The 144,179-nt window shown below is 41.4% G+C and overlaps 2 protein-coding genes, 1 long non-coding RNA gene, 3 other non-coding genes and 1 pseudogene across 11 annotated transcripts; 4 read left to right on the top strand and 3 right to left on the bottom strand.

Moving 5' to 3' along the window:
• Nucleotides 1–9,584: 9,584 nt before the first annotated feature.
• LOC136454761 (uncharacterized) lies at nucleotides 9,585–14,142 on the bottom strand (annotated as a pseudogene).
• Nucleotides 14,143–43,675: 29,533 nt separating this feature from the next.
• On the top strand, nucleotides 43,676–61,350 carry LOC136450065 (chromatin modification-related protein EAF1 B-like). 4 transcript variants are annotated; one of them, XM_066450328.1, is made up of 23 exons: nucleotides 43,676–44,060; nucleotides 44,683–44,912; nucleotides 44,983–45,037; nucleotides 45,119–45,216; nucleotides 45,293–46,739; nucleotides 46,819–46,938; nucleotides 47,041–47,295; nucleotides 47,479–47,655; nucleotides 47,958–48,041; nucleotides 48,737–48,797; nucleotides 48,908–49,485; nucleotides 49,565–49,615; nucleotides 49,903–49,960; nucleotides 50,096–50,280; nucleotides 53,162–53,215; nucleotides 53,289–53,369; nucleotides 53,678–53,815; nucleotides 54,061–54,177; nucleotides 55,701–55,801; nucleotides 55,924–56,130; nucleotides 56,211–56,580; nucleotides 59,274–60,728; nucleotides 61,026–61,350. In XM_066450328.1, the coding sequence occupies exons 2-22, from the start codon at nucleotides 44,776–44,778 to the stop codon at nucleotides 60,660–60,662; spliced, it is 5,763 nt and encodes a 1,920-aa protein (XP_066306425.1). In that variant the 5' UTR covers nucleotides 43,676–44,060; nucleotides 44,683–44,775; the 3' UTR covers nucleotides 60,663–60,728; nucleotides 61,026–61,350. The 4 variants fall into 4 exon arrangements, with proteins under 4 accessions (XP_066306425.1, XP_066306428.1, XP_066306426.1 ...); XM_066450331.1 differs by having other exon boundaries at nucleotides 49,906–49,960; XM_066450329.1 differs by having other exon boundaries at nucleotides 44,690–44,912.
• Nucleotides 61,351–62,364: 1,014 nt separating this feature from the next.
• On the top strand, nucleotides 62,365–66,743 carry LOC136452330 (uncharacterized). The gene is made up of 4 exons (XR_010758804.1): nucleotides 62,365–62,718; nucleotides 63,162–63,535; nucleotides 65,327–65,678; nucleotides 65,757–66,743. It is a non-coding gene; the product is annotated as an uncharacterized lncRNA (long non-coding RNA).
• Nucleotides 66,744–67,325: 582 nt separating this feature from the next.
• LOC136450066 (calcineurin B-like protein 9) lies at nucleotides 67,326–76,838 on the top strand. 3 transcript variants are annotated; one of them, XM_066450333.1, is made up of 9 exons: nucleotides 67,328–67,685; nucleotides 67,817–68,108; nucleotides 68,230–68,312; nucleotides 75,431–75,490; nucleotides 75,657–75,753; nucleotides 75,865–75,917; nucleotides 76,015–76,095; nucleotides 76,195–76,307; nucleotides 76,486–76,838. In XM_066450333.1, exons 1-9 carry the CDS (start codon nucleotides 67,644–67,646, stop codon nucleotides 76,538–76,540), a joined length of 876 nt encoding a protein of 291 aa, XP_066306430.1. In that variant the 5' UTR covers nucleotides 67,328–67,643; the 3' UTR covers nucleotides 76,541–76,838. The 3 variants fall into 3 exon arrangements, with proteins under 3 accessions (XP_066306431.1, XP_066306432.1, XP_066306430.1); XM_066450334.1 differs by lacking the exon at nucleotides 76,015–76,095 and having other exon boundaries at nucleotides 67,326–67,685; nucleotides 75,657–75,765; XM_066450335.1 differs by lacking the exon at nucleotides 76,015–76,095 and having other exon boundaries at nucleotides 67,326–67,685.
• Nucleotides 76,839–102,057: 25,219 nt separating this feature from the next.
• On the bottom strand, nucleotides 102,058–102,165 carry LOC136455784 (small nucleolar RNA R71). The gene has a single exon (XR_010759251.1). It is a non-coding gene; the product is annotated as a small nucleolar RNA R71 (small nucleolar RNA).
• Nucleotides 102,166–113,371: 11,206 nt separating this feature from the next.
• LOC136455796 (small nucleolar RNA R71) lies at nucleotides 113,372–113,478 on the bottom strand. Its single transcript, XR_010759263.1, has one exon. It is a non-coding gene; the product is annotated as a small nucleolar RNA R71 (small nucleolar RNA).
• Nucleotides 113,479–124,104: 10,626 nt separating this feature from the next.
• On the top strand, nucleotides 124,105–124,211 carry LOC136455640 (small nucleolar RNA R71). The gene has a single exon (XR_010759124.1). It is a non-coding gene; the product is annotated as a small nucleolar RNA R71 (small nucleolar RNA).
• The last annotated feature ends 19,968 nt before the right edge of the window (nucleotides 124,212–144,179 follow it).

Consider the following 144,179-nt stretch of genomic DNA (forward strand, 5'->3'; position numbering starts at 1 on the left):
GCTTTTCCCAAAATTAGCATAAAAAGATCATCCTCATAAGAAATTTCAAAAGGTTGAATTTCTTCTTCCCTTGGAGGATTTTAGGGTATTGATGGTTCAGGATTGATAGCTAAATCTTGGGATTGGAGTGGTTGTGATTTGGCTATCAAAACTTTCTCTTCTTGTTTGAGAGATGATTCCTTCTCTTCCTCGGGGAGTTCATTATGAATGCTAGTGCATGGAGTCTTTCCACTAATTCTATCAAGCATAGATCTTGCTTCACTAATAGACAAATGAAGGTAAGCTTCTCTAGAGGCTTGATCAAGGGTTTGTGTAGAATCCTTGCTAAGACCCATATAAAAATGTTGAAGAAACATTGGGTCTGGAATAGCAAGGTCTGAGCCAGTGATGATGAGGTCATTAAAATGATCCCATGATGTGCCAAGAGATTCTTCTTGTAGTTGTCTAAAATTTAGATCCTCTTTTCAAAGGCTGACAACTTTAGAGATGGGAAAGAAATATAAACAAAATTTAGAGCATAACATTTCTCAATCTCCTTGCATACTTCCTACAGTTTGACTATACCATTATTTAGCTCTTTCCGTCAAAGAGAATGGAAACAACTTCCATCTTAAGGTTTTGTTAGACATGCTAGCAATACGCAAGCATGGACAGGTCTGTTCAAACTCTTGTAGGTGTGAGTATGGGTTTTTCATCGCCTTCTCCTGAGAAGGATTGATCTCGAATCAAATTTATAAAACACGAGCACAACTCATAGCTAGGTGCTATGATAGGCTCGTAATCAAATTTATGAAGTATAGCTGAGCATACCAGCTCATAACCAAGCACCCTTCTGGCAGGAATGGAGGGTAGAATCTGAAGGAAGAACTCCTTGGGAGGCTACCCAAGTAGTGGATTTTGAGGTGCTGAGTCAAATATGTTAGAAGCATGGGGATCAGCTTATCGGCAGTGCTGCTGGTACTTTTCCTCAGGTGGATCCATCCATAGCAGTATGGGCATAGCACAACAATAATGCGTTGATTCAAGACCGGGATGAGCAGGCAAATAGTTCTAGTCCTGCTATGAGTGCAATGTTATTAGTGATGAAGATGTTCTATACTCATTAGGACATCAGAGACTTCTAGCATGAATCCTATACCACTTGCATGGATAGGCTCATGAGAGCCGAAGCTGCATAACGTAAGCTAAAGAAGCATGTGCGCAAGCACAAAAAGGAAGCAAGTGAGGCTCGATGGGAAACTGATCAAGCTTATGGCCCCAAAGACATGGGCCACACCATCGGAGGTGGCCCAGCCCACAAGATCAAGGCATGCACGGCGCTACTCGGCGTGCACCGCAAGACATTATATAGTACCAAATAGGATACTTACCTTGTAACCCTGCTCCTCTAGACTATATAAGGAGAGGCAGGGGTCCCCTAGTGAATAGGCTACATCAAGCTACTTGGTCGTCCAGTTCAATACAATACACCAAAGACACAGGATGTAGGGTATTACGTCGATTAGATGGCCCGAACCTATCTAAATTGCTGTCTCTGCGCCTTGTGTCACCATCCAGTTACTGATTACGCGCACCCCCACCGACAAATCTACCATCATGGGATACCCCTCGGTGGACTGCCGAGCATATTCTATCGATAATTGGCGCACCAGGTAGGGGTGTGCGCTTGATCCATGGCAAGCCAGATGGACCTCAAATCAACCGTGCGTTCTCATCATCAATCTCGTGGAGATCCATGCTGGTCCACGACGACGATTCATCGCTGGCTACAGCAGCCCCCATGACAGTAGATACGATCTTGGAACCACCTCTGAGGTCGCCTTCATCAACAACTCATCGCCCGCCAAGTGCTCGCTGTCAACGCCGACCAGACAATGCCATACGCCATCGACCAGACGCTCCATCCAAAGCTAAGTCACGCTTTAATATTCTTCTAAATATTCTCTAATCTCTGTATATCGCTATAATGTTTCTCTAAACTGTTTTCTCCATGTTTGCTCTCCAAATGATTTTCTAAACCCCTGGGGGATCGATTCAACACACCACGCATCACATCTGTAGCACCCGGTTTTAAGGACAAAACCAGATACACACTATATGTGAGCCTAGGAAGTCAAATCTCACATATAGCCACAATAAGGGTAATTTCAAAAGACAATACTTATTACATAACGTATTAGTATAAAGAATATAACCTCAGAGTATAGACAGCGGAAAGTCAACTCCGATCTTCAGGCAAAGACTCCAAATCCACAGGGATGACTGACTGGTTGACCACAAGCCTAACTCCTTCAGACTGGCAATCTGGTACCCATCTAGGATTTTCATTGGATGTAAAGCAAGTGTAAGCTCACCATGCTTAGCAAGTATATCAAAGGGATCTATGAGGCTCAAAAAGGCTTGACACTGTTTGACTGTGGTTTGCAATTTTAGTTAATCAAATTTTAACATCTTGAATCACTACTTTAATGAACAGTCCCAATTCCCAAGTGATATCAAAGTATAGTCATGTTTATCTCAATTCCCAACCATCCATCATCCATAGTAACCACAAATCTCGAAGGATCCAGACCGCTCGTATCCGTGAGCATGGCTGTTATAACAGGTTAATTATTTCTGCAAAAATTGTACAACTTTACCCATCGAGCCATGATTCCCCATGCCGAGGTTCGCAAGACCCACTACACCTCTTCCCAGGAAGTGTGGCAGAGTTTCACTATGAAACCCTTAGCTAGTTGCACTAACAGATCATAGCTACAAAGGAATGGCACACGTGGGCATCGCAGCACGGTGCACACCCTAACAGAAAAAGGAAAGATACCCTCTTACCCCTTACTAGAGCTATAGACGAGCTAGTATAATCTAGTTAATAGGTTATAGTCAGAGCCATGTGACACTCGGGGTTGTACGGTCCCTCTTGGGTTGCCACTTTAGGATTAAGTCCTTATGGAGAGGCACTAGAGTACTCAACCCCGTACTCCAGCCCCCTATCTATTGCTAAAAAGCTCCATTTTATCACATTGCATATAGCCTTTAATCATATTTAATAATTATTTCATGTTAAGCACTGCAGCATCTATCCAAAATGCCTACCCAATAATCCTAGGTATCAAGGATATGTGGTACAAGTAATCATCTTGGTAAAGTCCTTAAAGGCATTTCAATTTAAACACATGCATGAATGTAAGTGGTAATAGTTCATAGGTAACAAGGGGCCTTTGGTACACTTGCCTTCCTCAAAGTCGTCCTAGGAGTACTACTGATCCTACTGGGGGTCCTTAGTCACCTCAAATGGCTCACCCTCTAATCGTGATCCAATCATCAATCAAGCATCATCCCAATCATTACATGCATACAAGATACACTTCCATTAGAACAGTATACCAAATAGTGAAAACATAAGTTGAAAAGCTTGCAAATCTATTATATGCATTGCTACAAACATGTGAGCGAAAGAATCACTCAAATCGGACTTAAAACGCGAAAGTTATGCATGAAATAAGATGTAATGGCATTTCTATAAATAAACTGAACCTATTTTTGAATTAAAACAATTAAAAATATAAATACTCACGATTATAGGACTACGGGCATTAAATCTGTAAAGTATAGGGTCTAGATTGAATAAATATAGGACTGAAAAATAATTATTTTGAATTAGAATAGACTGCGGGTTGATTCTGAGAAAACCGAAGGGCCTTTCTGAAAAAATGCACGCGCTGTCAGCGGTTTGGTCCTGGCTGTTGACTGGGCGGCCACGTGGCGATTGGGGATTGGTGCGGTGCACCACGCACGCATGAGCGTGCGCTGACGTGGTCGGGTGGACTGGGTCCATGGCTTGTTGTGGACCGGCCACTTAACAGCGAAGGGGTACGAAATCTGGATGGCACATTCAAGATCCAACGACGCTGATTACGATGGGATAGGGGATCACCGGCGATGATGGCTCCCACAGCAGCGCCATGACCGCGTGACTGGAGATCGCCGGTATGGCATTCTAGAGCACAAAATCACAAATGAAAAGCACGAGGATGATTAGGAGCTCACCATGAGTTCTATGAATGTGTTCTCGGCGTTTGGGATGGGCTCCAGAGGCTTAGTCGATGGTGGTGGAGCTCTAGAGAGAGAGCATGTGGGTGAGGCTCAATTCAAGGAATTTGTGACCAAATCGACGAGAGGGAGGTACCTACGGGCATGGGAGGTCATGGCGAAACTCCGGGTGGCGTCGGCGTTGAGCTTCAAGGCACGGGAGAGGGAGAGCTACGACGGCAGTTGTTCCTGGCTACGAGCAGAGGATGGGAGATGAGGTGGGGCTCGGCTTAGGGTTTTATAGGCTAGATGGTGGGAGAAATAAGGAAGGGAAGCGGGCGAAAGAGGTCGCTTTCCTTCTGTGGGCGACGGCGCAGTGCTTGCCATATGGGAGCGCCATTACCGGGAGCAAGGAAGGAAAGAAACAATGCGAGGAAGAAGGAAGGGCCGGCGCTGATGGGTGGGTCCCGTGGGGCAGTGAGGGAGAGAAGAAAGACAGTAGCGAGCGCAGCGTTGCGGGCCATGGTGCTAGGCTAGGCCATGCGCTGGCGTGCGTGTGCGCACGGGAGGAGGCTGGTGCGGCAGGCTAGGCTGTGTGCGGTGCCATTGCGGGCTAGTGCGGGGCAGGCTGCCGAGTGGGCTTGTGTAAATAGGCCAGGCATTGGGAAAAAGAAAAGAGGAAGGAAGGGTGCTGCTGGGCTGCCAGTGGGCCAGCGCAGGAAGGAAAGAAAAATGGGGACTGGGCTGATTCCTGGAGTTGGGCCAGAATGGAAGAAGATGAGTTTTTTTTCCAAAACCAATTTTTTTTCCAATTCCATTTCCTCTATTTTCAATTCTAAGCCAAATTCAAATGGGATTTAAATTCAACTTCAAATCATCTAACCCTACACTCATCCAAAAACCAATATGCTTCAGCATGAATGCAACAAACAAGTTTCTAAACCTTATAGTTTATTTTATTTATCCAATATTTATTATTTGGCCTAAGTTAAAAATACCTAGAAAATGTAATAAAGGTTAAGAATAAACTGCTAATTTCTAGTAGAATTTTGGGTGTTACAAACATACCCCCTTAAGATGAATCTCATCCTCGAGATTCAAATGGTTCAAAGAGATTGGGATAGTCAGTTTTCAGATCTTCCTCTCTTTCCCAAGTTGCCTCATCCACTTAGTGTCTGTTCCACTAAACCTTGCACATCCTTATTATTTTGCTCCTTGTGATTCTCTCCACTGTTTCCAAGATTCTCACTAGACATTCTTTGTATGATAGATCCCCCTAGATATCCAGTTCTTCCAAAGGTAGTTGTTCCTCAGGTACTCTCAAACATTTCTTAAGTTGCGACACATGGAAGACATCATGAACACCTAAGAGCTACTCCGGTAATTCTAGCTGGTAAGAAACTTCTCCTCTCCTATTGATGATCTTAAATGGTCCCACATACCTGGGTGACAACTTTCCCTTGGTATGAAATCTCTTAATTCCTTTCATAGGTGAAACTTTGAGATAGACAAAGTCACCGATTTCAAACACCAAATCTCTTCTCCTCGTGTCCGCATAGCTTTTCTGTCGAGACTGTGCAACTTTCAAGTTTTGCCTTATTGTTTGTACTTGTTTTTTTGCCAGTTGCAAGACATCTGGTCCAAACACTTGACTTTCCCCCATTTGATTCCAAAACAATGGGGTTCTACACTTTCTACCAAATAATGCTTCAAACGGTGCCATCTTAAGACTCTTTTGATAGCTATTATTATAGGAGAATTCGGCATAAGGTAAACTCTTATCCCAACTTATCCCATACTATAGAGCACAAGCTCTTAGCATATCCTCTAGGATCTAATTTGTTCTCTCAGTCTATCCATCTATTTGAGGATGGTAAGCTGAGCTAAAGTTCAACTTCGTATCCATGGACTCATGCAATTTCTGCCAAAAATGTGATGTGAACTGTGTACCCCTATCCAAAACAATCTTCTTTGGTACTCCATGTAAACATACAATCCTTTCCATATATAACTCTGCTAACTTTGCAGCTGAATAAGTTATCTTGACCGGAATTAAATGTGCCACTTTAGTCAAATAGTCCACAATTACCCAGATAGAGTCAAATCCTCTCTGTGTACGGGGTAATCCAACTATAAATTCCATCCCAACTTCTTTCCATTTCCACTCGGGTATCTTCATAGGCTATAGCAAACCTGCTGGCCTCTGATGTTCTGCTTTTACTCTTTGGCACGTGTCACATATGGCCACATGTTCAGCTACATCTCTCTTTAGTCCATACCACCAGTATCTCTCTTTAAGATCAAGATACATTTTAGTACTTCCTGGGTATATGGAATAGGCTGAGTCATGAGCTTCCCTCAAGATAGACTCCCTAATGGATTTTACTTCTAGCACACAAATCCTTTTGCCAAACCATACTATCCCTTGATCATCCATGTGGAATCTTGGGGCTTTACCAATCACTATACGCTCTGCAATATCCTTGATCCTCTCATCATTCAGCTGTCCCTTATGAATCTCTTGTTCCAGAGTAGGTTCTACCTCTAACTCCATGGTGTTGGCCACAATACCCAAATTCAGTATTTGAACTCCTCACACAACTCTTCAGGTAGTTGAGTTGTATAGGCCATGTTCACATAACTCCTTCTACTCAAGGCATCTGCTACAACATTAGCCTTTCCTAGGTGATAGTGTATATCCAAATCATAATCCTTGATTAACTCTAGCCATCTGCGCTACCTCAAATTCAGATCCAACTATGTGAATATGTACTTCAAACTCTTATGGTCTGTATAAATCTCACACTTATGACCAATCAAGTAATGCCTCCAAATCTTGAGAGCATGCACCACAGCTGCCAATTCTAGATCATGAGTCAGATAATTTAACTCATGTTTTCTTAGTTGTCTAGATGCATAGGCAACAACTCTGCCTTCTTGCATAAGAACACCACCTAGACCTTCCCGTGAGGCATCACAATAGATAGAGAAGCCTTTGGTGAGATCAGGTAAGATAAGCACTGGGGCAGAAGTCAATCTCTTCTTCAACTCCTCAAAATTGTCCTAACATTGCTTAGTCCATACAAATTTGGCATTCTTCTCTAACAAAGTAGTCATGGGCTTGGCTAACTTAGAGAATCCCTCAATGAATCTCCTATAATACCTAGCCATACCCAGAAAACTCCGAATCTCACTAACATCCTTAGGTGGCTTCCAACTCAACACATCTCTAACCTTCTTGGGATCTACTGCTACTCCTCCATTAGAGATTATGTGACCAAGGAAAGATACTTCTTTTAGCCAGAACTCACATTTGCTAAACTTAGCATAAAGCTGATGTTCTCTAAGCTTCTGCAACACCAACCTCAAATGTTCTCCATGTTCTTCTTCATTCTTAGAGTACACTAATATGTCATCAATGAACACGATGACAAACTTGTTAAGGTACTACATGAACACTTTGTTCATCAGATACATGAAGTAAGTAGGTGCATTTGTCAGACCAAAAGACATGACTGTGAACTCATACAGTCCATATCAGGTCACAAAAGCAGTCTTGGGGATGTCAGTACGCCTTATCCTCAACTGATGGTATCCAGATCGAAGGTCGATCTTGGAAAACACACATGCCCTTTCAACTGGTCAAATAGGTCATCAATTCTAGGCAATGGGTACTTGTTCTTAATTGTGACCTCATTAAGTGACATGTAATCTATGCACATCCTCTATGTACCATCCTTCTTCTCTATAAACAGTACTAGTTGAAAGCTCTAGTTTGGTTTTGGTGAATTGATGAAACCTTAAGTGCTAACCTAGTTTATCAAGTGATCATGAGATAGGTAGCACACTCCAAGTGATGAAGCAAATAAAGATCATAGCATGATGATGATGATACCATGATGATGATTAAGTGCTTGGACTTGGAAAGAAGAAAGAGAAAAACAAAAAGCTCAAGGCAAAGGTATAAACCATAGGAGCTATTTTGTTTTAGTGATCAAGACACTTAGAGAGTGTGATCACATTTAGGTTTGATAGCCGTACTATTAAGAGGGGTGAAACTCGTATTGGAATGCGGTTGTCAAAGTGCCACTAGATGCTCTAACTCATTGCATATGCATTTAAGATCTAGTGGAGAACTAACACCCTTGAAAATGTTTGTGAAAAGTACTGTTCTAGAATTATGACAACACAAAAACCTCAACTTACAACAGCTGTATCTCACAATTTATAATAAGTATTGAGGTGATTCTAGAGCCAAAAGAAAGATGTTGAAGTCTACTTATCTCCATAAAAATTTCATGATCATTGGGCATCTAGATTATGAGATATGAATTGATAAAGATAGACTGCTCCGAATGATACAGGATGGACAGCATGATAAAATGAAACCCAACTATTTATTCATAATATCCTTAAACCTTAACATTAACTAAATGACCGTGGACATGCCCACAAGTCATCACAATCATATCAAAGATCCAAATCAAACATTATTCATAATGATAAACATCCAACCATGCAACTAACACTTGTCCAACCATTAAAAGAAAGAAACTAAATACTCTCTCGCGTAACTACGTGTGTTTATTACATATTTTAGGAATCTTCTATGGGTATGGGTCAATGTTGGTGCTGGTGCTGGGGTCTCCAAACTCTCCTCTAGTCCTCGGCGGTGACTAAGCAGGTACTCCTGACTCTTCCACATCTGGACCTCCTAGCTGCTGCTTTAGTGTAGCGTTCTCATGGGCCAGCTGCATGTAGGCCTTTCCCATGACATCGAGCTCATCCAGGGTCTGATCCAAGTCAGTGTTGGTCTCAGCCAAACACAACAAGGTAGGCCTCATCCTCAGGTTCGCCTCTCCAAGTGGTGTAGTGATATTGCATGTAGACTAGCCGCTCCGACGGCGGGGAAGATAGCGGTCGTCCTCCCAGGCGATGTCATCAAAGTGGCGGTCGTGGTTGACCATCAACGCCTGTCGAGCTGCATCCCTGATGATGGCTGCACATGTGAGCCATGCAGTGGTGGCGTGGTGGATGTAGTGCACCCAAGTCCCCTCTCGGATGTACACTTCTGTCTCCTAGAAGCTAGTGTAGTCGGGGTGGGTCCAATGCTCTGTCCTGTACTGAACAGTGTCTCTAGGGTGGTAGCAATGCACAAGTGCGAGAAGCCTAGGGTGGTAGTAGGCATCACCCTCCAAGTCATAGTGGATCTCTGCGGTCCATCCCTGAGCCAACAGTGCATTGTGATCATCATCACTGTCATCACCCCCATTTCCACCATCTCCTCCATCATCACCACCATCTCCACTGTCTCCACCATCTCCACTGCCATCACCTCCATCAGCATCAGAATCATCAGAGTCATCTCCATCGTCGGGGTCACTAGCTCCCTCCTGGCCACCTTGTTCATGCTCCTCCACAGGATCCTCCTCAGACTCCTCTATCTCAATGGGCTCCTCGAACATGGGTCCTTCTTCTGTTTCTTCGTCCATTGGATCCTCCAGCAAGTCCTCCAGAGGTTCCCCCATGGGCATCTCCATGGGTAGTTCCTCCTCCTAGTTCCTCAGAGCTTCCACCAGATGTGTCGGGACATGCTTGCCCAAAGTGAACCTGGTCCTCCTGGTGGGCATCAGGATGGTCCTCTTGCGCAGGGTCTGCTTGGTATGGGCCATCTACAAGAATGAAAAGGTCAAGTATTAGAACAAAATAATTTTTGGCAACAGATAAAGAATAGGATATAAGAAAAAATTTTATAGCAAATTAAAGGTAGTAAAATAAAGATAATGTGATCCTAGAAACATCCATTTCTAACTAGGTTGTTCGTCCTACAGTCAGTTATAGCTCTGATACCAATTTGTCGCACCCAATTTTGCATAGCAAAACCAAGTACTCATATATGTGCGCCCAGGATGTCCAAACACACACATATATCACAAATTGCAATAGTATCAAAGTAAAGTACTTATTACATCGCATATCTCATCATAAAGTAAATACAAAGTTTGCTCAAAGGTAATATTATTATTACAATCACAGTGGAAAAACTAGCCCAACTGCCATAGGGACTCCAACTGGTGAACGTCTCCCTAGTAGTCCTGGACATCCTCCGGAAACTCTTCATATCCATTATCTGTTACCCATTCGGGATTTTCATTGGATGTAAAGCAAGTGTAAGCTCACCTTGCTTAGCAAGTATATCAAAGGGATCTATGAGGCTCAAAAAGGCTTGACACTGTTTGACTACGGTTCGCAATTTTAGTTAATCAAATTTTAACATCCTGAATCACTACTTTAATGAACAGTCCCAATTCTCAAGTGACATCAAAGTATAGTCATGTTTATCTCAATTCCCAATCATCCATCATCCATAGTAACCACTAATCTTGAAGGATCCAGACCGCTCATATCCGTGAGCACGGCTGTTATAACAGGTTCATTATTTCTGCAGAAATTGTACAACTTTACCCACTGAGCCATGATTCCCAATGCCAGGGTTCGCGAGACCCACTACACCTCTTCCTAGGAAGTGTGGCAGAGTTTCACTATGAAACCCATAGCTAGTTGCACTAATAGATCGTAGCTACAAAGGAATGGCACATGTGGGCATCACAGCACGGTGCATACCCTAACAGAAAAAGGAAAGATACCCTCTTACCCCTTACTAGAACTACAGATGAGCTAGTACAATCTAGTTAACAGTTTACAGTCAAAGCCATGTGACACTCGGGGTTGTATGGTCCCTCCTGGGTTATCGCTTCAAGATTAAGTCCTTATGGAGAGGCACTAGAGTACTCAACCCCGTACTCCAGCCCCCTATCTATTGCTAAAAAGCTCCATTTTATCACATTGCATATAGCCTTTAATCATATTTAATAATTATTTTATGTTAAGCGTTGTAGCATCTATCCAAAATGCCTACCCAATAATCCTAGGTATCAAGGATATGTGGTACAAGTAATCATCTAGGTAAAGTCCTTAAAGGCATTTCAATTTAAACACATGCATGAATGTAAGTGGTAATAGTTCATAGGTAACAAGGGGCCTTTGGTACACTTGCCTTCCTCAAAGTCATCCTAGGTGTACTGCTGATCCTACTGGGGGTCCTTAGTCACCTCAAATGGCTCACCCTCTAATCGTGATCCAATCATCAATCAAGCATCATACTAATCATTACATGCATACAAGATAGACTTTCATTAGAATAGTACACCAAACAATGAAAACATACGTTGAAAAGCTTACAAATCCATTCTACGCATTGCTACGAACACGTGAGCGAAAGAATCACTCAAATCGGACTTAAAACGTGAAAGTTATGCATGAAATAAGATGTAATGGCATTTATGTAAATAAACTGAACCTATTTTTGAATTAAAACAATTAAAAATATAAATACTCATGGTTACAAGACTACGGGCATTAAATCTATAAAGTACAAGGTCTAGATTGAATAAATACAGGACTGAAAAATAATTATTTTGAATTAGAATGGACTGCGGGTTGATTCTAAGAAAACCGAGGGGCCTTTCTGAAAAAAATGTGCGCGCTGTCAGCAGTTTGGTCCTGGCTATTGACTGGGTGGCCACATGGAAACTAGGGATTGGTGCGGTGCACCACGCACGTGTGGGCGCGCGTTGACGTGGCTGGGTGGACCGGGTCCATGGCTTGATGTGGACCGGCCACTTAACAGCGAAGGGGTACGAAATCAGGATCGCACATTCAAGATCCAATAGCGCTGATTACGATGGGACAGGGGATCATCAGCGATGACGGCTCCCACGGCGGCGCCATGACCACATGACTGGAGATCACCGGTATGGCATTCTAGAGCACAAAATCGCAAATGAAAAGCACAGGGATGGTCAGGAGCTCACCGTGAGTTCTATGAAGGTGTTCTCGGCGTTCGGGACAGGCTCCAAAGGCTTGGTCAATGGCAGTGGACCTCTGGAGAGAGAGAGAGAGAGAGCATGTGGGTGAGGCTCAATCGAGGAATTCATGACCAAATCGATGAGAGGGAGGTACCTACGAGCGTGGGAGGTCGCGGTGAAACTCCGGGTGGCGTCGGCATCGAGCTTCGAGGCGTGGGAGAGGGAGAGCTACGATGGTGGTTGTTCCTAGCTGCGAGCAAAGGATGGGAGATGAGGCGGGGCTCAGCTCAGGGTTTTATAGGCCAAATGGTGGGAGAAATAAGGAAGGGAAGCAGGCGGATTCAGGTGGAAGAGGTCGCTTTCCTTCTGTGGGCGACGCTAAAACAACGCGAGGAAGAAGGAAGGGTCGGTGCTGATGGGTGGGTCCTGCAGGGCAGTGAGGGAGAGAAGAAAGAGAGTGGCAAGTGTAGCATTGCGGGCCATGGTGCTAGGCTAGGCCATGTGCTAGCGTGCGTGTGCGCGTGGGAGGAGGCCGGTGCGACAGGCTGGGCCGCGTGCGGTGCCGTTGTGGGCTAGTGCGGGGTAGGCTACCGAGTGGGCTTGTGCAAACAGGCCAGGCGTCGGGAAAAAGAAAAGAGGAAGGAAGGGCGCTGCTGGGCTGCTAGTGGGCCAGCGCAGGAAGAAAAGAAAAATGGGGACTAGGCCGATTCCTGGAGTTGGGCCAAAATGGAAGAAGATGAGTTTTTTTCCAAAACCAAATTTTTTTCCAATTCCATTTTCTCTATTTTCAATTCTAAGCCAAATTCAAATGGGATTTGAATTCAACTTCAAATCATCTAACCCTACACTCATCCAAAAACCAATATGCTTCAGCATGAATGCAACAAACAAGTTTCTAAACCTTATAGTTTATTTTATTTATCCAATATTTATTATTTGGCCTAAGTTAAAAATACCTAGAAAATGTAATAGAGGTTAAGAATAAATTGCTAATTTGTAGTAGAATTTTGGGTGTTACACTAATCATGCATGCATCATCATTGTTAGCCAGTCCTGTGTTCCGACCGATGCGACGCTCAAACATAGTGTTACGGCAGGCTAACAATGCATGTCTTTGTCTAGATGGAACATTTTGTCTGTGTCATATGACCAGGCATCATCATTTATCTCCTCAGTAGATTATGGGAAGCAAATAGGTGTTGCACTGGATTCTAGGATAACACAGTCGCTGGGGCTTACTGTGGATCCATGAGGCCCAAATGAGTTTGCAGTGGGCCACACAATCTTTGGATTAAAGAGTGGATTCTCCATTGCGATTGACTCACTGTTTAAGGTGTGTTTCTTCACCTCCCTAGAGCGGTTTGTAGTATCTTTCATTGCCTCTTTACAAGATGGAGTTTTATTGTAAAGCCTCTATCGTCTGCGCCTTTGATCCCGTTGCTCAGGTGTCATGTTTGCATATGTCATCCTCTTCCTTGCACGATCAGCCATGACTTGCTCATTTGTTAACTGTCTCTTACGTGAAGCATCAGTGCTTTGTGGCTGTATTTCTTGATTAACTATGCTGTGAGCAGTAATTACTTCATCTTCATCACCTACATAGTTGTGTTTGAGTTAAAATAGTAGAAAGACAACTAGAACACATCAGTTATCCTTCAACGATTCTCTCGCTACATATAAAGCTATTGATAGATTCGCCAACATAAAAATATAGGCATTGATGCCATATTAACAACAATTGAATTACCTGATAACCAATTGGATATATCATCAATATTAATTGCATGGAGTGAATCATTCCTATGCAACCAATCATCTGTTTTAGTAGGATCCATATTTTCCTTGTTTGATGCATCCCGACCATCTACCAATTGTGAGACAGCACATATGAGTAACATCAATAGTAATATCTATATCATTATTCACCAACATTTCTACTATACAACCATTGGTAGTTTCGATACGTAGTTGTTGCTCCCTTTTTGTTTTATATGCTTCTCGATGTTTTTTATTTTTTCGTCCCTTTTCTCTTGAGACATTGTGTGCCATTGAGCCTTGCCTCTTTCTCTCCTGCGCTGTTCAACATCGCTTCATGTAGTGTTACATCCATATACTATTGATTATCATTTATATAATATAAACAATACATTGAATTGAATATAATAATTGCCTATTTATTTTGGTTACCTCCATTAGTAGTGTTAGTCTTGTCACCCAATGGTGCAAGAGAGGCACTATTTTCCATTGTCACTATCCACAATAGCTGAATTAGTCAATAACTGAATTAGAAAATAAAGACACGGAAGCAATAGCTAAATTAGTTTAGATGCCTGTGAGTTTGCAAACAGTAAAATGCAGTTTTGATTGGTGTTGCAAACTGCAGCTTGTTTTCGTAAAGGAGTTCATAATTTCCCATAAGGAGGAGAAATGGCCAAGAGATGGAAATGCAAATTTGTAGACATTTAGGTGGAGTCTAGCAAAACACTGATTCTATAGATTTCCTTATCAACTGAACATGAATCATATCACAGTCACATTATTTTAGAAAAATGCATGAGTCTCAGATACTAAAACCCCTAAAGCAATATGCATGCAGATATATTGTGCCTCCAACCAGATAGGTAAGAAGGAGATAGCTAAATAGTTTACAAATGCAATTGAACATACTTCTGAATACTACATACTTAAGCAGCATGACCTCTCCCTCCATAAGTAACTAATGCTGAAAATTCAGAGCTTCTGCAACTATGCAAATCAGAGAGGACCTTAATTTTGGATTGGACCAGTGTTTTACTATATGTGTTTTTGCTTAGGAATAAGAAAAAACACATATATTAAAACACTGGTCCAATCCAAAATTACAAATGCAGTCATACACTATTTTTGTGATGATGGATGGAATCAACCAATGCACAGCCGCAGTAGTAGTCGCATGATCAGAAATTTAGAATAGCATAAGTCACTTTATGTCCATACCATGGAGGAAGCTGAGTATGAGAAGGCCAGACATGACTGCTATTTATATGCTGCAAAATTTAAACTCCTCCTATGCAGTAGGAAAGTAAAGTTGACAAAACGTGTATGGATGGTTTAGCTAACCTAGGAGTGGCAACGGCGTCGATGATGGTAGATTAGGACCCCCGCCCTGCTTTTAGCGCACCTGGTCCAATGGCAGAACCTGAGTTCAGTAAGGTAGCAGCCGAAAAATCATTATCGAAATATCTGGAACCAAGTTAAAAAAAGGGCGTACCTAGTGCAGAGAACTCCCGCTCTATGCGGGGTCTGGGGAAGGGTGTTAGTGGTAAGCCTTACTCTCGCCTGTGCAATACGAGGAGACCGCGACTCGAACCTGGGACCTTCCGATCACAGGCAGTAAGACTCTACCGCTTGCACCAGGCCCGCCCTTCTATCTGGAACTAAGTTGCAGCTGTAAAAGCTAAGTGACGCTGCCACAAGTTCCTAACAACCCATAAAAAGGGCGTACCTAGAGCAGAGAGCTCCCGCTCTGTACGGGGTCTAAGGAAAGGGTGTCAGTGGCAAGCCTTACCCTCGCCTGTGCAATGCGAGGAGACCGTGACTCGAACCCGGGACCTTCCGGTCACAGGCAGTAAGACTCTACCACTGCACCAGGCCCGCCCTTCCTAACAACCCATAAGGGGTGCCAAAATCAACAAATAGTACAATGTGTTCCTGTGAATCCCTTTAAAATTAAATACGTAAGAAAGTCTACTTCTCAGTTCTATGAATCAGTTAAGGCTTGAAGTTCATATGTTCCATCATCGCATTTTCTCATGCACTTGGTGTGAAACCAAAATTTCCAAATTTTGTCAAGGCATTTTCTCATGCACTTGGTGTGAAGCCAATATTTCCAAATCCATTTGTTTCTCAAAAAGTAATTAAATTAGGGGATAAGATATATGTGATTTTGAATTTGAAACTAGAGATCACCTTTAGAGTCACAATAATGATCGGTTGATGTTGTGTACCTTAGGTGTCCGATTCGAATGAGTTGCAGCATGGTTTGATATCAGTTCTTGAGATAAAGTATACAATAGTGACAAATTGAAATATGGTTTGACTTCACACACAAACACATGCAGCCACATAGGTTACTAATAGGCTTTAGAAACATCTAGAGTAAGTCATTGGAGTGCATAGTGACATAAGTGTGTGCCTACAGAGAACATGTGCCTAGGCTTTCTTGGAAGATCAATAGAAAGCAAGGAATAAATTGGTTTTTCACCGTATATGATGGTTTGGATCACTAAAATCACGAATGCCCAGTTTTAGCTTGTGGAACCAGTTAAATTCATGTACGCTGTACTATCAAGAATTCGTGTGACATATGAACATTGTGGATGAATCAAGCAGTCACAAAACATGGCCACGAGAGGAAATCCATGACCAATTTATCATGCCATAAGACAAACATGTTTTCCTATCAGCGTGCATGATTTTTCTTTGTTCATGTCCACTTGTCTAATCCTTTCTAATGCGAAATTAAGGGGAATTTCAGCAAACACTCCCATCCAGTACTACATAAGCTTCATTCCCCTCTAAGCCATCATATGCAACATCTAGTGGTTCAAATTTGATAGGTACCTTTATTCTACTGGATTTTGGGTGATATAGCCAAGTGCCAAATCACACCAAGCATTGTATTTAAGTTTGCAATCATGTGCACACTCCAAAAATTCAAAGAGATACATATGACGTAATAAGGAGCACATCATGTAATTCATCCAAATGATAACTCACGACTCGAAACAAACAATAGTAGAGTACTGGGTGTGCCTAAATAAGAAAAGCGTAGACATGTCTTAGTGTAGATATGCACAGTACAACATTCATGAAGTTTTTTGGCTTTAGATTGTTTTTGCCACTGACAGTACAAAATGCAGAAGGAATAACCAGGATACAAAGCAAATGAAAGCAAAGTGTCTACGTCATGATTGAGTCAAATAGCATGTCCTCAAAATAAAACTCCCTAAAGTTCCTTGACTGAATGAAAACAGCAAATTCTGAATTATTCAGAAGTGTAAATATGAAGTAAACTTGTAGATAAAGAAAAGGATTATTCCTCATAGGAGGATGACTTCATATAAGAAATCGAAGAGCGAATATCTTTAGGCTGAACAATTAGCAGAAAGACAACATTGTAATGCTGATAGTAGTTCATATACTTGTCTACTTGGTGTTGGGTAGACCGTGCTTTAGTTTTTGCTTCAGATGATTAATACGCAATAAGGGTCGATAAGTGGGACGTGGTTGCCTATGGTGGATCCTACCTTCAAACAAAGCAGATTTTGTATTCATAAAACTGGTTAATTGATGTACCAGCCAATGCACAGGGTAAAGCAATTCTTGTAATGAAGACATTCAGTTAGTGATTCAATACCACATGGACATGTATACACACAGAACATACACTGAGGTTGATTCCAAATTGATAATCATGACAGTGTCATCAGATTCATACTCCAAGATTTAGCATGATCAGAATGTGTCGTTATCTATACTATACTAACACAATCTCAGACAAATGGATCTTACATGACTATGCAGCCTGAAACCTGAAAGACTCTCTGTAAAAAAAAGGTCACCTGAAAGACTCCTACCACTACCAGAATCTCCTATTTGTTGAGTGGTTGGATTCTAATATATAAGAGCTTAAGTTCAAACATCTTCCACACGGACTTTTTGTCTACAGCAACATAAAAGAGGAGAAAATAGAGGCAGAAAAAAAAACCCCAAAGAATCAAGAGTCTAGTTTCAATTGTACAGCACGACAGCGAGTAGCTAGGAAAAGTCAGGCACCTGTGAATTGGAGAAAAAAGAGCTAAAGCACGGTCATGATACGTTTGCAAATTAAATGGTACATGCAAGATTAACCTTACGGTTTTAAATAGTTGCAAAGTTTAAAATCTCCAATGATCATAATGTAGTGAGATGACCTTCTACAAATTTTGTGATCTTACTCAGTCATGCTATTGCCTTACTTACGGGTCCATAAAAGCAACTAACATGAATTAGTAGCTGATCTCGCCTGATGTTTTTGAGTAAAATTTCATCCATTGCATAATAAAAATTGGGATGAAGATATTTTTTTGACAGTCAACGGAGGGGGGGATTCCCCACCTGAATTTGTATTGCATTTGGCCCCAAAACGGCCCATGAAGAAGTGTAAATTACATGTTACAATTATCTAGATAATGGATTTAGAGAAATGATAAGATCAGAGTACATAGGAAATTTCTTTTTCTCTCTAAGCTCATGGAATTTGAGCCATTTGGGATGAAGATATTAGCATTCACACACCTTCAGATACTTCGGAGGGGTAGTTACCATGGAACTTGAAAATTGATATCTAAATAGGATGAGGATTAGTATATTCCCTATAGTGTGCAATATATTTTTTAGCATTAATATTCAACTGATAAGGACATGAGCTCCATGCATATGACCATGCTTGGAGATAGAGGACTGAGGAAATCAGCGAGGGTGTCCTAACCGAGAAGGAGGCCCGAAGCTCATCCTGTTCGAGTCACCAAGGCGGAGGCCCAAATCAAGTTTGAGCCCATCTTGGGTTCCAGGACCAGTCTGTCATAAAACTAGTCACACGGGCGCGTTCAGGATCCGTTTTCGACGATCCATATATGGATGGAAAGCTAATTAGATAAGGAAGCCGATGCAAGTGGTCTCATGTCAAAAGCCCTTTGGAATCAATGGAAATCATTAAAACAAATCAACGTCCAGAATCTGTCAGGGTGCTACGACACCGTCTTTTGATCCGTTGGGCCGTGTATCATCTTAGAGCCCATTAGGGGGTGCGTCCAGGAGGGGTGACATTCAGGGCTCTATAATTAGTAGTCGTTGCTCTCCTTAGAGTTTGGGTTCTGTTTAGTTCTTGATTTCCTCGTGAAACAGATGTCGTTTTACTGCAACTGTGCCGCCAAGGCCGCTTGCTATGAACCAAGGCCCCAGTTCTTGATCTTGTTCGCCTGTGGTGATTAGTCCTTTCAAATAAAGACTTGAACTCCTTCTCATTGTCATAAGCCTCATATTTATTTGCAATTTTAGATTGCATTCATCCCATTCTTGCTTGTGTTCTCGATTCGCTTGTAGGAAAGTCTTTTCGGTGAGGTCAATCGCATTCGCATGGTTGATAACCAACGAAGCAGTGGTGTAATGGTTGCGAGGGTCCAAATTAGTCTTGGTTCAAAGCCTATATTGTAAACGTCGAGTCTCCACCAATCGATGCTATCGTACCTATCGGAAGATCGGGTCTTGTCTACATTAAGTGGTATTAGAGACCTTGTTGTCCATTAGGTATACTTTTATTTTTCCCTTTAGATTGTTACTGTTTTTGTTTTACCTATAGTCCACAAAAAGCCAAAAAAATATACACCACCACATATTCCCTGTCCTATAGCCTCGTTGTGTCATGCAATTTCATCTCTGTTTCACGTTGTTGAGTTTGTGTCCTAAGACAAGTTCTGGTTGCTGGTTATATATCGTTTTTAGTCTAGTTTATGTCTTTTCCTTTGTTGTTCATCATAATCCATGAACACCTTCATGTCTTGCTGTGTTTCCTTTGTTTCCATCAAACCCTAGTCCACATCATCTAATTTGTTACACTTATCTTTACTATTTGCATCTATCCGTAGCCGCCCTGCATTGTTCCCGTTTTGTCCTCTAATTCGGAGTCAGTTCTCAAAACTGGTCTAGATTTTGCATACGAACTTAGATGTCGATGTTCCATATATCAAAATTGATTAGAAATTTTTTTGGATCCATTCATCCCCTGCTTTGCTGGGTTTAGAAAATTTTATTTTGGCCAAAAACTGGTCACAAGATCCTCTTTTCGTGGTCACAAGTTTTTTGTCAATTTTGAGCACGTCTTCTGAATTTTCCACAGGCCACGCCTTTCACTTGTTTAAGCTCATATTTTTTGTGGTTACTTCTTTTGTGCTCCTAAGTGAAGAAAAAATATCAAAAAAATAAAAAGAAAAAGTCAAAGAATCCCAAAAAATAACGATAGCCCAAAAATAGAGAAAAAAAGAGGGGCAAAAGTGGAATAATGTCTAGATGAGCACATAGAGAGCGCCATTTGAGCTGTGTTTGCATGTGCTGATTTTCGCCTTAGTTCCTAATCATATTCATGTTGTTCACATCACTTGATACACCAGGTACTTGAACGTGAATAGGCCAGTAACTAAGACAAATACCCGAGATACTTATTCAGCTTTGCTATTCAGTTGCGAATATTGCTATTCCTTGCTACTATATTGTCTGTCTAAGCTCCACTTTCTTCTAACCAAGTATAGGTTTGCCTTGTAACTGTTACACTCAAGCTACAATGGTGTCACAATCACCGACCAATTGCACCGCCTGTTGCTTTAGTAAGAATACTTATAAGACCGTGGTAAGACGCTTGAGAGTGTGTGACTTTACTCCTTGACCACATCCTATAGTAGCTGATAGGAAAATACATACTTGTGTGTTTTCTTGTTTGATGCTAACAATGATAGGTTACAACACGTACCGATATGAGACATCAATGATGTATGAGCCACGCACTATTGTTGCTACACCTCCTCCTGTAGGTCAATCTATTCTTTCTTCCATGCCGACTTATGATGGGATTAGTGCTGATGAGTACATTGAGTGGGAAACTAAAATAGATAATATTTTTGCATAAAGTTATATGTGCGAATGGAGGAAAATTAAAAATGTAACTGGTGTTTTGATACAATCTACATCAACTTGGTGGGAGTCTTTAAGTTTTTAGATAAACCTCAAACATGGAATGATATGAAAGATCTTATGAGAGAAAATTTTGTTAATCCATCTCTTTTAACTAATTCAAATGATGAGATGCATCAACTAGATCAATCTCTTGTTATTTCTCCTGCTATGCCTAACCTTTTGCAGGACAATGAACAAAAGAGCGAGGATGACAAGACAGAAAATGAGATGCTCACAGTCCTCATGTGAAAATTTAGAACCATCAACTATTACTCCTACTGAACATGAGAGCAAAGATAATGCCCATGATGCTAAACTCATGGAAGGTGAGAGTTCTCTTGATGTGCTAAATTTTTTCACCAATCATGCTATGATAGAGCAAATTTTAGTGGAGTCTTCGCTTGATTTACCTTTGTCACAAGATGATTTACTTGATGTTCCTTGTGATGAAGATGACTTGCATGATGATATTTATGTTATACCCATGCAATCATTGAAGAATGAACATGCTGTATGTGTGCTGAAATCGAACACTTGTGCTAAAAATAGACTTGTTATTCATAATGCTAGTGAAGTTGATGAGCTGAAATTGTTGTCTTCTTTAAATACTTTGGGTTACATTGAATTTGATGTTCCGTGTAATCTTAGTTCTTTAGAGGAGAAACTTTATGCATATGCTAATTTGCCATGGTTCTCTAGACATACATATCATATTTTTGACAAATATAACAACCAAGGACAATATTTAATACAACGAGTTTACATTTGTACAAATCCGAATTCTCCTTTTGTTGTGCAAAATAATGATCAACTAGAGGATAGTAAAATCATCACTGTTGTTATGCCATATTTCTCTAGTTTTGCTTTTCGAACACAAGTGAAATCCAAAGAAAGGGAGCATATGTTTCTTGTTAGCACTAATCTTTTGCATGATAGTATTGGTAAAGATCGTGTGTATTTCAATCGAGCAGACTATATGTCTACAGGACAAGACATGCTACAAACCTGGACATGTGGTCATATTCTTTCTCACAACATTGTCCATTCCCATTATTTTAGAAACCTCGTTTGTCCTCATGTTATGCAGGATCGACTTCAAGCAAAATCGACACCGAGGATGACTTTTCATCAAGAAAGATAGGATGATAAGGACATGAGCTCCATGCATATGACCATGCTTGGAGATAGAGGATGAGGAGATCAGCAAGGGTGTCCTAACCGAGAAGGAGGCCCGAAGCTCATCCGGTTCGAGTCACTAAGGTGGAGGCCCAAATCAAGTTTGAACCCATCTCAGGTTCCAGGACCAGTCTATCATAAAACTGGTCACACGGGTGTGTCCGGGCTCTATTTTTTATGATCCACATATGGATGGAAATCTAATTAGATAAGAAAGCCAATGCAAGTGGTCTCATGTCAAAAGCCCTTCGGAATCAATAGGAATCATCAAAACAAATCAGCGTCCAGAATCTGCCAGGGTGCTACGACACCGTCTTTTGGTCCGTTGGGCCATGTATCATCTTAGAGCCCATTAGGGGGTGTGTCCATGGGGGTGATGTTCGAGGCTCTATAATTAGTAACCATCGCTCTCCTTAGGGATTGGGTTTTGTTTAGTTCTTGATTTCCTCATGAAACAGATGTCGTTTTGCTGCAACTGTGCCGCCAAGGCCGCTTGCTGTGAACCAGGGCCCCAATTCTTGATCTTGTTCGCCTGTGGTGATTAGTCCTTTAGAATAAAGACTTGAACTCCTTCTCATTATTATAAGCCTCATATTTATTTGCAATTTCAGATTGTGTTCATCCTGTTCTTGTTTGTGTTCTTGATTCATTTGTAGAAAAGCCTTCTCGGCGAGGTCAATCGCATTCGCGTGGTTGATAACCAATAGAGCAGTGGTGTAATGGTTGCGAGGGTCTGAATCAGTCTTGGTTCGAAGCCTAGATCATGAACCTCGAGTCTCCACCAATCGACGCTATCATACCTATCGAAAGATCAGGCCTTGTCTACATCATCAACATTCGTATTATGAGATGGATCTCTTTTCAAAATTGGATACATTACAAGTATCCCCTGAAATTGTTTGGTAAAATGCAGAAAATTGCATTTTCACATAAATCATTTAGCATGTGGAGTATAATTTTGGAGGATATTTATTTCAAGGATTTGAAAGTTTCACAACACAAGAACTTGCACTCACTTCATACATTCTACTCTGTATAGCACCAGGTTTCAACAAAGACAAAGCAACAAAAACAGAGTTTGAGCCTGTCAGAGTTTAGGTTTCTGTTACAACTTTTGTTTCCTCCAATTAAGTCATTTTAGTATCCAAATCTTAAAGTTGCTTGACTAAATGAAACTAGAAAAATCTGAATGTTTTAGGAAAAGGAAACTTCTAAGGTTTCAGAAGTGTAAATATGAAGTGAACCTCTAGATAAGGACATGGGTGTGCACATGTACGCATGATAATCTTTGGAACCGAGTTACAAACTAAGACATTCAGCTATGTATAGCACATGTAATGTCAATTCACTTTGTCTTAGACCATTAGTAATGCAATCGAGTTACGAACTAAGACAATTGGGGAGGATTGATGGCTCACCGTGGGCCACGACGCAGGTAGAGGGCGCTCGATGTAGGGAGAGTAGCTACTTGGTTTCATAACGGCTTCGACGGCATGGTGATTCCTCAGTTCCTGCTCACTGACGATGTCCAGGCGGCTCAACGTCGAAGCATGATGCCGGTGCTGGCATCAGTGCTGCCCCCAACGATGATGTGTGCTAGTCCCCGCTTGTTGAGGCCAAGGAACGGAGGTGCGGTGATGTGGCGAGAACAGCGTTGGTGCGTGTAACACCTCGGGTGTTTAAATAATAAAACTTGCCATGTCATCATATGTATTGCACCTCATTTTAGTGTTAGTGAAAATTTTGATATGCATACATTAAAACAAGTTTACCTTTATGTTATATGTGTTGACTTGTATGGTTTGAATCAAGTTCAAAATCTTTGTATTGCTTTGGAATTTCCGAAAACCCTGATTTTTAGTATTTAAATTCTACCCTGAAAACCTAATTCAAAATCTAAGCACATTTTGGGGTTGAGCCTAAAATCAAAAGTGTAGAGCTTGTCAAGTTGTGCAAAGTTTGTTTTTGGAGTTTTCAAAGTTGTTATATAAATTTTGAAGTAATTTGAAACGGTGAAATGTACTTAAAGTGTCCCCTTTTGATTTTAAACTTGCATTTCAAAATGTAGACATAATTTAGGTATGGTTATTAAAGCAAAGTTGTAGAACTTTGAATTTGGAACAACTTTTATTTTTGGAGATTTTTGAGTTACTATATAAATTTGGGCGTAATTTGGGAAATTAGGCAAGTGCAATTTTGTAATTTATATAAATTTGGGAGTAATTTGGGAAATTAGGCGAGTGGCAATTTTGTAATTTCGGTGAATAGTACCTGCAGACGACACCTCACTGTCGACGACCTTCCAACGGCATCCATTCATGCCTGTGGCCATCTTCGGCATCGCGCTGGTGTGAGAAGGCTGCTGCATGGCTTCTCCTTGCTTCCTGGCCACGCTATAAAGCTCGCGACGTCGTCGTTCTTCTCTTTTCTTCTCCTCTGCTTTTCCCGTCACCACCGTGCTACTCCGGTGAGCTCGCACCATCGCCATAGCGCATACCAGCCTTGGCAAAGCCTATCTCAGCTCTGCCTATGAGTTGCGAACCTAGCCGAAACACCCTTGTAGCTTGACTTCGCCGGGAAGCGTTGCTCGTTGCTTTTCTTCCTCATGGCCATCAGCGTCACCGATGATCCCGCTTCACCATGGCCGTAGCTCTACGGTTAGCCTCTGCCCTTGCGAAGTGTTGCTCCATCTTCTCCATGTTGTCATGATGCTTTGTGCCTTGTTGCTTGACCATTTTGTCCACTGGAGCACCGTCGCCAATGTTGTTCGCACCGTCGTGATTGCTGTGACCGACGACGAGCTTCTCCATTGCTCCTCCAGTCCATTTTTCTGCTCGAGCATGTTTGGGGTGAGCTCCTGATGCTTCCTGGGCCTTTTATTTAACCGCTACTAGCCTGGTTTCATTGGTGTAGCGTAGCCGCACCGTCGTGACCACCACGGTCACCTGAATGTGAAGAAGCTTTCCAGACTTTGAAGAGATTGTTAACCACTGCACCAGTGTTAGCACAGCTAGATATCGAGAAGCCATTTGACGTTTATTGTGATGCTTTGGGTATTAGTATTGGATGTGTATTGATGTAAGAAGGCCGAGTCAATGCCTATGCTTCCAGACAACTTAAGCAACATGAAGAACATTATCCAACTCATGATCTAGAGTTAGCAACAGTTGTTCATGTTTTGAAGATTTGGCAGCATTACCAGCTTGGTAATACATGCCATATTTATACATATCACAAAAGTTTAAAGTATATCTTTACTCAATCAGAATTGAACATGCCACAAAGAAGATGGTTAGAATTGATTAAAGATTATGACTTGGAGGTGCATTACCATCCTGGTAAGGCAAATGTGGTTGCAGATGCCCTCAGTCATATGAGTCATTGCAATTGTCTGGTAGTAAAAATAATGGATCTGACTTTATGTCAAGAGATGGAGAAGTTGAATGTAGAGGTAATTCAACAAGGTAGTTTGACCAATATAACTATTGAGTCAACTATTTGAGACCAAATTATTGCCGCTCAGAAAGAAAACAAGGGTATAGCCCATATCAAAGAAAGAGTCAGGAATGGAAAAGTGGCATGCTTAGAAATAGATGATGCAGGCATGCTATGGTTCAAGAATCGCCTTGTGGTACCAAAGGTTCCTGAGTTGCGACAGTCAATTCTTGAAGAGGCACATACAACCAAGTTATCTATTCATCCAGGAAGTAATAAAATATACCATGACTTGAAATAGAGATTTTGGTGGACCAAAATGAAGATAGAGATTGCTCAATATATAGCCAAGTGTGATACTTGTCAAAGAGTAAAAGCTATACATTTGAGGTCCGCTGGAGAGCTACAGCCATTGCCTATTTCAGCTTGGAAGCGGGAGGATATTAGTATGGATTTTATAGTTGGTCTACCCAAGACATCAAAAGGTTGACTCAATATGGGTTATTATAGATCGACTAACTAAGTTAGCACATTTTCTTCCAGTCAAGAGTATATATCCTACTATCCAATATGCCAAGATGTATTTAGCACGAATCGTGAGCCTACATGGAGTACCAAAGACCATAGTGTCAGATAGGGGTACACAGTTTGTCTCCAACTTTTGGAAACAATTACATGCTTCATTGTGTACCAAACTCCTATATAGTATAGCTTATCATCCACAGACTGATGGTCAGACTGAAAGAGTAAATCAAGTACTTGAAGATATGTTAAGGTGTTGTGTCCTTAACTATTCCAATAAGTGGGATGAATGCTTGCCTTTGGCTGAGTTCTCGTACAACAATAGTTATCAAGAGAGCATTAAGATGGCTCCGTTCAAAGCACTTTATGGTCGTAGATGCAGAACATCGTTGAATTGGTATGAACCTGAGGAAAGATGGTTCTTTGGAGTTGACCTGGTGAAAGAAACAGAAGAGAAGGTTAGATAGATACAAAGTAATTTGAAGATAGCTCAGTCCCGACAAAAGAGTTATGTAGATAAACGACGTAGACCATTGGTGTTTAACAAAGAAGATTTTGTATATCTAAAGGTGTCACCAATGAAGGGAGTTAACCATTTCGGGGTTAAAGGCAAGTTGGCACCTCGTTATATTGGACCATTCCAAATATTGGAAAGGTATTGAAAGGTGGCATATCGCTTGAAGTTACCAGAACATCTCTCAGCTGTACATGATGCGCTCTATGTTTCTCAATTAAAGAAGTGTCTTCAAGTGCATGAGCAGAATGTTGAGGTTGAAGGAGTGGAACTTGAACCTGATTTGACATATTCCGAATATCCTATCCGAGTTTTGGATCAGAAAGACCGTGTCACTCGAAGGAGGACAATCAAGTTCTACAAGATACAATGGAATCAACATTCCAAAGAAGAAGCTACTTGGGAATCCAAAGATTACTTGCTAGAAAAGTTTCCAGAGTTTCTTACGTCAATATAGAATAATGTTAGTTGTGCTCTATCGTTACAAATCATGTTTTGTAAAGAGACCTTAGTTGTTTTATGGACAGGTTTTGTATGTGTTCGCTCGACACATTTCTTTTTCCATTACTTACCCTCGGACTTTAAATCTTGGGACGAGATTTCTTTTAGGGGGAAGCATTGTAACATCTCGCCGACATTGTTCGCACCGTCATGATTGCTGTGACCGACGACGAGCTTCTCTGTTTCTCCTCCAGTCCATTTTTCTGCTCGAGCGTGTTTGGGGTAAGCTCCTGATGCTTCCTGGGCCTTTTATTTAATCGCTACCGGCCTGGTTTCGCTAGCATAGCGCAACCACGCAATCGTGGGCGCCATGGCCGGTGTCAAGCTCGTACCCCGCTGTAATTAGTCTAGCTAGTATAGTCAATCGATGCGTTGTGATGTGGAGAGTGTGTTGGTACCCTTGCCATCGCCGTTGATCTCACCGGCGGCGAGAAATCACTGGTCAAAGCACCGTCATCGCTGTTGAGCGTGGGAGGTCGACGCTGACATGTGGGACCCCGTTGTCAGTGACCGTTATTTGAAAATGGATTTTTCTATTTTGCAGAATTGAATAAATAGTGCTGTGATTTGTTATTTTTGTATAGAATTAATTAGAGGTCCAAAAATTATGAATTTTTTTGTGTGACCTCTCTATGATGTATACTATTTAGCAAAATATTAAATTATGATTTTCAGTACATTTTGGATGTGATAAAAATTACTCTAATTAATTAATAAATGAGCTTCCATGATTTTTCTAGGCTTTATTATTTATCCAAAAATTATAAAAATTGTTTTACCACTTAGTTATCATGTGATAAGCCTTCATAAAAATTTTGAGATCATTTGGAGAAAGTTGATTTATTTCATATCTTTTAATTAAATAATTAATTCATAAAAGCAAATAGTAAACCTTAATGACTTAGGTTTTGTTTGAATTTTTGATTGAGTGATGACCTTGGGTCATTTGTATAGAATAATTCTTGGTATTTAAAGTAAGTGTTTGAATTTATGAAATTGTTTAATTAGTTGTTGGTTTGAACTGTACCGCGAAGGAAAGTTGTATTCAAGTTATTAATTTTTGCATCTATTGTCAAGCATCATGTTTCATATCGTGCATCATATTAAACATGGCATTGTTACTACATGTAGTGAATGAAAGCGAGAACGTGGTAGTGAATTAGGTTGAGGAGGAAGTTAATCCATCTATTGAGGTCGGGTTTAATAATTGTAGAACGTCTTCGAAACCTGACTTTTTCGACAATCAAGGCAAGCCCCAGATGCATTTAAACCTACCATATGTTTTACAAAGTTATATCGCTTTTGCTTTTATATACTGCATTAAGTGATTAGGAGTTGAGTGAAAACCTAAATGGTGCATTACCAACCTTGTTTTTCCATATCCACCTTGTTACCCATTTCAATCCGAGAATGTCTATTTATGCTTAGCCATGCTTAGAACGATAAAAATCAGGTGATTACCTATCACCTACGAGATATAAATGGATTTTTGGATACGATAGGTTAATTATGTTTTTATGAGATATAATCTTGTGGAGTAATAAATCTAGACCGGGCGGATTCGGTGTATGAGAGCCACAAGACATGGAGGTCTTGTGAGCGGGTTCTTTCTACCTGTGTCGATTAAGACACGTCCGTTGTTGAATTGCAAGAGGTGAGACTTTGTAGTACTGATCACATACTCCGGTAAGCCTTAACTTGGCTATTCTAGTATGAGAATGGCTACTCGCACACTGGGAGTGCAGAGATGGCGAGAGTAGCATGTACCCACGTGGCAATGGGCTAGATTGGTGGAGTTCTGTATTCTCGGGTGGCGCGGACCCATTCTTGTTTTAGAGGATCTGAGGACAGGTTGGTATATGGAGGTCGGGGACCTACATATGTCATGTGGTTGGGAATCCCCAGCTAAGTTATAATTGGTTTGAATCGTCGTTGCTCCTCGGTTATGCTGACTCAACTCACTGTTCATCATCGTAGTTAATAAATGAAACTTGAGGAAGTTTTGAGAAAGGGTTTGATATGAAGGTCATGATCTCAATACGGATCATGGCAGATTCATATATGATTTTGATAAGGATTAAATGTTAAAAGAAAGAATCTTTTTAAAGAGCCTTTATGCAAAAGAACCTTTTTTATTGCTAAAGCCATACCTTGAATCCCTGAGCCTGCATTCCTGAGTCTTATCAGTTTTTGTTTCGGTTAAGTCTTGTTGAGTACTTTTGTACTCAGGGTTCGTTAACCCTTGTTGTACGTGAGCCTCATGAACAGGTCTGCTTTGGACCGTGCTGCATGATTGTTGTTCCGATTGATGATGATAAGTGAATGTGTGACCCTTGGGCAGGGTACTTATATTGTGTGTTTGTAGTATGTTACTAATGCCACTCCACTACTATGGTTTGTAATATTTATCGAACTTAGTTTGTAAGGTTTGAAATAACTGGTTTGTAAACTAAGTTATTATAAGACTTCCGCTATTTTACTCTGATGTGGATATTTGAATAAATGTTGTAATACTATAATGACTCTGTAATGGGATCCTGCTCAAAAAATCGTGGATGATTCGGGGTTCCATGGGGACACCCGACAGTCTTCTTAAGTTACCGGGAACATATGCATAGTCGTTAGAGGTCATTAGACAGTGACAGGTGCATGTGGGCCCAATAATTTAGGAGGTTCTACCACAGTGCGTCACAGCGGTGGTGGCTTAGCAAGGTCATTTGATGGCTTCACATTCATGGGCACAGGGGTCGCAGATGCCTGTCGCATTCGGTAGTAGCCCGTCCGACGACCGCGGCGATGGTAGTCTGATGGCTTCGCGGTCACGAGCACATGGGTCGCAGACGCCTTGTCGTGTTCGACAGCGGCCCATCCAATGGCGGTAGTAGCTTGGCGAGGTCATCTGATCCGGCGACTTCAAGGTCTCGGGGGTGGCAGTAGCTTGGCGTGGTCATCTGATCCGGCGACTTCAAGGTCTCGGGCGTAGGGGTCGCAGGCGTCGTGTCATGTCCGACAGTGGCTTGGTGAGGTCATCCGATCTAGCGGCTTAGCGGTCATGGGCGCAGGCATCGCATCACGTCCAGCAGCGGCACGACGATGATGACGATTCCTTGGAGCGAGATGAGCTAGGAGCTAGACGTCATGCCCGCATGGTAGTTTTCTAGAGCGAGGCGAGCGGGACGAGGGTTGTGGTTCCTTCTAAGGAGATGAGCGAGGGGGGTGGGGTATTGGTATAGATGGCCAACGACCTAGCCCGGCATGGCACTAGCCCGTGCTAGGCATGGCCCGATAGGGCACGGCATGGAAGGGCCCATCAGGCCACTGGGCCATGCTGCACCAGTCCATCATGCCTGGTCGACGACCCAGTCATGGCCTGTCAGGCCAATTTCCATGCACAGGCCAGCCTGATGAGCTCGGCCTTTTTAGTAGGTTGGGCTGGCCTGAGGCCCACCAAAAGCAACAGAGAGGTGGGGGAGGCGAGGAGTGGAGGTGGCGGCGGCCGCCGACGAGCTTCCCCCTAGGTCGCTTGATGTCGGATCTAGCGAAGTAGCTGGTGGAGGAGGCGAGTCCAGTGAAGTAGCGGCTAGATCCGACGAAGTAGCAGCAGAGTTGGCAAAGTAACGGCGAAGTAGCTGGCAGAGTTGGCGCTGGGTGAGGGGTGCATATGCATAGTCGTTAGAGGTCATTGGACAGTAATAGGTGCATATGGGCCCTATAATTTAGGAGGTTCTGCCACAGAGTGGTATCAGAGCCCTCATTACAAAGGTTTTTGTAGTATTGTTTTACAAAATTTCAAAATGATTTGGGACAAATAAATTTAACATGTTAATTTGGTCCAAATTGCTTCCGACTTATATTAATTCATTCTAGCCATTCCTTATTTGATTAAAAAGGTTTTATATGGTGGAGTTGTAATCTTATTATGCCCTATATAACAAGAACTATTATTTATGTACTATAGGAGCTTGATGTTTAAGTTTCATACGGACGATTCATGCATCATAATTAATCCATTTGTTACTTACTTTCCCTCTGAGTCTAGGTTGAGTAGTGAGTCTAGGTTGAGTAGTGTAATCCATCCTTGCTGCTTTTTAGACTTTTATCAGATCATCTTACTGTTTGAAATTTTGCTTTATATAGTATGGCTCGTACCAAGATAACACCCTATAAGTCCATTGGACCCAAAGGAGTTCCTCATCACCAGCTTGCCCCTAGGAGTGATGGTGCTAGCAGTAGCAGCTTTAGGCCTGATCCCTAGGCTGAGATATAGAGGCTTTCAGCAGAATTAGCATAGGCTACTAGAGATAGAACCTTGGATGCCATCCAGGTGGGCAAGTTGAAGGATCAATTGAGGTGTCGCACCACTGCCCATAAGAACTATGAGTGTATGTTAGTTCGTATGGTGGAGGGAAGAAATGAAGCTTGGCATAGAGAAGATGTAGCTAGAGCCCAAGCTCATGAGTTAGAGTTCTATGTAGAAGACTTAGAAGAATATTATACCAATCTGCATGAAGAAGTCCATAGGCTGAATAATCTCCTGAATCCAAATCATGAGCCTCAAGCTGATGTAATGGACCCAGGTGTCATCATAGCAGATGATGATGAAGCAGAAGAAGAAGAAGATCCAGAAGAAGTAGTGATGGTCAACAAAAGTGATGAGGAAGGTGGAACTATTTCAGGAATGGATACCGATCATGAGGTTTGAGGTGATCGAGGAGAAGAGTAGAGTTGTAATATAGCAAGTTCTAGTCTAGTTGGGTAGTCTTGCTTAAATGCAGACTTGTGTATAAATAAGTGAGCCCTATGTAATGTGTTTATAGCAAGCTCTTTTAACAGTTCAATAAATGTTTGTGAGTAAAAGTTTGGTTTGTCATGAACAGATGCATCGTACTCAGGGTTCGAATATTTCTAGTTCTTCGCAAGATGAGGATGGTATTCCTGATCCCCCACCAGTTCCACCAAATTTGGCTGATGCTATCATAGCACTGGTCAATGTGACTATGGAGAATGCTCGATTGCTTCGGTAGTTAGCTCAAAGCAATCAAAATATGGTGCAAGGGAACCATGGTCGTAATCATCATAGGCAAGAAGCTACATATGTTGACTACACGGATACACGACCACCAGTATTTACCAAGGCTGATGAACCGCTTGAAGCTGATGATTGGCTTCGTACCATGGAGCAAAAGTTTGACCTTATTCCATGCACTGAGTTCTAGAAGCCTATTTTTGCTGCCCAATAGCTTAGAGGTGCAACAGGTGCTTGGTGGGCAAACCTTGTGGCTAAGCAACCAGCAGGTATTCAGTTAACTTGGGCCAAGTTCCACACTACTTTCCATATCCATTATATTCTAGAGGGAGTTATGGCCATGAAGCTTGATGAGTTTCTTGCTTTGAAGCAAGGTGATCAGACAGTCATGCAGTATGTTGGCAAGTTCAATCACCTTTCACAGTATGCATCTGAACATGTTAACATAGATGTCAAGAAGAAGAAGTGGTTCATGCAGGGTCTAAATACCAAACTTCAGACAATGATGACTACCTACACCAATGTCACCTATCATGAGGCAGTCAATATTGCTATTGCTTCGGAGGAGAAATATTGGTAGCATAAGGAAATAAAGAAGAAGAAGAGTGTGCCATCTGGATCTTTCAGTGGCAATCAAAAGAGACAGAAAATAATCTATCATCCAGTGAATCACTATCGTCCTCCGTATCATCCACCGCAGTTCCAAGCCGATCAACGACAAAATGTCAGTCATGCTACAAATAACTAGAACTCTCAGTAATCAAATGTTCCTAGTGTTCATGCTCCAACACCCCAAGGCCACCATTACCCATGTTTCAATTATGGGAAGTCCGGTCATTTCTCTAGGGAATGTCTATATCCTAAGCAGTATAATCCAAATTTTCAAAAGGCTCCTGGAAATCAACAATAGGGTCAAGTCCAGAACAAGAACAACAACCAAAATGCTCAGAAGGGCAAAGATGAAAAGAAGATAGGGCGAGTTTTCTATATTCAAGCCAGGGAGATTCCAGAAGGGGAGCCCATGATGCTGGGTATGTTTCCTATCGCCGATCATCCTGTAGTTATGCTTTTTCATTATGGTGCATCTCATACATTCATCAATAGAACCTTTGTCATAAAGCATGAAATTTCAATTGGGGCAACCAAGGAAAATTTCTTTATATAGTCGCCCGGGGGACATCTGTGTACTAAGGAAATGGTGTACCAGGTACCCATAAACCTGGGTGGGCATATTTTTCCTACTACCATGATTATTCTCAAGGATTAGGATATAGATGTGATCTTGGGAATGAATTGGATGTATCAGCATAAGGCTGCTATAGATGCCTTGAATAGGACAATAAGGTTGAGTTTGCTAGATAGTAATTCTCAGCTTCTTATCCAACTTCCAACCTTAAGAAGATCAGTGGAAAAAGTTTGTGCACCTTCTGTCAAGGAGATTAGAGATATCCCAGTAGTTCATGAATTCCCTGATGTTTTTCCTAAAGATTTACCCGGTCTACCACTGGATAGGGATGTTCAGTTTAACAAAGATCTAAAGCCTAGAATAGCTCTGATCTCTCAGAGAGCTTATAGGATGCCTCCTAAGGAATTAGCTGAATTGAAGACTCAGTTGCAAGAGTTGATTGATAAAGGGTTTATCCAACCTAGTTCATCACCTTTGGGGATGTCCTACAATTTTTGTGAAGAAGAAAGATGAGACCCTAAGATTGTGTGTTGACTATCGTCCATTGAATGAAGTAACCATTAAGAATAAGTATCTCTTACCTCAAATAGATTTACTTTTTGATCAACTAGCTGGAGCCAAAGTTTTCTCCAAGATTGATTTGAGGTCAGGTTATCATCAAATCAAAATTAAGCCTAAAGATATTCCCAAAATGGCATTTACTACCAGATATGGATTATATGAATACCTGGTAATGTCTTTTGGTTTGACGAATGCCCCAGCTCATTTCATGTATCTGATGAATTCAGTATTCATGTCTGAGCTAGACAAGTTTGTAGTGGTATTTATTGATGACATCTTAGTATATTCCAAGAACAAGAAAGAACATGCGGAACATCTCAGAATTATTCTGACCCGCCTAAGAGAACATCAGTTGTATGCCAAGTTCCGCAAGTGTGACTTTTGGCTAAAGAAAGTATAGTTCTTAGGGCATGTCTTGTCAGTTGAAGGAGTTGCAGTAGATCCAAGCAAAGTTAAGGATATACTAGATTGGAAACCACCAACCACTATTCATCAGGTTTGAAGTTTTCTGAGAATGGCGGGTTACTACCGTTGTTTCATTCTAGATTTCTCTAGAGTATCCAAGTCCATCACGGGATTGTTGAAGAACCAAGCTAAGTTTGTCTAGTCACCTGAATGTGAAGAAGCTTTCCAGACTTTGAAGAGATTGTTAACCACTACACCAGTGTTAGCACAGCTAGATATCGAGAAGCCATTTGACGTTTATTGTGATGCTTCGAGTATTGGTATTAGATATGTATTGATGCAAGAAGGCCGAGTCAATGCCTATGCTTCCAGACAACTTAAGCAACATAAAGAACATTATCCAACTCATGATCTAGAGTTAGTAACAGTTGTCCATGCTTTGAAGATTTGGCGGCATTACCTGCTTGGTAATACATGCCATATTTATACAGATTATAAAAGTTTAAAGTATATCTTTACTCAATCAGAATTGAACATGCCACAAAGAAGATGGTTAGAATTGATTAAAGATTATGACTTGGAGGTGCATTACCATCCTGGTAAGGCAAATGTGGTTGCAGATGCCCTCAGTCATAAGAGTCATTGCAATTGTCTGGCAGTAAAAATAATGGATCTGACTTTATGTCAAGAGATAGAGAAGTTGAATGTAGAGGTAATTCAACAAGGTAGTTTGACTAATATAACTATTGAGTCAACTATTCGAGACCAAATTATTGCCGCTCAGAAAGAAAACAAGGGTATAGCCCATATCAAAGAAAGAGTCAGGAATGGAAAAGTGGCATGCTTCAGAATAGATGATGCAGGCGTGCTATGGTTCAAGAATCGCCTTGTGGTACCAAAGGTTCCTGAGTTGCGATAGTCAATTCTTGAAGAGGCACATACAACCAAGTTATCTATTCATTCGGGAAGTAATAAAATGTACCATGACTTAAAATAGAGATTTTGGTGGACCAAAATGAAGATAGAGATTGCTCAATATATAGCCAAGTGTGATACTTGTCAAAGAGTAAAAGCTATACAATTGAGGTCCGCTGGAGAGCTACAGCCATTGCCTATTTCAGCTTGGAAGTGGGAGGATATTAGTATGGATTTTATAGTTGGTCTACCCAAGACATCAAAAGGTTTTGACTCAATATGGGTTATTATAGATCGACTAACTAAGTCAGCACATTTTCTTCCAGTCAAGAGTATATATCCTACTATCCAATATGCCAAGATCTATTTAGCACAAATCGTGAGCTTACGTGCAGTACCAAAGACCATAGTGTCAGATAGCGGTACACAGTTTGTCTCCAACTTTTGAAAACAATTACATGCTTCATTGTGTACCAAACTCCTATATAGTACAACTTATCATCCACAGACTGATGGTCAAACTGAAAGAGTAAATCAAGTACTTGAAGATATGTTAAGGTGTTGTGTCCTTAACTATTCCAATAAGTGGGATGAATGCTTGCCTTTGGCTGAGTTCTTGTACAACAATAGTTATCAAAAGAGCATTAAGATGGCTCCATTCGAAGCACTTTATGGTCGTAGATGCAGAACATCGCTGAATTGGTCTAAACCCAGGGAAAGATGGTTCTTTGGAGTTGACCTGGTGAAAGAAACAAAAGAGAAGGTTAGACAGATATAAAGTAATTTGAAGATAGCTCAGTCCCGACAAAAGAGTTATGCAGATAAACGACGTAGACCATTGGTGTTCAACAAAGGAGATTTTGTATATCTGAAGGTGTCACCAATGAAGGGAGTTAACCATTTCGGGGTTAAAGGCAAGTTGGCACCTCATTATATTGGACCATTTCAAATATTTGAAAGGTATGGAAAGGTGGCATATCGCTTGAAGTTACTAGAACATCTCTCAGCTGTACATGATGTGCTCCATGTTTCTCAATTAAAGAAGTGTCTTTGAGTGCCTGAGCAGAATGTTGAGGTTGGAGTGGAACTTGAACCTGATTTGACCTATTCCAAATATCCTATCCAAGTTTTGGATCAGAAAGACCGTGTCACTCGAAGGAGGACAATCAAGTTCTACAAGATACAATGGAATCAATATTTTGAAGAAGAAGCTACTTGGGAATCCGAAGATTACTTGCTAGAAAAGTTTCCAGAGTTTCTTGCGTCAATATAGAATAATATTAGTTGTGCTCTGTCATTACAAATCATGTTTTGTAAAGAGACCTTAACTGTTTTATGGATAGGTTTTGTATGTGTTCGCTCGACACATTTCCTTTTCCATTACTTACCCTCGGACTTTAAATCTCGGGATGAGATTTCTTTTAGGGGGAAGATTGTAACACCTTGGGTGTTTAAATACTAAAACCTGCCATGTCATCATATGTATTGCACCTCATTTTAGTGTTAGTGAAAATTTTGATATGCATACATTAAAACAAGTTTACCTTTATGTTATATGTGTTGACTTGTATGGTTTGAATCAAGTTCAAAATCTTTGTATTGCTTTGGAATTTCCGAAAACCCTGATTTTCAGTATATAAATTCTACCCTAAAAACCTAATTCAAAATCTAAGCACATTTTGGGGTTGAGCCTAAAAGCAAAAGTGTAGAGCTTGTCAAGTTGTGCAAAGTTTGTTTTTGGAGTTTTCAAAGTTGTTATATAAATTTTGAAGTAATTTGAAAAGGCGAAATGTACTTAAAGTGTCCCCTTTTGATTTTAAACTTGCATTTCAAAATGTAGACATAATTTGGGTATGGTTATTAAAGCAAAGTTGTAGAACTTTGAATTTGGAACAACTTTTATTTTTGGAGATTTTTGAGTTACTATATAAATTTGGGAGTAATTTGGGAAATTAGGTGAGTGGCAATTTTGTAATTTTACTGAACAGTACCCGCGGACGACACCTCACCGTCGGCGACCTTTCGACGGCTTCCAGTCGCGCCCATGGCCATCTTCGGTGTCACGTTGGCGTGAGAAGGCTGCTGTGTGGCTTCTCCTTGCTTCTTGGCCACGCTATAAAGCTCGCGACGTCGACGTTCTTCTCTTTTCTTCTCCTCTACTTTTTCCGTCGCCACCGTGCTGCTCCAGCGAGCTCGCACCATCGCCATAGCGCATACCAGCCTCGGCAAAGCCTATCTCAGCTCTGCCTGTGAGTTGCAAACCCAGCCAAACCGCCCTTGTAGCTTGACTTTGCCAAGAAGCGTCGCTCGTTGCTTTTCTTCCTCACGGCCGGCAGCGTCACCGGTGATCCCGCTTCACCATGGCCGTAGCTCTACGGTTAGCCTCTGCCCTTGCGAAGTGTTGCTCCATCTTCTCCATGTTGCCGTGATGCTTTGTGCCTTGTTGCTTGACCATTTTGTCCACCGCAACCACTAGAGCATCGTCGCCGACGTTGTTCGCACTGCCGTGATTGCTGTGACCGACGACGAGCTTCTCCGTTGCTCCTCGAGTCCATTTTTCTGCTCGAGCATGTTTGGGGTGAGCTCCTGATGCTTCATGGGCCTTTTATTTAATCGCTATCGGCCTGGTTTCGCCGGTGTAGCATAGCCACGCTGTCGTGGGCACCATGGCCGGCGTCAAGCTCGTACCCCGCTGTAATTAGTCTAGCTAGTATAGTTAGTCGATGCGTTGTGATGTGGAGAGTGTGTTGGTACCCTCACCGTCGCCGTTGATCTCACCGGCGGCGAGAAATCACTGGTCAAAGCACGGTCATCGCTATTGAGCGCGGGAGGTCGACGCTGACATGTGGGACCCCGTTGTCACTGACCGTTATTTGAAAATGGATTTTTCTATTTTACAAATTGAATGAATAGTGCTGTGATTTGTTATTTTTGTATAGAATTAATTAGAGCTCCAAAAATTATGAAATTTTTGTGTAACCTCTTTGTGATGTAAACTATTTAGTAAAAATATTAAATGATGATTTCAGTATTTTTTAAATGTGATAAAAATTGATCTAATTAATTAATAAATGAGCTTCCATGATTTTTCTAGGCTTTATTATTTATCTAAAAATTATAAAAATTGTTTTGACACTTAGTTATCATGTGATAAGCCTTCATAAAAATTTTGAGATCATTTGGAGAAAGTTGATTTATTTCATATCTTTTAATTAAATAATTAATTCATAAAAGCAAATAGTAAACCTTAATGACTTAGGTTTTGTTTGAATTTTTGATTGAGTGATGACCTTGGGTCATTAGTATAGAATAATTCTTGATATTTAAAGTAAGTGTTTGAATTTATGAAATTGTTTAATTAGTTGTTGGTTTGCAACTGTACCGCGAAGGAAAGTTGTATTCAAGTTATTAATTTTTGCATCCATTGTCAAGCATCATGTTTCATATCGCGCATCATATTAAACATGGCATTGTTACTACATGTAGTGAACAAAAGCAAGAATGTGGTAGTGAATTAGGTTGAGGAGGAAGTTAATCCGTCTGTTGAGGTCGGGTTTGATAATTGTGGAACGTCTTCGGAACCTGACTTTTCCAACAATCAAGGCAAGCCTCATATGCATTTAAACCTACCTTGTGTTTTACAAAGTTATATCGCTTTTGCTTTTATATACTACATTAAGTGATTAGGAGTTGAGTGAAAACCTAATTGGTGCATTACCAACCTTGTTTTTCCATATCAACCTTGTTACCTGTTTTAATCCGAGAATGTCTATTTATGCTTAGCCATGCTTAGAATGATAAAAGTCAGGTGATTACCTGTCACCTGTGAGATATAAATGGATTTTTGGATACGACTGGTTAATTATGTTTTTATGAGATATAATCTTGTGGAGTAATAAATCTAGACCGGGCGGATTCGGTGTATGAGAGCCACAAGACTTGGAGGTCTTATGAGCGGGTTCTTTCTGCCTGTGTCGATTAAGACACGTCCGTTGTTGAATTGCATGAGGTGAGACTTTATAGTACCGATCATATACTCTAGTAAGCCTTAACTTGGCTATTCTAGTACGAGAATGGCTACTCGCGCACTGGGAGTGCAGAGATGGCGAGAGTAGCATGTAACCACGTGGTAATGGGCTGGATTGGTGGAGTACTGTATTCTTAGGTGGCGCGGACCCATTCTTGTTTTAGAGGATCTAAGGGCAGGTTGGTATATGGAGGTCAGGGACCTACATATGTCGTGTGGTTGGGAATCCCTAGCTGGGTTATAATCGGTTTGAATCGTCGTTGCTCCTGGGTTATGGAGACTCAACTCACTGTTCATCATCGTAGTTAATAAATGAAACTTGAGGAAGTTTTGAGAAAGGGTTTGATATGAAGGTCATAATCTTAATACGGATCATGGCAGATTCATATATGATTTTGATAAGGATTAAATGTTAAAAGAAAGAATCTTTTTAAAGAGCCTTTACGCAAAAGAACCTTTTTTATTGCTAAAGCCATACCTTGAATCCCTGAGCCTGCATTCCTAAGTCTTATCAGTTTTTGTTTCAGTTAAGTCTTGTTGAGTACTTTTGTACCCTTGTTGCAGGTGAGCCTCATGAGTAGGTCTGCTTTGGACCGTGCTGCATGACTGTTGTTTCGATTGATGATGATAAGTGAATGTGTGACCCTTGAGCAGGGTACTTATATTATGTGTTTGTATTATGTTACTAATGCCACGCCACTACTATGGTTTGTAATATTTATCAAACTTAGTTTGTAAGGTTTGAAACAACTGGTTTATAAACTAAGTTATTGTAAGACTTCTGCTATTTTACTATGATGTAGATATTTGAATAAATGTTGTAATACTACAATGACTCTGTAATGGGATCCTGCTCGGGAAATCGTAGATGATTCGGGGTTCCGTGGAGACACCTGACAGTCTTCTTAAGTTACCGAGAACATATGCATAGTCGTCAGAGGTCATTGGACAGTGACAGATGCATGTGGGCCCTATAATTTAGGAGGTTCTACCACAGCGCGTCACAGCGGTGGCGGCTTGGCAAGGTCATCTGATGGCTTCACATTCGTGGGCGCAGGGGTCGTAGATGCCACGTCGCATCCGGCGGTGGCCCGTCCGACGACCGCGGCGGTGGTAGTCTGATGGCTTCGCGATCATAGGCACATGGGTCGTAGACGCCTTATCGCGTTTGACAGCGGCCCGTCCAATGGCGGTAGCGGCTTGGCGAGGTCATCCGATCCGGCGACTTCAAGGTCTTGGGCGTAGGGGTCGTAGGCGTTGCGTCGCGTCTGACAATGGCTTGGCGAGGTCGTCCGATCTAGTGGCTTGGCAGTCGTGGGCACAGGCGTCGCGTCGCGTCCAGCAGCAGCACGACGACGACGATTCCTTAGAGCGAGACGAGCTAGGAGCTGGACGTCGTGCCCGTGTGGTAGTTTTCTGGAGTGAGGCGAGCGAGACGGGGGCTGTGGTTCCTTCTAAAGAGATGAGCGAGGGGGTGGGGTATTAGTATAGATGGCCAATGGTCCAGCCCAGCACGGCACCGGCCCGTGCTAGGCATGGCCCGATAGGGCACGGTACGAAAGGGCCCATCAGGCCACCGGGCCATGCCGCACCAGTCCATCGTGCCTGGCTAACGGCCTAGTCATAGCCTGTCGGGCCAATTTCCATGCATGGGCCGCCCCGATGAGCTCGGCCTTTTTAGCAGGTTAGGCTGGCCCAAGGCCCACCAAAAGCGACAGAGAGGAGGGGGAGGCGAGGAGTGGAGGTGGCGGCGGCCGCCGACAAGCTTCCCCCAGGTCGCTTGATGCCGGATCTGGCAAAGTAGCTGGCGGAGGAGGCGAGTCCAGCGAAGTAGCGGCTAGATCCGACGAAGTAGCGGCGGAGTTGGCGAAGTAATGGTGAAGTAGCTGGCGGAGTTGGCACCGGGCATGGGGTGTGGAGGAGGCGGCTAGAGCAAGACGCGTAGGGGGTCATGGAGGTGGCGGCCGTCGCCGCACTCGATGCCGTCACTTGGTGGAGGTGGAGCTCTAGAGGCGGCGACATGGGGATGGGGGAGGCGGAGTGGAGTGGAGGTGGAGGCGGTGGCATGGCCGAGGATGGAGCATGCGGTGTCGACTGCCACGCACCCACACCTAGCCGGCGAATGAAGAGAGAGGGAGCAAGGGAGAAGAGCGATGCCGCGAGTGGGGAGCGGGGAGGGAGGGGAGCTGGGCTCGTCGGCGCGTCGCGAATTGCAGAGGTGAGAGGAGGAGTGAGCACTGTGGGTCTGCGACGTGGGGAGGCCAGGAGGGGGATGTGTGGGGTCTACGGTGTTAGGGACTTATGGTTCAGGAGGGGTGGGGGTGGCCGAGCGGGCCGGCTACGGGAGCAGGCCGGCACTAACGGCCGGGGCTCTTAGCAGGCCGGCTTGCCAGGCCGTCACCGGGCCGTGCCATGCCGGCCCACATGCCTAGGGTAAGGCCCAGGCATGGGCTGCTCCTCTGGGCCGTGCCAGCCTAGGCCTGCTAGTCGCCGGGCCAGGCCGTGCTTGGGCCGGGCCAAAAAAATGGGCCTTGGGGCGGGCCGATGGGCTCGGGCTACATGGCCAACTATGGGTATTAGTAAGAGGGAAAGGGAATTCCTTGTGATCCATTAAAAAAGATCGTAATTCTCTGAAAAAATTCAGCGGACTTCAGTGTCACTGTTTTAACTTTTTTTTACCCTTCATGCCACTGCCGTCAGATTGGGCTCTAATGGTGTCAAACTGCAGGTGTGAAAAATCAAAAATATCCTTAGGTCTAAATATGTCATTAATTTTTTTAGTATCTTAACGACTTCAAATGGAAAAACTCAAAACTAGAAAGTGGTAGATCTCGTCGAGATCTATAATTTTTATATAAAAATTATCTTCATTTAATACCGCCAAAAAGATATGATTTTTCTAAGATATATTAATCATATCAAATCATATCTTTTTTTTTAGAATTAAATAAAGATAATTTTTATATGAAAATTATAGATCTCGACGAGATCTACATCTTTCTAGTTTTGAGTTTTTTCATTTGAAGTCGTTAAGATGCTCAAAAAAATTAATGACATATTTAGGTCTAAGGGTATTTTTGACTTTTCACACCTACAGTTTGACACCGTTAGAGTCCAATCCGACGGCAGTGGCATGTAGGGTAAAAAAAATGGAGCAGTGGCGCTGAAGTCCGCTGAACTTTTTCAGTGACTCATAAGGAATTGCAATCTTTTATAATGGCTCATAAGAAATTCCCTAGTTACGGAGGTGGAGGTGATTAGGAGTGCGGAGACCATAACACGAGGATGTTTTTAGTAGTAGAGATAAGACAGAAACCATAACATGAGGATGTTTTTAGCGGTAGAGATAAGACAGAAGGGGTCTACTGTTAGTCTGTTACTATTTTCGCTCTCAGTTTTTTTGGCGATGCTTGGCGCAAGCGAACGCTATATGGTTGTGCGCTTTGCACTCTACTGCCCAAAGTTCGAACCCCCTCGGGGGCGGATTTGTTGGCCGGAGGAGGCGCAGTTTATCTACGCGTTGAAAAAAATCCCCTCGTCTGCTTCACGCCAAAGCAAAGGTCTAAGGCCAAACTAGTCTCACGGGAGCTGTGGCACGGGGCAGAGGTTTGGGGGTTTTCTCGATTTACGTGAAAAGGTCTTCTTCTTAAGTACAATGCTCAGGGGCTGTCTTACCTCCACGGGTCAAACTTTTTTTTGTTGAGATGCTTGGCTTGTTGCTTAGTCACTAGCTAAATGGAACATTACTGACTTTATTTGGTACTTTTGTGTTTTTGTGAGATCCCCACCAAGAGCTAAGGACCTTACCCAGGAGAAGGCAAGAAGTCTTGGGATAACAATTATTAGCTTGGTGTACGTGTATTACCGGAGTTTGATGTAGCTTTTGTTTCCTTATTCAGGACATTAGGGGCTGTATCACACTTTGAACTCCGACTGGGTCGATGGATGCATGAAATTGCACTTAGGCCCCGTTTAGTTGCCAAAAAATTTTGCATAGTAACTGTCACATCGAATCTTACGGTACATGCATGGAGTACTAAATGTAGACGAAAAAAAAACTAATTACACAGTTGGTCGAGAAATCGCGAGACGAAACTTTTGAACCTAATTAATCCATAATTAGACACTAATTACCAAATACAAACGAAATGCTACAATGAGCCAAAATCCAAAAATTTTTGGATCTAAACGCACCCTTAGCCAGTTACCATTATGTTTGGCATGTCAATTGGAGACTATTGTAACCGATGGTCTTTTGAATCTTTGACAAGTGATGTGTTGGATTTTAATGTTAGTGTGTACTTGCTTCACATACTATCATCGCTCTTAGGAGCAACTGTTCATGTTTCATGAAAACTCCATGTAATACCAATGGTTGACTACAAGCATAATGTTTGAATATCATACTCAAAGTATCGTTTTTTAAAGTACAATACATGTTCAAGCTCCAATTATCGTGATATTATTATTTTTTCGTTGCAACATACATGCATGATCCAGTATAGATTAAAAGATCTCTGTTTATCGGCTTTAATAAAAGTGGGTGGTCTGTTATTTTTTTTAACCCATCACGTTGGTATAACAGTCAGTTCGAGCGAAGGAAAACAAATTACAAGTACCAATATTTTGTTAAAAAAACATGTACCTAAATCCCCTGTCACGTAGACGTAGCCCACACCAGTCGTGCAACCCGAACCCCAACAAGGCCACAGCCCCACGCCCACCGGGTCAGATCGCACCACTTCACAGTTCACACGCACCCGACCGAACCAGGCCGGCCCGTCTCGCGTCCCGTGGCGTCGCGCGCACCACCTTCTCCTCCCTCCCCTTCTTCCCCAGGGAGAAGAGCCAACACCTCGCCTGCATACGGACGACGCACCACCCCCCCTGCCCCCGCAACCCCGTTCCACCGCGCCCGATCTCCGGCGTCGACACCGCCGCCTCCGGCGAGGCCCTTTCCGCGCTCTTGAGGCCTCCCCAGGTGCCTTCAGGCCTTCGCACCCCGCCTCGTGGGCTTCCCCGGGCTCCCCTGCCCCAAACCCTAACCCTAGCTCCTGTCTTGGGGCCGTTCATGTTCATCCCCTGCTCCATCGGGCGCTCCAGTCGGCTCCCTCTGGCTCCCACGGCCCCGTAGGGTCGCAATTGAGGTATGTAGAATGCCGTGCGGTGTTGTGGGTGGCAGGTCCGAGTGGTCAGTGCTGGGGGACTGCACCGGCGGCTGCTGAATTGTGCTGCATTTGGGCTTGGGCGGGCGTGGGGTGGTACATGCGCTGGTCCGCTCCACGTAGTAATCGCTGAGCCAGAGTTAACTAGTAACGTGCATGGGCTAAAAGTACGTCATGTCACTTTTCAGTTTGGGAAATGGTGTGGGCGGGCTCAAAAATGTGATTTTTTCTGTACTTGTTCTGACGGTCCTGGATTTTTCTTCTGATATGGAAACTAATGACATCGTTTAAGCAGCTTGTCAGGTTGTGTGTTTTTTTTGTTACTTGATAAGGCAAAATGCTGCTATTTCTCTGTGTGCGCCATTGTTAATTGGGCAAGGGATGTCATGTCATTTGCAGCGCTTGCTCATGTTTGTTGGTCACATGCCGTTATGTCAAAGTCTGTCATTGAATTATTGTGGTTAGACTTATTTTATATCTTTTTACATGTTTTCCTTTTGCTTGAGCCTTATATGACAGGAGTGCGTTTCTTGTTAGAAACTCTGATTGGTCCGTTGTTTCAGATAGCATTAGTTGGGTGTATGTTGACCGGCGTTTGGTGCAGGAAACAGAGTGTCTCTTTTCTTGACTTGAGAATCTGAGAGGACACTGCAGTTTAATGGCACACACTTCTGACTACATGTGCATACAATGATGCATGGGCAAAGCCTGCTTCTGTGGTCCAGTGGCTATTGAGCTGTTCTCTATGGGAGGTATTGCTGAATGTGGTGTGAGCGTTGACACTAAAGCTTCACCACGTCGTGCAGCCATAGAGAAAGCTCAAGAGGAGCTCAGGTACATAAACTAATAGACCTTGCTCTGAACTTACACTACATACCTGATGCTCAGCAATGCAAAACTCCAGGCAGGAATATGATGTCCGTGAAGAACGAAGGAGGGAGCTTGAATTTCTGGAAAAGGTTTGCATTGGCATCCTTATGGTTTGCACATTGAATTTGCGTCAGAACTTTTTTTCCTTATTTATTCACTTATTGTTGCAGGGAGGCAATCCCTTGGATTTCCAACTTGGCCATGTAGCTTCGCTTAGTGTACAGTCCACTTCTGTGACAGAACAGATAGCTGAACAGAATGTGATAAGGTGATAACTAATTACTGATCTATCATTTGATAACATTGTTTATTCATCTAAGCCTTTTGTGTCTATTGTACCGCAGTGAGACCAAAGGTAGTTTTGCATTTGCTACGTCACCTCATGGGGATTCTGTTGAAAGCAGTGGCAAGCCAGGAAATTCATTGTGCCGTGAAGGCAATACAGCCGATAATCTTATGCTTTTGGATGGAGATGCCAGCAACATAGGTGGGGAGAAAATTTCGAAACGTGGAACTAAGAGAACTAATTCAGCTCAAGCCGAGCAGTTCCTGCACCGTGATGGTCAGAACAATGCAAAAGAAGAAGATTCTGGGTTGTTCCGTCTTGGTCCAAAGAGCCAAGCGTACGCACGACGTAGGTCAAAGTCTATCAGAGAGAATGCAAATAGTGCATCTGTTAGGTATCCACCAATTCCTCCATTGAGTTCTCAGCAAAAAGATGTAACGGGGTTAATCCCAGAAACCAAGACTGAGGATAATGGTGTTTCATCCATTGGTGATTCAAAACCGACTAGTCCTAACTCTAAAAATATGCTGAAAAATGCATCAGTACTGAATGATAAGGTGGCAATGGAGACGGAAAATGTTCAAGCAATTCCGGAAGGCAACCAAACATCCAAAACTGAGTTATCAAACAGCAACAATGGCAGTCCTGCTATGGAGATTTCACCAAACAGTGTGCCTGATAATTCTCATCTTACTGTAGGTGATCAGATGGCTACTGCATTTGCTTCTGTGGAATCCCCAGATGCTATTTCAAAAGTAGCTGCTTCAAGGATAGTTTGTTCTCTCCCATCTATATCCAATGAAATATCGAAAGAAGCACAAACTCTTGAGAAGACATGTAATAGCCCATCTATGGTAAGTGTGGTTGACATTCATGCAGATGGTATGGATAACAATGGTGCAACCCCTTACTCTGCTGTCAAAAGTGCTAGTTTGAATGAAAATGAAGTCGATCCAATTCATGCATATGCTGCCAAAGCTGTTACTGAACATCCAGGTCAAAATGAGCATCTTGTACCAGTGAGTGCAGATGAAATGGCTGATGAAGGCTTGAATAAGATCCTACCTGACAACCAGGATGACAAGAAAGATGGTCAACTGGAAGTTAGTAGTCGGCCTGTCGTTTTGGATGACAGTTCTACTCCTGCACATCCTGAATTTAGCAATTCCTTCTGTGCAAAAGATGAAACAGAAGTTTGTAACAATGCAGTAGATTCAAAAAATAATGCAGAACAGCTTGCTACTTCTAATCAGGGAAAAGGGAACATGGAGGAATGCAAAGATTCTGATGGAAATAATGCAAGTGAATTGAGTGTTGCCCAAAAGCTAGCTTCTGTTACTGTGCCCCCTGCCACAGACACAAGTGATGTGAGTAACTTTGTAGAAAATGATGTTGAGAAATCTAGCAGAGATCAGGAGAAGATAGCAAAGAAGGAATGTGAAGATTCTGTCGTTGCAAAGAAGGATCACGAAGATGCTATCCTCAGAAGGGCACGGTATATAGAGGTATACCTAGTATATAAACCCTTCGTTTCTGATAGTGCTCTTTTGCTTCTAAAAAGGGAAAACTCATTACTTGGCACAGGCAAATATTAAGAGGGCTGGTGAACGGTCTCTCTGCAATATTTCTTTGGAGAAGAAGCGGAAGAGCCACTGGGATTTTGTTCTGGAGGAGATGGTCTGGATGGCAAATGACTTCATGCAGGTTCTTCCTCAACTGTTCCTTCTATGAACTGAAATATTTTTGCTGTGCAGCTCCCCATTGTTGACTTGAAAAACTTATTTGAATATCTCGCTTCCATAATAGGAGCGCCTGTGGAAAAATGCAGCTGCAGCACAGATGTCCCACTGGATTTCTTCTAAAGGGCGAGCGGTATTTGAAGAAGCAAGCATTCAGAGAAAGCAGAAATCTGTTGCCAGAGTTCTGGCCAATGGTATTATGAGCTTTTGGCGTTCAGTCTATACTTTACGAGCTAGTGGTGGTATTCCTAAACCAATGCCAATAGAGCAACCGAATGAGCTAGAAGAAAATAAGCTGGGTGGGGTCAAAGCAGGAAAACCGGTAAGCAAAATGAATATACTGATTAATTTTTTTATAGTGTCCCAGAATGCTTAAGGATTTCATGTTTATTTGTAAGTGTCCCAGTTTAATGGAATTGTTAATGGCTCTTGATGTTTGAGATTCATATTTATATAGCTTGGTGTATTTGGCATTTGATGTTGGGGTGATATTGAATTTGTACAGGATGAGGAGTGTTTGGAGCAAGAAAAGTCTCATCAGTCTCCTATTCAGAGCTATGCACTTAGGCTTCTTGAGTACAACATTAATGCATCTGAATGTATGCCATTAGCCGAAGCACCACCAACTCCTGACCGGCTAAATGATTTTGTCATTTTGAAAGTACCTGACCAACTTTCAGAAGTAATCTATCTGAACACTGTTCTTTTGATGACCAGTTTGTTTACACCGTTTTGCTTTTTTTTCATTTCATCAAAGTGCTAGTAAACCTGATACAGCAACTGAGCCTAGCTCAGTTGGTGGGATATGTGGGTATCTCTCAGACTTGTGTCCTCTTTGGCTCGAATTTGGGTGCCTATTCCTTGTGTACAATGCCATCGAGTTCCTCCTAGGTTGATCAAGTTTTTTTAATAGACAGTAAATCTGAAATGACCTCACAGGATCTCAAAAAAATAAAAATGCTAATGATGCCCCCCTAATTTCAGGCAAATCTCTTTTACGGTGTAACACCTGGTGCAATGCAGGCATACAGGGAGTCTATGGAGCGTCTCTTTGTTTATAATAACAAGGTAAGGAGATAGTCTTGGTACTCTAAGAGCCTTACACTTTTTTTTTTATCATCGGGTTATTTTGTTATGGGCGTGTTTGCTTCATGGTCTCTCAGGCGAGCTGCCTGCCAGGCATCCGAAATTGGATGCCTAAGGGCGACGCTCGCGCCAGGCAAAAGCAGTCTGGGAGCAAAGCAAACATGCCGTAAATGTTGAAAATTTGAGCACACACTGAAACATATATCTTTTCGGTAGAACACATGGCCAAGTGTTTCGCCTGTGTATCATTTTGTAACGGTTAACAGTAATGCTATGTTACTAAATTGTTTATGTCTTTCTCGTTTTCTTTCTCTCTCTCTGGTCCTTATGGCTCTTGTTGAGCATCATTCACTAGTGTACCTCAACATGCTTGGGAGTAAAGGCTTTGTTGTTGCTGTTGTTTCACTTGTGACTGCTCTTCAATTGCTGGTTTCTAGGAAAGCTTCATGTGTTAACTGTTAAGCAGTGGGGTTACAAAATGCAATAGTCTCTTTCCAAGTATCTGCTTTATAGATTTTGTTTGGTATTATGGGCTATAGAATCTTGGGTGTTAATAGCTACCTTGTCAACACTAAATTGCTAACAGGAAACGCCTATAAGATCCATTTGCATTTCTGCCGTTTTCTAGGTGGTCGTAAAAATGGACGTATATTGAAATTAATATCTATTTGTTCCAGAAAGTTGGTAACACTGTACTCAAGGATGATTATGAGCCATCAACATATGCATCTGTCACAGGTATTATTATGTGTTTCATATTCTTACCAACATAAACTATATACCACTATTCTCTAATTTCTTGTGTTATTATGTGTTTCATGTTCTTGCCAACACTAAATTTTGTGTAGATGTCCCTATGGACAATGCATATGGAGATGACGAAAGGGAGGCACGCACCTATTTATTGCCTGGAGTTTATGATGGTGGTTTGGCATCAAAAAATAGTCACAAAAAGAAGCACCCTTTGCCGCAGAGGATAAATGGCACAAGGTCATATGAAATTGGTGCTGACAATCCTTATGAACCACCGTATTTGGAAAGCAAATCAGGAAACCAGCAACTCTTATCAAACGGCAAACGAACAGACTTCCTCACCATTCCTATAAAACGCATCCGCACAGCAGCTAGGCAGCGGGTTGCGAGTCCATTTCCTGCTGGTGCTTCTGGGACCCCTCAATTCACAAATAAAACAGACGCATCTAGTGGAGACACAAACTCCTGTCAAGATGATCAAAGTTCATTACATGGAGGGTCATTTTCCAGGAAGAACGCAGATATAGAGTCCACTGTTGATTTTGACAGACAATTGTTGTATGATGGTAGTGAGGTGTCTACAAAATCTAAAAAGAAGAAAAAGACTAAGCACCCAGGCTACAAGGCACTACCAAACGTGGCCGAATCTTGTTCATTGATGGCTCCTGGAAAGGTTAATGCTTTGTGCAAAATTTTCATTATTTTTGTTGGTGGCTTTGTTTGATAGAGGAAGTTTCTGGTGATTTTTTCAGGGAACTTATGATCCTAGATCTCAGATCGATATGATAGCTCAATATGAGCAGGTATACCTTTTCTTCTATATTTGATTATATTGCTTGAATAGATCATTGCAACTAACTTTTATGTCATGGTGGCTATCCATACTTCTATTTAGTAACAAATTGCTGAACAACAGCCTGAAATGATTTAAGGTTCTGAAAACAAATCTTCGTGCTAAATGAATTTAGACGTGCATCATGTAGTATAGCGCTCTTTTGTGTGTTCTTATGCTGAGACCTGGGAATGCCACAAGATAACCTAACACCACCATACTTAGTATCTGATGCATGTTTTCTCCATTCTGTGCCAGAAGGATTATATTAAAAAGAGACCGGAGACTCATCAATTCGAGTCAAATGGGAATTTTGGTACTCCCTTTATCCATTCTTCGGATAACATACTTTATCATCATATTTTCACTACTGCCACATGAACACAACTTGTTCTTATCATTCGAATGTGAATAGCTCCTCACATGTTAGGTGTTATTGATTTATCAACAGTGGTTAGTGGCCTACATGCTGCTAAGAAGCCTAAATTGTTGAATCAAGCACCAGATATTTCACTGGAAGCTCTTACACCAGTTGGTCCAATGGCCTCTCCTGCTGCATCACAAATGAGCAACATGGCAAACCCTACGAAGGTCATAAAGATTAGCACCCGTGGAAGAAAAAGTAAAGGATTCAAGGTATTAATATCTTTTTGTAATTATCATTCTGGTTATGCAGTTTTTGTATCCCACTTGAAATCTTTTTCTTGAACGTTTGTATTACTTTGGCTTACTAAAAGTTATCAGCAATTAGTTTTTGATCCATGTCTTGGTAACATAAAATGGATGGCTAGGTCAGGTTATGGTTTAGTCACTGTGAGAAGCACTACAAATATATTTACTACAATTTTCATTTCTTGCTATTTCTTCTTGCTCCTGTTGTCCACAACAACTGAATGCACTACTGAGTAAAGCTGTTTACCTTGTTATGGGTCACTTGGACATTATGTGCCTCCATTATTGGTAATGGTAGGAATGAGCAGAGTTTTTATTTCTTGAATCTGCAGGAGAGCTGCATATCATTATATTAGGAAGAAAGAGGGGGGGTGGGGGGGTGGGGGGGTGGGGTAGGGTGGGGTGGGGTTAGGAACCTGTACAACACCACGCCACCCTCACTTAATCGAACACTAATATCATGCCTTCAAACACAACTCAACCTGACCTCGACCAACAGCCGGCAGCCTCTAGGACTGGCCACTTGTTGGTGCAAGGGCAGCAAGGTAAGATATGCCTTGTGCCCTGGCCACACTCCAATGATGAAGCTCTTCCCGAGCGGAAGTTAACACCATAGTTAGACTAGGGATGATTCCATAAAAAACACAATGGTTACGGTGGATCCAGATTGACCAAGCACCTAGGATGACAATCGTATCCCCTTGTCCTGTCCAGAGACTCTCCACAGAATTTGCCCACCACTCCGCAGCCACCACACTCCAAAGACGAAGCTCTTCCCGGGCAGAAGTTAACACCATAGTTAGACTAGGGATGGTTCCATAAAAAACACAGTGGTTATGGTGGATCCAGATTGACTAAGCACCTAGGATGACAATTGAATTTAGCCCTTGTCCTGTCCAGAGACTCCACAGAATTTGCCCACCACTCCACAAAAGATGTTTCATCAGGTTGTGGACAGATAGATTGCAGACCAACCAGATGTAGCAAGCTGTACCAAACTTGTGCAAAAACGCAAGCCACCTGCAAGTGATCAATGGTTTCCTCTTCCTGGTCACACAGGATGCAATGCTCATGATGAGGAAGGCCTCTTTGAGGCCTCGAGCAAGACAATCAGCAGTCCAACATCTATTGTGGGCAACTAACCACATGAAAAACTTACATTTGCCCGGTGCCCATGTCTTGCCAGATTCTTTCCCAAGGTCTGAACTGCACCGCAGCAAGAAACATGCCGTCATAAGCTGATTTTGCAGAGTATTGCCCTGAGGAGGATTTTGCAGGAATGAGCAGAGTTAAAATACAGCCATGCTTAGCATGAATTTGGCCAATTTTCACATTCTTGATTGATTGAAGTGCTTTAGCTGTCGAGCATGGCTAGAGGGAGGCTTGGTCAAGTTTATTGGCCAAAGAACTTGTGTAGGCCCCTGTTTTTAAAAATCTGAAATATCACCTTATGAACTCAGTCACTCGCGCTCAGGGTGTGCTAGAGATGCTGATTCCAGGTTTGATCAAATATAAATTGATCTAAAATCTGAGCTGATTGCTACCTTCAAGATTTCAAATTCTTTTGAATAGTCCAACATTTTCTGTTTTGTGTTAAGATATTTAGCATTCTATGTTGCTTTTTGTAGTTTATTTTTTCTCAGAACACGCAGGAGAGCTGTGTATCATTATATTAAGAAGAAAATGGGGGCAAGAACCCATACAAGAAACCTTACACACGCACAACACAACCCACTAGGATCCTAAACGTCGCGCCCTTAACAAGAGTTGGAGACGACCACTACCACAATCAATAAACAATCAGCCCGTGTGCAAGGAGGTGATTGATGCCTCTCGCCCCAGCAAAACCCCCAAAAAGAAGCTCCTCACTAGCAAGCAATAGTGCTCTAGCTAGGTTAGGAGGTTCAGAAAACTCCACAATGTCCAGGCCTCTAAGATGGTGATGGAATCCAGACCCTTTCTTAAGTGATCAGGCACCCTCCTTGAACTTCCGTCCCACCAATCATCAAAGGAGATCTCATCAGATAGGGGAGTGAGACTGTAGCCGACTGGGCGCAGAAGGAAAAAACGGAATTGTTGTGCGAAGACGAATGTCGACATCAAGTGGTTAATATTTTCCTCCTCTTGGTCACAAAGGGGGCAACAGGAAGGGTGAGGAAGCCCCCTCCGTGCCTATCGATCAGCCATCCAACACCTTTCACGGACCACTAGCCACATGAAAAAACGACATTTCCCAGGCGCCCAAATTTCCAAATCCTCTCATAAGGACTGAAAATTACCGTACCAAGAAACAGGCTTTCATAGGAAGATTTCGCTGAATAATGCCCATCACCAGAGAACCTCCAAATGTGAGTGTCTTCCACCTCTGGTTTTAGTACTTCTGAGATGAGATCAGAGATCCCAAAGGGCGAAATACTCTGTGAAAAATGGAGCAGATATGGCGCCCTGAATATCCCTAACCCAGGTAAGGTCAGTTAAAGCTTCGAGAACTGTTCTCTTGTTCCTTTTCCTTTTGGGAACTAACACCAAGACTTGAGGGGCAAGATCAATTTATCTGTCAGTCCAAAACAATAGAGTATTTCGTCAGAAGGATGCTTGGACACACTTATGGACTGGCACATGAAATTTGGTCCAAGGATGAGTAGAATCTATTTTTCTTCAACCAACCATCTCAACCGAAGAGCCCAGCCAAGGTGTTGGAGATTAGAAATTCCAAGAAAACCACCAGGCTCTTTGGGGAGGCACACTTTGGTCTACGCCACTAGACAGTGGCCACTCTTGGCTTCTTGCAGTTTATGTGTTTCTTATTAAAAAAAGCTTTCTAAAATTCTGATCTTTTTGTTAGATGCCAGCTGGTCATTCAGGTCCTGGAAGCCCATGGTCAAGTTTTGAGGATCAGGTTATTGTCTTTGCAATATTGTGGGTCTTATTCTTTTATTTGTTGGCAATACTCTAATTTCCTTTTATACCAGGCTCTTGTTGTCCTTGTCCATGATATGGGTGAAAACTGGGAATTGGTGAGCGACGCCCTTAATAGCATTATCCAATTGAAGGTAACATTTTATTTAGGATAACTGTTTTAATTTGGTATCAGTCATTTATTTTTCTCCTTGATCATCAAAATGTACCATGCAACTATTTTGTTGCAACCTGTATGTTTGTGTTTTTCTTCTAGCACCTTTTGTATTTCTTAGGAGTAAGTCTATGTTATTTTGTGTTCCTCTTTGTAACTGATTTATATTTATAATTTTTCATGGCTTTGGATCTTAATTGTTGCAAACTTTCAATAGTCTGGTGCTAATTAAAAAAAAATATTTTCTATTTTATTATTTGATTGAAGATTTTAGCACCTCCTTCGCAGTGCATATACAGAAGGCCTAATGAGTGTAAGGAACGCCATAAACTTCTGACGGATAAAAGTTGTGGTGACGGTGCTGACAGTGCTGATGACTCAGGCTCATCTCAGCACTATCCTTCTGCATTGCCTGGGATTCCAAAGGTTAATTCCCATTTATTATTTCTTCTATTTTACTTCTCAGCTTGTATATGGAAATGATTTTTGGAAGATTATGATTCTAGATCTTTGGTCAAGCGGCTTCTAATCTGCTGCATCTTTCCAAAAATCATTATGGCGGTTATAGAAAGAAAATGAGAATTTTTTCTTCAACAACATGCAGCACATATTAACCAAAGATACACACTCATTCGTCTTTAACACTATGACCCTCTGCATTTGAATATCAGGGTAGTGCAAGGCAACTGTTTCAGCGCCTTCAAGGACCGTTTGAGGAAGAGACTCTCAAGGCACACTTTGAGAAAATAATATTCCTTGGACAAAAATTGCATCAAACTTGTAGAAAGGTTAGTATTATGTTTTGGAAAACATCATAAATGATTGTTGGTTGGGATGTAATATGTTTGTAATCTTTAGCTTACATGTATTCCCTTCAAACCTTTTGAGCTTTGACTGTCAATATATGAAGAATTACATGCATTAACGAAATGAAATTAATGTTACTAGAATAATTGCTAAGAATGCTTTCATAAAATAATTTTTGTTTTTTTACTTCATTAGTAATTTTAATAGAAATTGTCCAAGTGTCAATGTCCTAACAACTTTGTTTTCCATCAGAGTGGTAATAGTGAACCCCCTCCGTCCTGAAATGATAAGCATATTTTGTATCAGGAAAGTCAAATTTCACAAACTGACTAAAGATTAGTCAAATACAAGTTTAGGACATAAACTTGCATCAATATATTTGTATTCAAAGTTCTTTGAGATGATATTGATATTTTAGCAGTTGACAACATATTGTAAGGGTCGATCTATTTTGTATGACTTTTCCCTGTTCAAAATGCGCTTATCATTCTGGGATGTAAGGAGTACTCCCCCTGTCCCAAAAATAACTGTCATTCTTGTTTCCCGAGGGAGTATTTGCTAATTATTTTGTACTTTTTTTGCTATTGCTTGATACTTGATAGACCATTTCCTTACAGTTAGTTAGGACAACTCAACTGTTTTAGGCATGTGCAAGGAAAGTAATGGAGATGCTAATTGCATGTTCTGGTGCATTGATGGATTAGTCTCCCCTCTGTGTGATATGTACCTTTATTATTCTATGGAGCTACTAAATCATTATCCCTACTTACATTGAAAACAAAATGTTTGCATGGATATCGGTGTGAATATAGGCTCTTATATTATATTATTGATAGTTTCTTATGGTGATTTATGTTTTTTTTTCTAGAATGTATAATTCAATTTGCAGTCCAATTCAAATTACAGTCAATCATGCACTATATGATTTAACCATACTTATGTTTGGTTAATTTGAAAGTTTTGAATATTTCAGTTTGCAATCCAAGTCAGGTCACAACCCATCATGTGATGTATGGTGAAACCAAACCATGCTTCTTTTTCTGAATATTCACATTTACTCCCTCCGTCCTGTAATATAGTGTATTCTAGTGATTTTCAGAGAAATTAAGAGATTAAAGGGAGTGATTTTTCTGAATATAGTGTATTCTAGTGATTTTTCTGAATATTCACATTTACTCCCTCCGTATGATCAACATTAATACACTATATTAGGAAAACCTGTAATATGGAGAACCAGGTCTTGGGTATGTTTACTTATATAAAAAAATAATGTAACGATACAATAGCACAAAATTTTGATACGAGCTTATCCTTTTGTACTCCAAATCCCTGATGTTTTGATGCAATTTTTAAATGCTTCAATACACTGGATTACAGGACAGGGAGTATTTAAGTTATTTTGAGAACTTTACCTATAATGTTTCTTCCAATCTGGAACTCATTTTTTGTATCATTGGTATTTGCTCACAGTGATATTCATGTGTCTACATCTTTTTCTTATTAGGGTGAGATCCAGGAACTGAGGCAAATAAATCCGCTTCATACTTCTCATGTTTTTGCACTTTCTCAAGCATGTCCAGGCAACTTACCTGGTGTCATTTTGACGTATGAACTATCCACTTTGAAGTTTGAACTACCTCTCTTATCTAATTCTGTTATGAACTTACAACTTCCTATATTGTCCATACCAAACTGCCATTTTTTTTCTAATTTTAATCTTGTTATAGGCCACTTGACCTTTGTGATGGACCTTCGAACTCGGATGCACTTTCTATTGGTTATCCAGGATCTCACACAAGTGGGTTAGCTCTTCCAAACAATAATTGTTCTGTTGGTCCTACTCTTCCCACTTCAAATATGAACGTGAGATTACCAGGTTCTCCTGGTATGGTTTTAGGAAGCAATTCGCCATTGCCTTTGAATGCTCCCTCTAGGTAAATGGTTGATTATCCTCTATAGCTGATATGTAAAACATTCTGTGTTCATATTTGTTTCTGCAAAATCTCTATTGCAGGGATGCTCAGAGGTTTGGTGTACCTAGACCAACCTCAATACAGGGTGATGAGCAATCAAGAATTCATTATAACCAGATGGTCAATGGCAGAAACCTTCAGCAACCTGGAGTTCCTGTTCCTGGTGTGTTGCCATCTGGCGTTGATCGGGGTGCCCGAATGATGCCACCCACACATGGTGTTGGAATCATGACTGGACTAAATCGAGGAACACCTGTTACTAGGCCGGGTTTTCGAAGGCTTGGTTCTCCTGGAAACATGTCACCCAACAATGGTCAAGGCTTAAAAAATGCAGTAAACGTTCATCCTGGTGCCATACCGGGACCTGGAAGTACTATGTTGAGGCCACGTGACCCAATGCAGATGCTTAGGGTAAGCACTCAATTTGATATGCATTAAGATTTAATTTCTTCATATATTCTGCTGTGTTTATAATTTGGTAAGTATTCAATTTGATTTACACATGCACGCATCCACGCCCGTCCACTCTGCTATGGCAAAGTTACATTTGTGCCTTTTAATCCAAATAACAGCATGACCAGAACTACCCGCCAGCTTTAACCCATATACATCTCCAAAAGCCAGACACCAAAGTTGGCTCTCTTCATAAACCTGTCTAAGAACTCTCTGCATGATAGGACCGGCCATTGAACGCAGCCTCATTGCGGTGCTTGCACAACATCCATGCAACCAAGGTAATCAGAGAATTCAGGCCTAGCTTGAAATCACCAGGGATCAACTTGCTTATCCTTGACCACCATCCAAAGAAGTCCCTGTCCAGTGGAGATGGCGAGAGGTCTTGGTGATCATAGTGACAGAGGGTGGGAGACCACACTTGTCTAGAGAAAACACATCCGCATAAAATATGCTGGATGGTTTCAGCTTCCTGATCACAGAACAAGCATTTAGCCAGGTGAAGCAAACCTCTACGGGCCAGCTGGTCCGCCATGCAACATATATTTTACGCCACTGATTAAAGGAAAAATCATCACTTCTTAGGTAGGTGCCCATGATTTCCAAATTAGCTGCTGTGGTTCAAAACTGACCGACCCAATAGAGAGAGCTATATACACGGACTTGGTTGAGTGCTGGCCAGAGTTTGTGAATCACCAGTGATGCGTTGAAAATGTAGCAACTGTAGTTCCGAAAACTTGAATAATTGGAGCAAGGGAGACAATTCGTGTGATTAGCGAATTATTGAATATTCATGGGAAATTAGCTCCCTTAATCCGTTTTGAATATTATGACCAACTTCATGCCATTGCCATGGCTTCAGCATTATCCTAAACGCTAAACGGTAAACAGTCAGTCACCCTTTGTTTAGCATTTAGGCCGTTTAGATGGTGTTTAAATAGAGTTAAATGGACTAAACGGTTTTGTATAGTAGCACTAAAATAATATACATATTTTTGTATGTAAGAAGCCCAATAGTCTAGAAAATATACATAATTATGCACGTAAAATATAAGTGTTCTGCCAATTGATTTTTTTGGATTAAAACTAAATCCAACTCCACCTCATATACCTACGATGTTAATTAGTTGGATGTCAAATGTGATAGTTGTAATCCTCGTATTGAGTAAATAGTGAATTAAATGGTTGTTTAGCTCATTTAATCATGTTTAACTCGATTCTATTTAGACGGTTTTTAATGGTTTAAATGGGTTTAAATGGTCCAACCATTTAATTTACTGTTTAGGGCCTAAATGACAGGGTTGGCCTTTGTTTAGGCGAACAGGTGGGCTTAATGAAAAATGGTTAAATTAGGATAGCAAAGTCTAACGAAGTAATAATGGAAGTAGAAAATACTGAAAGCACTTGCAGTTAGACCTGAACATTTTGCGGAGCCGGGCCGGGTTCGGGCCGGACCGAAAAAAGCCCGGTTATTTTGGACCAAAAAAATCCCGAACATGACCATCCCACTGGGCAAGCTGGGCCTATTTTTTGGGCTGGGCTTGGGCCGCCCGCGCATTTTACAGTGTAAAATAGCTAAAAGCAGCATTTCAGACCGGGCTCAGGCAAAGAAAGTTTTTCTGGGCAACGAGATCTGTGCCCAGGCCCTGTCCACTAAGGTTCGTGGGCAGGCCAAAACCCGTCGGGCTCGGGCCGGGCTGGGTCGGGCTCAATTTGCTCAGGTCTACTTGCAGTGATGTAGCCAGAGAACAAACTAATAGGGGAGCAACACTTAATCTTCTTCCTTGAAGGGCTTGAAATATTGCCATATGTTAGTGGGACATCAAAGGAAAATGGTCAAATGCTGGTATGTTGAGCCGCAAAATTTTGTGATCCCCTTATTTATCATTCTGTTCTTATAATCTCTTTGAATTGATAATATTCCTCTCCATCATGTTATGAAATTTTTGTCATTGTGTGTGCTCATGATGGTGGCGGCCTATGTTTGGTAGGAAGTAACGTGATAACAGGAACCACAAAAGCTAAAAATTTCTACAGGACGATGACCAGCCTTGTGGCGTTGTGTCCAATGGAATTACCTAAGGATGACGCATTCAATAATTAAGTTTAGTTGAGATATGTATGTTGTGTAGTGAGGAGGGTAAGGTGTGGCAGTGAGTGAAGGAAAGCTTATTCAACACTGGATCTGTGGTTATAGAATAATGGATCAAATCCAAAATGATGATGTATGTGGACATGGTGCGGTGGGGGTTGGGTGGTTGGCGTTTGAGTGGATTGAAGAAAAGATTCTCCAATGTTATTTCGAGATGGGTTCTGAATTTCGTACATATTCGGCGAACCCTCCAGACATGGGAAGAAGCATTTAATAGATATTTGAGCTGATGGAATATATCCAAAGAACTGTATTTACATAGGAGCGTGATGAAACTAGCAGTTCCTATGCTAGATCCATGACCTAGGATATTAATATTTGTTACTACTATTACTAACTTGCTTGAGACAAAAAGGTTTACTGGTTACTATTGTGTCAAATAAAAGGCTTAGTTGCTGTTGCGACATTAATTTCGTTTGGCAAGGAAAGTTATGGATAAATGAAGAGTTTTCATTTGTGCTTTTTTGCGGTTACTAATACTATCGTCTGTTTCTTGTAGCCTGGCCAGAATTCAGAAGAGCATAGACAGATGATAATGCCAGAGTTTCAGTTACAAGTCTCACAGGGAAATAATCATGCTGTGCATTTCAGCGGTCCACCATATTCCAACACTGGGGCATCTTCACCTGTTCAATCTTTCCCTGTCCAGCAGTCCCAACCACATCAGATGCCACAACAATCGCACATGTATGGAAACACACACCTTCCTCATACCCAAGGAACAAACCAGTCAAATCCACAGCAGCAGCAGGCTTATGCTATGCGCTTGGCTAAAGAGAGACATATTCAACAAATGATGCCCCAACAACAGCGCCCACTATCTGGAGCCAGTGCAGTGTCAGCTGTACAGAATGGCTCACAGATGCAACAGCAGAGCCAAGGATCTGCAACCGGTGTAATCCCAGTTACACAGCCACAGCATAAGCAGCAACATCCTGCACAAAATGCACAAGGTAACCCAATGCTTCCCCATCAGCCTTCAGCCGCAACTTCACATAAACAGAAGAAGCAACAGGGCCAGCAGCAGCCTAGACAAAATCAACAGCAACGAAATCAAGGCAGTCAGCAAGCTAAGCTTATGAAGAGCTTAGGCCGAGGGAACATGGTGCACCAGAGTCCTGTGGATGTTACTCAAGCCAGTGGCATTTCAACAAACTGTAAAAATCAAGTTCCTGATAAGAATGTGATGCAACAGGCTCCAGGGCATTTTGTTGGTAGTAAAGGATCAATCCCATCGATACCTCAACCTGGGAATCAACCAAAGGTATACACTTCTCAGATGCCTTTGTCTCCAATGCAGACACCAGATATTAGTAATCAGGGCACAGTCAAGGGTTCTTCCAACCATACCTTGTTAACTTCCCAACAAGGTTCACTTCATTCACCTTCACAGTTGGCACAGCAACAGCAGCAGCAACTACGGTACATGAATCCATCACAGAATAATATTCAAAGGTTGATAATGCAACAAAATCGTCATGCGAACACAGATGGCAGGATTGAATTACCTGTTGACCAAGTACAACATAACCAGGTAATGTCATCTGCCTCACTTGCAAGAAGTACAGATTCAGGTAGCCCAGGCATCTCATCTATGAGCCAGCGGAAACAAGAGTCAGCCCATGACCCAAGTGCAATTACCTCAAGCTCACAGCTAGCTAGCTCACCTCAAGACACCTTTGTTGGAAGTGATAAGCTGTTGCCATCATCCAGCCAAAGCATGCTGCAAAGGCAAATGTCTGGTGGTGTGCCTATACATGGACATGGCATTGGTGGCCAGGTGCAGCTACAACAGTCTCGGCAGCAACTGCAGTCTCAGCAGCAGCAGCAGAGACCTGTTGTTCAAGGCGGTGTATATGCTCACCCCTCAAATTCCGGACCAGGATGATGATGAACCACACTGGGCCCGTATTTCTGAAGAGCATCCCTTCCCCTTGTAAAGTTACTTGTACAGGTATCTACTATTCAGACATGCTCCTTGATGTTTGACACAATTTTGTTTGCATTTAAGTTATACCAGAATTTTGAGTTAAAACCCTGAGCATATTTTGACTAAGTCCTCATGGGTATATCAATCTACTCTTGCACCCTCCCACCCCCAACTTTCTGCATAATTTTTTGTTTCTCAAGCTTTATGGCACCAAATGAATTTTCTTCTGTTTGTTTTTTTTGCCTTATTTGCTGCTGGAGCATCTATAAGTGGCAGGGCCTCTGTTTTCAGTTTTCTCATAACCTTCCTATCTTTTTGTAGGCGTCCGTGCTGTGGAAGTTGTGCGGATGATAGTGCTCAACTTTGAGCTAATTGTAGCCTCCTCAGTGTCAGGTAGATAATTATTTCTTGTACCATTTTGGCGCCACACTGCTACCTTCCATGTAGTTTGACCCTAGATTGCTGGAGGTGGTTCTTGTGAGGGCAAATTCCTGCCGTTGTCAAATTGTAACCCGACACTGGGCCCAGTTGTATATTTTGCCTTTTGAGGTCCATGTTGTTAGAGACGATCTCTTTTGTATAAGCCTGTATATTCAGCTCACAAGTCAATGAATGCAAAAGAAAAGCCTGCCTTTGCGTCAAACCAGATCCTGTTGTTTCTACTTTTCCAGTTTCTTGAGTCCTGCTTTGCGCCGATAAGTAAATGGAAATAAACCCTCACCTGGTGTTATTGGTTCAGTAATCCTATTGTCCACACAATGGTTGGTTATATCCTCAGCTATCCTGTGGTCTATAAGCTGGTGGTGGTGAAGCTGTGAAATTTAATCCTACAGTAAAGCTTGAGCTTAGCAGGTATCTCTTGGATCTTCCGTCGCAGCATTCAGAGACCATTGGTCCTCCGATTTAAATTGGTTCAGGACGTCACACCTGAGCTGTTTGGATGAATGGTTTTCTTTTTATATTTCTAGAGAAAGTGGGAATTCGAAGCTCCATGATGAGCAGGCGTGGAGGGAGACGCCACCAGCGCCAGGTCCCAAGGGACAGAAACCGGCGCGATAATCACTGCTCCCTCCATTACACACATTTTTACTTTCAGACATCTTGTTGTTTTATTCAAATATTTTGTATAAATATCATCTATTTTGTTATGACTTATTTTATCATTAGAGATATTTTAATAATGATTTATTTATTTTATAATTTACACAAAATTTTTGAATAAGATAAACGGTTAAACACGATGTCTAAAAGTAAAAAATGTCGCTCTTTTTTGGGACCGAGGGAGTAGGTTGCCTCAAGTTTTAGGTATCGGTAGGATGTGACTTCACATCAGTTGAGAGAGACGGTCGAGAGAGCCAAAACCAATCACCAATGGCACTGAAGTGCCGTGTGATTGGCGCCGCCTTGTGTGTTCTTCGGGCGGGAGGGGGGAAATCAGGACGGATTGATCTCACATCACAGTGACCCCATCTCAACTCAAAGGTGGCGTTTGGATATATGGAAACAGAGGTGGGATTACCAAATAGGAGAAGAAATTAATCTAAACCCACGTTTGGTTACATGGTTTGGGAAGAGACACGGTATGGGTATGGGTTTCGCGCTTCATCGTTGAAAACCCACCGGCGCGGGTGGGTTTGGGCGGGATACGGTGAGGTGGCATGCAAAATTACCTTTTTGCCATAAAAAAGGTGACTTTGCATAAAGCTCGGTGCTATGTTCGTCTCCCTCATCCAGGATCCCCCGGCCTCCAGCACGCGTGCCTACCCGGCCGCCGCCGCCGTCCACACCTCCACTGCGCGCGCCGGCGGCCGCGCGCCCTCGTGCCTCCACACGCTCGCATCCTGGCACCCCAGCAGCCGTGCACCCGAGTGCCTCGGCGAACCCTCGCTTGTCGCCTCGACGGCAGCGTCGTCGCCGCTCGGCCTCGTGTCCGCAAGCACAGTCAGCCCTCGCTAAATCTTCCGCCTAAATCCTACTTGGCTCCAGCAACGTGGCCGCCGACCAGCTTGAGCAGGTGATTTTTCTAATTCTTCCATCCCTCTCAGTTCCTGCCTTTCATTTTACTTCTTTCGTTGATAGATGGCTGCTTTCTCCCCCATGCTTGATGATTGGTTGTGCATCCTGTCCAACTAATCTGAAGTTTCATGTATAGAAAAATTAGGTGGAAAAGAATCACTGTTCATCAGTTTATTCCCAGATGCGTTCTAGATTAACTAATAATAAGTACTAGTGTTCTCTTACTTACTTTATTAGCCTAGTGCGTTGATCTTATATAGTATATATGCATGCTTTTGGTCTTGCCTACCAATGTCACTAGTACATACATTACGCCACTTTATTTCAGTAGTAATTTTCACTAATGTATCCTCACATGTGTAATTAGCCTGCATCCATAGGGATATGCCATTTTATTCATGAATTAATTTTTTTTACCTAACATTGACTTCACAAATACAGAGAGATAATGGCTCCAGGGTGTATCAATATCTTGATGCATCATGGAGGTGCTTTTTCAAAGCATGGTGAACTAACTTACGATGGAGGCGATATCACACTTTTTCCAAAAATTGAGATGGACAAAATGTCCTACTACCGTTTAGTGCAGCTGGCTAAAACTGTAGGCTTCAAGGAAGGCGATACTCTCTACTATGCCATTCCTGGACGTAGCCTTGATGACGCTGGTATTGACCTCAAAGATGATGCTTCTGTTTGTGACATGATGAAGTATTCGAATCAGGAAGTTTCTAGAGGTTTACATTAAGCATAATGAAAATGTTGTTAGCGCCTATCCAACTTGTGATGACGCGGCCCAACAAGTCAACACTGACGAGGTATTATTTATGCTTCAGTGTACGTAATCTTGTCATGCATATTTTAATTAATTGTGGTTTGCACACTGTTTGATTGTGTGTATATGTTTGTCAGTGCATGCCTTGTTTTGCTCCTATGTGTTTTAAGTGCAGCGAACCCAAACTTGAAGCTATTATTAATTTCAAATTTTATTTCACAGTAATGGCCCGTCCTCCGGCAAAGAGAGTCATCCTAGTCTTATGCCAACAAATGGGATGTCGTAGAATAAGGCTTCTGATGGCATTACATGTGCTAGTACTGCATTGCCTCCTATTGATTAGAAAGCATCAGATTAGGCTAATTAGGGAACCTTGTAGGTTTGACCTAGAAAGTCGATCAAAGAATTTGAATGGTATCATCTATGAAAGTGACATCTTGTGTGTTGAGCAACTGCGGATGGATAGGCGATGTTTTTGGACTTTGTGTAATTTGGTCACAGATATTGGGGGATTAAGGGATACTAGAAATGTCAAGGTGGAGGAGATGGTTGCAATGTTTCTACATATACTAGCTTACGATGAGAAAAGTCGCTCCATGAGGATAGATTATCAACGGTCTCAAGAGACGATAAGTCGGGACTTTAATAATGTGCTAGGAGTAGTGCTAAAGCTTTGGAGGGTGCTGCTTAAGAGCCCACAGCCAATCACAGACAACTATAAGGACGAAAGATGGAAATGGTTTAAGGTAAAACTAAATTAAATAATAAACAGTCCTATAATTTTTTTCCAGACTAACAAGATATTTGTTTTTTTTCATAGAATTGTTTAGGTGCTTTAGATGGTACATATATAAAAGTTAGAGTCCATCCAGTTGATAAACCAAGGTATCGATCTAGAAAGAATGAAATTGCCACAAATGTTCTAGGTGCTTATGCACCTGACATGTAATTCACATATGTATTAGCTGGTTTGGAAGGGCCTGCTGCCGATGCAAGGGTTCTCCGAGATGCTTTGGCTAGGTCAAATGGTCTCAACGTTCCTCGTGGTGAGCAACATTAGTTAAGTACAGACGACTGTCCATATACACCTACTAAAGCTTAGAAAATAAATTGTGCTTTTTGCAACGTAGGCTCCTATTATCTTGTGGATGCTGGGTACAAGAATTGTGATGGATTCCTCGCTTCATATAGAGGACAATGTTACCACCTAAAAGAATGGAGCAACCCACCTACAAAAAGGGAGGAATTGTTTAATATGAGGCACTCTTCAACAAGGAATGTGATAGAAAGAACCTTTGGTTTATTGAAGCTACGTTGAGGTATAATTAGAAATGGTTCTTATTACCCAATAGATACCCAAATTGGTATAACCCTAGCCTGTTGCTATCTGCACAATCTCATCCGACAACAAATGAGTGATGATCCATTTGAGCCACAAGTTGATGCTTTCTTGGAGCATGAAGGCAACACCTTAGGTGTGATTGACCGTACTGAATCGTCAACTGAGTGGACGGAATTTAGAGATGTTTTAGCAAGTATGATGTGGGATGCATGGAAAGCAAAAGCAAAATGTCACCTATAAATTGGCATTGTAATGCTTCGCATGGATTTTGTAGCTTACTCTATTGTTCTGTAATTTTGAACATTGTGAAAAATGGTGGTGTGGACTGAACTTGATGCTTGGTTAATGCACTAATGACTATGGCTTGTGTATCAACACATCTCATTTTTTTGTAATGTTTTACTTAGTACCCTGTGTCTATATTCAATGCAATTTTCGTTTCATGCACTAATCATTTGTATACATCTTCGGATTTTTTTTTGTATGAAATAGATGTACAAGGGACGCAAAACTATAAAGCTAAGTAAGAGGAGAGACAAGAGATAGTGGATTGCACAAGAGGAAAAATGTACTTATTGATGTATTGTATGAAACGAATGACTCTGGTTGGAAGGTGGACACATGTCACAAGTCTGGGTACCTTCAGTTTATTGAGAAAGAGCTTGCTACAAGACTCCTAAATGCTAATATCAAAGCTGATCCTCGTGTTGCTTCTAAAGTGAAGACACTTAAGAAGCTATTGTCCTATATATTGGATATTCAACAATTTGGTAGTGGCTTTGGCTGGGATGATGAAAGAAAAATGCTTGTTGGAGACAAAGAACAATTCATGGGTTGGGCAAAGGTATACAAGGACATGCACATGTACCATACTTTTTTCCAATCACATTTATTTTTTGCTAATAGCATAATATGTATGCAGAGTCACCCTTGGAGCAGCAGCTTTGTATGGGAAGCCCTTTGTGAATTTTAATAAGCTATTTGAGGTTTATGCTAGTGACTTAGCAAAAGGAGTGAAGGCCAAAGGCCCTGGAGATCAGTTTGAAATGCATGAAGAACTATCCTCAGGAAATGTGACTGAAGCAACCCACCAGTTCGAAAATGCAGTTGACTCCCATTCACAACCATCATCCCATGTAGCATCCGAGCAAGTGGAATTAAATCTGCAGCATGTCGTAAGAGGGTATTTGTAGATGATGGCATGGTTGCATCAAAGTTCTCTAATATTTTTAAAGCACTCAATAGTCTTGTTCAAGTCGAAGCAGCCAATGCAGAGGCTATGAATGCACAGCGGTGTGCATTCACCTAGGAACTTGAGGCTCAAAAGCGGACTGCTGAAATAAGGGAGAAATTGTTCACCGTGTTCACAAAAGTTTACTGAGTTTGCTTTGGATCAAATCGTGAAGGCTGCTCTAATGATTGGTCAGGATGAGGAAAGGCTGAATCTTTTCTTTACTACTCCAGATGAATTCAAACCTGAGTTTGTTCGGCAAGTCCTGAAAAAATCTAAAAAGAAACTATAATTTAATCATGCATATGGAGATCGTGTGCTCTCTTTTGTGTAGTATATAAGTAGCACGCTGAACTCCTAGTGGAAGTGGTCAACCATGGTTGACCAAAACTATGAACTTCCTTTTGGATGGTGGTCATCTGTATATTTTGATATGTGTAGTCAAAAATTCCAAGTGAGTTGCAATCACTTGAAATCCAGTGGAGTATATTTTGGTGTTGTGAAGTCAGAAGCAAATGTGACTTCCAGTTACTAGGAGTCTTGCTGGAGTTTGTATATTTTGTTAAGCTGTATACTTTGTTGCTAAAATCAGAAGATGACTTCTAGAGACTTGGCATCATGGTGGAAATTTATTGGCACTGGAATATGTACAGATGGAGTGTATGTATGTACTATGCCTTAATGAATCGATACTTCAAAAACTTGTTTTAGCCTTTGCGCTTTTATTTTGTGCACATGTCAAACGATTGATCAGAAGTGAGCTATAGCTTTGTGATGGTTTTTTTTGTCCTGAATAAGGGTATTATGGTCACTAACAAATTTATTTCCATTCCCTGACCCACTCATGCCAAAGAAGGGTATGGGTTTAAAATCTTATATTCCTATCTCATACCCACCTCTTCCTATTCCTACCTATTTCCTTATCCCTAAGACTGTCTTCTACAAGAAATTCATATGGACATCCAAATCTTTAAAATAGGTAGCAAGAGATCTAAAATCAGTCTATAACAGAGTACATATACGAGAGATCTATTTTGGGCTGCCTGAGAGATACAACTCAAATATAGTCATCCTTAAAGAATTCTCTTTTGAGTCTCGTTGTTGAAGAAGATGCTGATTAAATATTAAATCTTTTGTCAACCCAAAGAATAAATAGAATAAATAAATTTTATATTTTGAATATTGTTGTTTGAGATAGCGTAAGGCATGCTCCATCCAAACGCCACCAAAGCCAGCACGGAAAGCAACCAAAGGCACCATGAACTCAGCTCGTCTTTTTTGCCTGGAGTAGTACATAAAAACGACGCCGCCATCACCACACCACAGATGGTGCGCGGTCGCGCAGCGAGTGCCGACGGATCCAGGCAGAGGCACCAACTCGCACAGGCAGAGGCACCCACCCAAAAGCTCCTCGAGGCTGATCCTGCGATCCCGTTCCCTGCCGCCATCGAGATCGGTTTGATGTTGTTGTTTAACAGCCCAATGCGCCCTTAAAGCGGCGCACGAATGCCACGAGCCACCGAGGCGGCACCAGCGCCGCAGGCGTTCCAGTTCACCCCAGGGCGCCACCCGTGAGCCATGGACTCCCGCTTCGGCTTCCGTTTCTCCTCCGGCGACGTGGTAGGTGCCAGGTGGCTGCAATGTCCACCCTTCTCGCGGCGAGTATCCCCGACGCAGCGGGTTCTTGATAGATCTTTTCTCAGGATTCAACTCATGTCTCATGGTTCCTTGCCTGTTTTCCTCGCGGGCAGCGGTCCGGGAGCTCGCTGTCGCTGGGGGAGCGCCTCTGCGCGGTCTTCTTCCCCTTCATCGCCATCGCCGAGGCCGTTTTCTTCGCCTTCACCGACTGCCTCGCGGACCTCTGCCCCGACTCCAGCTCCTCGGCCTCCGGCGCGGGCGCGTCCTTCTCCGCCGCCAAGAACAGTCGGAGCAACCATCACCACCACCACCACTACAGACCTTTCCTACGCCGCGCCGCTGCGGGTGGATGGACCTCCCTCAACCTCCGCCAGCTCGCACGCCTCGCCGACGAGTCCCGATGCTGTAAAAAGATCGATCCAAGCCTACCCCACCTTTTCTTTCCTGCTTCCTTGGTTTCTCCGCCTCCATCTCGCAATGCCGTCTCATCTGACTCTGTTTCGATTGAAATTGAATTGAACCGAAGTCTCCGTGAACGAGGTGGAGGCGCTCTTCGAGCTCTACAAGAAGATCAGCTGCTCCATCATCGACGACGGCCTCATCCACAAGGTGCATCCAACAAAGTCCCTCTTCAATTCCTGTATTTACCGTGCATATTCTTGCCATTCATGTCGTGTTTTTGGGTTGATTTGAACATCGATTTCTTTGAATGAAACATTCCTTGCTGCACTTGGAAGATGGGATTTTCTTTTTGTTGTTCCTTTAGGCTGCGGACAATTGGCTTGGCTCTAAATATGATAGAAATGGTTACTTAAGACCTGGGCTGGGATAGTGACACTTTGTCGTCTCTGCATGATTGAAGAGTATATTAGGTCATTGAGGGCCTGCACAATTTAGTACGGAGATTATCTTGAATTGTTGGATGACATGCAATGGATTGGATTATTTCGTGAGGGCTGGATTTGTCAAGACATTGTCATATTCTTCTTTTGAGTTGATTGGAGACTGTCGTCTGACAGGCACACATGACAGCATTATAAAATTTTGTTTGACAGCCCATGAGAATTGCTTGCCTGAATTTTCCCATGTTGTGTGTGCCATTAGGTCTTAGGATAGCACCTGCATCTCGGTATGCTTGGTTGTCATGTTCCTTCCTGTCACACCCCGTTGCCGCCGGTGATCACCGTCGACGTGAGGAACACAAGAGGAACATGAGATCGGAATGACAGAGGAAAGGTTCCTCCTGCCGAGTCTGTATTGTCTAAAAGTGCGATGCCTTGAGTCTCATGGAGGTTGCTTAAAACAGACTGGTTCTGCCCTCGGGGCCCACACGTCATAGACGTTGCATTACATAAACGATTGAATATGTAATCCTAAATAGATAACGCCTTTCAGCGAATACGCTTCCTTCAGGTAGTCCTTCAGGTAGTCATTCTCGTGGGCTTGACAGCTCCCCCCGTTGAAGTGCCTGCTTGCCCCCAAGCAGGTGCATCCGGAAAGCGATGGCGCAAGACGTTGTAGTCTTCCCAGGTGGCCGACGTCGTTGGAAGGCCGCTCCATTTCACCAGGACTTGAGGAACAGCGGTGGCACCCTTCTTGACCAGGCGGCGCTCGATGATGACTTCAGGAACCGCCGCGGCTGCCTCAATGTCAGTAGTGACCGGCAGTTCTGAAAACACTGGGGAGAAATTAGGAACAAATGACTTGAGCTGGGAAATGTGAAATACCAGGTGGATTTGGCTACTCTGAGGTAAATCCAACCGATAGGCCACTTTTCCAATTTTCTCCAGGATGGTGTATGGCCCATAGAATTTGTAGGCTAGCTTGGGATATGGTCGGTTGGCCACTATGGATTGGGTATATGGTTGGAGCTTTAGCAGCACTTGATCGCCAACCTGGAACTGGAGATCTACTCTTTTCTTATCAGCCATGACTTTCATCCTATTCTGAGCACTGGCCAAATGTTGCTTCAGAGATTGAAGATGGAGCTCACGATTCTCAATGATTTCAGCAACAGTTGGTAATGTAGAAGGTGAGATCAATGGTGTGGCGCCCACTGTTGGTTCATAGCCATAGAGTGCTTTGAAAGGAGAGCAACCGAGGGAGGAGTGGAATGTGGAGTTGTACCATAGTTCTGCTAAGGATAGCCAGGACTTCTAGGTTCTAGGAGCATCTTGGACTGAACACCTTAGGTACATTTCCAAGCACTGGTTGACCCTTTCAGTTTGCCCATCTGACTGTGGGTGGTAAGCTGTGCTGAGGGCCAATTTAATTCTGTAAAGCTTGAATAGTTCTTTCCAAAAAGCACTGACAAAAATGGTGTCCCTATCATGAAACAATGGACCTGTGGTAACCCATGTAACCTGACCACATTGTCCATAAATATCTGTGCTATAGAGGCTGCTGTATAAGGGTGTTTAACTGTCCATGAAATGTGCATATTTGGTTAATCTGTCCACTACTACAAGAATGACACTGTAACCTTGTGATTTGGGAAGGACCCTCTATAAAGTCCATAGATAGATCCATCCAAACTCCCTGAGGTAATGGTAAGGGTTGAAGTAAACCTGCAGGATGAGTGTTGGAGTGTTTGGCATGTTGACAGACATCACACTGTTTGATGTAGGTTTCCACAGCATGTTTCATCCCTTTCCAAGAAAAGTGATTTTTTAGCCTCTGATATGTTGCTAGCAGTGCCAGAATGTCCACCTATAGCCGTGGAATGAAAACTAGCAATAAGCTTAGTTTGTAGTGCTGAATTGTTGCCAATCCAGAGCTTGTTATGGTGTCTGATCAACCCATTATCAAGACTATACCCTGCTGGATCAGGGCTAGTAACTGCCAACTGTTGAAGCAATTGCTGAGCTCTAGCATCTGTTGTATATGAATTGAGGACCTCCTGGACCCAATCAGGCTTCACCAAGGATACTGCCTGTAAGGTGTGGAGATGTGGTACTCTAGACAGAGCATCAGCAGCTACATTCTCCTTGCCCTTCTTATAGACAATTTTAAATTGAAGTCCCATGAGTCTAGTCATGGCCTTCCTCTGCATTTCTGAATGAAGATTCTGCTCAGCAAGATAGGATATGGATTTATGATCAGTTAAGATGGTGAATTCTTGCCTCTGTAAGTAATGTTTCCATTTCTCCACTGCCATAATTAAGGCTAGAAACTCTTTTTCGTAAATGGATAGCTTCTGATGTTTCTCTCCCAGTGCCTTACTGAGATAAGCAATGGGCTGGCCAGATTGCATAAGAACTGCTCCAATTCCTTCCCCACAAGCATCAGTTTCCACTGTGAAAGGTTGCTGAAAATTTGGCAGTGCCAGGACTGGAGTAGTTGTGAGAGCTAATTTGAGCTTATCAAAGGCTTTTTGAGCTATTGGGGGCCACTGAAATTGCTTGTGCTTGAGTAAGTTGGTGAGTGGTTTGGCCATAATTCCTATAGCCCTTCACAAATTTTCTATAATATCCTGTTAGGCCTAAGAAAGCCCTAAGTTCTGTCATAGTTTTGGGTTGGGGCCAATGTAACATAGCATGAGTTTTCTGAGGATCAGTAGCTACTCCTGCAGCTGAAATGATGTGACCCAAATACTCTAGCTGTGTTTGAGCAAATGAACATTTGGATTGCTTTAGGTATAACTGATTGGTCTGTAACACTTCCAAAACTTGTTCTAGATGCTTCAGATGCTCAGTGAATGATTTACTGTAAATGAGGATATCATCCAGAAAGACTAACACAAACTTCCTCAGAAATGGCTGGAGAATTTGGTTCATGATACATTGAAAGGTAGCCGGTGCATTGGTCAGGCCAAAAGGCATTACCTTGAATTGATAGTGGCCATGACTGAGTCTTGAATGTAGTTTTATACTCATCTTCTGGCAACATTCTAACTTGATGGTATCCTGATCTCATATCCAGCTTAGTGAAGTATTCTGCTCCTCTACTATCCAGAATTTCTTCAATTATTGGAAGAGGAAACCTGTTCTTGATTGTTATCTCATTGAGTTTCATATAGTCTACACAGAACCTCCATGTCCCATCCTTTTTCTTCACCAGCAGTACAGGAGAGGCAAAGGGACTATGACTGTGTGTGATCAGCCCAGACTGCAGCAACTGCTTGACTTGAGTTTCAATTTCAGTCTTGTGCTGTGGAGAGTAGTGATAGGGTCTGGCATTGACTGGTATAGCTCCTGGTAGGAGTGGGATAGAATGGTCATAGCTTCTTTGTGGTGGTAAGGTATGAGGGTCCTGAAACACTGTTTGATATTTGGTCAAGATGGTTTGCAGGTCAAGGTTGTTAGGTTCTGCACTGGTAGGTTCAGGTTGAGGTTCAGAGGTTTGCTCAAGCATGACAAAGGCCCAGGTGTCATTGCCTTTGATAGCCTTATACAGTTGGTTAGGGGAAATGGGTGTGGCTTGTAAAGGTGGGGTTTGTAGGCCTTGGATGGTGACTGTATTGCCAGCATGTGTAAAGGTGAGGGTTTTGTTGCTCCAATCACACTGCATGGGGCTATGTAATTTGAGCCAATCAAAGCCAAGAATAGCATCATAAGGACCCATATCTATGACAAGCATGTCACTATGTAGAGTATGACCTTGAATATACCATTGCAGATTAAGTACCTTAGCTTGTGCATTTAACTGTTGCCCATTGGCCAGCTTCACAGTTCTAGGAGGGATTGGTATTGTTGGTAAATTTGCCATGGCCACAAAACTTGAACTGATAAAGCTGTGTGAGCTTCCTGAATCCAGAAGGACTAGCATCACTTTGTTCTTCACCAGAGTTCTTAATTTGATGCTGTTATCAGTGTCAGCACTTGATAGGGCATTGAGGGATAGCTGACAAATGTCCTCAGCTAAAGCATCTTCCACGGCTAGGGTATTGAGAACTTCTTCAGTGATCTCCTCCTTGTCCAGTGGATTTACCACAATGGCATTCAGCTGTGGTTTAGCACGTTTGGAGCATACATCCTGATGACCAGGTTCATACTTGTCCCCACAGAAGTAGCAGAGATTGTTTGCTCTTCGATAATCCCTCAATTGTCTGAGTCTTGTGAGGTTTTGAGAAGTTTGATTGTCATGCTTCTGTAGCTGAAATCTATTTGCAGGTGGTGGTCTTGTGGTTTTGGTCTTGTTCCTGTCAATTGTTCTCTGCTGGATTTTGGCAATCAAGGCAGCTCTATCTACTGTTACTGGTACATGAGGTTCCATAGTAGCTCTAATCTCCTCTTTCAAGCCATCCACATACTTGGTTGCAAAGAAGAGTTCATCATAGTGGCAATTATGCATTGTAACATCAAATTGCAGAGACTGAAAAGCAGCAGTGTATTCCTCCACAGTTCTAGTTTGCTTGAGGGATAACAGGTCATTGAGGGCCTGCCTGAAATCATCAGCACCAAACTTCTCCAGTATAATGGAACAGAAAGGCTGCCATGTAGGTACAGAATGGTTTTGCTTGTATGCTTGCCACCACTTGGCTGCATTTCCCTCCAGATGCATCACGACAGCTGTGACCTTTAATGACTCTGTAATGTTGTATATGGTAAAATAGTTGCAGCAGTTGTCAATCCAAATTTAGGGGCTTGTTCCATCAAACATGGGAAATTGCATTTTGGGAATTGAGTGGTGGGGTAACTTATCTTTGTTGAAATGGCCATGGGTCCTCTTGGATGTGCCTGGCTTGTGGTCATGAGTCGTGGCAGCAAACACATTATCAAACACTGTTTCTTCAGTTGAGACTACTGAGGCATTATCTTGAACTATCATCCAGTTTTTCTTTTTCCATGTGCCTGATCGTCAGACTAGCCACTGCCTGACCATTGGCTTGAACTTGCTTCAGCAATTTTCTTCTGTTCTCCTGAGCTGCCGTGACCTGTGTCTTTAGTTCTTGCTGAATTAGGCCCAAATCATTGATCTGAGCGAACAACAGATCAAAGTTCCCCATGATCTGATCCCACCTTGTATTACCCTCTTCACTGGTCTTAGACATGGCTTCCAAGATGAATTGGGTCCTACACGGATGGTTTCTTGGGAGCCGTTGTGACTGATACCGAGGTGCAGCAATGGGTTTGGTAGACCTCCCCCTTAGCCTGTTACACCTGAACTAGCCGACTACGCCCTAGAAGTGAGGCACCACCAAGGAATTTTACATAGAGACCTGCTTCTGCAACCCGAGTGTGTGGACACTTCTTCGCCTTCGCCACCACACAACAATCAGCTTTGCGAGACTACGGAATTTTACACGGAAACGATGTTCTGAAACCCTCGTCTCGACTGACTGCTTGCTAATGAGAGACAGGGAGCAGGATGATGGCTGCTGCTCAACAGGTTCTCGCCTCCTGAACCAACGAATTGCTGATGTAGTCCCCCAGTCGAGTGATGTTCCGTAGACCGATCGGGTTGGAGCGATAGTAGTGATGGATTGGGGCTGGTGGTGGTGGATCTGAGTAGGGATGGTGGTGAGGTGGTGGTGGTGTGGAGCTCTGAGGTAGGCAACGCCGACACCGCAGCTGACCCAGTTCCACCAAAGAGTGGACCTATGGGACCTCCGATCGAACACCATAAGGGCGAGGACGGAGATCAACTAGCCACCCTGGAATTACGAACCGCGATCGAAGCTAGACGGATACGGGAAGCCTACGGGGCAAGAGCTGCCTGACCTGGGTGGTTGATGAGGATTTGGTGACTACGTCGACTCGGTAAGCCGCCGTCGCCGCCGATAACTGACGTCGGAGAATAGCCGGTGGAGCTCGTCCCCCACGCCGAGGAAGAACCGTCTCTGATACCACTTGTCACACCCCATTGCCGCTGGTGATCACCGCCGACGTGAGGAACACAAGAGGAACATGAGATCGGAATGACAGAGGAAAGGTTCCTCCTGCCGAGTCTGTATTGTCTAAAAGTGCGATGCCTTACAGAGTCTCACGGAGGTTGCTTAAACAGACTGGTTCTGCCCTCAGGGCCCACACGTCATAGACGTTGCATTACATAAACGATTGAATACGTAATCCTAAATAGACAGCGCCTTTCAGCGAATACGCTTCCTTCAGGTAGTCATTGTCGTGGGCTTGACACTTCCTCTGCCATACCAAGGTTGTAAGTTTGATTCGTGAAGCATGGAGTCACTTTGTCATCCCTGCATGCATGATTGAAGAGTAGTAGGTCATTGAGGGCGACATTTAATTTAATACATAGATCCATGTTCAATTGTTGCACTGCACGCAATGGACATGGATTATTTCCTGAGGGTTGGATTATTTAAGACAATATCATATTCTTCTTTTTGATGAGTCAATTGGAGACTGTCATGTGACAGGCACACGTGAGTGCATTATAAAATTTTGTTTAACAGCCCATAGGATCACATGTCTGAATTTTCCCATGTTGCGTGTACCATTAGGCCCTAGGATAACGCCATGTTCCTTCCTCTACCATACCAAAGGTTGAAGGTTTTGATTGGTGAAGCATGGAATGACGTTTTTTAATTAAGCTAACACAGCAGCAACCTTTTTCGTGACTGATGCAGTTCAAAGTCAGAGAAATATTTTCCACTCTTATATTTTCAGCAGCATCTTCTATGCGAGCATATTAACATGTTGGGGCGCGTAATAGTCAAATTAGAAACAAAAAAAAGTTGAATGCCCTTTTTTTGCATACAACTAGAGGAATGGTCATAATGTCATATTAATTTTTCTTAACCATTTCACTGTTGAATGGTTCTTCAGGAAGAACTCCAGCTGGCATTGTTCAAAACTCCAAGTGGCGAGAATCTTTTTGTTGATAGGGTGAGTCTTTGCTATGCTTTTCTCTTTGTATTTTATTTATAAAACACGTCCTAACTATGCCATACACATACCTTTCCGTTTCTCCCCTGATTATCCTCAAAATATTTACATTGCATGCTGCTAGCATAGATAATGACATGAAACTAAGATTGTCTCCATAATTCAGGTTTTTGATTTGTTTGATGAGAAGAAAAATGGTGTGATCGAGTTTGATGAGTTTATTCATGCTCTAAGTGTCTTCCATCCCTTGGCACCAATGGAAGGCAAGATTGATTGTATGTATGCTAATTGCAGAAACTATGGTCAATATATATAATAATATATGTAGGCATATTGATATTTATATTTGTAGCTACCCTTTTTGTTTGTTTCAGTTGCATTCAGGTTGTATGACTTGAGGCAAACTGGGTTTATTGAACGTGAAGAGGTAAAGATGTTCTGTATCTATCCATACCTTTTATGTGGATTGTTTTCTAGTATAATAATATCAGTAAAGCAGTTCATTGACATCACTTGTCTTATAGGTTAAGCAAATGGTAATTGCTATTTTGATGGAATCTGATGTGAAATTATCAGATGACCTACTTGAGGCCATTATAGATAAGGTAGTGAATAATCAACTGGAATGTCGGCAGGGGAGGGGGGTGTGGGGGGGTCTTTGTGTTTGTGTGTACTATGCTGATTTTTTTTACTCAATTTCCCAGACATTTGAAGATGCTGATGCCGATAAGGATGGAAAAATAAATCAAGAAGAGTGGAAGGATTTTGTGTTACGCCACCCTAACCTGTTGAAGAACATGACACTACCTTATCTGAGGTTTGCATCTCATCTCCTGATCTTTATGAAAAATTAGGTTGGCATGATGTTCTGTCAAACATATTAATGTATGCAGAATCCTGCAAAAGAATAACTGCACAGAAAAAGTGAATTCATAATTACAAGACCGAACTTCAGCATACCTTACTTTGCTGATTTCTTGCCCTAAAAAATTCAGGGACATCACAACCGTCTTCCCTAGTTTCGTCTTCAACACAGCAGTGGAAGATTAATCAGTATTGGGTTTGCTTGAGCTGCACAAGATTCCTGGACCCTGATGACTGTTGGCTGCCAATTATGTCAACGTGCCTGCATTCAACCACTGAGAAGCAGATGTGTAATCCATCATGAGCACTTGTTGGTGATAAAAATATCACCTCTGATGGCTGAACATCAAGGCAGCCACCTGAGCATCACTCCTGCAATAAACTAAGGACCTGTTTGGCAGGGCTCCTCTCCGGCTCCGGCTCCTCCAGAGGAGCCCTGCCAAACGCTTTCTTGGAGGAGCCGTTTTTCAGTAAAAAACAGAGGAGCCGAAGCCGTTTTGGAGGAGCCACAATTTGTGGCTCCTCCAAAACGGCTCCGGCTCCTCCAGAGGAGCCCCTCAGGAGAAGCCGTGCCAAACAGGTCCTAAGGCTCATCCACTCCGGGATGGTGGATCGGCAACGTAACTTACCTGTTATAATCTATTGTTGCCGTTTTTGTCCAGCAATACATTGAGTTGGTAATTAACTGTAAATACAGCTAGCATTCACTCAGTAGACAGAAATTCAGGAACGTGTACATACATACGTTAGATTTTATGAGGAAATCGAAAAGTTCCTGGTATGCCAGCCAGATCTGAAATCAGCGGTTGTTTCTTACAGTAGTTTTCTTGCTCAATGCTATCTTCTGAACACAAACACTTGTCAAGACTGCACTGGCCACTGGGTACCATGATCGGGAATCTGTCGGTCAGTTGTCCGAACTTTCTTTTTCGCTGGCAACAGGTAGATGGATGAGATTGATGAAATTGTTAATGACCGTTGTTAAAGAAATGGATAAGGGACCTTTCGCTTCTGTTTTGATTATACACGGAAGCTGATGCGTATGAGTTTTCTGAATTCTGAATTGATAATGATAGCTGCAACTGGATGCCAAGCGAGCTGCCAGATGGTTCCTTGACATATCCTCTGCCACCTCATCAGGATATATCCTCTCCCACCTGTGATCAACGACAGAATAGCCTTATTTTATCAGAAAAACAAGTACTGGTGTGTAGGAGTATGTGATGCTCCTTGAGTGATGCAATGGCCATTTCTGTCGGTAGTTTTCAAGGGACAGCAAGAGTGATAAAGTGTGGACTTGTTTCAGCCTTATTCTCTCTCACAGAATACTATTAAATCAAGCTCATCCGAAAACTTACCAGCCGAACACCCCCAAGATTGCGTGCAGAGGTTGATGGTTCAGCCGTCCACAGCCACAACCTAGGTGGAACCCTTCACAAGGTTGCCAGTCACGTTAGATCTAACCAAAAAAATAAAATAAAATAGCTAGTTCAATGATACAAACACCAACGACAAATTATTGGTCTCGCTGCACGTATATAGACATGTTTTGCTACTATTACCTAGATATATACCTAATATTAGTACAAAGAATACTCTCCTCATTTCAGATTATAAGATGTTTTAATTTTTCTAGATTATTTTTACTATATATCTAGACATAGTGTTTATTTAAGTGCATAGTATCTAGAAAATTCAAAATATCTAATAATTTGAAATAGAGGGAGTATTATTTTCTTTTCATTCGCCAAGATCATGCCTAATCCAATATGTATCTCTTATGTGTCGATATTGTGTCCGTGCCTTAAAAGTTCTATTGGATGTGTGACGAGATCCTAACATATGTGTATATTAAGCCTTGAGATCAAAGGTTCCCGACCAAAAGACCCCTGACCGACCCTTCCAGGATTGCTCGGGGGCTATACCTATTGGGTACGCTCACGCGCACCCTCAGGTGAGAGGATCGGGCTGAGCCTGAGTAAGCTTGCCGCCTCTGCTCAGCGCTCGGGGGCTCGCCTGAGCCCGAGGCTCCCGATCGACGGGAGTCTGGACCTGATCCTTAACCTCCCCCCGAGCCATGGCCCGGGCACAAGAAGACACGCCCCGAGCCATAAGGGCTCGGGGGCTCCCAGACGCCGCCCCACGAGCACGACGTTGTCAACCACTCCTCCGACAAGGTCACGCACGGGGTGTGACACAAGAAGACAAGCTTCTCCGTGGCCTGCAGGGGCTCGGGGCTCCCGGACCCGCATGTCAGCCCCTCGAGCCGGCCTCCTTCGCCACTAAGAAGTCTCTAGAAGGCGCACCTAGGAAGGCCGGTCCAAGCTGACACAGCCTGACACTTGGTGTGTTAGGGAGCCGGACAATGCCCAGAGCTTCTTCGGCTCCACGACATCGCCACAATCCACAGAGCGCCGCTGCAAGACCCTCCTGGACTCCGGCGCATGTAGACCATAGGCTCATCCCCCAAACCGCCATGTACTCGATCTATCTCGATATGTAAGGGATAGGTAGGAACACAGAGGGGGGGGGGGGGGGGGGGAGGACGATCCAAGACAGATCATCCCATTCCTCCCCGATCCGCTCCTGCTCGGCACCGAGAGCAGGGCAACATAGAGAGGCATGGGCGGATACAGAGGGTATTCCCCGTATTCCCAGGAATACCCAACTATTTTAGCACACTTCTATGTATATATGTGTATATACTTGTATATGTATATGTATAATGCCATATTTTGTAGTATTTTCACTCATTGAAGCCCAAAACAGTAAAAAAACAGCCTCTCAAATTGGCTCATATTTTATAGTATTTTCACTCATTGCAGTTAAAAACAACTGATTTTTTTTATTGACGTGGAAGTAGGAATACCCAAGTTTGGAATCCTGGCTCCGCCACTGTAGAGAGGGGCACCGAGAGCTCCTCCACCGCACCCATCGTCTTTCTCCTCTTCGGCGATACAACCTTAGGATTAGCATCGAGCTAACCCCCTACCAAATCTCCCTCTTCCTCCTGTACACTCTGTTGTAACCTCCAATTCTAGATGCTCTTGAGTATAAGGATCATCTGCCGCTGAACGTAGGGCACCGATTGACCCGAACCAGGATAAACCATTACATCCTCTATGTGATTCTTGTGTTCTTGAGTTTACTACATCCATCAGAGCAGCGGCGAAGCTACGTTCAGCCGCTGGGGTTGTCCGACACCGACGGTTTGCCATCCGACACCGACGGTTGCAGCAAAGCTCTTATACGTAACAAAATTTCACTGTGTAAGACCCTAATAAAAAAACATATGACCCCGACAGTCTAGCAGTCCAGCTCGGTAGCTCCAGCCCATCGTCCAACATCCCGCACATTCAAACTGAAGCTTGCACATTCAGGCTAATAGCCCACCCTAAGGCCCATTATCCACTGTCCATGCCCATCGTCCGAGTCTATAGCAGCAAACCAGAAGTCCAAACATCGTGCCTTGACACCTTCGACTCGCTCTCCTCTCCCATCGCAAATCAACTGCAGGCTGCACCTAGGGAGGCGGCCGACGGCGATCGACGCTTTGACAGGTAGGGCAGGCCGTGACTCGATGGTGCCGGCGCCGGTGGCAGCCGGTGATAGTGATAACACAACGCTCGCTGGGCGTCGGGCACCGCGACATGCGCTTAGCCCTCTCGAAACTCTGAATTTTGGAGACAGGACATTCTCTATGTCAGGTATTTATTTTAATCATATGTATGGCTGCTTGCACATGAGCACATCAATATTTATCCACTTTAGTGTTTAATTATGTGACTAATTTGTAATTTGATAGGCAATCAAAGCACACTGGAACGATTCTTCAAAAGGAAATCACCTCCGCCCAATGATAATGAGAATAATGACGGGGATATTTCAAGAACAAGAAGAGACGGCACTGCATCAAATACAAATTATACTAGTCATCGCTCTTCGTGGATATCACGACAAGAGGTAAATTTTGATGAGCTTCCATATGAACAAGAATTTCTTGACACAATTCCACTTGATGATGTTATCATTCGCTTTTACAAGATGGAGGACCGTAACTGCAGAGGAACCTTTGGGAGGTAACTACTACTGTGAAAGCTTCTTTTGCTATAATTTGTCAGATGCTATATTGCTATTTTATATTATTCAATATTATGTGTGGTACTGTATTATTGCAACCTTAAAGTTAATATTATAGGTTTGTCCTGACCCTAGTGACAAAAAATCCTGGCTTCGCCCCTGCACCGAAGACACGTACTCTGACACCATCTCGAACAACAATGCTTGTCGCGGTTTCGACCCCGCAACAGCTGACGTGCCAGGTAGGGGGTAACATCAAGTGCGATTCAGGCTCTATGGTGGCCGGAGCCACCCACCTCGTCGCTGGAGCAGGCGACGCCACCCCAGGTGGCGGCGTCCGCTTCCCCGGTGAGTTCTCCATCACGGCCAGCGCCTTTGCTCTGGGCTAGGTCCTCAACTTTGGGAGCTTGGCCTACGTCATCGACTGCTACGGCGAGCTCCACCCGCTCAACGAGATCCCATCGGCGGGCAAGGAGCCCCTGGCGCTGCCTGCTCCGCCGGGCCTCCTAGGAGCAGATCTTGAGGTCCTGCCCAGCAGATCCGGAGTGGTCTGGGTCCTTACCCCACCGTGTCGGACCGCCGCCAGATGTTCTACATGTTGGCCAACATCCATCACCAGATCACCACCGGTGAGGTGCTCCTATCACCTGATCGCTTCTGGTACTACCTCCCGAACCTGCTTTTTGGGATCCAGAATGTGGCGACGTCCTTCCAGCTAGAGCTAGAGCACCTCATCAGCCGCAAGGCGCCATGGAGTGACATCTTGTCCGACGCGGCGGGGACCAACGTCCCCTCGCTGTGCACCTTCCTCGAGATCCTCTGGGAACAACCCAGAGTACAACTATGACGACATCGAATGCTACGCCCCGCCTTGCATGTGCTACCACGTCGATGGCGAGGACCCCATCGAGGAGGCACCTGTGCTCACACCATCGGACCAGAGTCCCCACAGCCGCATGAACTACCTTCGAGAGAAGACGGCTCGCCTAGAGTCTCGCACTACTACAAATATCCACTTCTATGGTGAAAATCTTAATGACGAATCCGAAACTATCATAGAAGATCGCTATCTAAGATGAATATTTACGTTTTGTCATAGATCAGTGGTGATGATCCTCCAGCCCTCCCTATCTATGACAAAATCAGGCACCATCACACAAAACCATCATGGAACAGCACATGGTTCGTCAGAAAAAACCCTAGCGCAACTATTCCTGCTCATCTGTAACGATCCTCTTTAGAACTGTGATGACTAGGGCTTCGTCATTGAACTAATTACACATCTGTGATGAAGTTTTTGTTCTGTAACGAATGCCACTTCATCATAAATCTCCACACGGTCCTTTCTGCATATGACGTGTACCTATGGGACCTATAGTTACTCATCCGTGATGCTTGCAATTCATCATAAAAGTCTGCTCGGTACTTTCTCCATCTGACGTGTACCTGCGGGACCCTTCTGTATCTGACCTGTGGGACTAGATATCCAACGTGTACCTATGGGACCTACAGTTACTCATTTGTGATGTTTGGAATTCGTCATAAAAGTCTCCGTTTGGTCATTTCTCCATCCGACGTGTACCTACGGGCCCATTCTGCATCTGACCTCTAGGACCCGATGACTTACGTGTCACGTCTACCTGTGGGACTTTTCTCCATTTGCATCCGACCTGTGGGACCCGATGGCTTGCATGTCACTTGTACCATGTGTGTCGTCGGGGTTTAATTTCTCAAAAAAGGTCTGATACCTAGGAGTCAAACCCGTGATCTAGACTAAGGAATGGAACGTCTTTACCATTACGCTAGATGCCTGGCTGTGCTGATATATCTTTGGAGATGCTATAGTATCCTATTGGCTCTATGGATGCCCTACAAGTTTGACCTAAATTGGATATCCCCTGCAAGTGGAAACAAATCTATGTCCACTGGACTTGCGGTGGTGGTGGAGGCAGAGGATCCCTAGTTGCTGTGGTGGCTCAGGCGTCCTTTTGGTGGCATGGTGGCATTGGCGTCCATGTGATCAGGTGTGTGCTGTAGCAGAGGCGCCTTGCAGCCGAGCCATGCTAGTTCATAGAACAAAGGTATGAGTACCTTCTTTTGTGATTATAGGACTGAGTACACATAAAGAAAGGCTATTATGTATGAATTTCAATTGAAATCTATGCTTTTATCACACAAAAATAGAAAACTAGACTGTCCCATAGTATGATATGAACAAATGTACTAATTAGTGCTCTCGAACACTATATGCTTTGTTCTAATGCTAGTTTTGCCATTGTCCACCCAAAACTCTAATAGACTTTTCATACTTTTGCTGTAACAGATGGATATATCCTAGATTCCTTATGGGGTACCATTCTCGCCTACATTCAACATAGGAGTTGAAGAGTTCATCGAGTGGGTTAAAAAAACATACCTAGGGCAAAAGGTCCCTTGCCCGTGTCGATCGTGTCTTAACAAGGTGGATCGTACTTGGCAGGGCATGAAGGACCACTTATTTATATACAAAATGTCAGCCACATACACCAGATGGATTCATCATGGGGAAGAATCTTCAGGTACTGAGATTATAGAGCCATCAGATATGGATGGATCTCATCATGATGGTTGGATTGCAGAGGAGGAGCAGGAGGACGATGAAAATAACATATTATTAGATTATGATGATTTAGTTAGAAACCTGTTCACATCTGAAGAGCGGGCTAGAAGAGAGCCAAAGTTTACAAGAGTGTTGGATGATTTGAAGCAATCAATTTCTTCTGGATCTACCTACTCAAGATTCTCCTTCCTTGTCATGTTGCTCTATATGAAGTCCCACTATCGAGTTAGCAACAACTATTTTGATGCACTATTGGGGTTGCTGTTAGATGCATTCCCCAGGAGCAACGTACCAAAATCATGTGAGGAGGCACGCAAATATATTCAAGAATTGGGACTTGGTTATGAAAGTATCCATGTGTGCAAGAACAATTGTGTGTTGTTTTGGGTGATCGTGAGAAACTGGAAGTGTGCCCAAAATGGAAAGTGTCTAGATGGAAGGATGTAGAAGGTAGCAGCTGGGTTCCTCATAAGGTTTTGAGGCATTTTCCACTAATACCGAGGTTGCAGAGGATCTTTGCTTCTAGAGGAATAGGAGCGGACGTCGAATGGCACGAGACTAAGCGAGAGAAGAATATTGATGAAATGAGCCATCCAGCAGATGGGGAGGCATGTCAGCACTTTGATAGTAAGCACAAAACTTTTATAGATGATCCAAGGAACTTGAGGCTTGCCATCGCCATGAATGGTTTCAATCCATTTGGCACCTTTAGCTCGATATATAGTATGTGGCCTGTTCTTGTAATGCCTCTGAACCTGCCACCATGGGAATGTGTCAACCCATCAAATTGCTTTATGTCTCTACTAATCCCTAGACCAACCTCTCTAGGAAAGGATTTTGATGTATTCTTGGAGCCTCTTATAGACGAACTACAAAAACTATGGAAGGGTGTCAGCACTTTTCATGTACTACATCCTGATGATAAGGAAGGTTTCACTCTCCGCGCTATCATGCTTTGGTGCATACATGATTTTCTAGCATTGAGCACCTTGTTAGGCCAAACTACAAAAGGTTATTATGCATGTATTTATTGCAACAAAATCCATTGTCAAGGAAGCTAAGAAAGAAGATAGGCTACCTTAGACACCGTCATTTCCTTCCTAGGAATCACCCTTGGAGGAAGAGCTTGGATTTTGATGGAGAAACTAAGGACCGAGATGCGCCAAAAAAGTTTAGCTTAGAGGAGGTCCTTGAGGAACTCGAGAAGGTGAAAGATGTCTACCTAGGTAAGCATGGTGGAAGCAAGAAATAAAAGCATGGAGAGCTAGTAATTTATAATCGAAAATCTGCTTGGTGGGTGCTATCGTATTGGAAGGACTGTTGCTGCCACACAATCTTGATGTCATGCACATTGATAAGAACATATGTAACAACATTGTTTGGATATTGCTGAAAGTGGAGGGCAAGACACAATGAACGCTAGGCTAGATTTGCTTGATATGAACATAAGGCCTGAATATCACGGCGTGCAGCAAGGCACCGCGTTTAAATTCCTAGAAGCTTGCTATGTCCTGAAGGAAAAACATAGAGCAGAATTTTGCAAGTTCCTTAAGGGTGTCAAGTTTCTAGATGGTTATGCAGCCAGCCTAGCAAAATCCATAAGTGCAGATGGTACCAAGGTAGTTGGCAAGATGAAAACACATACTTGCCATGTCCTTCTCCAGAAGATCATACCTGCATGCTTAAGGGGTTTTGTTCCCAAAGATGTATACGAAGCTATTTCAGAACTTGGGAACTTCTTCAGGCAACTGTACAGTAGAACTCTAAGGAAAGAAGTCGTGAAAAAGCTAAAAAGGGACATCCCACTCATCTTATGCAAGTTTGAGAAGATTTGTCCATCGGCCTTTTTCGATGTTATGGTGCACTTGGCTATCTATCTACCTGATGAGGCACTTCTTAGAGGGCCCATACAGTACAGCTGGATGTACCCAATAGAATGGCGAGTAGGCACATTGAAGAATTTCTTATGGAACAAGTCTAGGACTGAAGGTTCAATTGCAGAGGCTTACTTAGAAAGTGAGACGTTGGCATTTTAGGAGAGGTTCATGGACAATGTTCAAACAAGATATAACTAAGACGACAATGTCACATGATGGGCCAACAGATGGTGACACCTCTATTTTCACGCATGGTGTCAAGCCCATTGGCAGGATTCGGGTAAAGGACATCGATGATAAAGCCCAAATCAATGCGCTATCTTGCTATGTGCTTAATAACTGCAACAAGGTTAGACCATATGTGGAGTAAGTATGATTTTTTATATGCTGATTTGCTGTTTCCTATATTACATATGAAATGTTACCAATAATAATGCTTATATGTGCTATAAAATATACAGACAAAGTTTACAAAAAGAAGGGGCAAGTGATGATGTTGATAGTAGGCTAGTAGCAGAGTTTCTAGCATGGTTTAAGTCTCATGTACATGATTAGCATATTTTAGTTCTGTTAGGCCGATCATTGGCAGAATTATAAGACAATTTAGTGGTGACTGTGGTTTCATGTTTGTGTGCAGATCGAGGAGCTGTGTAGAGAGAAACCAACAAAGGTAAGTGAAGGTTTGTATGCACTGTCATGTGGTGCTGACACCTGAGTCAGGGTCTATGCAGCTTACAGTATTAATGGAGTCAGGTATAACACTATTGACCGTGAGAAATCCCTACATACATAGAACAGTAGTGTCATGGCTGCCGTCACACATGAAGGCAAAACAATGGAATTTTATGGTGTCCTTAGAGATGTTATTTAGTTGATGTATAACTCCAGCATACAAAGCCATATGACGGTGGTTCTTCTACGCTATGGCTAGTACAATCTAGCTATCAATACAAAGTCTACAGGCATTGATGATGATAGACATTTCAAATCCATCGACATTACATCATTGTGGTATGAGCGTGACCCTTTCATTCTCACAACACAAGCAAGGAAGATTTTTTATCTACAGGACACCTCCTTGGGCAAAGATTGGTGGGTCATGCAGAAGTTCGAACATAGGGATATGTATGACATGAATGAAATAGAGCATCAAGTGCACCAAGATGATCACTGTTCTAACAACAAGCATAAAGTGCTAGAGGGTGATGGTGATCAGGTTATGCATGAAGCTTGTCATGATGGAGAAGCCAATGTCATTGAAGCCAATTTAGAAGACCTTCTAAGAGATAAAATGGATCTAGTTGGCATACTTGAAGGCAGCGGAAGATGAGGATGAAGATGATACTAGAATCCAGTATTGTAGTGAAGATAGTAACTATGACGATAGAGATCACATGTCTAGAGTTGATGATGACTTGTAGGAGATTTCATGTATAATCTTTGGAAAAATATGTATTCTAAAACTGCACTTTGCTTTGGATTTCTAGCTTTGTATTCTAAACATGTTTGGTATGCTCAGTTGTTATAAACTTGTGTTTGAGCGGACACATAGGCTCTGTTCGTTTCCCAAAATTTGGCTTATGCTAATTTGTTGCGAGAGGGAAACACTGTTCGTTCACTGAAAAGTACTGCTGAAGAACAGGGCCATAGGCTTTGTCCATAGGGATCAGTACTGCACTATGCGGACTATCTATTGTGTACATGACTATTCCATTCAACTACAACTAGTACTTGTTATACATTCATATACACTACATAAGCCATTGACATAAAGCATTCCTTTTCACACAACATGCTTCAACCACTACGATGAGATCATTAATTAGTTCTACCAGCATGCCAAGTACATATACTGATATGTGTCTAGATTACCAAACTGAGGCACAAAGCAACCCTTACGTGGTTGCCAATAGTGAATTGAATGTAGGAGGAAAGCCTCTGAAGTTATTTCACTCAAAAAATGCAGTCATAACAGTCGACGGGTAGACTAAAGAGTGAAGATAAGTTGCTTTCGTAAGCAATTTCTCTTGGTTGATTTTGCAGATGCATGCAGCAGCTAGCTAGAGATGGCTACAATTTTTATTATCCGACAAGAGATCAAATGGATAGCGGCGGACTTTCTAGCATGTGCATTAAAAATGCAACAGCTATGCCTCCTCCGTTGGGCATTGGATTAAGGCGACACTTGTTCAGATGAACTCCTCGCTGCATTGTTCTTGCAAGTTTAATAAATTTTATCGAAGACATGAGTTGGGTTCACCATAGATCAAAGCCACTCATGACTACTACCACTACTAATACGTGTTTGGTTCACTTAACCGAGGCACAAAGCTACCCTTGCATGGTTGGCAAGACTATAATGTGTCTAGCCTAGTCAGATGGATGATGCTCAGACCATCAAGTGCGCATGAAGATAATGGTAAATGTTACTTTGTGAACCAAAATGTTTGCATAAATGCGCACATTACATGCATAATAAGAGGATATCAGTACTACTAGATAGAAAGACAACATAACGGCAAACCAGACTTCATATATATATGGAGTACAACTATGATCTATCATCTACCAAAAAGAGAAGAGCAGTGCCATCCCACTACTCAAAGGCATCTAACTATTACCTATACAATATGAGTTCTAACTATAGATGATTAACATGACTTCATTCTAATTCTAATGGCATGAGGTAGCATACTAGACCTCTTCGCCATGGCGAACCAGCACGGCCGAACGATCCCTTCAGTTGATCCAGCGCTGGTTCCTCACCAGGGCGTGATGGCGGGCAATGTTCTTGTCCATGGTGTAGTAGCCATCTTGGAGGCCATGTGCCTTTGCTAGGACATGCAACCTAGCGTCGGCCTTCTTCCAACCATGGGGCATATAGTTGGGGCAGATGGGGCACACCAAGCCACCAAATGGGCTAGCGTGGATGAACAAATTTGGATCCACAGGGACAGGTGTTGGGTAGCCATGCAGACGATCATCATCGAAGTCCATCATGATGTAGCTCGGAGAGCTATCGGACTCGGTAGACTATGAGGGGGCCACGATGGTGGAGGAGACCAGCTCTTGATGGGAGTAGATCCGACGACGATGAGCGTACCCCGTGATGGCGAGCGGGACCACATTGGGGCTGGCGATGGTGAGCAAACCATCGGTGCCAATGGCGTTAGCGTCGTCGTTGAGAGTGATGAGGAGAGTAATGGTAGCCTAGGAGATGCTGTGTAAGAGCACGACAAGAATGCCAATCTCCCATGACTAGACATCGGTGCCGCCTCCACTAACAACAACCCAGGGTACGCCATCGGCCCCGACTCCGTTGAACCACTAGAGAAAGCGGGGACTATAGCCAGTCCTCCCTTCCTCGATGTGGACCTATAGCGATTCTTGGGGATGGCCTTCATGGCAACCGATAGGGAGGCGGAGGTGGGGCCTTTGCAAGGCGAGGCGAGGGCTTTTGTGCAATGCAAGGTGGAATGAAACAATTGGAGCGATGCCAGGCTTTATGTATACACAGGGATGGTAGGGCTTCTAAGGCAAGATAAAGATTTACTTTTTCCAAACCGCTGCATGTCGCCTTAGGTGCCATCGTACTACCTCAGGAATCACAACCGTATTACACCGGGGAAGGCGTGTGTGATCGGAGGTGCAGGAGTAATGGCGTTCCCAACCGTCCTCTGCAAAAATAGAGCACATCTCGTCCATTTACATTGATGAGACAGCACAATGATATCAAATGTATGGCCTACGAACTTTCTATCTAGGCAAGACATGTTTCGATGAACTCCTCTCGACATGGTTGTTGCAAGTTCAACAAGTTTTATCTTTTTTTTGAAACAAAGTTCAACAAATTTTATCAGATACATGCCAACAAGACGAGTTGGGTTCACCATAGGTCCATAGATCAAAGCTACTCATACTACTGATACTACAAACAAATGCATACATATTGCTATGACACTCAAAACTACGAACGACACGTTTTCTATCCGACACGTTCAAATATATGGTGGAAGGACTTTCTTACGTGCGTAGTAGAATTTCAACACCTATGGCTACTCTATGATGCATTTAGGCTAGGCTTGCTCCTCTCAAACAAACCTTATGTGGTTGCCAAGATTGAGATATGTTCGGCCCAATTAGATTCACTATGCTCGAACCATCATGTGCGCATGACGATAATTGTATACGATACTTTGTGAAGAAAAATATTTGCACAAATGTGCACATTACATGCATAATAAGAGGATATCAGTGCTACTAGATAGAAAGATAATGACAAACCAGACTTCATATATATTTGGATTACTAAAATGATACGAGTATAGACTACATAACCATGCCTTCATCTGCCATAATAATAAGAGGAGAGCAGTGCCATCCCACTACTCAAAGTCATCCAACTACTACTTAGACATACTATTTCTAGCTATAGATGATTAACATGAATTCATACTAATTCTAATGGCACCTGGCAGCAAACTAGTCCTAACTACATATGTTGACATGACTTGATACTACTAATGAGGAGTGCCATCCCACACCTCTATGCAAGTCATGCAACAAGGGCACTAATAGGTGCGAATAAAATCTAATGCCTACAAGGTAAACTGGCCTTGGTTGAAGCCCACAAACCTCTCTGCCTCGGTGAACCGGTGTAGCTGGATGACCCCTTCAGGCCATCTAGCCCTGGTTCCTCGCTAGGGTGTGATGGTAGGCAATGTTCTTGCCATCGGTGTAGGTGCCATCTAGAGGGCATGTGCCCTCACTAGCACATGTGCCCTAGCGTCGGTCTTGATCCAACCATGGGCCATACGATTGGGACAGACAGGGCATGCCAGGCCACCATACGGGCTAATGCATAAGAATAGATTCGAGCCTAGGGGAAAAGGCGCTACGTAGCTGTGTAGACGATCATCCTCTGAGGCTATCGTGACATAGCCCAGAGAGCCATCGGACTCAGCCTCAGCCTTAGCCAATATGTCAGTAATGGCCTCAGTCTTAGCCTCGTCATCAGCCTCAATGGATGGCGAGGGGGACTGCAATAATGTAAGTGACTCGCCCACATGGGGAACGGATCTAGCAACGGTGAGCGGGACCACACTAGGGCCGGTGGTGGCAAGCGAACCACTAGTGCTGATGGCATCAGCATTGTCGCTAAGGTCGATGGGGAGAGTAGTAGCCTAGGAGATGGCATGAGTCCAGGTGATGGGAATGCCAATCTACGGGGACTGGACGTCACCACCGCCTCCACCGACACCAACCCGGGGTGCACCATCGGCCCCACCTCCACCGAACCACTGGAGGAGGTGGGGACTGCAACTGAGCCACCGACGACCTTCATGGCAACCAACAAGGTGGTGGAGGTGGGTGGCGAGGATAGGGCTTTTGTGCAATGGAAGGTGGAATGGGAAACGATTGGAATTGGGGTGAGGCTAGGCTTTATGTATACACAAGGACGCTGGCTTCTAAGGCAAGATACTCCATAAAGATTTATTTATACATAGGGATGCTAGGGCTTCTAAGGCAAGATACTCTGTGAAGATTTATCTTTCCTAGAGGTGGGTGCCATCGTGCTTCCTTCAGAATCACAACCATATTGCACCGGCAGCTGTAAAAACAAAGCACATCTCCTCCATTTACGCCGATGAGATAGCGCGAGTCTCGGCATGAGTCTTGGCTTTTAATTTAGGAGTAATTCCAAAAAGAAAGTAACATTTTTCATAATGTATGACATGGGGTCGGGAGTACATTTGCACAAATGCGAACAACACTTAGACTATTCGAAGCGTTCAAATATACGGTGAGAGGACTTTCTTGCTTGTGCAATAGAATTTCAAAACCTATGGCTACTATGTTCTACATTTAGGCCAAGCTTGCTCCTCTTAAAGAAACCTTGCATGGTTGCCGAGTGTGAAGTGAATGCAGGAGGAAAGCTAGACAGGAGTGAATCAGAGAAAATTTAAGAGATTTTGACCACCATGATAGTGTTGAGACTTGAAAGCCTGATGTGGTTGTGATCGGTCTTTTCACTCCTATCCAAGTAGTCATGATAGTCGAGGGGTGGACTAAAGAGTGAGTCTTGTTCAGATGAACTCCTCGCTGCATGGTTGTTGCAAGTTCAACAATTTTTATCAGACACATTTAAATAAGACAAGTTGGGTTCACGACGGATCAGAGCCACTCATTTATTTTGAGCATGATTAGTGTTGGTATTTCTTAATGTCTTTAAAAGTTAATCCATGAGCGTACAAAATTACCATTGTAGCTTTCACCCAAAAGTATTTAGGGTATCGTATTTCCACAGGCAACAAAGGTATTTCTTTTAACTAATTCGTCCAAGGATAACACAAGGGGTAAAGTTGGAAATGGTAGAGATGGATTCCTATAGCTTTTGGGTCTATGAGAAGATAAACTCTACTTCTACTTGCTTACTTCGCGACTGGCTTACACCTGGTCTACCAAGCGATACCGGCCTATGGCCCTATGTCGTACCCGAACGTGGGGGATTACAAGGGACAGACAAGGCTATCACCACTTGCTACCTACCCCTCAACCAGAGGGCATGAGGCAAACAAAGGTAGCCTCTAGCCTAGACACCATGTCTACGCTATCGACTACTACTCTAGCATTAGCTAGGAACATCTATCTTTATCAGGAGTCCTCTACTAGAGCATCCACCACGAGGACGAACGACGAACCCATAAACAAGTAAAAGTATAGCTTAACTACTTAAAGACTTTGAATCATAAGAATCATGAACACTTACTAAATACCCAAACTCTTCGCACACATCTCTCCCAATTTCTCTTCTAGAGCTAGCTAGGGCATAAGCCCATTGAGTAGTGTTGCTCTTGCTCTTGCTTTGGTGCTCTTCCTCTCTTGTGTGTTGTTGGAATGAGGGAGGAAAGGTCCTCCTTTTATAGGTGGAGAGGAAGGGTGTATTCCTTAGAATATTCCTTGGATCCCTTCAAATGGAAGGTGCAAACTACCCTTAGCATTGAATTTGCCGCCTTCCTCGCCTGGACCGCCCTTGGAGAGACGGTATGAATCGACCCATTAAGTTTGGGCCTGAATGGGGCCACTAGGGGTGTGTCCACACCCCCACTAGAGACTTTGGGCCCCATCTTCGATTGGTCGACTCCTTTGGTTCTCTTGAGTGGGTCCATGTGGGTGCTCGAGAAAGATGAAGCGATTTGCTTTGGGTTTAGCCTTATTCTCCTCTCGTTTGGGCCCTATTTGGCCTGGTTGTGGGCCTCTCTCCTTTGGGCTTGTGTACAATGGTATATGTGCTTTGTTCTCTTGCACATTCTAGCCCTTTTATGTGTATTCTCACAAATGCCCTCCTGCAAATGAATAAACACCAAAACTCTTGGAATTCATTAGTTATAAACCCTATTTCTAAGTTTGGTGTTCTTTTTAGCAAGTTTTATATAAATGTTGGCAGTAAAAAGTATGACTTATGGACTACCAACTCATGATGGGGGTGGTTGCTCCATGGAGTGAACTTGAAACTATCCACCGACCTATGCAAGGATGTAAGGGGCCCCGCTCGATCCTTTTGCTGGAATAGACTAGATTAGGAGCTCCATTGGATCGTGTGGTTTGACCCACGCATCATAGCACATGCTCACATGCTGAAGGAACTCTAGAAGATGAAATGGGTGGTTCTAAGGTTGGAGTTAGAGAAGAGGAATGGGGAGATGCCATCCTTGAAGACGACCGTTTCTTACAGCTCGATGAGATGGCGATGGGTCCCGTCCTGCACGCTCACTTTGACTACTGCCTGCTGCTACTTTTAGCTGGTGGCATAGATTGATGGGTCAAACTACCTAGATAGAGATGGTTGTGGTGGTGGTGGCGGTGTAGTCGAGCCAGACTAGGGATGACAGTGAGTTCCAGCGGTGGCAGCCTAGACCAAGTTGGGTAGCGACTTGTGCTGGCTCGCCACCACACGGATGAGAGGCAGGCGCGGATCAAACCAATCGACCCTAAGGTTCTAGCTGTTCTGATCCACTAACCTATGCGCCTTGATGGATCGAAAGAGGGGCCCATTAGGGTCATTTTTTGGGCCAGTTCACCGAATCGATGGGCCAAACCACACCACTCGTATTTTTACCGCCAACAAATTCCCCCACACTTAGCCCTTTGCTCATCCTTGAGTAAAGTTAAGGACTATGATGGATCATCTCCTTGATATGACATCTGCATACAAGTTATTCCAAGCTTCACCTGTACTTATGAACTTTGGATTGTCTACCACATTATCTTGGGTAATTGAATAATGGAACAACATGGATTCCAATCCCCTTGCATCAATCAGTTTAGAAACTTGGGTTTTCATGTGAATTTGAAAAATGTAAACATAGCTTAGCTCGTCAAATGATTCTCTCGGATCGCTCATATATGTGTTTGGTTCCTCACCAAGGCATATCATAGTGTTGCCTTCTTTCTTTCCTACTTCTAAAAAGCTTATATGGATCTTTGGGTAGGGAAAGATATGAAGGCATACTTACTCTACATATTTTGTTAAGTCAAATCTCAGATCAAGGAGAAAAGATGCCATACCCTTAGATCAAGAAGTGCAAGTGTGTGGATAAAATAATTCTAAATCTATACTATACTCCTTTTGTAGATATGATCTCTCTCTAGCTTTTTATTTTGAGACATGGCTATCTTTTTCATTTTTTTTTCTTTTTATGAGCCTTCATGTGCTCATGTTTTTTTTTCAATACCTTGGGACCTTCATGTGCCCCTTTTTTTTCTTTTTTTCTTTTTGGACCTTCATGTGTCCATTTTTTTTCTTTTTCATACTTTTGTATAGCCCATGCCTTTTAAACCATATATTGAGAGAGATCACTATTTTGTAGAACATGGAGTATTTTCCTGACAAATATTTTTTCTACTCCAGTGTAGTAGGAGAGTTGTTTTGGGTGGATGGAGGCATGTTTTAGCATATTCCCAGTGTAGGAATAGCTTTAATATATGTGGCATGTACGTGATCTTGATCTTGGGGGCATGATAACTTTCTCAACAAGGGTCAACAAGACTTGACAAAACTCAATGCAGGAATAAGTAACATAATTTTGGAGGTTTTAAGTTCTATTCACTAGATATGGCTTTGGTAGGAATTTGAACTTCATTGAGGAGCATGCTATTTAAATTTTGCTTTTGTAAAATAAATCCCAAGTTCTTCACATGAGAGAGCAAGGTCCATTTTTATCCTACTATATCACATATTCCAATTACTTTAGATAATATGGGGTCCCTATGATGAGTTGTCCACAAGTTTAGGAATATTAGCGAGGAATAAAGAGTATGCAAATTTAATCAAAGGATAGCATGGAGATGAAGCGGTATTGTTTTAAATCTGTTTAGTTTTAAATTTCAAAACTTAGGAGAGTTGAGGGTAGAGTTGCACAAACTAGCGTTGAAGAGAAGGAGCTGAGTCAGAGGTGGTTTGGCTAAACCAAAAGTTCAACCAATCCTTTCTTGAGCTATTTGTCCTATCCTTCTGCATGTTGGCTTAGTCGATGTTTGTGCAATGTGTTGGTGGGAGATCTCGAATGTGTGTTAATCATGCTTGAGAGATCTCCACACTTATTATTGTACCTACTTTTATTTAACAAAGAAAAACAAAAGAAACAAATAAGCAAGGGCTCTACCGGCTTGAACACCGAGGAGCCTAAAACTTATTTATTATTATTATTGCTCTCTTCTTTTTATTATTTATTATTACTATTATTATTATAATTTTTTATTTTATTTTATTTTATGTGTTCACCCAACTTTTATCATTTAGCATAATCAAGGCTAAGGTAAAGTTTGCAAAAATAAACATAGCCTTGATTTATCTCCATAGTAAATTACTTCTATTGTTTATGAAAGTAATACTCATAGTTCATTAATCAAATTTAAACACCATGTCTAAGTTTGATTAAAGAAGGCAATTTTAACCTAAGCAACATGCTTAATTTAAAACGCCTATGGATGTACCTCTTGTGAATACATCCAAACCAGAGCATTATGACATAAACAAAAGAAGCATGGACTTTATGAGCAAGATTTTCTCATGGAGATGAAAATGGGTTGGTGAACATTTTATTTTCCTTTGCATACCTGAGTTTTACTTACCGGTAGCATGTGGATGGAGCTTCAAAGTTGGTACAATGGTTGCTTGGTTGCACATGGTCCAACTTAGGCGATCAACAAGGCTTAAGCCATACACACTGATGGTGTGTATAGATCATAAGCCTTGATGATAGCAAAGGTCTAGAAGAGGAGAATTCTCCTTCTCTATTCTTTTATTTCTCTCTCTTTTGTTTTCTATATATGAATATTATTTTTTATCAAAAAAATATATATTTTCTTTCTATCTTTTTTTTTCTCTCTTCTTTTTTATTTATCTCCTCTTTTTTTTCTGCAAGATAGAGCTGTCATCATTTTTTTCTTTTTTAACCAAGATGGCCTTTGTGTATGGAACTTGTGGTGAGATTTTCACCATCCTCCCCCACACTTAGACTTTTGTGTAAAAGTCAAGTGTCTCCTCTTGAGTGTGTTCCATTACCAAAGAGCGTCGAGGCATATGGTTGATATAGCTTCCATGTTCTCTAGCATTGTATGTACCCTTGTTCTTCTTAATCTTAACCTGAAATGGTTAACGACCAAGAATACCTGAAGGTGCATACTAACATGACAACATGTTTCTTGCTTTTATTAAAAAGGAAAGGTTTTTTGATGATAAGCTAGGGTATCTCCTTGCATTGCTTGATTTATGGTCTTAAGCTTGACCATGGGAACTTCATCTTGCATCTATCAATGGTGGTGTAGTTCCCAGCTTCACTAAGCATAAATCATTGTCGCTCAAGCTACAAGGTTAGTACCACAACACATCTACAAGATCTGTAAAATTTGTGATAAACAAAGACATCTACCACCATCCTCCTAAAAAGTTTGGAAACAAGGAGTGATGGGTGTTTGTTTTCCTCATAGAAGCAAGTGGTACTAAGCAACATGTCCATGGAACAAAAGTTTTCTTTCTTGAAGGATACATCATGTATGATCACTGCTGAATCTCGACCATTGAGAACAATGTTTGGATGGCTAGATGGACATGACTTGGGTTCGAGTGAGGCTGACGATGATCATTTAGTTTCATAAGCAAGCTTAGGTGAAACGAATGAGGATATAAACTTTACCTCCTCAAACTAGTCATGATTGGAATGCTGCTTTGCAATTGGATTTTCTAGGCAAGAGATAGGTGTGGCAAAAGCAGTTTCTTCCAACTTTTTTAAGGCTCCCGTGGGAAGGTTTTTCTTGGATAAGATTTTCCAAAGGGTAGCCTATGAGAATATCAAACTCAAGGATGGCATAGATATGGAAGTCTATGAAAACCTCAATTTTGTTAATTATGACTGGCACGGCCCTGGCGATCCTAGAACACTCAAAAAATAGTCCCAAAGGAATTTTGAAGAGTTTATTGGTCGGGACTAGCGGCATGTTACCCAAAAGGTTTTTCGCTAGGGATTCTAACATGATACTAGTCCCAACTATGGGGTTGTGTAGGGCTTCTATGTTTGTTTCCCTTAACGAGCAAGGTATGGTCGTGGAAGGTGGAATAATCTAAATTGCTTCAGAAGAATGTTTCACTTCCATTAACCATTCCTTTGATGGTTCCACTCTAGGGGAAACTTCCTTTGAGTGCTTTTCGTGCTGTGATATCTTTGAGGTATTGCCATAATCCTCAAATTTGATAGGAAACTCCAAAGGATGAAGTACGCTTTCCTTTGGTGTTCATGGTTCGAGTGAGGGCTCATGAGTCGAACCTATGGATGGTATGTGTTTGGCTTCGACCGATGAGGACTCCTCAACACTTGACATGACTTTTGCCTGGAGGGATTTGGTTCTTATGACAAAAGAAGTGTGTTTGTCTATGAAGTTTTCAAGGAATTCTACTTGTTCCATCATAGGTTTGTGTGTGAAACGACCTCCGACAGTCACATCTAAGCATAGGTCAGCATCTATGTCGAGACCTGAACAAAAGAGACTCAAAAACACCATCGGGTAAAGACAAATCTAGGCCGATTTGTATTAACGTTGAAAACCAAGCCCATGCTACAATATAGATTCCTTCTCGCATTGCTCAAAGTTGAGGATTGCCCTTGGTAGAGAGTCGATACAAGACATGGGGAAAAAATGCAAGACAAAACTTGTCTTTAAGTTCATCCCAGTCCCCATCCATACTTTCTATGGCAAACAGGTACCATTGCTTCGCCTTTCCCATGAGGGAGAAGGGAAACAATTTCCACCTTAGTGTTTCTTGTGACATGCCTAAGATGCTCAGGCATGAACACATCTCCTTGAACTCATGCAAGTGTTGGTAGGGGTTTTCATCATCATGCCCTGAGAAGGGTAGTGCCCAAACCATGGCTATTAAGCCAGGGTGAAGTTCATAGCTAGATGAAAACTTTGGTTTTGAAAGTGGTTTAGGGAACTCCCCGTTTGAAGCAGAAGGGTACGGATTTGGTGTAGGCTTCATGGTAATAGAAAGAAAAATAAAATATTTTTGTTTTTATAAAATAAAAGATATAGATACAACGATGAACTAGGCATGAAGAAAATAGCAACCGTTCACTGGCAACAGCGCTAGAAAGCTTGTTGGTATTTCTTAACGTCTATAGAAGTTAATTCACAAGCGTACGGAATTACCATTGTAGCTTTCACCAGGAAGTATTTAGGGTATTGTATTTCCATAGGGAACGGAGGTATTTCTTCTAACTAATTCATCCAAGGACAACACAAGGGGTAAAGTTGGAAAAGGTAGAGACGAATTCCTATGGCTTTTGGGTCTATGAGAAGATAAACTCCACTTCTGCTTGCTTACTTCGGGCACCGGCTTACACCTGGTCTGCCAAGTGATATAGGCCTACGGCTCTATGTCGTACTTGAACATGGGGGATTACAAGGGATGGATAGGACTGTCACCACTTGCCGCCTAACCCTCAAATAGAGGGCACAAGACAAACAAAGGTAGCCTCTAGCATAGACACCACATCTACGCTATCGACTACTACTCTAGCATTAGCTAGGAACATCTATATTTATTAGGAGTCCTCTACTAGAGCATCTACCATGGGGATGGATGACAAACCCACAAACAAGTAAAAGTATAGCTTAACTACTCAAAGACTTTGAATCATAAGAATCATGAACACCTACTAAATACCCGAACTCTTCCCTCACATCTCTCACTATTTCTCTTCAAGAGCTAGCTAGGGCATAATCCCATTTAAGTAGTGTTGCTCTTGCTCTTGCTTTGGTGCTCTTCCTCACTTGTGTGTTGTTGGAATGAGGGAGGAGAGGTCCTCCTTTAATAAGTGAAGAGGAAGGGTGTATTCCTTAGAATATTCCTTAGATCCCTTCAAATGGAAGGTGCAAACAACCCTTAGCATTGAATTTGCCGCCTTCCTCACATAGACCACCCTTTGGGCCCCATCTTTGGTGGGTCGACTCCTTTGGGCCTCTTGAGTGGGTCCATGTGGGTGCCCGGCAAAGATGAAGCGATTTTCTTTGGGTTTAACCTTATTCTCCTCTCGTTTGGGCCTAGTTTTGACTAGTTGTGGGCCTCTCTCCTTTGGGCTTGTGTAGAATGGTATTTGTGCTTTGTTCTCTTGCACATTTTTAGCACTTTTATGTATATTCCCACAAATGCCCTCTTGCAAATGAATAAACACCAAAATTCATGAAAATCGTTAGTTATAACCCCTATTTCTAAGTTTGGTGTTCTTTTTAGCAGGTTTTATATAAATGTTGGCGGTAAAAAGTGTGAGTTAAGGACCACCAACAATCAGAGCCACTCATGACTACTACCACTATTGATATGTGTTTGGTTCACTAAACCGAGGCACAAAACAACCATTGCACGGTTTCCAAGAGTGAGATGTGTCTGGCCCAGTCAGATTTTCAATGCTTAGACTATCACGTATGCAATGAGATAATGGTAAATGTTCCTTTGTGAATGAAGATGTTTGCACAAATGCGTACGACACATATACTATTTAATGCATTCAAATATATAGTGGCAGGACTTTCTGGTTGCCAAGACTTGCTCCTTTCAAAGAAACCTTGTGCGGTTGCCAAGAGCGAAGTGAATGCGGGAAAGCTGGATAGTAGTGAATCAAAAAAAATTATAAGAGATTTTGACTACCATGACATGGTTGAGACTTGAAAAGTCTAGTGTGGTGGTGATAGGTATTTTCACTCCTATCCAAGCAGTCACAACAGTCAAGGGGCAGACTGAACAGTGAAGAGGAGTTGCTTTTGTAAGCAATTTCTCTTGGTTGGTTTTGTAGGGACATGCAACAGCTAGCTAGAGATGGGTACACTTTTTACCATCCGATGAAAGATCAAATGGATAGAGGTAGACTTTCTGGCATGTGCAGTAAAAAATGCAACATCTATGCCTCCTCTATTGTGCATTAGATCAAGCCAAGACTTGTTCAAATGAACTCCTGCTGCATGTCTATTGCAAGTTCAACAATTTTTATCAAGCACATGCAAATAAGATGAGTTGGGTTCACCATGGAGCGGAGCCACTCATGACCACTACCACTACTAATATGTGTTTGGTTCACCAAACTGAGACACAAAGCAACCATTGCACGATTGCTAGGAGTGAGATGTGTTTGGCCCAGTCAAATTTGCAATGCTCGTACTATCACATGTGCATCAAGATAATGGTAAATGTTCCTTTGTGATGCCCCAATAGTGTGTGCACTCCTTGCATTTGTGACAACACCAGAAACACAGAAAAAGAAAGCCCCCATGAGAGGAGAACAAGAACAGAGAAATACTAGCAAGGATTCCTCAAGACTATCAAGTTCCCTAGTTAGCATGACAGGGCTTTGTTGATGGTAGTTAACAATCATTATAAACCATCAGTATAACATGCATAAGGGCATAAATATAATCACCAACAAAGGTCTTGGGGTTTAAACTAACAAATTCCATGAGTTTTGATGAATCTGTATTTTCTATAGGGTTTATCTAGAAAACCATAAAGGTGGACCTAGATGTTAGAATTAATCACGCTTATTGTTGATGGTAGTTATCATACATTATAAACTTCAATATAACTTGAAATAATGCAAGAAAATGATCACCAACATAGAATTAGGGGGTTTAAACTATCAATTTCCATGAGTTTTGGTGAATCTGTGTTTTCAACAGGGTTATTTTAGAAAACTATCAAGGGGGATCAAAACATCCAATAAAATCATGCTTATCCGCGGTGAAACCAACTCTAGAAGGTTCTAGATGACTGTAGAAGCCGTGTCACCGAAGCAGAGGATGAGAGGGTGATAGGTTGGGTCACCTGGCCCAACTTGGAGGCCGCCTGACCCCTATTGGTCCCACCTGTTAGCCCCATTGCTACGTCGGTTCTCCACCGCCTTAAGGATTGCATCTACGCCATTTATTCAAGTTGGTTTGATCCAAGGGCTCACGTTGGATGCTCTAGCCTATATAACTAGCCCCTGCCCCCCCCTCTAGAGCATGCTGCCATAAGTCAAGTTTAGACCAGAAATTAGGGTTTCTAGAGACAAGAAAGTAGAACTCCAATTCTTCAAGTTTCTAGTATAGGCTAGCAGGAAGGTTCGAGTAGAGTGTGGTCATTGTATTCCGGATCTGCCGTCTGGAGACTGGTATAGCCATTGTATCTCTATATTTATGACTTTGTGCTACTTTAATATTATGTTGCTATTTATTATGTTCCTAGTTTGCTCTAGTTATATGCTTGATATAGTTATGATTGATGATGAATTTATGCATATGTTCGCAAAGCTCTTAGCTCAGTACTCTAGTGAGTTAAGTGGTCAACATTATGTAAGCATGGTGCTTAGATATTGTTTGCCTATGGATGCATTCCACACTCTAGGTCATGTGGTAGATCATGGATGTGACACTCTCGTTGAGTCCTTTGTAGTCCACTCGACTCCTTGTTTGTAGAGAAAGTAGAACGCGGTTGCGAAGGGAGACAAGCTCTGTTCTTGATCTTCCTTAGTAATGTTCCTTATGCATAGATCCAAAGTTAGTTATACTATAGATGAGAGTGTATATCCTCAGGTGTACAAAAGACTTAGTAAATAAGGAATGACTTAGGAATCTTTTGCTCTTAACGAATCTCCTACTTAGCTATACTACATTTTATGAGTCTCTATTTCTATCTCTGGAATACCATTATTACCTTACACTTATCATTTATTTATCCCTTGACTTACCCCTGCCATAGCATGAGAGTGATTTTATCATAAGTATATATATTTGTCAATATCTCTATGCCAACACAACTCCATAGCTCCTCCCTATGGATCAAATATAAATAACGATACTCGGTATACTCCCGGGTGAAATGCTACAATGGTACATTATCTGTGCGCTTGCAGATTACTTATTATATATATAAATTTACAATTGTTCTCAATAATTACCAACAACACATTTCTGGCATCATGCTAGGGATGACTACTTAGTAAAAAGTGATACTAAGAAATGTCAAAAAGCATTTCTATCGCTGTTGCCGGGGAGGGGCACATGGCTAAAGAGAATTGACCAAATAAATATTTATTGATGAAATCATAACCTTTGCTTTAGCAGGCTTACCCTTGTTTGTCTTTGTTCATATCTTATACAGGGTATTACAGACTTGGTTGTGATTCACCAACAACTTCCAATCAGAATCAAATCAACCTAATTAAGAGGAAGCTCAACACCAGTTTCTGAGCTATGGCTGACAAAACTCTGCGTGAATTCTCTACTCCAAGCATTGAGAACATCTACACTAGACCAACACTTAGAACCAACAACCTTGAGTTTGAGCTCAAGCCAAGCCTCATCAACATGGTGCAAGCTACCCCATTCAGTGGAAAGGCACATGAAGATGCTAGTGCTCACCTTTAGAATTTTCTAGAGATAAGTAGCATGGTCGTCATCAAGGATGTTGCTCAAGACATAATACTACTCTGCCTGTTTCCATTCTCACTAGTGGGAAGAGCGAAGCAGTGGTTCTACATCAACAAAGATCACGTCAACACATGGGTAAAGTGTTCAAAGGCCTTCCTAGAATAGTTCTTCCCTATAGGCAAGACCACTGCCTTAAGAGGAAATATTTCAAACTTCCAATAGTAGAAAGGAGAAACCATTCTAGAAGCATGGGAATGTTTCCAAGAATATATTTCAGATTGTCCTCATCATGGGATGGAAGATTGGTTGCTTATGCAAGGCTTTTACCATGGATTAACTCAGAAAACTCATGAACAACTCGTTGCCACTGCTGGAGGATCATTTATGTCACTCACCCTTGGAAAACCTGAAACTCTTATGGAGAAGATAGCCTCTAATCAAGGCTGGTCTCAATGCAACATTCAATTATGCAATAAGAGCGAAGAAGTACTAGAAATGGTGTGTACACTGTCAACCAAGATGGATGTACTGTTGAATTGGCTTGAACAGTGAGCCAATTATAATAAAGATCGTTAGGCTATTCTAGATGCATTCAATTTTCAAAACTCATGTGGGCAATACTTGGGGGTAGAACTCCCTAAATATCAGGAGGATGCAAACATCATCATCAACAATTCTACTCCACAACAACAGAGACAAGAATGGAATTAACAATAATGGTTAAATTACCAAGGTAAGTACCTAGGTAATTACTATAATACTCGTAAACAACCATCCTTGAGAGACCTGATCTTAGAACAAGCTAGGATTAATGAGAATATTTCTAAGAAGCTTGCTTTTAATGATAAGGTCCTAGAAAGCATAAATACTAAAATGGATAGTTTTTCTTCTGCTATAAAAGTCCAACTTAGATATAATAGAAAGATAGAATCTCAATTAGCCCAGTTGGCTGCTGCTCTGCCTTTTGCCTCTAACCTTGAGAAGGTAAACGCTATAACCACAAGAGGTGGCAAGTCTACTCGTGATCCACCATATCCAACAAGGATAGGTAAGACACTAGTGGTAGTGCAGGAAGAGGAGAAGAAAACCAATGAAGTTGAAGAAGTTGGGCCACAAGAGCAAGAGTTACACCAAGATTTGCATGACATGACCTTCCTATCGTTTCCATGCCAAAATCGGAAAGCCAAAATGGATGAGAAGTTTCATAAATTCATAGAGGTAATTCAAAAGTTATATATCAATATTCCATTGCTAGATGCCATACAGGTACCTACCTACATGAAGTATCTCAGAGACATCCTCAACAACAAAAGACCACTTCCTTCCACTGAGGTAATCAAGTTAACAGAGGAGTGTAGTGTGGCCATCCTAAACACTTTACCTGTTAAGAAAGAAGGATTTAGGATGCCCCACTATCGACTGTTCGATCAGGAGCTAGAACTTTAAGAATGTGTTATGTGATCTTGGAGCAAGTGTCAGTGTCATGCCCAAAAAGGTCTTTGACAAGCTCAACTATTCAACCCTCATGCCAACATCAATGTGCTTGCAACTAGCCGACCATCGATCCGCTACCCTACAGAAATCGCTGAAAACATTCTGGTAAAAATATGAAACTTTTTTGTTCGCATAGATTTTGTAGTACTTGACATGTAGGAAGACATGAAGGCACCCCTCATTCTTGGGAGACCCTTCCTGAGCACTACAAATGCTAACATTGATGTCGGAGTTGGAGAAATTAAATTCCATATCAATGGGAAGGAAGAGCGGTTCACTTTCAAGCCAAGACCAGAACAATCTCCAATCTGAAATGGCATGAGAAGCGAGTATCAAGGTCTCCATCTCTAGGACCTACTGACGCACCTGAAGAATAAAACCGAATGGAGAAGTCCGGTTCGGTGGACTTAAAATTCTAAATCCTCGCCGGGATGTATCTTGGTAGTTATCCATATTTACTTTTCACACTGCATTAATCATTTTATCTTAGCATATTTACTTTTCATCAACTGCATGATGAAAAAAATTCTCATCATGGCATTATAAAAACTTAAGCCCCATGTAAATAATTTTTATGGAGTAAAAACCCGTATGAAATATTTACCATGGAGGCATAAAAATTTAAAAATACCATCATTCATCTTGTTATATTTCATTGTATCATAAAATATTTTTGCACTACATATATATACGTATGTATACAGTAAAAATACAAACAGATGTGACCCACTAAACCACCACCTATCACTTCCATCACCTCCATAACCACCACTATCAACTTTTTCCACTCTCCACCACTACTGATCGTATCTCTACACATATCCACCAAAAGGAGCACTCACCTTGCTTAACCATGAAGTAAAGAAGGATTAGGAAATTGGAGAGGCCATTTGGACAAGGTGTGGGGCTGGCCGGCCCCACCACTAGGCTAGCTGGCCTGTTGCTGCGCCGCCTATAAATCCCACTCCTGCTTCTCTCGGCCTCACCCACAACTACAATCCAGCTCCTGAGTTTGAAATTCCAATTCTAAATGTCATAGTTGAATTTTCCTTGGTAGAAGTAGTGTTGGAGTAAGAAAGAGTGTGAGGAAGTTTGGGTGTGAAAGTAGTGCTAAAATCTTGAGAAAGAGAGAGGTGATGCTAAAATTTGAGAAAGAAAAATAGAGTTTAAGAGTGGTAGTGCTATCCAAATCAAGAGAGGGAATTAAAAATAATTCATGCTAAAATATTGATTAGAATATTCACTAAACAATTTTGATGACTAACCCTCGGACTACTGACTCTGGACGGCTAACCACTAACATTTTCATCTCCTAATCCCATTCCACGAGTTGTGTTGTTTTTCTCTATTTTATAGGAAAATGAGCAAGATCACCGGCAAACTCAAGCGGGCGATGTCATTCCACTCAATGAGGAGTTCTTCATCCTGAGCAAGCACCAACATGGAGGTCGATCCACCATCTCCCGCTGTTGGAGCACCGTCTTGATTAGCCCTCACGGAGAGGAACATTCTTCTACAAGAGAAGCAGCTCAAGCTCCAGGGAGATAGGGAGAAGAACATCTACAAGAAGCTGAAGACCTAGGACTTCGTCCTCACTCCAACCTATGATCCAGCCCTACTCCAAGTCACAGGTATGACCGCTGAATTTGAACTTATTTTTAGAACCACAGGATGGGAGGATGCTTGGGGAATTGATGAGCCGGGGTGTAAGCTTTTGACTGTTGAATTCTTTTGCACTTTGCAACCTACCAATTTAGAAGTTCCATTTAGACTTTTCGAGAAATAATTTTCTATTCCCTAGAAAACTTTTAGTGAACTTCTTGGATTTCATTCTTAGTGCATAATTGATGTAGACTCCACCATACAAGGCTTTAATAGGAATAAGTTTTGGAGGGAGATTTCAAAAGAAATCATTTGCTATCGCCCTCACACCAATGAAATTCACCATCCTACTTTGCGATTCATGCACAAATGGTTGGGTTTTTTTCTTATTTCCTAGAAGTGATTTCTGCATAGTTAGGAATGATGAACTAAAACTACTTTATGCCATGATCAAAAGGAAAAAGGTCTCACCCATAAAATTCATGATGAATCATTGGATAGAAATTCCTAGTCTTAAAGGAAATGTTGGGTGCACTTCTTTGGTCACCTGTATAGCTAAAAATTTGGGCCTACTAGAAGATGCTTCTGTTACTTACATTGTTGTTCCCCATTGGCTTATTGATTATGATTACTTTAATCATGCACATATGTTAAAAAAGGGAAGAGATGATAAACTTGTCATGATGTATTTAGATTATACAACTGAGTTCCCATTACCAAACCGAAACCTCAATTTGTCTATAGTGGATTCGTTTATCTTTGATTTGCAAAGGAAGGAGGAAGCACCTCGCAGGAGTGCCTCTGCGAGGCTCACTCGCAACCCGTGGCCTTGGTACCATGGAGACGACCCCATTCCAGAAGGCCCTGCCTCCACCGGCTACACAGGATTTGATCAAGCAGTACCTTCTCAGGTGCACCATCCTATGCATGTAGACTAGGACCTACCAAGATCTTCCTGTATGCACCAACCTAGACATGCTAGGTGGGAGCAGCCTACTTCGCATCATTCAGAGAGTTCCTAGCAACAGGGCTCAAGTGGGCAATGGCAGAACGACAATTTTGACTATTACCAGTAGCAGTCCTATGAGGAGGTCTCCATCGGCTACCAGGGAGGACACATGTCCTTCTCTGCTCATGGCTTCCATGACTAGCACATGGGCCACCATCCACCGCCCATGGGTTACCATGAGCAGCAGATGGAACATGCTTGCTTCGACACTAGGCTCACCACCATTGACAAGAACCAACATGAGATTCAGAACACTCTGCACCAACATTCCTAGTGGCAAGAAGAAGCAGGACAACACCTTGCCAACATTGAGCAACACTAGGAGCAGGAGAACTAGAATTGACAGTACTTATTCCAGGGTCTCAACATCGACCCGCCCTTCTGAGAACCACAACAACAACTAGCTTAGGGGAGGAGCCCCCATTATTTTAGGTAAGTTTTCTTTCTTGTATTTTATTATTTTCTTTATTTAATTTTTGAATTTGTATTATATAAAAAAACTAAACAAAAAGAGTGTGTATAGTTTGCTTTAAGTATTAAGGTGTGCTTTAGTTTCTTGTCTTGTTTTTAAGAGCTAAATAAAAAGGACTTGAAGATGATCTCACATGATAGAAATGATGAATAGTTGCTCTTTATAATTCCTTTCATGTACCTAGTTTTCAACCTGGAATTCTCTCGAGTTTTGGATAGAATTGATTTGCCATGAAAATTTGCTCTGAACTTGAAACTCGTGGGTAGCAAATGCTTGATCTAAGTCTAGGTAATTGATGGATATGATATGAGAAGGTCTGAGCTATTTTTTATCTTGTTAAAAGTGATACTAAGTTCTAGAGATGTATCTTTTGAAAAATATAAAAATTCCACATGATGAGATCCTATATGACAAAGCTTGAATTCCTACTAGAGCCAACCATGTTTATATTTAGGCTAGGAAAACTTCCACTCATATATTACTTGTTTTGCATTGAGTTTAGTCAAGCTTTGTTGATCCTTATGAGAGGTTTGTCATGCTCTTAAAATCAAGATCACGTACACACCACCCGCATATGCACTATTTCGACACTAGGGATAGGCACAAAAAACATGCTTTTCATCTAGATCCACCAAAAATGTTTTACTCCTACACTGGGAGAAAACACCAAAAATATGCTTCATAGGTTTTCACCACATAAATGCTCCAAGTTCTTGTTACTATCTCTCCAACAATTGCTATGCAGAAAAGAATCATGGGGCTATGCAAAAGTTATTCATAAAAAGAGAGAGAGAAAAGAAAACATTGAAAAAATGGACAAGTGTCCAAGATATTTAAAACAATGGGTACTTAGAGGCTCGCCTAAAAAAAGAAAGAGATGAATAAGATAGCCCATGTTTTCTTGCAAATATTTCTAAGTATCAAAAGAGAGATATATTTTCAAGGAGCATAGTAGAATTATGTTAGCCACCATATATTCCACACACATGCACATCTTGATTTGATTATATGACCCAACTCTCTTTGGATCCAAGGTTTGACTTTACAATATATGTATTGCAAGAATGGTCTTTCATGTTATCACCATTCCTATGAGCTCCACGTAAGCCTTAGTTGTAGGAAAAGAGAGGCATAACATTACTATTGCCTTGGTGAGGATCCACAAATACCATATATTTTGAGAGACTTGAGAGTGTAATACAATGGAATCTCCGAGTTTTATTTTGAAAACTTACAAAAACTCCAAAATATTGGTTGAACAAAGAATATGAGACATAGTGCTTGACTTAATCGTTCTATCTTTCTATTACTCAAGACCCAAGTGAAGGCTACAAGCCCCATAGTTGAAGGTAATATGGGTAAGCTTGAAAGACAGATTAGTTTGTTCTAATGCAAAGGAGAATTCTTGTTTGAATGCATGTGTACTTTTGAGGAGTTGCTACAATGTTCTCAAAGATCCTAAACTCTTGATCCATTGATAAGTTTGTTGACGATAGTTATCAAACATTATAAACTTCAATATAACTTGAAATAATGCATAAAAATGATCACCAACATAGACTTAGGGGGTTTAAACTGATAATTTCCATGAGTTTTGGTGAATCTATGTTTTTAGCTGTGTTATTTCAGAAAACCATCAAGGGGGATCGAAACATCAAATAAAATCACACTTATTCGTGATGAAACCAACTCCAGAAGGTTCTAGAGGACTCCAGAAGCCATGTCATCGAAACAAAGGATGAGTGGGTGATAGGTGGGGCCACCTGGCCCCTAGGGGTCCCACCTATTAGCCCTATTGCTATGTCGGTTCTCCACCGCCTTAAGGATTGCATCTACGCCATTTATTCTAATCGATTTGATCCAAGGGCTTATGTTGGACCCTCCTGCCTATATAACTAGCCCCTGCCCCCTCTAGAGCATGCTGCAATAAGTCAAGTTTAGACAAGAAATTAGGGTTTCCAGAGAGAAGAGACTAGAGCTCCAATTCTTCAAATTTCTAGTGTAGGCTATCTAGCAAGGTTCGAGTAGAGTGTGGGCTATTGCTTAGGATTTCGGATCTACCATCTAGAGACTGGTATAGCCATTGTATATCTATATTTATGACTTTGTGCTACTTCAATATTATGTTGCTATTTATTATGTTCCTAGTTTGCTCTAGTTATATGCTTGATATAGTTATGATTGATGATGAATTTATGCATTTGTTCGCAAAGCTCTTAGCTCAGTACTCGAGTGAGTTAAGTGGTCGACATTATGTAAGCATGGTGCTTAGATATTGTTTGCCTACAGATGCATTCTGCACTCTAGGTCATGTGGTAGATCGTGGATGTGACACTCCCATTGAGTCCTTTGTAGTCCACTCCCCATTTGTAGAGCAAGTAGAACATGGTTGCAAAGGGAGACAAGCTTTGTTCTTGATCTTCCTTAGTAATGTTCCTTATGCATAGATCCAAAGTTAGTTATACTATAGATGAGAGTGTATATACTTGGATGTACAAAAGACTTAGTAAATAAGGAATGTCTTAGGAATCTTTTGCTCTTAATGAATCTCCTACTTAGCCATACTACATTTTCTGAGTCTCATTTCTATCTTTGGAATATCATTATTACCTTACACTTATCATTTATTTATCCCTTGACTTACCCCTACCATAGCATGAGAGTGATTTTATCATAAGTATATATATTTGTCAATATCTCTATGCCAACACAACTCCATAGCTCCTCCCTGTGGATAAAATATAAATAATGATACTCATTATACTCCCAGGTGAAATGATACAACTGCACATTATCTGTGCACTTGCAGATTACTTAGTATATATAAATTTACAAGTGTTCTCAATAATTACCAACAATGCATTTCTGGCATCATGCTAGGGATGACAACTTAGTGAAGAGTGATGCTAAGAAATGTCAACACTTATCCACAGCGAAAATAATCTAGAAGATTCTAGAAGACTCAAGAGGACTCCACACTGAAGCAAAGGGCAAGACGCCGCCTGGTGGGGTCAGCTGCCCCTAGGGCCTACATGTCAGTCCCACCTCGCTATGTCGGTTCCCCACCTCCTTAAGGATTGCATCTATGCCCTTTATTCAAGTCGGTTTGATTCGAGGGCTCAGGATTGATGCTCCGACCTATATATACTAGCCCTAGCACCCCCTAGGAGAACCCCCAATCATCAAGTCATTTGAGAAGACAGAAACCCTAATCATCCTTAGAGCTCCATAAATTCTAGGGCATAGCTAGTTAGGCTAGGTCTAGAGGGAGACAAGCAGGCTTCGCTTGGATTTCTGATCATGTCAAGAGCGTGGTTTGGTATAATCTTTGTACCCCCTCTCTTTTGCATCTCTCATTACTTTTATATGTTTGCTATAATTGTTATGACATTGTTATTCATATTGTTCATGTTCTTAGTTATAATGTTCATCGTCTACTTTGATTATATACTTAGTATAGTTGGATTATCATCATGTTCATGCATAAGTTCGTACAATGCTCACTCTAAGGATCCATGGGTGGGTGGTCGTCATTGTGTAAGCATGGTGCTTATACGTTGTTTACCTATGGATACACCCTATATTCGGGGTCATGTGGTAGATCATGGATGTGACACTCCTGTTGAGTCCTTTGTAGTCCACTCCCCGAATATAGGTATGCACGTAATATGCAGTTACGAAGGAAGACAAGCTCTGTTCTTAATCTTCCTTAGTAATATCCCTTATGTGTAGATATGACGATGGTCTTAGCAATGACTACTAGGTATAATTGCACTAATCAATGTATGCTTTGACCTGTAATTAAGAATGACTTAGGAATTATTCCTCTAATATTCTACCTGACTATGCTAATGCTATATAAAGGAGTACTCTAAGTGATTTATCATTATTATTAATCAATACATATCATATATCTTATCCTATGACTTATCCCTGTTATGAGTAGAACATTGGTTATGGTTTACTTCTCGATCAATAGTATAAGTTATCAATACATGTCCATGCTAGACCTTCCCTGTGGTAAAAATATAAATAATGATACCTACAATACTCTCAGGTAAAGTGCTACAATTATATATTATCTGTGCGCTTGCAGATTCCTTTTCATTCTATCTATCTATTCTTTCTAGTCACATAAAATAATAAAGAACTATTTAGTATCATTCTAGTAGTAATACTAAGTAAAACCAACAAGCATCTCTAGCACCATCATTAGGGATGACAACCTAGTACAAGTAATGCTAGGAGATGTAGGAATATCATAGGTGGCTACTTAAAATAAGTGACAAGTTAATAAATACCAACAAGCATTTCTGGCACCGTTGCCGGGGAAGGTAGCTAAGCAAAGGAAGTATTGATAAACTTATACTTATCGATGTGATCTAGGAAAACCATTGACCTTTGCTCAAACAGGCTTACCCTTGTTTTGTCTACTTGTGTATCTTATGTAGGGTAATGTATGACCGGTTTTGACCTTCTAACAAACTATGTTAACAATCCAGAAGCATTACTTAAGAGAACTAAAGCTAAACTCAAGAAAGTTTCAGCTTTAGAGTTGGAAGACAACTGTTTACACCAAAAATTGGGAAGAGGAACACCAGAACTTGAAGCTCCCAAGATCGTGTCATCAAGGAATCGATTGCACAAAAGTTGATATTAGCTAATTCAAATACAACACTAGAATCAGCCCTCTTCAGGTGACGCCAGTAGATAATGACAAAAGCTACGGTTGGCATCAGGGGAAAACATGTCGGACTCTACAAAAAGGGAAAGATTAGGGTCCAAGTTATCTTAAATTAGGAATGTTTTATTGTATACCAAAGATTGTAATGAGTCATACATGAGTAGGATTCATGTTTAGGCTCTGGATATAAATATTGGACCCCAGCTATTGTAAAGGACATCCAATCAATCAAATACAATTTACCTTTTTTCAGCTCTGGTCAACCCTTAGGAGTAGGAGTAGAGTAGATCTCGATGAGTTCTTTAGCAAGTAGGGCTGCATCGGTCTGGCCGACCTTCGGTTTGTCTGTAAGTACCATCATGGTTTATACTTTGGTTTGTATGGCTGCATCAATCTGGTCGACCTCCACTGTGAACTCTAGTATAAGCTAGTTATCGACTCTTGTCTAGTTCAAGTACGACTCCATCGATCCGGATGACCTCCACTGCTCGAACTAGATTAAGGTCAAGTTATTGGCTCTATCTAAGGGTGGCGTCCTTTGGGTAGATTCATTAAGTTACCGATCTTGTTGATGTTTTCATTGTTATTAGTTTGTAGCAACATCAATCCACCTGGTCAAGACTGAGTTAGATCAGCCTTATATCCTTTCAGTCAGTCGTTTGTTTTATTACAACACGATGTTTCTTACTTTGAGCGATGAGTTATGTTTCATCGGCCATTCTATTTCGATCTTGATCATGCATAGTATGCAGTTAAGGCATGAATAATCTTGAAGAGGTTTGCTGGCTAGTTAAATATAGTTTATAGTTCACCATTATGGCTGTAACGATCCAGTTGATCCCCACTGATGGCACTATAGATTGGAGGATGCTAGTTAGTAGATTTGTTCCTGATTAGGCGTGCCCTTAGCTATTTGCTATGCCTGTATCGGCTAAATAGCCGATCGCCTATGCTTTAACGCCTATAGTGTGTGTCCATGACTCTGTTAAGCGTGAATAATTCTATGTACTTTAAGGGTTTGATTCGTTGTCTTTTTCATGGCTGCATCGATCTGGTCAAACCCCACTATTAGAGATAGCAGGTTAAGTCTGAGGAGTCCATGGGTTTGTTCATGTGAAATAGTCAATTGTTCACACGCTGTTGTACTTTTTCACCTGAATCAACCATTTCAGCCGATTCATCTGAGCCTTCACATATAACATGTCTTTTGGAAAGCCTGTCGAAGTATAGATGGTTCTATGGATTCTAAGATTTTAGTTTGTTATTATCATCATAGTTGCCATCGATCCGGTCAAACCTCACTATTGATGGTAATATATTAGATTCAGAGTGTCTGTTGGTCCATTTGTATTAGATAGTCGATTTGTTTGCATGTTACATCCTTTCTTGATTAGATTCATCGGCTCAATGATTCATACTGGTAATATCTAACTAGCTGATGATCTCATTTACGTTTGTGGGCATTGTACTTATCAACATAAAACTGATCTCATTTACATCTATGTGTACTGTACCTGTCAACATGAAATCAATTGCTACCCATGAGCTTTACTATCCGTAACAACCGATTTCTATGCGTATCGGCTATTTAGTCAATTTTCCCGTCTGGCTGCTCCCGAAGTGGCACACTTGGAACTATCTAGGCAAAGACCAACATGTTCCACCTTAAATTACTGATAAACTTTCTCTCCTTGTCAATTGTAGGGTCAAATTGACCGGCACGTCTCAGGAGGAATTCGCAGGATCGGTTACCCCTACGTTGAAGCCAAGCGAATCCCTATCTCCATCGAGAAGATCTTTGTGGCTTGCCATGTGTCGACGCATTTTTGTGCCGACAACAACCAGATAAGGCAAAGGTTAACATAGAATTTGAAGCTATGGCTAACAAGACTCTGTGAATTCTTTGCTCCAACTACAGCCAACATCCGAACCAGACCAACAGTCAATATTGGAGACAATGGATTTGAGCTCAAGCCAACCCTCATCAACATGGTGCAAGCAAGCTAGTTTTGTGGAAAGGCACATGAAGATGCGAGTGCACATCTCCAACACTTCCTATAGATCTATTGCACTTTCACCATCATGGGAGTGACCCAAGATGCCATACTACTTCACCTCTTCCCATTCTCACTCTTGGGGAAGGTGAAGCAATAGTTCTATGCCAACAAAGATAGAAATACTAAATGGGATAACTACTCCACTGCCTTTCTAGCAAAATTCTTTCCCACAGGCAAGACCAATGCTCTTCGTGGGAGAATTTCAAGTTTTCAACAGCAACATGATAAATCTACCCCTGAGGCATGGGAACGCTTCCAAGATTACATATTAGAATGTCCTCATCATGGGATGGAGAATTGGCTACTTATGTAGACTTTCTACCATGGGTTGACCAATAGTACCCATGAGACTATATATGCTGCTGCTAGAGGTGCATTCCTATCACTCACAATTCTAGCTGCAATAGCTCTTGTGGAGAAGATGGCCTCCAACCAAGGTTGGAATGAAAAATGTCTTCAGACCCATAAGAGAGGTAGAGGTATGCATCAACTTATGGAAGTAGACATGCTATCTGCCAAGATGGATCTGCTGATGAAGAAGCTTGAAGACTGAACCAATGAGAAGCAAGAAGTCATGCACATGCATGATTCCTGCATAACGTGTGAAGAGTGTGGAAACACTAGGCATTCAGGGAACATCTGCCCAAAAATTTAAGAGGATGTGAACTTCTTCAATAAGAACTACTTTTGTCCTCAATAAAATCAAGGATGAAATCAACAATAGAGGCCAAACTACCAAGGTACTTACCAAGGCATCCCTCAAGGTAATAATTTCAATAATTTTAATCAACCACCCTTAAGAGAATTGATTTCTAGCCAAGCTAAAATTATGGAGAGCTTATCTAGAAAACTAGCCTCCAATGATAGAATATTAGAAAACATGAGTAATAAAATAGATAACCTCTCTTCAGCTATTAAGAACCAGCATAGCTTTAATAAAATGATAGAATCACAAATAACTCAGCTGGCCGCTGCTGTTCCTCCGACCGACAAAGGTAAGATTCCGGGGCAACTAGAAGATCTAGAAACTGCAAATGTTGTCGATATTCACAATACAACATACTACTATATACAACCATCAATAGGAAGATGGATAGATTACACCTTGCCTAAGAAGAAGAGCGATCTAGGAAGACATGTTATTCCCATAGCTATTGAACCTCACATTTTCCAAGAAGCTATCTGTGACTTCAAAGCAAGTGTCAACATTAAGCCTATGGTAATTTATGATAAAATTAATGGAGATACTTTGTTGTACACAAATATGCATTTATAGTTTGCAGATCAGTTACTCTGCTATCCCAAAGGAGTTCTAAAAGATGCCATTGTTAGAGTGGGACAATCATATGTTCCCATAAACTTTGTGGTTTTGGAAACAGGTGGAGATGAAAGGGCACCCATCATCTTGGGTCGACCTTTCCTAAGCACAACAAAAGCCATCATCTACGCGGATAGTGCCAAGATCTGCTTTATAATCAAGGATAGAATGGAGAAGTTTTCTTGCAAGAATCATATCTTGCAATCTCCCGGACATCCACAAATGCCATACTAGCCTGAAGATACAGCAGTGACCAAGAAAAAAACAATAGAAGAAGGAGGAAGAATAAGGCCAAGCAACCATAAGAAGAATTAGTCAACATGATCAACACACTCCGATCAGAGTACGACCACCTCCTTGCTTCACCATTCCTTGCTAAGAAGGATGATTCAGGCGTACCCATGATCGAGTGTACCATTATACAAAGAATATTCCACAAGACCTTTTGTGACATTGGGTCAGGTGTAAATATAATGTCCAAGGTAACATATGAATATTTATTTGGTGATGAACCTTTGTTCCCTACATACATGCAACTACATATGGTGGATCAATCAATTCGATTTCCAGAGGGAATAGCGAAAGATGTCATGGTAAGAATACATGACCAATATGCCCCTACCGACTTCATGGTTGTATACATGGGAGAAGAAGAAGACGATCACCCATCATCCTTGGAAGACCATTCCTTAACACTACCAATGCGATCATCTATGTTGGATCTAGACAAGTCTACTTCCAATTCCCTAAAGAAAAGGTATGCTGCTATTTCAATAGTTACACCACTTATGAACAACCAAAGAAGTCTCACTCTAAGAGGAGACTCCCATAAATCCCAACGCTAAAGGAATCAACTCCCTAAGAATGAATGGGAGGAAGATGAAGAACCAATGAAAGATGAACCTACTCTGCCTAAGACCAGTCCATAGACAAAGTAGGTATGGAAACAAAAGGTGACGTCATCTGTGTCATCATCATAAGAAGTGCAACCATCAAGGTCTCCATCTTCGAGATCGGATGATACACCCGAAGAATAAAGGGCTCTTCTGCAGTAAAGTCCTATCCAGAGGACTTAAAAAAATCCAAACCCTCGCCATGAAGTAACATCGCTAGTTATCCATATTTACTTTTCTGCATTGCATGAATTATTTTCACTTTGGCATATTTACTTTTCTACATTAGCATTGCATTAATAAAAGAAAGATAAAAAGTTTCATGACTGCAGTTCATCATTGCATTATAAATCCTAAAGCCCCATGAGAATAAATCTACGGTGTAAATACCCATGGGAGTGTTCATTGTGGTGGCATAAAAATTAAAAAAATACCATGCATACATATTTTTTGTTCTGCATATCATAAATAAGAAAATCTAAAAGTATATATTAGGTAAACATCCTGCTAAAATTCTGCCAAAACAGAAAATTTTTCAAACCTCAAGAACAACCAATCTCTAGACAGCTGACTGCTAACCCCTTATCCTAACCGATTCCATGAGTTTTGGTATTCTTGTTGATATTTTAAAGGATAATGCATCAAGATCAAGAGCAAGTTCACCCGGTTGTCTTCATTTCATTCTATCCTAGGACGAGAAGAGTATCTGCTGGCAAATCTGCTCTAAGAAGGACCATGACAACATCCAGCTTGGGGGAAACATCCCTCATGTATCTAGCTAAGTATTTCTTTCCCTTTTGTTTTACTATTAGTGAGTTTGCTATATACTAGTTAAAAAAGATGCATAACTAAAAGCAAAATAAAAGTTTATCTTTGTCTTATATATATCGGTAAGGTGTGATCTAGAAAAAATAAAATCAAATAAAAAGTGTGTCTAGTTTTCTATTTTTAAGAGAAAAATGAAAAGGACTCTAAAGATAATCTCTTGCAATGGAAATGATGAATAGTTGCTCTATCGCAATTCCTTTCAAGTACCTAGTTTTCAGCCTTTAATTCTCCTAAGTTTTGGATATGACTGTTTTGATATAAGAATTTACTCTAAACTTGAAATTCGTGGGTAGCATATGCTTGATCTAAGTCTAGGTAATTGACGGATATGATATAAGAAGGTCTGAGCTGCTGTTTATCTTGTTCCAAGTGATACTAAAATTCTGGAGATTTATCTTTTGAAAAACATAAAAATGCTACATGATGAGTTCCTATATGACAAAGCTTGAATTCCTACCAGAGCCATATATGATATTTAGAATAGGAAAACTTCTACATATATGTTGCTTGTTTTGCATTGAGTTTAGTCAAGCTTTGTTGACCCTTATGAGAGGTTTGTCATGCTCTTAAAATCAAGATCATCTACACACCACCTACATATGCACTACTCCTACACTAGGGGTAGGCGCAAAAATATGTCATTCCATCTAGATCCACCTAAAAATATTTTACTCCTACATTGGGAGTAAACACCAAAAATATTCTTGATAGGATATCTACCAAATAAATGCTTCAAGTTCTTGTTGCTATCTCTCAAAAGTTTTGTTGCTGAAAAGAAGCATGGGGCTATGCAAAAGTTATTCATAAAAAAGAGAGAAAAATGGACAAGTGTCTGAGATATCTAAAACAATGGGTACTCAAATGCCCGCCTAAAAAAAGATGAATAAGATAGCCCATGTTTTCTTAAAAATTTGTTTCCAATTTTATAAGAGAGATATGTTTTCAAGGAGCATAGTAGAATTAGGTTAGCCACCATATATATCCACCACATATTCACACACATGCACATCTTGATTTTATTGTATGACTTAACTCTCTTTGGATTCGAGGTTTGACTATACAATATATGTATTGCAAGTATGCTCTTTCATGCTTTTTCCACTCCTATGAGCTCTGCATAAGCCTTAGTTGTAGGAAGAGAAAGGCATAACATCACTATTGTTGTGGTGAGGATCCACAAATGCTACATATATTGAGAGACTTGAGAGTGTCATACAATGGAAGCTCTGGGTTTTATTTTGAAAACTTATAAAACTCTGGAATAATGGTTGAGCAAAGAATTTGAGACATAGTGCTTGACTTGATCGTTCTATCTTTCAATTGCTCAAGACCCAAGTAAAAGCTAAGAAGCCCCATGGTTGAAGGTAATATGCGTAAGTTTGAAAGTTAGATTGGTTCATTCTAATTCGGAGGAGAATTCTTGTTTGAATGTATGTGTACTTTTGAGGAGTGAAAACATTGATGCAACTCCTGATCCATTTAATGAGTTTAGCTTTGCTAAGGGAATAGCAAAGGTTAAGGTTGGGGAACTTTGCTGATGATAGTTAACAACCATTATAAATCATCAATATAACATGCATAAGGGCATAAATGTAATCACCAACAAAGGTCTAGGGGTTTAAAATAACAAATTTCATGAGTTTTGGTGAATCTGTATTTCTATAGGGTTTATCCATAAAACCATCAAGGTGGACCTAGATGTCAGAATTAATCACGCTTATCCATAGCAAAAATAACCCTAGAAGGTTCCAAAAAACTCGAGAGGACTCCACACCCGAAGTGGAGGGCGAGACGCCGTCCCCACTTATAGGCCGGCTAGCCCCTAGGGCGCACATGTCAGTCCTCCCTCGTTACATTAGTTCCCCACCGCCTTAAGGATTGCATCTACACCGTTTATTCAAGTTAGTTTCATTCAAGGGCTCATGATTGATGCTCCAGCCTATATATACTAGCCCTTGCCACCCCTAGGAGAACCCATAGTCATCAAGTCATTTGAGAAGACAGAAACCCTAATCATCCTTAGAGCTCCATAAATTCTAGGGCATAACTAGTTAGGCTAGGTCTAGAGGGAGGCAAGCAGGCTTTGCTTGGATTCCTGATCGTGTCAAGAACATGGTTTGGTATAATCTTTGTACCCCTCTCTTTTGTATATCTCTTTACTTTTATATGTTTGCTACAATCATTATGGCATTGTAATTCATATTGTTCATGTTCTTAGTTATAATGTTCATCGTCTACTTTGATTATATACTTAGTATAGTTAGATTATCATCATGTTCATGCATAAGTTCATATAACGCTCACTCTAAGGATCCATGGGTGGGTGGTCAACATTGTGTAAGCGTGGTGCTTAAACGTTGTTTACCTATGGATACACCCTATATTCTAGGTCATGTGGTAGATCACGGATGTGACACTCTCGTTGAGTCCTTTGTAGTCCACTCCCCGAATATAGGTATGCACGTACGATACAGTTACGAAGGAAGACAAGCTTTGTTTTTAATCTTCCTTAGTAATATCCATTATGTGTACATATGATGATGGTCTTAGCAATGACTACTATGTATAATTGCACTAATCAATGTATGCTTTGACTTGTAATTAAGAATGACTTAAGAATTATTCCTCTAATATCTTATCCTATGACTTATCCTTTGACTTAGGAATTATTCCTCTAATATCTACCAAACCATGCTAATGCTATAGAAAGGAGTACTCTAAGTGATTTATCATTATTATTAATCAATGCTTATCATATATCTTAACCTATGACTTATCCCTATTATGAGTAGAACATTTGTTATGGTTTACTTCTCCATCAATAGTATAAGTTATCAATACATGTCCATGCTAGACCTTCCCTATGGTAAAAATATAAATAATAATACCTGGAATACTCTCAAGTGAAGTGCTACAATGGTATATTATCTGTGCGCTTATGGATTTGTTTTCATTCATATCTATATATTCTTTCTAGTCACTTGAAATAATAAAGAACTACTTAGTATCATTCTAGTAGTAATACTAGGCAAAATCAATAAGCATCTCTAGCACCATCATTAGGGATGACAACCTTGTACAAGTAATGCTAGGAGATGTAGGCATATCATAGGTGGCTACTCAAAACAAGTGACAAGTTAATAAATATCAATAGGCTGCAAGAAGACATGGTAGGACCGAGCCAAAGTGACCAGGAGTGCATGAAGATCCTTCTTCCTAGAATGTATGCGGAAAAATTGGTAAGTGCCCATTTTTTGTGTGCTGAAACCAATCTACTGGGGTTTGCCTTTGGGAATGAACTTGTCCCTCTATCTGGCTATGTTGATCATTGTGCATGTTGAAGCTATCGGCTGCAATGGCCTAGGCCATTGAAGGTCTCCAGAAACTCGAGCTTTGTTTGGACGATGAGCAGAGCTTGGCCCGGTAGAAGGTGGAGGTGTTCCCCGATGACACTAATGGCGGCCACTTATACCTCCACTGGGGATCAAAGCAGATTGCCTGTGCCCTCAACCTCTGCAATGGGTTCTCTCTTGTATTGCGATATGACGGCCAATCATAGATTAACGTCAAGGTCTTTGACCTTACCACCTACCGCAAGCAGTACCCGCATGACATCGAGGCTGGTGGTAGTCAGCTCTCCCTACCTATCATGGAGCTATAGAGTTTTGAAGTGATCCTTAAGAAGTACAACCTCAAAGCAAAGTATCTGGTGAGCACTCACATGAGATGTAGAACATACCGATGTTGCAAGTTATCAGTGTCATCTTTCCCATTAGTCTTTTTTTGTGTGAGTCAAATAATGTGCTAGTGGACTTTGAGGTAGCGCATGTCTACCAGCAGTGGCAAGTCATCGATCTATAGATGGTTAGGCAATCTTGGTGCGTGGGCTTGGATAGGACCATCATGAACAATAAAGTGCGCACATGTTTGAAGTACGGGTGGGACAAGTTCTATGCAAGCAACCACCTCAACAACAGTGACATCTACTTCTTTAGGTTGATCCAAAAGGCCACCTATAGCGATGATGACGATGAATGGGAGGAGGAGTAGGAGGACAATGAAGCTAAGCACAAGGTGGAGGTGCGCAAGATGAATGACAGGTGGATGCAGTGAACTTGGCGCAAGAGTTGACACGATCTATATTTTGTTGTTTTATCAAGACTATTATCTGGCCTGCCAAGATTTCCTAGTATCAGACTGTTTTAGGCCCTATTTGTATGGACTATGACTAGTTAGCCATGGCTAAAAAATAGTGAACTAAAAACTAGCCAATTAGTTATGTTATTCGTTCATACCTATTTGTATCCTGAACTAATTGTTGGGTTCTATAGACTAGAACTAGTTGTTAGCCCCTGATAGTTGGGTTCTATAGACTAGTTGGATAGCCCCTGATAGTTGCTAGCACTATATTTCATGGTTCATCGACTCGCAGTGATCTCGAGTGTCTATATTTCATAGGGTTGGACTGTCTTAGGGTCCTAGAAATCCACATCAATTAAATCTGTATTAAATTTTCTCAAAACCCAGAGAGCCTAGTGTGACTGGTTGAGCTATAAATCTATGAGAGAGGTAAGAGCGGGGCAACCACTCTTGTCTATCTTCTAGTAGTACTCCTTTGATTGTTAGTGTCTATCAACAAATCCCCCATGCTTTAACCTTTGCTCGTCCCGAGCAAATAGCTAGGTACTTGGTTGTTGATCAGGAGTTGCTACTATGCTGAATATATTCATAAGTGACATGCCTGTAACAAAGTATTCTTCCACAATTTAAATAAGTTGGCATTTTTATCCACCCTTTACCTTGATTCCTATGGTGCGTATAGCTTTTCCAAGTTCTTGGGTGGTTGCAAGATAGAATGGTTATAGCAGAATCACCAATCATTCATTCCTCGATTAACCATCTATTCGGAGGTTTTATGAATTTTACAAAATAAATGTAAGTTCCTCAAATGATTCTCTTGATCGCTCAATGTGTACGAAACCTCACCATGGCATTTGTTATTTTTGCCTTCTTTTTCACAACCTACCACTAATGGCTTTGAGTGGAGTTTTGGGGAGGTATGAAAGTGGGGCATACTTACATCACATATTTTGCTAAGTCAAAGACCGGACCTTAAGGAGATGCAAGTCATATACTTTGATCAAGACGTGCAAGTGTGTGGAATTTTTATAACTTCCTAATTCTAAATATTTTTGGTACTCCTTTGATCATGAATCTCTCTCTTTTGGATGAATGCCTTTTATTTGAAAGTATGGGCTATCTTATTTTTTTTCTTTTTCTTTTTTCTTTTCTTCATGCTCTTTGGCATGCATTTTCTTTTTTTCTCCCATGCCTTTTGGCATGGATATTTTTCTTTTTTAGCATAGCCCATACTATTCTTTTTGGCATATGAAATTTTTGAGAGAGAGATGCATGACAAAATGAATGGAGTATTATTTTGTTGGATGGAAAAGCATGTTTTTACATAACTCTCGATGTAAGAGTTAGCAATTTATTTGTGGGTGTATGTATGTCTTGATCATGGGTGCATGATGAGAATCTCAACTAGGGTCACAACAATGTGATAAAGCTCAATACAATAACAAGTAGCATATGACAAAGGTTCTGAATTTGAATCATGTCATATAGCCTTGGTAGGTATTCATAATCACTGAGGAATTTTGAATTTTGAGCATTTTTGAAAATGAAATCTCCAGATGTCAAGTCTTTCTTAAAACAAAGTTATAGTAAATTCTATTTGTACCATATCATAACTCACAACAACTTAAAAAAGGAGCATGCATTTGCAACCCACAAGTTTTCAAGTTTTTAGGATGAGATATTTTTAGCCAACAAACTTAAATCTTAGGGAATACTAAGTTACAACCTAGGTACAGATGAATTATAGACAAAGCAACTATTCATTATTTCAACTTAGGAGAAACTAAACATTCTTAAAACACATATGAGAGTGAAATTCATATTTTTGGTATTTTTATCATATTTTATTTTTTTGGTATTTTTAATTTGTTGATTTTTTAAATGCTAATAAATAAATAAATGTAGAAAATAAATGAAAAAATTAAAAATATGAAAAAAATAAAAAGATATAAGTTACCTGTGCTGGGGCCCTCCCCTAAGCTAGCTCATGGACTATGGTCTAAGTTTGCTTTGTGATGGCTTCGAGGTAAGTTATTTTTATTTTATTACATATATTTTTATATGGTTTTCGCAAGTTTATTCTACCCATGTCTATACTCAGTTGTTTTGGTTCAATGATCAAACTAGACATCATGTTTAATTTGATCGAGGTAGGCTAATCAACCTAAACACCAACCATACTCCAAACCAAAACTTACTTGTATAAAACATAGAGGTAAAACAAGATTTATTTAAGTGGAGAAATATGAAAAGATGAACAAGTATAGATTTTTAGCATGATTTTATGCATTCTAATTATCTAAGTTTAGCACTTTTATTTAATAGGTTATAAATAGAAAGGATAACTGCTGATTTACCTTCGACAAGGGCTCATTGTTTAAAGTCCAATGAGCAAGACTCTTCTTTCACTTTTTGCTTGATGAAGGTACATTCGTGCCTGAAGAAGTAGGTTGTACCTTTTTCACCTGCCATACCTACTTAACACTTTTTTGTGGTTGTTTCTTATGCTGTTTGTTTTTAGTATATGTATGCATGTCAAATCCATTGAATGGACATCTCATTGTTTGTCCTTGAATGTGAAAGCTAACATGCCCTAACCCTATGCGTAAAACTACGTTTGTAGTGTTAAGAAATGGTCTCCCTAGGAGGAGGGGAACTTCCTTATTGTGGCCCATGTCTAGAATGATGAAATCCGTAGGGATGTATGTGTCTTAAATTTTCACCAAGATATCATTGGTTAATCCCTCTGGATTTCATGAAGATTGATCTGCCATCTGCAGTCAGAAGTGTGCAGTGGAAAAAGGTCCACCCAATATCTTATTATATATTACCTTGGACATGACATTGATACTTGCTCCAAGGTCACAGAAGGCATTATGGAAGACATGCGGGCCGATTGAGCATGTAATTGTCAAGCGGCCAGGATCTTCTTTCTTGGCAATGAATGGTGGATCTATGAGATGATCATGGTTTTTCTGACATAGAGGCTTACCAAACCTCATTGAGACCATTTTAATAGATTCGAGAGAAGTTTTAGGTTGCCCCATAATCTTTCTCGAATCAAAAACAAGTAGCATGGCAACTATTTGAGCTATTCGAGTCTCAATCATTTTATTAAAGCTTAATTGATTTTTGATAGATGAAGATAAATTTTCAAGTTTTGTAATTATATTTTCAATCATTTTATCATTATACATTAACTTTTTGGTTATATTTTCATTAATTTTAGCCTGGCCTAGGACCAGGTCTTTCAAGGATGGTTGATTTGAATTAAAATTTGAATTGTAATTCGAATTACCTCCTTGCGGATGAGATTGATTGTTCCACCCGTTATTGTTACCTTGTCAGAACCTGTTGTTGATGTATGATGCTTCTACATGGGTTTTGGGGTAATCATTCCCCGAGTGTTCGACCTCTTCACAGACTTCACAAGTCATTTGTGAGTCCATGGTTTTGACAATGCCCTTCATTGCCTCCTTATCGATGGCACGCTTGTCAAATCTTTTCAGCAACAAATCCATTTTTATGGCAAGCATATCCACCTCCTTCATGGTATTCATGTGTTTTTGTTGTTTTCATTCCTCCCCACAGCTCTGATTAGCCACCATCTTTTTGATGAGAGCTATGGCTCCATTGATGGAGAGGGAAAGAAATGCTCCTCCAACAGCGGCATCTACGTGCCCCTTCAACATGGGCGTCAACCCCTCATAGAAGTTCTAGAGCATGAGCCAGTTTTCCATTCTATGGTGTGGGCATGCCTAGATGTAATCCTACAACCTCTCCCATGCCTCGGGGATGGCTTCCATTGAAGTCTACTAGAAATTTGAAATTTCCCCCCTTAGGGCATTGGTTTTGTCCATGAGGAAAAATTTCACAAGGAACACTGCAGAACATTTGTCCCACGTACTAACAACTTTCTTCTCCTTATAGAACCACTGTTTCACCTTCCCCGTAAGGAAGAAAGGAAATAGATGAAGCCTTATGCAGCTGGTTAGGCATATGAATGATTAGGCATAAAGTTCTACATGTTCTAATTCTACTCATAGCACCCAGCACCTGCACCTCAATTTAGCTCTAATTCTACTCATATAAGTTATATGAATGATTAGGCATAAAGTTCTACATGTTAAACTTATAGCATAGAAACTATATGCTAATTCATATGTCATGATTATAACATAAAAACTATACTCTACTTCATATGCACTACTATATTCAAAACATGAGAGCAAGACTTTTGAAGAACTCTTCATAGTATTCATACCAAGATGTCTCTCTTCTTTCAAGGAGCCAAGCCCTCCTTGATAGCTTTGCTAGCTCACAAAAGACTACTAAATGTGAAAATACAAGAGGTGGTAGTGTGGTGTGTAGCTCTAAATGGTGTGTGCTGAGAATGAACTCCACCCTCCTATTTATACTAATCCATGGTTGCTTTGGCGCAATTATTTTTGGAAACCACCGGGAGCCGCCTCCGCCTCAGTGTAACACCCTAAAATTAGCTACTTTCTAAAAAGAGTAAAATGATTTTCTATCAATTGTTTTGTGCTCATAAAAATATAGGTAAAAGAAAATTTTCTTTAGATTAAAATCCAACATAAGGGAAGCAACATGTTTGCGCATACATGACGTTGCATTGGTACTTTTGTGATGAGTGGTTTGGAAAATAAATTCAAATCTCAATCTTCAAAATATTATTTTCAAGTAGTGGTTTCAAAAGAATTTGAAAACTTGCAAAAACAAAAGTTATATAAGATGCTTTATTTTCAAAATCCAAAGGCTTGAAAAAGGTTTTAAGACGCGTTAGAACGATGCCTTTCTTTCTAGGAATCTTTCCGACCTTTTTCGGGATTAAATTTCTATTTCTTGGAGCTTTGTCTTTTTCTTCGATCAATCCAAAAGTTTTTTCTAGGAGCTAAAATCACTTTGGTTGTGTTCCTTATCCTTCTATCTATCTCTAGGAATTTTTATGAAATTTTTTGGAGCTCAGAGATATTTTTCGGAGCCTAAATAATAATTCCAAATTTTCTAGAATTATTTTAATTACAAAAATCAATAATTCCTAAAAATAGTAAATATCTCGAATTTCCAAAATCTCTAAACCCTAGACCTATATATATGGCGGTGTTCATCTCAACGCAAGGATTTCCTACATCTATCGCCGAAGTTCGGCACAGCTAGATTTCCGGTGAACTCTTCGGTGAGCTTTTTTGGCTAAACCTTCATGTTCCGACATCAACCATCATCACAACAAGGTAGATCTCATCGTTATCTACACCGTAGTGTATCCCTTTTATCGAATCCATCACCATTTGACCATTTCCTGTTCGTTTTTCTTTCTCCGGCGAGGTATCCGGCGAACTTCACCATGGACGGGTCTTCTAGCTTCGTGTTCGGCCAACTCAGGGCATGTCGTGTCAGTCCTCGTGCCCTCCTCTCCGGCCTCCACTAGCGCACACCACCACCTGGCCTACGGCACCACCCTCCTAGGCCCACCCTCATGCCCTTTGTGCTGCTCTGTAGCAGGCCGCCGCCGCTGCCGGTGGCTGCTGTTCGGTTCTGCCCTGCAGGCCACGTGCTCCAGCCGGCCGACTAGCAGGACTCACTGCCAAGCCCCTCCCTCCCCGGTGCTGCTCCTTCCCTTGCCGAGTGCTGCTGCACCACCAGCCGACCGGCCAGAGGCCCTCCATATTTTGTGAAATTCCTCTACTGCTGGCTTCCCTGCATGCTACGATCCGTACAGGCACAAGGTACAAGATGAGATTAATTGCGTTTTTGCCACTAGTTTGTAATCTCTGTAGTTTATTCATTTTAAGTGGTTCAAATTGCGTTAGATTCGTGTCGCCGAGATCTACGCAGTAGAGTTATGAGTTTATATGTCACATGTTTATGAATTTGTTTTTATTAAAGTTGTATTTATAATTAATTAATCGTTGTTTAATTAAAATTGATTTAGGTTTTTTATTTTGATTCGATTGCATCGCAATGTGTGATACATGTTCACGATGATGTGTTCCATGTTACCTTATTACGCTTTTGTAATTAAATATTAATTTGATTAACATTTATTTAATAGTGTTTTTAACTAAAATCAATCTAGATTTTAATTCCGCTCTCCATCCACGTTTGTTTTGTAACGTTGTATGCTATGCGTTAATGATGCTATGCATCATGTCCATGTTTATGGGTTTCAACATAAATCTTAATTGGTTAATATTATTGCTCACATCATTTTTCATACTAAAAGCAAATTAGGTTTTTATATCGAGCCGTTCTTGTTGCTTTACTTTTGTTTCGGCGTGTTCTACGCAGTGGCGTTAGTGGTTCTCATGTTACTCAAATGTGTTTTGGTAGTTAAAAAGTTAATTGTATTAATACTATCACTTGCATCATTTTTGTAATATAAAGTCAATATAGGTTTTATACTACGCTCTTTCTTAAGCAATGAATCAAGTTGATTAATGAAAATATTTACATGTGTTTCTACCATTAAAATAAGTTATATGGATAGGTTTTATTTTTTGTTGCACTGAAAATCCTTCGATAGTCGCTTTTTCATTGAATCGCATATAGCGTGTCTTTTGCGTTTGTGTGTTCGTAGTGATACGCCGTTTTGCTTATTTTATTGGCTGGTGTACTATTCTCATATATTCTTGTTTGTATGCCATGTATGGATGTATGTGTGGTGATATTAGGTTCAGTCAATCAGTGAGGTTTATGTGGTGATTAAGAAGCTGTTCTCTGAAGACTAGAAGCTGAGAATTAGAAGCAGAAGATTGAAAGTTGAATACTAAAGGCTTTTGAGCGTATTGCTTTGGAGGAAAAGCAAGTTAAGGCAAGTGTAACATCAGTACCTTTGTTACCTAAAAACCTTATATTCACATTTTCATGTGCATGTGTCTAATTTGATGAACTCTTAAGGACTTTACCTAGAACTACTGTACCCTGTATTCCTTGATTACCTTTGGGTTTATGCATATGGGTAGTTGCTTAGTCTGCAATCACCAAGCTATATAATGTTAATCTTGACTAATAGATTATGGAATCAATGTTAAAATGATGCTTTTTAGCAACATGGATAGAAGGGGGCTAGAGTATTGGGCCTTTTTGGGTGCTCTAGTCTGCCCTCCGTAAGGACTGAATCTTAAAGCGGCAACCTAGGACTTACCGTACAACCATGAGAACTACATGGCTCTAGTCTTAGCCTAGTATTTTGATTTAATTCTAGTTTGTCAGTAGCTTACCAAATGGGCAAGAGGGGGGCACTAGTTGATATGTTTCTTTTCCTGGTAGGGTGTGTACTATGCCATGACCATGAGTGCCACTCTTGGAGGAGGGCTGCATATAGCTAGATGGCTAAAACCTTAGCGGATGCTACTTATTAGAACGACTGATGAAAAGCTTCGTAGTGATCCTTGCCGACTTATCTTGGAAGTGAGTCAAGAGGCTGATCACCTCAGGCAAAGGCCAATCATGGCTTGTGGTGAAAGTGTACAAACTCTATATAGTATAAAACTGATATATCAGCCATGCTCACGGACATGAGCGGCTTGGATCCTTTTTGAGATAGATGGTTCTATGGATGGTTTAGGATATGATCAACCTTGATGTTAAATATACTTTCACCATGGGAGCTTAAGCATAACCTAGCAACATAGGTTTAACAAATAAAATATGACCAACTAAAAGTGCTTACCACAGTTTAGCCATGTTGAGCCTTTTGAGCCTTGCATCCCCTCATGTTATACTTGTTGAGTATGGTGCGCTCACACTTGCTTTACAATCAACAAAAATCCCAGATGGGTACTAGTTGGTGGATCAAGTGAAGAGTTTCTTGTGGAGTCCATGAGTACCAGGCAAGTGTTTCCCCCAGTGAACTATCCCTGTGGAGTATGGAGACCCATAGAGAAGATTAAGAGTAGTTTCTGCTATGCTTTGTAATAGATGTAAGTCTTGTTGTAACTATGTTTCGATACGTAATAAAGCATTGTCTTTGATAATCTCCATATTTGTGGCTATATGTGTCGTGTGGACATCCTGGGCACACATATAGTTAGTTCTTTGTAATTCTTCATAAAAACCAGGTGTGATAGAATGGTATCAGAGCAGTGTTGACTGTAGGGTGTAAGCCTAATTAGCACTGGTCGTTTCTAAAAACCTATTTTTCTATAAAATTATTTTTCCACCTCCTTGACGCATTGAATTGAATATTTCCAATCCTTGTCCTATTGTCTCCTCTCCTTGATAGCTCCCTTTGAGCTATACTTTCTTATCTTCTCGAGTTGTTGTTCTTGATCTCTTGCAAACTTTCTACTCTCACCTCTATTCAAAATTTCAAAGCCATGTTAAGAAGTTTTCCCCTAAGAATGCCTACCAAGTAGCTAGAAGGAATGATTAGTAACAAGCTTGTATTTTGTGTTTGGATGGTTTGTCCTTATGTTATGGTTGAGTTGGATCTTTGTAATGAGTGCAGTGAATTTGTGGGTTATGCACATAATTTCATTTATATTAAAGGTTTAAGTTATAAGGATCAATGGAATAAATAGTCTGGGTTCTCTTTCTCTTGTTTCCTGCTTTCTCTCTTCAGGAGCAGTCTGTCCTCTATGGCCTATGTCTCCAAACTCTGAGCAACCAAACATTCTAAGAAAATTCTGGGTGAATGCAGACTTCAAGATTTTTCTTTTCCCGCAAGATTCACCTTTATAGATATTCTGGTTTGGGAGATATGAAAATCACAAGACGATACATCTGCGCTGTCTGGAATCTGGAATAGTTTCTGTTGAGAAAATATTTCAACCAAGTTCACTACAGAATATAAAGAAGTGGTCTAAACTAAAGTTGTTGGGAATTTTATAAGCTTTCCAACGGTTTAAGATGCAACTTTATTGGATAAACGAAACTCAAGATATGGATGTTTTTCTGTGCTAATGTTTTCTATCTACGGGAAGGATCATTTTTTCTTATTCTTATCTATGTCCACAAGCTCTCTGGGATGTCAGAGGATGATAATACACCTTGAAGAAAGTTACATGTTGGATGTTGGTGCCCCTATCCCATCTCTTCTTAAGGGGGTAGCCAAGCTAAGAGTGTTGCAAGTTGGTGAACTACAAGGAGTTTGGATCTACGCCAAGATTGATCTTCGAGCTAGCTATGGTTGGGAGTTCGATCTTCACATACCTAGGATATAGACGTATACAATGAGTTGCAAGAATGCTCAAGACTAATATTAATTCTTAAAAATTAGTTTGGTTTTGATTTCTATTTAAACCCCTTTCCTTGAAATAAAATTTTCAAAAGATGTTGGAAAATAAATTAACAACCTTTTGATTCAAAAACTTTGAAAAACTTCTTCAAAAGTTGTTTTGAACTAAGTTCAAAAAGGGTTTAAGTTTGTTTTTTTCATTTTCAAGAGATGGTATTCGAAACTTAATTTCAAAAGTATTTCACCAAAGAATAAGAGTTGATTTGAAAAGAGTATTAAAGTTTAAAAGATTCAAAAAGAGTTGCTAAAGACTATATTTGAGACATTTCAAAAGTTTTGATTTGAATTTTGAAAGACCCTTTTGCTCATTCAAAAGAAAACAATTTGATTTGAACTGCTTCACTCAAGGTTTTAGTTTAAAAATAGATATTCATAAAAAGTTTAAAAGTATCTTATTTCTAAAACTTCAAAGAGTTGGAAGTAAATTTGGATTTCAAAACCCACTTTGCTTTGAACTAAATTTTAAAAAGAGTAAAATGTATTCGTTTACTCTTCAAAGTGTTATCTAAAACACTTTGAAAATGGTTCAAAAGTGTTTTTAAAATGGGTTGTTTGGAAAAGACCGATTGAAAAAAGACAATTTAAGTTGTCTTATTTCAAATTTTATTTGAAAGGTGTTCAAAATGATTTCAAGATATTTTACAAAAGTTTGAAAATTTTGGTTCAAAAGTTTGCAATAATTTGCATTTGGAAATGGAGCACTTTTGGCTTTGAATTAGAATTAAGTTTTTGAGTTGATTTCCAAAGGTATTTCTAAAAGAAGTCCTCCAAAATGGTTTGAAAGGGTTGAACATTATTTGATTTGATTTAATTCCCCAAAAGTCTTATGCCAAAAAGAACTTGAACATGTGTATTAAGTCTTTTGTTTGACTTCAAAAGAAAATGGGAATTGAAAACTTACTCTCTTCATTTCTAAAGTAGTTTTGAAATTGATTTGGTTTGATTTCAGAAATCCCAAAAGAGTTCATTCAAAATGATTTGAAAATGAAGTTCGAATGTTTTATTTGTTTCTAAAATCTTGAAAATCCCTTGTTTGAAACAGATTTCAAAAGAACCTGAGTTGATTTGTCTGCTCTTTATCTGAGATTTGATTATAAAGTCGAGTTTTCAAAAGAGTTTGAAAAACAAAGCTTAGTATGTATTCCTAAGTTTCCTATGATTTGAAAATGGTTGGGTTTATTTCAAAACCTTAAAAACATTTATTCAAAAGAGTTTCAAAACATGGTTGAAATATTTTCTCGAGTTCTAAACATAAAACATATTTTGAAAGCTATTTCAAAAGGAGTTGAAAAAGAAATTTTGTTCGGTTTTGATTTAAAGTCTTCCTTTTGAAAAGTAAAACATTTCAAAATGCATAAAAAATGAACCATAGAATTCAAAGTTCTGATTCAAGCTAAGCAGGATCTTTTGAAAGCTTAACATATGGATAATAAGATTCACTGGAACGAATTAAGAGAAGCAACTAGATCGGACTTGGAATAAGATGGAACAAGAATATGCAAGAGTAGCCATGTGATGAATTCTCATACAACACAAGGTGAGTATCAAGATGGAGTTGATCAAGGAAGTGAAGAAGATCTCAAGTTGAACTATCCCTCTCTTCTTTGCTTTTCTTCTTCGAATCTCGGGGACGAGATTCATCTTAAGGGGGGTAGAATTATAACCCCCTAAAATTAGCTACTTTCTAAAAAGAGTAAAATGATTTCTGTTAATTGTTTTGTGCTCATAGAAACATAGGTAAAAGAAAATTTTCTTTAAATTATCCACCATAAGGGTAGCAACATGTTTTCGCATACATGCCGTTGCATTGGTACTTTTGTGATGAGTGGTTTGGAAAATAAATTTAAATCCCAATCTTCAAAATATTATTTTCAAGTAGTGGTTTAAAAAGAATTTGAAAACTTGCAAAAACAAAAGTTAGATAAGATGCTTGGTTTTCAAAATCCAAAGGCTTGGAAAAGGTTTTAAGACGCGCTAGAACGATGCCTTTCTTTTCAGGAATCTTTCCGACCTTTTTCAGGACTAAATTCCTATTTCTTGGTGCTGTCTTTTTTCTGGATCAATCCAAAAGTCTTTTTCGGGAGCTAAAACCACTTTGGTTGTGTTCCTTATCCTTCCATCTATCCCTAGGAATTTTTATGAAATTTTTAGCTCAGAGATATTTTTCGGAGCCTAAATAGTAATTCCAGATTTTCTAGAATTATTTTAATTACAAAAATCAATAATTCCTAAAATAATAAACATCTCAAATTTCCAAAATCTCCAAACCCTAGACCTATATATATGCCGGTGTTCATCTCGACGCAAGGATTCCAAAAGTATGATCCATTTTCCCAGCCGTCGCTTGTAGCATCCTACATCTATCGCCGAAGTTTGGCACAACTAGGTTTCTGGTAAACTCTTCGGTGAGCTTTTCCAGCCAAACCGTTGTGTTCTAGCATCAACCACCACCACCAAAAGGTAGATCTCATTGTTCTCTACACCGTAGTGTATCCCTTTTATCAAATCCATCAACATTTGACCATTTTCCTTTTGTTCTTCTTTCTCCAGTGAGGTATTCGGCGAACTTCACCATGGACGGGTCTTCTTGCTTCATATTCGGCCAACTCAGGGCATGCCATGCTAGTCCCTACGCCCTCATCTCTAGCCTCCACCAGCGCATGCCACCACCTGGCCCAGAGCATCGCCCTCCTAGGCCCACCCTCACACCCTCTACGCTGCTCTGCAGTAGGCCACCACCGCTACTGCTGGGCACTACCAGTGGCTGCTGTTCGGTTCTGCCCTACAGGCCATGTGCTCTAGCCGGCTGGCCAGTAGGACTTAATGGCTAAAACCTAGATGGCTGCTACTTATTTGAATGACTGGTGAAAAGCTTTGTAGTGATCCCTATCGACTTATCTTGGTAGTGAGTCTAGAGGCTGATCACCTCGGGAAAAGGGCAATCATGGCTCATGGTGAAAGTGTACAAACTCTACAGAGTATAAAACTGATATATCAGCCGTGCTCATAGACATGAGCGGCCTAGATCTTTTTCGAGATAGATGGTTCTATGGATGGTTTGGGATATGATCAACCTTGATGTTAAATATACTTTCACCTCGGGAGCTTAAGCATAACCTAGCGACACAAGTTTAACAAATAAAATATGACCAACTAAAAGTGCTTACCACAATTCAGCCATGTCTAGCCTTTTGAGCCTTGCATCCCCTCATGTTATACTTGTTGAGTATGGTGCGCTCACACTTGCTTTGCAATCAATAAAAATCCCGGATGGGTACCAGATGGTGGATCAAGTGAAGAGTTTCTTGTGGAGTCCATGAGTACCAGGCGAGTGTTTCCCCTAGTCAACCATCTCTGTGGAGTATGGAGACCCAAAGAGAAGATTAAGAGTAGTTTTCGCTATGCTTTGTAATAGATGTAAGTCTTGTTGTAACTATGTGTTTGATATGTAATAAAGCATTGTCTTTGATAATCTCCATATTTGTCGCTATATGTGTCATGTGGACATCCTAGGCACACATATAGTTAGTGCTTGGTAATTCTTCAAAAAAACTAGGTGTGACACTCAGCATGCCGCCATGCAACTGCTAGAGCAAGGTGGGCCTGAGAGGCAATGCTGGGGGTGCTGGCACACCCCTAGTGCAGCCACACTAGGGCAGGCCCCACTCACCACCGCCTTGCTCCGATGGGCTGCTAGTTGGGCCTGGGTTGCTTTCTTGATGGTGATCGGTGTTGATGGTCACTAACACCTCATTTTAGACCATCAACTATGCCTAAATTGGTGATATAAATGATATAAACCATAGTCATAGAGCCCATTTCTAACCATTTCCACAAGTTGTGATGACTATGTGAGTGTAGGAACAAAGGTGGCAATATACATGCAAAAACACTTCATCAAATGCTCATTTTGACTATACCATGTCAAAGAGCTCGTCGAGATACATGAAATTGAGTTTTGGTTCACCCAATTCAAAATCGCATGATGGCTGGGCTAGATTTGGACACATGGGGGCGTAGGGCGACCCCTAAGGCATTGGGTGACCTGCACTTGTGTCCAATAGCCCCCAAACTTGGCCAAGGGCCTCCAAATTCAATGGAGAACCCAAGGGAAGCCTTGTTCATGCCATTGGGCCAAATGGAGGGACGGGTGATGCCAACCCAAGATGGTGAACCCAAACCGAAGTTCATCCATGTCACCAATCCATGCCACCAGCATAGGTATGCCTTTTTAGACTTAGCTATGATCTTACACTGAGAGCTAGCATTGGTATGCCTTTTTACCTCTCCACAAACATTCCTTTCCACCTCCCCACAATCATGCTTTTTTACCTTTCCACAAAATATAGACTTCATGTATTCAAGATCTCTCTCCATTCTCCACACAAGTCTAAACAAGAGACATGGGCTATATGTTATGAAAAAAGAGAGTTGCAAAAAAGAGAGTTGGAAAAGATGAAAAAAAGAGAGATAGTTGAAATGAGACAGCTGGAAAAGATGATGAAAAGAGAAAGAGAGTGATGGGTATAAAAAAAGTGTCAAGCAAAAAAAAGAGGATGAGCATTAAAGATAGCCCATGATCTCAAGCATCTAGATTTGGAGAGAGAATCTTTAAGGAGTCAACCTTCCACTCATATCCATACACTTGCACTCTTGATCATGTCTGTATGTTGTTTTTCCTCCATGGATCCATGCTTTGACTTTACAATATAAACATTCTAAGTATGCATCTCAAGTTCTCCTACCCTAAACTCCACATAAGCTATAGTTGTAGGGCCTTGAGACAATAGCAAAAGATCTTGGTGAGGACATATACACAAATACCACTAAGTGATTTGAGAGAACCATATGAGTAACATGATCTATGATTTGTTTTGAAAAAATATTGTCAAAAACTCCAATTTTACTTGAGAAGGAGAAGTCTATGTCTTCAAGTCAGAATTGTTCCATTTCTCAACTGCCCAAGGTGATGTTCTAGCCACTTCAGAACCCACAGGTATGAGTATGTGACTTGGGATATCTTTTATGCTTGCATCATATCCTAAGAAAGTTGTGTATCAAATCCACCTGAATCTTTACTTGGTACTCTTTCTTGTTCGAATGCTTTACTCAGGACAGGCAAAGGTTCAGTGTGGGCAAGCTTGTTGATGGTCACTAATACCTCATTTTATACCATCAACTATGCCTAAATTGGTGATATAAATGACATAAGCCATAGTCATAGGGCTTATTTCTAACCATTTCCACAAGTTGTGATGACTATGTGAGTGTAGGAACAAAGGTGGCAATAAACATGCAAAAACACTTCATCAAATGCTCATTTTGACTACACCATGTCAAAGAGATCATTGAGATACATGAAATCAAGTTTTGGTTCACCCAATTCGGAGTCAAGACGACAAAGTTATGGCTTTCCGAAAGATCGCATGACGGCTAGGTTGGATTTGAACACATGGGGGCGTCAAGCGACACCTAAGGTGTTGGGTGACCTAGACTTGTGTCCAATGGCCCCCAAACTTGGCCAAGGGTCTCCACATTCAATGGAGAACCTAAGGGAGGCCTTGCTCATGCCATTGGGCCAATTGGAGTCCCGTTGATGCCAACCCAAGATGGTGAACCCAAACCAAAGTTTGTCCACATCACCAATCTGTGCCACCAGCAAGAAACACACTTTGGAGGCATCCTAAATGTCGATTCAATGATGGTTCATCATCAAGGGTGAAGATGGTGTCCATGTGGCCTCTCCCATGGATCCATGGGCCCACTAACCAAAGAAAACGAACTCCAAAAGTGACCAAACTTTGTACCCAAGCAAAAGAGGACCATGGTTCACCATTCTGACTCAAGATCGACGACAAACATGCCAGTGGAGCGTCGGGTGACTATAACACCCAAAAATTTGAATTTCTAGAAATGGACCTAAAAAGATTTAATTTGGAATTTTTGTGTAAATGAAATATAGGAAAATAAAAAATTTTCATTAAATTAAAATTCATCATAAGGTAGCAACATGTTTGAGCATACATGCCATTGCGTTTGACTTATTTGGTTGAGTGGTTTTGATTGAAAATTCAAAATTGTTAAAATTGCTTTTGCAAATGAAATTAAAAATGGCTTTGAAATAAAAGAAAAGAAAATTAGAAAATGAAAGAATTTAAAAAGTTATTCTAGGAAAACTTACCCAAAATTGGTTCATTTATGTTTGAATTAAAAAGTGTATTTTAAATCATATTTATACTCGATTCGGTTCATATTTGAATTTGTTTTGAATTAAGAAAAGAAAAAGGAATTGGAAAAAAAATAAAATGAAGAAAGACCCCCTCTTTCTCATTTTTGGCCCGAAGTCCCACCCTTCTTTTCCCCCGGCCCACTCCTTTCCTCCTCTCCACCAGCCCATGCTTCCTTCCTCTAGACTGCTCTGCTCCCTGTCCAAGCTGGCCTGCTCGGTGGCCTAGCGTGCACCCTTCCTCCCTTCCTCCTTCTCTGATGCATTGGCCTGCTCCACATAGCCCACTTCGTGCGCCCACACTTGCACGAGCTCCCTTCTCCCTCACTATGCCGCTGGCCCTGCACGTCAGCGCTCGGACGCCTCTTTCCTTTCTTCCCCCACATGCTCCTTTTCTTTCTCGCTGCTGGCGATGGCATTGCCATGCTCACCAAGCCTTCGAGCCACCGTGCCCACATGGGAAGGCAACCAAAATCACCGCGCCCCGCTCCCCTTCCATCCATGCAGCGCCTACACACCTATAAAGCCTATACCAAGCACCTCCCTCTCTCTTTTCCCGTCCGCACTCACCGCTCTCACCACCGCCGCTGCAATACGCCGTACCCAAGCCTCAATCACTGGTGCCACCACCACCCAGAGCTTCACCATGACCCGATGCAGCCATATGTACCTCCAATTCCTCGATTTGGCCTTCAATTGCTCAGATTTCTCCTCACCCGCACCCTTCTCTCTCTCTAGTTCACCGCCGCCATTGAACCACCCCTTTGGAGGCATCCCGGATGCCGCAACCACCTCGATCCAACTCGCGATGAGCTCCCGAACCTCCTCATCCCCTTCTTGTCTCGATTAGTGCCCTGGAATGCCATCATAGCAAGCTCCTGGGTCGTCGGCCATGGCACCACCATGGGCCATCACCCCGACATGTTCCCCACTGTAGTTTTGCGCTCCCTTGAGTTCACGAGGTCCTACGCTTCACGTCCGTGGGTTCAGTTTGGTCTGGGATGGCCTAAATCACCCTCTCGACGTCCGCCGCTGTGCTGCCTTGCCGCCGGCCATGGTGGGCTCACCAGAGCCACTGTGCAGTCATCGGAGTTCGACCTGTGCACGCCTACACCGTCGGATTCACATGGACGACAATGATTACACCGTACCCCTTCGATGCGTAATCGGTCCACTACGACCGTGGACTTGGTCCATCGTGCCGAGTCAGCACGAGTCCACCGTTGAGTGGCGCACTACGCCAACTAGCGGCTACCGCATGGCACCCGGTCAGCAGACACGATCAACCTGCAGTCAAGCCATGCATGTTTTATAGTTTAGCCCTTGGGATTTCAGGTAATTAACCCGTAGTCCAACCGAAGTTCAAAATAATTTCTTTTAGGTCCTATTTTCTTCTATTTTAGCCCCTGTAGTTTGGAGTATTAGGACCCACAGTCTAGTTAGTATATAAAATTCAGAATTAATTAGTTTAAATTCAAATTTGAGTTCATTTAATTACAGAAATGCCATTGAACCTTATTTCAAGCGTAACTTTTGCATTTTAAGTCCGATTTGACCTGTTCAAATTGCATTAGGACTGTATTTACGTGTTCTATGTGTTTATACTATTGTTAGGCATGTTTTTAATATTTAAAATTCATGGGTAGATTTAATCTATTATTTAACTAACGGAAAACTTGTTTAAATCATAACTTATTCATTTTAACTCCGAAATAGTCCGTTCAAGTTGCGTTGGTTTCATAACGACATGACCTACACATTAGTATCAATGTCAAAATATCTAGAATTTCATGGGTTAAAAACCAACTTGAATAATAATTATGTCACTAGATTTATAAATAAAATGTAATAAATTCCACTTCGATTTTTTAAACTAAATATAAATTTGACTTAATTCAACTTAAGTATTTTCTCTAAAATATCTTATACATTTTTATATAATTATTAAATAAATGAAGTTTGTGGTTTTGTTTTTAAAGTAAATCTTTTGGTAGTTGTATCTTTTCAACCGTAGCTCCGATTAGCGTGCCTCTCACGACTGTGTGTTCATAGCGATGCGTAAAATCGTATTTCAAACTCTTTTACTTATTTTTGTATGATTGGTGTACTGTTGTGATATAGATGCAATTATAAGCTATGTATGTATGTATATGGATGTTTGTGTGGTGTTCTATGATTACGTCCAGTCGGTGAGATATACGTGGTGATCCAGAAGAAGGACGTTGAAGATTAAAGCTTATCGAAGGATCGGTGTTTAAGGCAAGTATAGAATGGGACCATCCTTGTTACCTATTCACCTTTAATCACTTAATTCATATTGCATGTGTCTACCTTGTTGCCAATAAGGATATCCTAGATATTTGATATCTTGTACCTTGACACCATGGGTGATTATGCATTGGGTAGTATTATGCTAGTGCTCAAGATGAATAACCATGATCTTGTAACTTGACTAATAGAATATGCAATAAACACTAAAAGATGTTTTTAGCAACATGGAAACATGGGGCTAGAGTGTTTAGCTACTTTCTAAATACTCTAGATTCCTCTCCCTAAGGACTTATCTATAAGTGATCATCCAAAACTTATGGTACAATTGTAACACCCTAGGTGTTTGCCTTCCACATTTGCACTTGCATTTCATGAACATGAGCATCATTCATCCATTCATAAGCTTGTGTTGCATGAAACATGTTTTTGAAACATTGCAACGTATCATTATATTTCATGTGTGTTGTTTCTTTTATGAAATGAAAAGTGTGCCACACTTAAGTGCAACATGTGCAACTCACTTTAGTGAAACAAAGTTAGTTAATACTATGCAACAAGATCATGAAACATGTGAAACATGACTATGAAACATTTGTAACATTTCATGTGTTTTTCATTGTTTCAGTACATACGATGCTTGATTCTTGTGTGACCAAGGTGTGGTGTGGCTAATAATTCTCTTAAACAACTTAGTGACACCTAGAATGCCATTTGGAACATTGTTCATATTGATCATGTTGCCTAAATAGGATTTCAAAAAGTGGTTTGACTTGTTTTGACCCCTAAACCCCTTTTGTTTAACTGTTTAAAAAGTGGAGCTTAGGATGTTTGCATGTCTGAGCAACCTAAAACAAAGTTGTAGCAAATTTGATAAGGAACAAACTTTGTTTAGAAGCCAAGTCATGAAAATGTGCACAACATGTTCAAAAAGGACCCACAAGTTAGAAGTGAAAGCTGATTCAACACTTGAAAATATTTCTAAGTCCTAAATGCCATTTCTATTTGATTGGGCCAACTTTGGCTTGATACAACTCTTGATCCTCTGTGATTTAGCTATTGATTTCTAAAGCAAAGTTGTAGATCTAGCTTAACTCTACAACTTTCATGTACATTGCTTCCACTAATTCATCACGGTTTAAGAGATCAAACATTGTCAAACATGGCTGTCAAGCTGATCGAGTTAACTGAATGCGAGCTACAGTACCTGACAGAATTCAGAAAACGAGCGCCGCATGGGTGACACTCGTCGCCGGCCATATGACCATGCTGCCACGTGCCGTGGATGTCCTGGCGCTGCTGGCCATGACTTGAACTCATGCCTGCCTACCTGACGCACTCGCCATTTCATTTTCTCCATTCTAGTCGCCTTCCACCGCGTGCAGCAAGCAAGCTCATCCGCTCCGCCATTGCCAAGCAAACTACACCATTGTAGAGCTTGCTCGCCACCACTAAAACACAAACTATGTCTTCACCATAGCTCCACCATGTTCTCCTCTACCTCCTCCACCTCTCAGCCATGCCGATTGGGTCTTGGTAAGGGCGTATTTGTCGTTTCCACCACCGCCGCCATGACGGGGTCTCGCCGGAGTTGGAGCTCCACACGGCCAACTACCACCGAGGCTTTCCCGTCCCCTTTTCTTTGCGTGGGTAGCATGGTAGTGACCTCCTAAAGCTCGTACTGCGCTCGGTTGAGCCAGCCATGGCTTGCCATCGCTAGCAGCTCACGCCGGAGCTTTGCCGTGCCGCCATCACCGGCGACGAGCCCCCTCTGCTAGGTCTTAGGTCGTGCCACTTGCACCAATAAGTTCTTCTCCTCACGCAGAGCAAGTAGGTAGCCATGGTTTCGCCGGAGGAGCCGCCGCCGCCACCGAGCTTCGCCGTGTTCCATGCCGTCGAAGCCGCCTCCCCTATTTTGTCTCACTGACAAGTGGGTCTGGCTGACAACCGGGTCCCACACGTCAGTGACTATGTGTTCATAAGGATAGTTCAAATTTTCAGTTTTGAATGCTGTTTTGTAAATTTTGTAACTCCAAATGTGTAGATCCAAATGGTGTGATTCAAATTTTGTTAGACTCACAGTGAGGTCTAGTATTTAAGAAAAATATGTCTTGAGCACATGATGTAGAAATTTTGGATGAATTAAATAGGAACTTGAAAGGTGTTTTTGAATGCATGCAAACTTGTTTAAATCATATCTTGAGTTTCTGTGATCCAAAAATTATGAAATTTTGTGGATAAGCTAGTCTTGCTTAGTAGAAGATCTGGTTAAAATTTGAGAGTCATTGCATGTATAGTTTTTGAGTTATAGATTTTCCTTTTATCATTGATGGATACTTGTATGAATTTTTGTAAATTATTTAGGAATCCTATGACCATGAAACTTGGTTGGTAGTATCTTAGTACCTTAAAGATGCAAGGAAAAATATGAAATCTGTTGCTTGACACTTTTCACTAAGGTTTCCTAATTATGCCATTTTAAGCTATTATGCCTTACCATTTTTGTGTAGGCTGTTATACTTACTCAAATGGTGTGAAATTTTTATGGTAGTCTACTTAGAGCATGTAGCATCTACTGTAATTTTTGTAGATTTAATGGTGTAGTTTTCATATATGTTTACCATTTCCTCTAATTAATTAAATAAATTAAGAAAGGTATTAAAAGAAATGTTTTGGTGATGAACACCCTACTTTCTGGTGTTCTTGTGATATGTGAGTAGAGTTAGTTCTGTCCAATTATGTGTTTACATCATAAGTTATTAATTATTTCGTTTGCATTATGTCCCTCTGGATAGATCTGGGGACTTTAGAAAGTTCCCCATGATATTTTGGTTTTCTGTGAATGTGATGAATACAAGAGTTGTAGATAATTTATGTATCTAGCTCCTGTCAAAATTTGAGGGCATTTGGCCCAGTAGTTTAGAAACTACAGCTGTTTAAAGTTAGGTTCCAGTTTTGCTTACTCTCTATCTTGTGAGGACAGAGTTCTGTTGATCAAAGCATTCGACTTGGTAAAGTGTTGAATCATGCTTTGAGGTCTAAAAATGAATTGTAGACAATTTCATAAGCTTTGCAGATTGTCTTGTTGCATGTCATTTGGATTTATAAATCTCCAGTTATGGCTAGTTTACTGTACCGCTACATAGTCTTCATTTTGCTGAAATACAAATGCTTGAGTGTATGTTTGATGCAATGTTCCCGTTGATTGTTTAGGGGTTAGCCTAACTTGAGAATATGCTTAGGTGCAGGTGCTAGGTCATTAACTGAAGATGAGCAATTATACATTAGGTTGTATAAACTTGGTAAGTGAAAGTGATTTGAATAGGGCTTAAGTTGGAATATGCAAACTACAGCGAACATGTGCATTCCCCGAGCATCCCTGACATTTGTTCATATGCATCCATGATATTTATCTTGCGCATTCATGCAATAGGTGTGCCAGAGGGAGTGACATTGCTGGAGTTTGAGGGAGCCAACTAGGAGGAGGAGCCCGAGGTGCAGGAAGCCGATGAAGCAGCCGCCGCGGAGGAGTTGCCCGAGTGCCCTGACCACCAGCCTTTCTCGTTCCTGAAAGGCAAGCCCCAGAGCATATTAAGCCTCCCATGTTTTTACAAGTACATTGAGTATCTTTTATTCGTTGATGATGCATTAAGTATAGGAATTGATTGGAACCAATTGCTGCATTATATATCCCTCCTTGTCCAGATATCGCACTGGAATCCTATTTAAGTTCAGGAATGGGTTAAATGCTTAGCCATGCTTAGTGCGGTAGAAGTCAGGTGATTTCCTATCACCTGCGAGCTTTAGGATGAGGTGGATCATGGTTGGCTATATTTGCTATCGTGGAAAAGAACCATGTTAATAATGAATTAAGACCGGGCGGAGTCTTGTGTAGGTTTGGACATAGTGACTCCGTCTGAGTCATTTAAGGACCGATACGCTGTACGTCCTTATGTCATGTTGAACGTAGCCTAACACTTAGCTAGCCAGATAAGTCGTTCCAACCACGAAGCCTAGTATCTCGACTCAGGCCGGGGACACGAGCAGTGGCATGCATTCTGGAGGTAGTAAGGATGTGCGGAGAGCCATTGGCATAAGTCCAAGACGGGTTAGAGTCCCGAACAACCTTGATAGAGTGGTTCTCTGAGAATGTCGATCTGTTTGGACTCATGACTCCTGAATCGTACCAAAGGTGACTCGTTTGTGACCCTGATGGGGGAAGCAGGGTTTGTGTTTAGGAATACCCCTCTAGCTGGATAGGAATCGATTCGAATCGCCATCTCTCCCGGATAGTGAGAACTTGACTGAGCAGCGACAACGTAGATTCAATTAATTTAATGATATGGTTAAATGGATGATGATGATAAGGTTGCCACAATGAATACCTGATATGGTTATTAATGTTTGCACCCTAATAAAATGATTGCTTAGTACAGGTGCTAATATAGTTGACAGGTTAATGGCTAAAAGTCACTGCCAGTTCAGGTTAAGAGTTGATCTTATTACTTATGCTTTTCCACAAAAAGAAAGTGTCAGCTAGATCCACTACAATAAGCTATGCATAATCCTTGATGTCTTTTGTTGGTTTTCAATGGGTAAGTCTCGCTGAGTACATTCCCATACTCAGGGTTTATTCCCTCTTGTTGCAGATGACCTCCTATATCAGGGATTCTATAAGTATTGTCTCCACTCGGCGGGTGATGAAGACTAGATCATGGGCATGATCTCTGTTCTCTTATCTGAATGCTTTTGTGGGCTATGATCAGCAAACCAGTATGTGTATTTGAACTCAGGTGTGTGAGTTAAACTATTTGCTTCCGCATGTTTTACAAGACTTGTTTTGTAATAACGATGACTCTGTGATGATGTAATCTATTTGCGAACGTCTACGAAATGTTGTAACATATGATATGTTATGTTGAATTACTATGATCTTGGTTGTATGCAAGTTGGTTTGAAATCCTTTGAGATTTTGGTTGATTACCGGGTTTATATGGGCTCAAGTTCGAGAATTTGATCGTTTCGGCGATTGTTTTTGTACTTGTGCTCTTATAAATTGGTCGGTTCTATGACACAACTATGAGGGCTATATGGCTCTGGACGGGAATGGGGTGGAATGTGTGGGAATGGTGTTAAAACTTGACCAACTATTATTATACACTTGATATGCTAATACATAGAAACCCTAGCCTTATAGGTTCCTTTCAATTATATCCAACTTGCATCCAATTTCCACAAAGCAATGCTCATAGGGTGGGAGTGGCCAGTACAAATCATACTGATAAATTTTGGCACACAGGTTCTGCTGAGGAGTATAGCTCTGAAGAGTTTGATGGTTGAGGGGTTTGTTCCTACGCTCGAGTTAGCGATCTTATCTTCAAGCTATTCTGAATGAATGCTACTTTTGATTCCGCCAATGCGGTGATGTAATAAATTATGTAATTTCGCACTATTTGTACTCTGATATTATCATTGTATGGATGTGGTATTCGACTGGAAGTTTGGGTAATATGATCTACAATGGTCTTATTACACTTTGACTCTGTGGATTTCCCTTCACGGAAATCAGGTCGCTTCAAAGAGAGTTGAAAAAAAGAGAGTTGGAAAAGATGAAAAAAGAGAGATAGTTGAAATGAGAGAGCTAGAAAAGAAGATGAAGAGAGAAAGAGAGAGAGAGAGAGAGAGAGAGAGAGAGTGATGGGTATAAAAAAGTGTCGAGCAAAAAAAAAAGAGGATGAGCATTAAAGATAGTCCATGATCTCAAGCATCTAGATTTGGAGAGAGAATCTTTAAGGAGTCAACCTTCCACTCATATCCATACACTTGCACTCTTGATCATTTTTGTATGTTGTTTTTCCTCCATGGATCCATGCTTTGACTTTACAATATAAACATTCTAAGTATGCATCTCAAGTTCTCCTACCCTAAACTCCACATAAGCTATAGTTGTAGGGCCTTGAGACAATAGCAGAAGATCTTGGTGAGGACATATACACAAATACCACTGAGTGATTTGAGAGAACCATATGAGGAGTAACATGATCTATGATTTGTTTTGAA

Source organism: Miscanthus floridulus, chromosome 5 (genome assembly GCF_019320115.1).
Source record: "Miscanthus floridulus cultivar M001 chromosome 5, ASM1932011v1, whole genome shotgun sequence".
Taxonomy (NCBI): Eukaryota; Viridiplantae; Streptophyta; class Magnoliopsida; order Poales; family Poaceae; genus Miscanthus; species Miscanthus floridulus.

Coding starts and splice junctions, on each gene's coding strand:
- LOC136450065 (XM_066450328.1), top strand. CDS start 44,776: ATGGGCAAAGCCTGCTTCTGTGGTCCAGTGGCTATTGAGCTGTTCTCT. Junction 46,740..46,818: donor GAAGGGCACGGTATATAGAG/GTATACCTAGTA, acceptor TACTTGGCACAG/GCAAATATTAAGAGGGCTGG. Junction 47,656..47,957: donor TACCTGACCAACTTTCAGAA/GTAATCTATCTG, acceptor CCCTAATTTCAG/GCAAATCTCTTTTACGGTGT.
- LOC136450066 (XM_066450333.1), top strand. CDS start 67,644: ATGGACTCCCGCTTCGGCTTCCGTTTCTCCTCCGGCGACGTG. Junction 68,313..75,430: donor ACGACGGCCTCATCCACAAG/GTGCATCCAACA, acceptor ATGGTTCTTCAG/GAAGAACTCCAGCTGGCATT. Junction 75,918..76,014: donor GGTTTATTGAACGTGAAGAG/GTAAAGATGTTC, acceptor CTTGTCTTATAG/GTTAAGCAAATGGTAATTGC.